General features: G+C 45.4%; 1 protein-coding gene across 1 annotated transcript; it reads left to right on the top strand.

Moving 5' to 3' along the window:
* Positions 1-16,717: 16,717 nt before the first annotated feature.
* Positions 16,718-86,153, top strand: rab10 (RAB10, member RAS oncogene family). The gene is made up of 6 exons (XM_072498982.1): positions 16,718-17,216; positions 74,513-74,573; positions 76,907-77,045; positions 79,496-79,585; positions 82,821-82,922; positions 85,795-86,153. The coding sequence occupies exons 1-6, from the start codon at positions 17,090-17,092 to the stop codon at positions 85,876-85,878; spliced, it is 603 nt and encodes a 200-aa protein (XP_072355083.1). The 5' UTR covers positions 16,718-17,089; the 3' UTR covers positions 85,879-86,153.
* Positions 86,154-129,155: the final 43,002 nt, after the last annotated feature.

Here is a 129,155-nt window from a genome sequence, read left to right on the forward strand (position 1 = left end):
TTCGGATTTCCAGACTTGAACTTGATTATCGTCATCTTGGTTGATTGCCCACTCCCATTCATACAAAAGAACAGGGGCGGGATTCTCCCCTACCCGGCGGGATAGGGGGTCCCGGCGCTGAGGAGTGGCATGAACCACTCCGACGTTGGGCCGCCCCAAAGTTGCAGAATCCTCTGCACCTTCAGGGGCTAGGCCGGCCCCGGAGTGGTTTGCGCTGCGCCGGCCGGCCGGCGGGGAAGGGGCTTGGCGCCACGCCAACTGGCGCCGAAGGGCCTGGTTGGTGCATGCGCGGGTGCGTCAGCATGTGCTGGCGTCATCCCAGCGCATGCGCAGGGGTGTTCATCTCCGCGTCGGCCATTGCAGAGGACCACAGCGGCTGACACGGAACAATAGAGTGCCCCCACGGCACAGGCCCGCCCGCGGATCGGTGGGTCCCCCCGGGGCCAGATCCGCCCATGCCCCCCTGAGGACCCCGGAGGCCGCTCGCGCAGCCAGGTCCCTCCGGCAAATACCTGGTGTAACATACGCCAGTGGGACTGGCCGAAAACGGGCAGCCACTCGGCCCATCGTGGGCCGGAGAGTCGTCAGGGAGGCCGCTGCCAGCGGCCGCTGACCGGCGCGGTGTGATTCCCGCCCCCACCAAATCCCCGGCGCCGGAGAATTCGGCAGCTGGCAGGGGCGGGATTCACGCCGCACCCCGGCGATTCTCCGACCCGGCGGGAGGTCGGAGTATCCCATCCCAGAGCTATGCCATTCATATGCAACTAACCTTCCATTGACAGACAAATTGGTCATCAGACTCTGTGACGGGCTAATGGCTGGTCAAACAAGGTTGTCCTGAATGACAATGGGTCTTGGTTGGATCCTCCTGGCTGAACTCGGAGCATCCTGTATATCCCACTAACAAGATTAAGTCTGAATGGGTCAAGGTGACTCAGGCTGTGGATGTATCCTTCTGACTCTGCTGCTAGCAGTCTTTTTCTTCAGTCTGTTTAACCTTTAATTGCCTGCCACATCTTGGACCCATTTCTGGAACAAAGTTCCTAATATCTCCATATCATGACATTACCAGCAAGTGACACAACATCAGCAACATTAGAACAACTCCTACAGCACCAGGAGCAACAAGAACAATATTGCTAATTGCCAATATATGCTAATTCATCACTGGGAGTGATGAATATCAGGTCTGCAAGATAGAGGCACAACATCCTACCACCGAGCAATGCCATGAATCGTGGTTTTTGAGAAAAGAAAACAAGCTAGAAAGGATTCCTAAGGTATCCAATGTAATTATATAGGCGAATTGTTAAATCTTCTTCAGGCATAATGATATATATTAAAAAGTTAATGATTGAAGATTATATGGAGACTTTCTTTTAAAAGATAAATTGATGTTATATTTTTATATTATTTGAGTATGATTTAGGAACAAAATATGTTCAAATGATAGTTAATGAGTAGGTCAGTAGAAATGCAGTTGCAGTCATTTAAGGAGATATTTCATAACACTCAGCAAAGATACGTTCCAATGAGAAAGAAAAACCCAAGAAGGCCAATGCGTTCTCCAGGGCTAATTAAGGAAGTGAAATAAAAAGAATAAAATCATCAAATAATTCCTATAAATATATTGAGGAGAGAGGAATTTGAATAGAGAGAAAGCAAGCTAGAAATGTAAAAACTGGCAATATGTGTTTCTACAAGTATTTAAAAAGGAAAAGAGTAACTAAAGTGAGTGTTGGTCCTCTACAGAGTGAGTCTGGAGAATTAATCATGGAAAATAAGAAATGGTGGAAGGATTGAGCAGATATGTTATGCCCGTCTTCACTACTGCAGACACAGATAACATCCTAGATATACTCAAGTGATGAAAGGGATGGAAGAACTTAAAACAATTACAATTACCAGGGAAAGCGTATTGAGAAACTATTGGAACTAAAGACTGACAAGTCATCAGGACCTGAAGGATTCTGTCCTTGAGTCCTAAAAGAACTGACTGCAGAGATAGTAGATGCATTGGTTTTAATTTTCTCAAATCCTCTAGATTCTGGAAATGTCCTACCAGGTTGGAAAATAGCTCTGCTATTCAAGAAAGGAAGGAGGCAGAAAACAGGTAACTGCAGGCCAGTTAGCCTAACATCTGTAGTGTGGAAATGTTAGAATCTATTATTAAGGAGGTGAGAGCAGGACATATCGAAAACATTTAAATAAAAATATTTTTATTGGTATTTCGAATAACAGTTACAGAGTAAACAAGAAAAGTACTGGGTTTCACACGTACAGTATCGTACAATGACGTAGGTTTGAACGACCAGCCTCGGGTTCCTCCTTGTCATCATAGCTGTGACTGGGGCTCTAATGCAGGATAGTATTTACATTTGTACAACAATGTTGATTTTCAGAACAGTCCCGTCTCGACCCACACAACCTTGGACATAGCCTTGAAGAAGGCCCTCCAGAATTCCCTGAGTCTGGGGCATGACCATAATATGAGGGTGTGGTTGCCATCCCACCCACCGCCCCCCCCCCCCCTCCCCCCGACACCTTTGCACTTGTCCTCCACCTCCGGGAAGAACCCGCTCATGCATGTCTTTGTGAGGTGTGCTCTGTACACCACCTTGAGCTGCATCAGGATTAGCCCGGCGCAAGAGGAGGTAGAGTTAACTTTGTGCAATGCCTCGATTCAGAGTCCTCCCCCTATCTCTGTGCCCAATTCCTCTCCACACTTTCATCTGGTCTCATCCAGTGGAGTCCTAACCTTTTCCATGAACTCTCTGTATATGTCACTGTACTTGCCATCCCCTAATGGGTCCAGCCCTACTATCGTGTCCAGGAGTGTGTGCGTGGGTCTTTGGGGGAATCTTTTGTCTCCTTGCAAAGAAAGTTACATAGTTGCAGACATCTGAGTTTATTCCCTCGGGAGTTGGAGATTCTCTGTAAGTTCCCCCAGGGTTTCCAGTCTGTCGTCCACATACATGCCCTCTACATTGCAAATGTAGCATCCATCCCTGCCAGTGGAAACCTTTGGTTATTGCAGATGGGGGCCCCCATGGACACTTCGCTCAGTTCAAAATGGCGTCTAAACTGGTTCCATATCCGAAGGGTAGCCACTGCCACCCAGCTCCTGGAGTGTGTGTGTGTGGGGGAGGGGGGGGGGGGGGGGGCGGGGGTTCGCCGGGAGTGCTGCGGTGGGCAGAGCTCAGAGAGCAGTCCCCGTGCAGGAGGCCTCCTCCATTCAGACCCAAGCCGTCTCAGACTCCCTAGGCCACCCCCTCACCCTCTCCGCTTTGGTCGCCCAGTGGTAGAACAGGCGATTTTGTAGGGCCAGGCCCCCCCCCCCCAAGTGGATCATACAGACCCATCTCTCTCCGAAACACTGATCTGGCCTTTACCAAGGGCTATACACCTCCGAACCCCCACAGGGGACCTCGGGAATGGAACAGTCCCCCAAGTGCCACCCTCATTGTAAAATAGACTTCCGTATTCTTGGTACTCTTCCTCACCAGGCAAAGGCCATGATTAGTTTGTCAACCTTAGTGAAGACGAATGTGGGGATGAAGACCAGGAGCAATCTAAATATGAAGAGGAACCTAGGCAGCATGTCCATTTTGATCGTCTGCACCCCTCATGCTAGCGAAAGAGGGAGGGAGTCCCATCTTTGCAGGTTGCTCTTCACCTCCTTTATCAGGTTGTAGAGGTTCCATTTGTGGAGCCTCCTCCAGATGTGGTCCACTTGGATGCCCAGATACCTGAACTTGATTTGGGTTACTTTAAAAGTTAGTTCCTCCAGCTCTGCTCCTCCCTATCTGGGGTTTACCGGGAAGATTTCGCTCTTACCCAGGTGGAGTTTGTAACCTGAGAAGGCGCAGAGCTCCATGAGAAGTCCGGTTATCTTTCCTTTTCTGGTTAGAGGAACAGTTCATCCGCATAGTGAAACTCTATCCTCTCTGCCACCTCTTTGGATGCCCGTCCACCAATCCGCTGATCTATGGGCGATAGCCAGTGGCTCAGTTGCTAGTGCGAACATGAGCAGGGATCGTGGGCACCATTGCCTCATTCCCCTGTGCAGCCAAATGTATTCGGAGCTGGTGGTGTTTGTCCGTACACTCGCCATAGGAAGGCTATACAGGAGCTTCACCCATGTGGTGAATTTCTCCCTGAAACCAAACTGTTCATGCACCTTTCATTATCATAGAATTTACAGTGCAGAAGGAGGCCATTCGGCCCATCGAGTCTGCACCGGCTCTTGGAAAGAACACCCTACCCAAGGTCAACACCTCCACCGTATCCCCACAACACAACCCAACCCAACACTAAGGGCAATTTTGGACACTAAGGGCAATTTAGCATGGCCAATCCACCTAACCTGCACATCTTTGGACTGTGGGAGGAAACCGGAGCACCCAGAGGAAACCCACACATACACGGGGAGGATGTGCAGACTCCGCACAGACAGTGACCCAAGCCGGAATCGAACCTGGGACCCTGGAGCTGTGAAGCAATTGTGCTATCCACAATGCTACCATGCTGCCTCTAGGAGGTACCTCTATTCTACTCAATCGACGGCTTTCTCAGCATCATTACTGTGTTCAGCTGGCGTCTGATGTTCGCTGTTAGTTGTCTTTCTTTCACTAACCCGGTCTGAACTTCCATGATCATAGGGCATGCAGCTCTCCAGTTGCCTCGCCAGAGCTATCGCCTGGATTTTCAGATCAGTGTTTAGGAGAGAGATGGGTCTGTATGATCCACACTGTTGGATGGAGGCCTGAGCCAGCATGGGCGGCAGGGCCCCCTTAGACAGTGAGCCATTGAACATCTCCTGCAGGTGCAGGGTCAGCAGTGCTGAGAATTTTTTGTTAACGTCTGCCGGGAACCTATCCGGTCGGGCGCTTTCCCTGATTGCGTAGAGTTGATGCAGTCCACAATTTCGCCCAGCACTCTGGGTGCTTCTAGCACCTGTTTTTGTCTTCCTCCCACTGCCGATATGTCCAGCCTATCGAGGGACTGTTCAATTCCCGAGGTCCCCTCTGGGGGTTCGGAGATGTATAGCCCTCGGTAAAAATTTCTAAAGGCCTTATTGACCTTGTTTGGGTTTTCTACCATCCTACCATTACTGTCCCTGATCTGGGCTATCTCTTTCATGGCAGTCTGTTTTCTTAGCTCGTGTACCAGCATGTGGCTGACTTTGTCTCCATGATCATATAAAGCCTCTCAAAGCAGGAAGTGAGGAATCTACATGGAGGTGGAGGAGATACTGCACCCTCCAAATAGGGGTGGGTGATGCGTTTCAAGAAATTAGGCAGAGCTGGTTGGCTGCCTTCTGTGTGGAGAGCAGGTCAAATTCCAACTGCAGCTTTTTCCTTTCCGCCATCGGTTCCACTGTTGGGGCAGTGGGAGTGCTGACGATCCACTTCCAGCATGGAGTCAATCAGCTGCTGCTTGGATTCCCTTTCCTTCCTCTCTCTAAGGCTCTATAAGCTATAATTTCCCACTTATCACCGCCTTCAGTGCCTCCCAGAACGTAGAGGGTGAAACCGCCTCATTCTGGTTGCAGGATACATAATCGTTGATGGCTTGGGATATTTTAGTGTTGAATTCCTTATCGGAGGAGAGATCTGCATCCAGCCTCCATGAGGGGCATTGGGCCCATCCCTTCTCCAACCATACGTCTATGTAATGTGGCGCATGATCGGAGATTATGGAGATCGGAGTATTTGGCCTTTGATACCCCTGGAAGCATCCTCTTCACTACCACAAAAATGTCTATCCGTGAGTAGGCCTTGTGCATGTGGGAGAAGAAGGAGAATTTTTTTTCCCCAGGCGGTGGAACCTCCCGGTGGAACCCCCCGGGAACACCCTCCCCTACCGCCCCCCCCATCTGCTCCATGAAGGTGTTCAATTTGCGTGCCATGCCTGACACGTTACCTGTCCTGGGGTTAGATCTTTCTACCTTCAGGTTTTGCACACAGTTAAAGTCACTCCGCCTGGCCCATGATCAGTCAGTGGGTGTCCAAGTCTGGCATTTCAGCCATCGTTTTCTTGACAAACTCTGTGTCTTCCCAGTTCAGGGAGTATATATTTACCAAAACAAGCGGGGTCCCTTCCAGGGTCCACTAACCCCAATGAATCACCCCCCCTCAGTCCGTCACAGTGCTCATCATGTAAATGAGACTGTCCAGCTAACTAATATGGCCACGCCCCTCGTCTTGGTATCGAAACATGAGTGAAACATTTGTGCCATCTGTCATAATATACACCAGTATACCATGGTGCAGACACACACACACACACACTGATAGACATGCAGTGGGACCAATCAGCATACACAACACCGCAGCCAATGACAAATGAGAGCACACGCACTATAAAGACGGGACAGGAGAGTTCCCGCTCATTCTAGTAGCAGCCAGCTCGGAGCACAGAGCTCACAGCCTGCAACACAGACATTCACCATGTGCTGAGTGCATCACCTGGTTCGGACTAGGCAAGGTGTCATGATATTCAGGTGAACATCATAGCACATACATACATACATAATGATGGACAGATCAACGGACCAATCAACACACACAACACGACAGCCAATCACAGACAAGAGAATACACATTCCAAAACAGGGAACACGACACTTCCTGGGCACTTGAGCAGGAGAGGGCTCAGGGCACAGACCTCATTGCCAGCCACTCAGACATTCACCATGTGCTGATTACCAGAGTTTACTATGTTGATAGTTGATTGAAATAAAACTGCGTTGTACCATTCGCAGTTGTACCGTGTTGGTTCGTCTGTGTATCAGAGTACCCAACACTTCATGATACAGGAGTGATTTGATACCTACCCACAAATCTGCCATCCTGCGCCATGGACACCGTCAACACACCGCAGCCGTTGCAAGTCGCTGGGAACCTCAGCGTCAATTGGAAGCTGTTCAAACAGCGCTTCCAGCTCTTTCTGGAAGCCAACGAAAAAGAGAGCGCCTCGGACACCAGAAAGATCGCCATCCTCCTCACCACGGCAGGTCAACACGCCATCCATGTCTACAACTCCCTGGTGTTCACGGAAGGCGAGGACAAATCCAAATACAAGACGGTCCTTCTCAAGCTCGACCAACACTTCAACGTCGAGGTCAACGAAAGCTTCGAGAGGTATGTCTTCCAGCAGCGCTTGCAAGGTAAGGATGAGCTCTTTCAGTCATTCCTTATGCATCTCCGCATCCTCGCGCAGTCCTGCGGTTACGACACCACCTCAGATTCCATGATTCAGGACCAGATCGTTTTTGGGGTCGCCTCGGGCACCCTACGCCAGCAGCTTTTAAAAATAAAAGGCCTCACGTTAGCCTCCGCAATCGAAGCCTGTGTCCTGCACGAAAACGTGACTAGCCGCTATGCCCAATTTCAGGCGACCGAATCGGCGCGGCGGGGGTCCTACACGGCCGGATCGGCGAGCCAGGGGCCCCACGAGGCCGAACGGGTACAGGCGATCGAGTTCCTCCCGGCCCGTGGCCTGGTCAAGGGCAGCCATTTTGCGCGCTTTTCGAGGCCTCCCGTGCTTGTGCGCGCCAAAACCTACGGCAACACTGAGGGACGTGATGCGCGCTCGACGCAAGACCAAACTGCGCATGCGCAGTGGCACAACGAACGCCATGACGTCACGACGTGCGGCAACTGTCGAGCTGCACATTTAAAGCGGCAATGTCCCGCAAGAACCCGACAATGCCTAAGCTGTGGCAAGGTGGGCCACTACGCTGCTTACTGTCGAGCAGCTCAACCTGTCAATCTTCCACAACTCCGACAACCTCGCAGGGACGTGCGGACCATTCAGCTTCCCCATTACGAATCGTGCCCAGACGACATCCGGACCGGTGACACAGATGACCGAGACGCCTTCCGTGTTGCGGTCATTGATGGGAACCGAGTTAACACGATCAATCCGGGTGATGAATGGTGTGCCACCCTGACGGTCAACCGATCGCCGAAAACATTCCGCCTGGACACTGGCGCCTCCGCCAACCTCATAGCATGGTCAGCCTTCTACGCCATGAAGATCAGACCACCAATTCGGCCGTCCCAGTGCAGGATGGTCGACTACAACGGGAACGTTATCCCGGCTATGGGATCCTGCCAGCTCCAGGTGACACACACACGGCCACACTCTCGTTCGAGATAGTCGGCTCATCGAAGGACTCCCTGCCAGGCGCACAGGAATGCAAGCCTCTCCACCTCGTGCAACAAGTCCACTCTCTCTCTCCAGACGGCACGTCTGACTCCCCGGATGCAGAGTTCAACGCACAGCTCCAACCGCTCCTCGCCCACAACCAGGAGGCATTCGAGGGCATGGGAACATGGCCATACACCTACAGAATTCAGCTCAAACCAGACGCCACCCCGGTCATTCACGCACCTCGCAGAGTCCCTGCGCCACTCAAAGACCGCCTCAAGCAGGAGCTGCAGGATCTCCAGGACCAAGGTGTCCTATCCAGGGTCACGGAGCCCATACCGTGGGTCAGCTCCATGGTGTGTGTCAAGAAGCCCTCCGGTGAGCTCCGGATCTGTATTGACCCAAAAGACCTCAATAACAACATAATGAGGGAACACTCCCCCATACCCAAACGGGAAGAGATCACGAGTGAAATGGCCCAGGCGAAAATATTTACGAAACTGGATGCCTCTAAGGGTTTTTGGCAGATCCAACTCGATCCATCCAGCCGAAAGCTGTGCACCTTCAACATCCCTGTCGGCAGGTTCTGCTACAACCAAATGCCATTTGTCATCATCTCGGCATCCGAGGTCTTTCATAGGATCATGGAGTAGATGATGGAAGGCATCGAAGGGGTGCGCGTATACGTGGACGACGTCATCATCTGGTCCACCACACCACAGGAGCACATCTATCGTCTCCAACGCATCTTTGCATGCATACGTGAAAACGGCCTGCGCCTCAACCGAGCCAAGTGTTCTTTTGGCCAAACCGAGCAGAAGTTCCTGGGGGACCACATTTCCCGGTCAGGGGTCTGTCCGGATGCCGACAAGGTGAGCGCCATCACAGCCATGCCGCAGCCGGCAGACAAGAAAGCAGTACTACGCTTCCTAGGCATGGTCAACTTCCTGGGGAAGTTCATTCCCAACCTTGCCTCCCACATGACAGCTCTGCGCCACCTCGTCAAAAAGTCCACGGAGTTCCAGTGGCAGCACACACACCAGCAGGAATGAGAGGAGCTCAAACTCAAGCTCACCACAGCACCGGTATTGGCGTTTTTCGACACGTCTCGTGCCACTAAAATCTCAACCAATGCCATCCAGTCCGGCATTGGGGCAGTGCTCCTGCAGCGGGATGACACTGCGTCATGGGCCCCGGTCGCCTATGCATCGCGGGCCATGACCTCCACAGAGCAGTGTTACGCACAGATTGAAAAGGAGTGCCTGGGCTTGCTAACCGGTTTAGACAAGTTCCATGATTATGTGTATGGTCTTCCCCGGTTCACTGTTGAAATTGACCACCGCCCCCTGGTCAGCATCATAAACAAGGACTTGAACGAGATGACCCCTCACCTCCAGCGCATCCTACTTAAACTTAGGAGGTACGACTTCCAACTGGTCTACACCCCAGGGAAGGACCTTGTCATTGCGGATGCCCTATCCAGAGCAGTGAGCACACCGCCAGATTCGGAGGGGTTCGTATGTCAGGTCGAGGCGCAGGTGGCCTTCACATCGGCAAATCTGCCAGCTGACGACTCCAGTCTGGCCCGTATTCGCCGAGAGACTGCGGCCGACCCCCTTCTACAACGTGTGATGCGCCACATGACGGGAGGGTGGCTCAAAGGGCAGTGCCCGCAGTTCTACAATGTCCAAGATGACCTGGCCGTCATTGATGGTGTCCTTCTGAAGCTGGACCGGATTGTGATTCTGCACAGCATGCACAAGCTGGTTCTCGACCAACTACACGAAGGCCACCTGGGGGTCGAGAAGTGCAGACGGAGGCCCGAGAGGCGGTATACTGGCCGGGCATCAATGATGATATTTCCAATATGGTGCTCAACTGCCCCACCTGCCAAAGGTTTCAGCCGGTGCAACCTCCTGAAACGCTTCTGCCCCATGAGCTGGTGACGTCCCCCTGGGCGAAGGTGGGTGTGGACCTATTTCACGCGCTCGGCAGGGAGTATGTCATCGTCGTTGACTACTTCTCCAACTACCCAGAGGTCATATGCCTGCACGATTTGGCATCGTCCGCTGTCATTAGGGCGTGCAAAGACACCTTCGCTCGCCACGGCATTCCGATGACTGTCATGTCGGACAATGGGCCCTGTTTCGCCAGCCAGGAATGGTCATTGTTTGCTGCCTCGTATGGCTTCACACACGTAACGTCTAGCTCTCTGCATCCCCAGTCCAATGGAAAGGCGGAGAAGGGCGTTCACATTGTCAAGCGGCTCCTCTGCAAGGCTGCTGCTGCCGGATCGGATTTCTGCCTCGCCCTGCTGGCCTATCGCTCGGCCCCACTAGCCACTGGTCTCTCACCAGCCCAGCTGTTGATGAGTCGCGCCCTCAGGACCACTGTGCCTTCCATTCTGGCACCCACAATCGACCATGCTCCGGTACTGCACAGGATGCAACTGCAACGCGGTCACCAGTAGAGGTCATATGACACACGGGCAACTGATCTTCCCGCCCTGGCCCCTGGAGACGAAGCTCGCATACATCTACCAGAAGGTGGCTGGTCAGCACCTGTCGAAGTTCTCCGACGCGTGGCTCCCCGCTCGTTCCTGGTTCGCATGCCTGATGGATCCGTTCGTAGGCGCAATCGACGGGCTCTTCGCCTGCTTCCACGCTCGCTACAAGACCTTACACTGACACCGTGCCCTCCTGTTGTTCCTAATATCGACTTTGTGGAGCTGCCTACTACCATGCCCCTTCCGTCGTCGCCCGTGGCCAGGCCCGTTCCTAAGCCGGTGGTCCCAGACCTACCCTTGAGGCGGTCAACCCGAATCCGTCGCCCACCTACTAGACTGGACTTATGAGACTGTTTATACATTGAACTCATGCAACCACTGTGTTAATATGTTTATGTTCTTATCGTTACAGGAATTTGTTTTAGCGTTCAACATTTCCCCGTTCTTTGGTTATGGTACAACCTCGTTATTATGTCACACCCGACATCGCCCCTTGTATATAGTTAAGCCCCATGTACATGCTGTAAATATTGCACACACACACATTTAGCTACACTCAGTACACATCTCTATTTATAAACACGTAGGCACATAATCTTGTAAAAAAGGGGGATTCATGATATTCAGGTGAACATCATAACACATACATACATACATAATGATGGACAGATCAACGGACCAATCAACACACACAACACGACAGCCAATCACAGACAAGAGCATACACAGTACAAAACAGGGAACACGACACTTCCTGGGCACTCGAGCAGGAGACGGCTCAGGGCACAGACCTCATTGCCAGCCACTCAGACATTCACCATGTGCTGAGTACCAGAGTTTACTATGTTAATAGTTGATTGAAATAAAACTACGTTGTACCATTCGCAACCGTGTTGGTTTGTCTGTGTATCAGAGTACCCAACACTTCACACTGATGGACATGCAGTGGGACCAATCAGCATACACAACACCGCAGCCAATAACCAGTGAGAGCACACGCACTATAAAGACAGGGGGCAGGAGAGTTCCCGCTCATTCTAGTAGCAGCCAGCTCGGAGCACGGAGCTCACAGCCTGCAACACAGACATTCACCAGTGCTGAGTGCATCACCTGGTTACGACTAGGCAAGGGTCAACAGTTAAAGTCGGTATTGCATTTACCCACAGTTCAAGTATGTTAATATAGTTAACCTCATAATAAAATAGAGTTGCACCACTTCCAGTGTTGGTGACCTGTTTGTGATCCAGAATACCCAACACATCACCACCCAGCCCTTCCTTACCTGCTGTCGGTCTCTCTCCCTCAGGTGTGTTTCCTGTAGGAAGACTATGTCCACCCTCACACTTAAAATGGGCGACGCCTCTGGATCTCCTCACAGGCTCACTGAGGCTTCTCACGTTCCATGTAACTATGCAGATGGTGAGAGGGGGTTTGCCCACTCCCCACCTTTGTGGGGTTAGCCATATTCACTTTGTGGGTCCAGCCCTGTCCGAATGGGCCTGCTCTCCTTCTCGGGCCATTCAAAATGGCCACCAATTGCTACCCCTTTCTCACCGTCTTCACGTGCAGCCCGTTGCAACTATCACTCCACCGCTCCCCCCACCCCCACCCCCTCTCCCAACCCCCATGTCACTCCCACTCTTCCCCTTGCGAAGGAGGACGGGTCCAGGAGCTGTCAGCCATGTTGGGTGCGAGACCCCAGAGGCGGACTTCCTGGGGAAGGCAAAGAGACATTCATGAGGGGTCTTGTTAGTTGCGGTGCAGAGGAGCGATCAGATGGAGTGGAGCACATTGGGGAGGACGTCCTGCCAGCGGGAGACCGGGAGATTTTTAGACCGCAGGGCCAGCAGGATGGCCTTCCAGACATTCCCGTTCTCCCTCTCCACCTGTCCGTTTCCCCGGGGGTTGTAGCTGGTCATCCTGCTCGAGAACTGACGCAGCTCATCACTCATAAAAGAGGATCCACGATCACTGTGGACGTAGGTGGGAAAACCGAACAGTGTGAAGATGCTGTGGAGGGCTTTAATGTCCATGACAGAAGTCATATCGCGGCATGGGATGGCGAAAGGGAACCGGGAGTACTCATCAACCACGTTCAGAAAGTACGTGTTGTGGTCGGTGGAGGGGAGGGATCCTTTGAAGCCCATGCTGAAGCGCTCAAAGGGGCGGGAGGCCTTCACCAGGTGCGCTCGATCTGGCCGGTAGAAGTGTGGCTTGCACTCTGCGCAGACCTGCCAGTTTCTGGTGACAGTCCTGACCTCCGCAGTGGAGTAGGGCAGGTGCGGGCCTTGATGAAATGGAAGAACCGGGTGACCCCCGGGTGGCAGAGGTCATAGTGGAGAGCTCGGAGTCGATCCACTTGTGCACTGGCACATGTACCGAGGAATAGGGCGTCAGAGGGCTCATTGAGCTTCCCCGGGCGATACAAGATCTCATAGTTATAGGTGGAGAGCTCGATCCTCGGCCTCAAGATCTTGTCGTTTTTGATCTTGCCCCGCTGTGTGTTATTGAACATGAAGGCAACCGGCTGTTGGTCAGTGAGGAGAGTGAATCTCCTGCCGGCCAGGTAATGCCTCCAATGTCGCACAACTTCCACAATGACTTGGACCTCCTTTTCAAAAGAGGAGTGTCGAATTTTGGAGGCATGGAGGGTGGCGGCCAGAGCTACGTCCGATGCATCGCTCTCGACCTGAAAGGGGAGGGACTCGTCGACCGCGTGCATCGTGGCCTTGGCGATGTCTGCCTTGATGCGGTTGAAGGCCTGGCGGGCCTCAGCCGTCAGGGGAAAAACTGTGGACTGAATGAGTGGGCGGGCCTTGTCCGCATAATTAGGGACCCACTGGGCATAGTAGGAGAAAAACCCCAGGCATCGTTTCAGGACCTTTGAGCAGTGGGGGAGGGGGAGTTCCATGAGGGGGGGCATGCGGTCGGGGTCGGGCCCCAGTACTCCATTTTCCACGACATAGCCAAGGATGGCTAAGTGGTTGGTGCGGAACACACATTTCTCCTTATTGTACGTGAGGTTAAGGAGTTTGGTGGTCTGGAGGAATTTTTGGAGGTTAGCGTCGTGGTCCTGCTGATCGTGGCCGCAGATGGTGACGTTATCCAGGTACGGGAAAGTGGCCCGCAGTCCGTACCGATCAACCATCCGGTCCATCTCATGTTGGAAGACCGAGACCCCATTAGTGACGCCGAAGGGAACCCTGAGGAAGTGATAGAAGCGGCCATCTGCTTCGAACGCAGTGTATTGGCGGTCCTCTGGGCGGATGGGGAGCTGGTGGTAGGCGGACTTCAGGTCCACTGTGGAAAAGACCCGATACTGCGCAATCTGATTGACCATGTCAGATATGCGTGGGGAGTACGCGTTGAGCTGCGTGACCGAATGATGGTCTGACTGTAGCCAATGACCATCCTGTGCTTCTCCCCAGGCTTTACTACTACCACTTGAGCTCTCCAGGGGCTGTTGCTGGCCTCAATGATGCCTTCCCGCAGGAGCCGTTGGACCTCTGACCTGATGAAGGTCCTGTCCTGACCACTGTACCGTCTGCTCCTGGTGGCGATGGGTTTGCAATCCGGGGTGAGGTTCGCAAACAAGGAAGATGGATCGACCTTAAGGGTCGTGAGGCCGCATACAGTGAGGGGGGGTAGGGGTCCGCTGAATTTTAAGGTTAAGCTTTGGAGATGACACTGGATGTCCAGGCCGAGTAACAGGGCAGCGCAGAGGTGGGGGAGGACGTAGAGCTGGAAGTTGCTAAACTCTACGCCTTGGACGGTGAGGGACGCGATGCAGTACCCCTGGATTTCCGCGGAATGGGATCCGGAGGTCAGGGAGATTTTCTGGATAACGGGGTGTACTGCGAGGGAGTAGCGCCCTACCGTCGTGGGGTGGATGAAGCTCTCTGTGCTCCCGGAGTCAAAAAGGCAGGTCGTCTCGTGCCCATCGATTTTCACCGTCGTTGTTGCGGTTGTGAGGTTGCGGGGCCGGGACTGATCCAAGGTGATCGAGGCGAGCTGCGGCAGATGCTGGGAGGTCCCGGGCTGATCAGCAGTGGTGGAGGTAGCGGCAGGCAATGAACGGCCAGACGATCAGGGGTCCTGAGGCGTCGTCCAAAATGGCGCCGAACATGGCGGCGCCCACGGCAGGCGGCATCAAAGATGGCAGCACCCACAGGCCACATATGGCCTGCGGAGAAGAAGATGGTGGCGCCCACGGGCCGCACGTGGCTTGCAAGGAGTCAAATGCCAGTGCCTCTGGGTCGCACGTGGGGGTTGCAGGAACGCCGGGCCTGGAAACAGCAGCGACTGACCGGGCCTGGCAAACAGAAACAAAGTGTCCCTTCTTTCCACATCCGTTGCAGGTCGCGCTCCGAGCCGGGCAGTGCTGCCGGGGGTGATTGTTCTGCCCGCAAAAATAGCACTTGGGGCCCCCCAGGGTTGGCTGGCTGCCACGCGGCACATGCTTGCGGTGAGCTGGAGTCGGCAGCTGGTGAGGCCCACGAGGGTGCCGCGCGATCGGGGGCGTACGACTGGACGTTATGGGAGGCCACTTCTAACGAGTTCGTGAGTTGCCTAGTTCCCGCAAGATCAAGCATACTCTCTTCCAGTAGGCGCTGGCGGACGTACGCAGACCTCATGCCCGTAACGAAGGTGTCTCGGATTAAACATTCTGTGTGCTGGACTGCCGAAACTGCCTGGCAGTCACAGTTCCTCCCCAGAATGTGCAGGGCACGCCAGAAATCATCCAGAGACTCGCCGGGGAGTTGCTGTCTCGTGGACAGGAGGTGCCTGGTGTATAGTTGATTGACTGACCGAACGTAATGTCCCTTCAGGAGCTCCATCGCTTCGGAGTAAGTGGGCGCATCCCGGATGAGAGGGAAAATGTCAGGGTTCATCCGTGAATAAAGGACTTGTAGCTTCTGCGCGTCCGAGGGTTCCTCAGCGGATGTTCGGAGGTAGCCTTCGAAGCAGGCTAACCAGAGGTCAAAAGCGGACGTAGCGTTGGCTGCTTGAGGAGTCAGCTGCAGGCGATCAGGCTTGATGCGAAGATCCATCGTTTTAAAAATCTTTGCGCAATAAATTGATGCACTATGAATTACCACAAAGTCGAGAGTAGTGGAATAATCGAGGCTTTATTGAGCAAAGATGTTGTGCCTCCTGTAGCTGGAATCAGAATGGCTGCAGCACCGGCGGGCACACACATTTATACACCGCCTACTGGGCGGAGCCAGCAGGCAGGGATTTACCCATATACCTCTATTTTACGTGTCTTATCATAATACATATAACACTGCTCCCAATTCATTTATGTGTTTGTTTGTATGCTTGTGAAACTAAGTATCCTGAGTGTCACATCACTCACTACTGCACTTAAATCTGTGCATTGAACAGTGCATCACTCCACAACATATAGATAATACATTTGAAGAAAGTTCCAGAATTTTGACCCCAAAAGTGTTATTATTTTCAACATCTTGGAGCCACAAGACATAACATTAGTTTAGGTGCTTTTAGCTTGGCTTCTTTTGTGAAATTTCAACCAATGATTATACTTGGATGCTGCTCCATGCCAGACCGCAATGTCGGCCAAGAACCAGCTGCAAAACTTTTAATGGCATTCAGAATTAAAAACGCATGTTGTAACCTATACTGCCCCATAATGCGCTGCAATGACGCCTAATTTAAAACATAATGCAATTTCCCAAAGAGGAATTGCTGGACAGGAATTGACGAAAGCAAGGTGATTAAAATAACATAGGCTGTCAGTTGACTTCGGGTGCAGTCAGGAGGTCGTGTTGCTGGCCAGATGATGTTCTGAATCAGGTCTCCCTCTCTCTCACACGCCCATCTTTTATGGGCGAAGGGGAGAATCCGCATGCGCGATCGATCACGCCCCAATGACATCATCTGTTCCGACAATCGGGGACAAGGAGCCAGCGGAGCTGGCCGGGTGATTGACAGATCGACGCCTGCCGCGTCCCCGCCCTTCCCCCCCTCCACAGTTTGGGCCAATGAGAGCACGCCCAATGCAGATGTGGGTGGGACTTCCGGCTGCAACGGGTCGCGCGCTGGTGGGCAGGGGAGGGAAGAGGGCGGCGCAGGGCCCTGGTGTTAGTGAGGAGGTGGGGAGGCAAGGCAAGGATGTATTGACATCGACGTTGAATGAAATTCTTTCTGCGGCTCCCGAATGTCTTAGCGAAGTTAAAAGCGACAGAGGAAAATAAAAGTTTAACGAAGGGGACTTGGGTGGCCTGCCGGTGTGTGTTTATTTAAACAGGCCGCTCAATGGACATTCATGGCATCTAACTTGTTGCGGCCGGAACGGTATTAAAGTGAAAGAGAGAGAGACACAGACAGAGGCGCCATTTTGTTCTCAAAAAAAAAGAGAACTCTCCTCGCCCCAGTTCATAGCTCAGCGAGGGAGGGATTATGGCGAAGAAAACCTACGATTTACTGTTCAAGCTGCTGCTGATCGGAGACTCCGGGGTGGGGAAAACCTGCGTCCTTTTCAGGTTCTCGGATGACGCCTTTAACACCACTTTTATCTCTACTATAGGTGAGTGAATGAGGGAGGGACGGACAGACAGCGGTCACTGCTGTTGGCCCAGTTTTATTTAGTTGCTGGACTGGTTGGAGGCGATGGGCGGCCGTCCGAGGGTAGTGTTGGGCCTTGTATACGTTTTTCCCCTGCAAATAACAGGGTACTCCAGTGCAATGCAGTGGAACTTCGTGGGGGGTGGAGTGGAGGTATTTTAATCTGTTAATGTGTCCATCACAATTCTGTTTCCCCGAGGTTAAGGATATTCTGTAGGTTTATGTGCGGAAGTGATATTTGGAGCATTTTTCATGTTTTTTACAAAACGTCTTTTATACAGATATGACTGTCATTGATTTCTGGAGCATCTTGCATTTTAAACCGTGCTGTTATTTGTGTTTAAACCTCGTGGTTGATATCTCGAGATCTTTTGGGAAAGGCTGCGAATGCTGACAGCTTCTCACTTGGGTGTTTCTCCTCTCGAGCAGTGCTGCTGTAATTTTTTTAAAAATGCACTCCTAAAAATGGCCTTGTTTATTAAATCAAATGTCTTTTGAGCTGGTTTGGGGCATTTACCTGAGAAAAGGTCAAGTTTTAATGGTAAACTAGTTGCCTTCTGGAGATTTAATCTCTGAATATGAATTTATGCACATTTATGAATGGTCTTGAAATTTTTTCAAATTAAAATATTATTCATTTAAGTGTAGTGTATATCTAACTTTTTAGTTAACCAACATGGTCTAATCGGAGAAAGTGATACCACCTAGCTACTATAGCTTAATTATTAATTTGTGTGAGATTAGCCATGAGCAGGGTATTCTAGATCAAACCTGCAGTTTACCCTTTAGGCCTGTTCTGCCATTCTCTGAAATCATGGCAGATCAGGGACCTGACTCCATATCACAGAATTGTTACAGAACAGAAAGGGGTGGGGTCACTTGGGTCACCATATCTGCAACAGCTTTTTGAATGGACAATTTGCCTCGAGTCATTCCCTGCCTTCTCCCTGTAACCCTGCACATTCTTCCTTTTCAGATAAGTATAATTCTGTTTGATTGAACGTGCCTACGTCATAACCTCAGGCACTGCATTCCAAACCGTAACCACTCGGTATGTGGAAAAGTTTTCCCTGTGTCTCTTTTGGTTTTTTCAAGTACTTTAAATCAGTGCCCTCTGGGTTTCAATTGTTTTGTGAGTGGGATCCCTTGATATCTACAGTATCCAAGTCTCAGATTTGAAATTAACAATTGATCTGTGTTGGTGGAAGAGAATTCCAAACACCTACCACTCTGCATGAAGAAGTGTTTCCTTGTTCATTCCTGAAAGATCTAGCTCTAATTTTGACACAATTACCTTTTCTTGGACCCTCAATCAGCGGAAACAGTTATTTCCTATCCTCCCCAACTGTTCCCTTTAACTTAAACTTTAATTAAATCACATTTTTCCCATTAATATTCCAGAGGTTATACCCCTAGTTTATGTAATCTATCCTCCTAATGGTGTCCAGTTGCCATTGTAGTAAATTTATGATGCACTTCCTTCAAGGCCAGAATTTCTCTGTGTTCTAACTGGGGCTTTGTATAACTGTAACATGACTGTTTCCTTGTATTCTAGTCCGCTCTAGATTTAAAGGCCAACATTCTATTCAGAAGGTTTTGATAGCTGTACGTGCCCCCACCCCAAATCTCTTTGAACCCCTTGTCGCTGTCTTTTTATCATTTTTTTAAAAAAATGGAATACTTTTCTCGGTCAAAAGTCAAGAATTCATGTTTGCTTATGCTGAAATCTATTTGCCACAGTTTTTCCCATTGACTTAATCTTATCAATATCCCTTGATAATTTTATGCTCCCTTGCCAGGCTTTGATATATATATATATATTATATATATATATTTCCACCATCACCTAAATAAAGACCGTGAATAGTTTGGTCCCAACTCGGATCCTTGCCGGACGTGCCAAAGTCTCATCCTTTCAATTAGAGTTCCTGCTGTTATCTCAACTCTGTTTATGGAGCCTTTCCTAACGAACCCAGTCAATTTGTCTTCAATTCCATGAGCTTTAACTTTAGCTTGCAGTCTCTTGGAGGTACTTTATCGAATGTCTTCTGGAAGTCCATATCAGGGCTCATGCGTACTGGCCTGTGAATGTGTGGAGATCCAATAATTTCACTGCTGGTGCCTGCATAGTCTAACACTTATTATCCTAGTAATGCAAGTGGATTGTGAGACACAGTTTATGAACACTGACTAACATGACTGCAGTAAAATTTCCCACTAAAAAAAGATTTCACTTTGCTGTCTGCATATCCTTCCCTTCTAGTCTCCGATAAAAGGAGTTTCCAAAATCCGTTACCGTCAGTCCAGGAAATAAATTTACAACATTCTCTCCTGTTGCTGCCTGAGACAGGATGATGGCGATTGCACCCTGCTGAACATTGCCCCTTTAAAGATGGTGGCTACTCATGCACCCTGCTGCACATTGTTCCCTGTAAAGCTGGTGACTGCTAACCTGGGTCTACCATCTGCATGCAACTGTGCATTCCTTGGGCAGCATCTTTCAAAGTTATGATGCTACCATCCAGAGGGATAAAGGCAGCAGATACCTGGGAACACCACCACCTGGAGGCTCTCCTCTAAGTCACTGATCATGCTGACCTGGAAATGTATTATCATTCCTTCACTGTCGCTGGGTCAAAATCCTGACACACACTCCTAATAGCACTGAGGGTGTACCTGCACCATATGGACTGCAGCAGTTCAAGAAGGCAGTTCACTACCACCTTTGCAAGGGCAACTATAGATGGACAATAAATGCTGGCCTAGCTAGTGACTCCCACATCCTATAAATTAATTTTAAAGAATGCACAGCATTGGCAGAAAATGCAGCCATAAGTAAAATTTCCTTCTCTTGTAAGATGTTTCTTAAAACCGATTTCTTTGAACAATCATTTGGTCACCTGCCCTAATGCCTTGTATGTGGCTCCATAATTTTTTCCTGATAATGCTCCTGTGTAGCACTGTAATATGTTTTACTATATTCAAGATACTATATGAATGCAAATTGTTCCAAAAACCTCCCGCCAACAAGATTGTCATTATGAAGTCGATATAACTTTTAACCCCCTCCTTTGCTCTGAATAAATTGTCATAGTTGGTGGCATAAACAAATGCATTTAAGCAGAAGATGAGTAGGTGCCAGAAGTGCTTCATCCAGGTTCTTTATGAAGCCGCTAAGTGTTCTTTGAGGGTGCAAAATGGCAACTTGGTCTGGGTTGGAGTCCTTAGTTTTTGCAAGTGTTTAACCAAGAATCCAACAATACATTGATTGTGATTTGGTTTTGTAGAAAACTTCTATTTCACACTGGGGGAGCATAAGGGTGACAAAAGTAAAGAACTGCAGATGTTGAATACCGGAAATAAAAACCAAAAATGCTGTAAATGCTCTGCAGGTCGGGCAGTATCTGAAGGGAGGAAGAGTTGATGTTTGTGGTCAACCTTTCATCAACACTGGGAAGAGTTCAACATGAAATCGGTTTTCGGAAGGTGAATTGGGGTAAAGTGGATAAAGAACAAAAGGGAAGGTTTACATCCCAAGTTGAAGACCAGTGCCCTCTGGTATTGAATAAATAATTGCAAGTTACGAGGTGTATTAGTGTCCATCAGTTCCGATGAATTTCTTAAGCGTATTGTGCTATTGGACTAATCTTGGCTCTTGCCACCATAACTCGCTGCTTAACCCATAGTTCAGGTGGCAAGTGAACCACTTTGAGAGGGGGATGCCACTAACTCTCCCATCTAACCATGCATAGGCTTAAAATCTTGAACTTGTATTCTGGATGCAAGTGGATAGAATGTTGAATTACACTGTGGAAATCATGCTACTGCCATATAATTTGCTAGCCTAATTCATCTCAAAAAGAGACCTGTTCAGTCATGTCAGGATTTGAGTATTGAACAAATGGATAAGTACTGCCCCAAAGTTAGAAACTGAGGTGTGCCAACAAAAAAGTCCCTTGGCGTTATTTTCAGGACAATTTCTGCCTGTAGTCGTGACCAATATTTTTGCCTCCAGAATTGACTGGTCATTATCCCATTGCTGTTTGCTTTGTGCAAATTGGCTGCTGTTTCCTACATTATGGTAATGACATCACTTTAATAGTACTTCATTGGCTGTGAGGTGCTTTTGGGTATCCTGTGATTGTGAATAGGTGCTTTATAGTTTCTTTATGGAGGTGGATAAGGCAAGCAGATGGTATTGAGTGGGTAAATTCAAAAATTATTCGAGTAGGAAATGGTGTCGGAGTTTAAATTGGCTTGGAATGCTTTATACAGAAGCTTGATCTGGACTGCTGGGGAAATTGGACTTTTTGAAAATTTTTAAAGTTGAATAAGTAAATTATTTAATTCAAAATTTTGACATGGCTAGGCTTCCTCATGACTGGTCAGTTGTGCTCCAGTGTGTATTTCGTGTCGTGTATATTAGAAATTTTGGACTGTTGTAGTGTCTAAAAATGGACTTTCAAATTGAATGTTCACGGTAGAAATCTTGGTAGCAAAAGGTAAGACATTGCATTGTTGCAATTATCTATAGATGAACGAAGATGGACTCCATTGCAATGATTTTGAGATTGAAATTCCAGCAGGCAACTGTGGGATGGAGCCCAAGACAGTATTTGTATGCAAGCCCCCATGTATCCTTTAGCTGTCACACTTGGGTGAAATGGAGCTTTTACGTTTTTGACTTGCAGCAGTACAGATCTGTGTGCAGCTATGGTTCATATAACCTTCAGTTGTTGCCAAGTTCTTAAATGGTTTTTAGTCTCCGGAGGATTCCCTTGTGGGTAGACAAGTATTTACATTCTGGAGTACTTGGAGTGAGCACAGAGGAATGAGATTCCATTAGTCACCTTTCGAAAAACACAAGGTTAGGAGCTGGTTTTTGACACCCAAGACTATTGCCATTTTTAACGCCCATTAAAGCTGCTGTTTAAAAATACAAGCAGCCTTGCCATTAGTTGGGGAATATGGTGGAGAATCACAATATTCCAGTAAACTGGTTCACAAAAACATTCTATGTATGCAGAATTGCATTTCAGACCATTTTATGGAAGAATACTGCCAATGCTGTGCTTTCATCTGATTTTTCACATGGCCTTTAGCTTATTGACTTCTGGACCTGTCCGGCAATGGCATTGGCCTAGAGGATTCCTTTTGAACCTAATGGATACATTTCAACCAAAGATGATTGTAGAATAGTTCTTAATTGTGAGAATTTGTGGATGAAGGCAGTTTGTAATTTTTTGCAAGAGTTTCTGTTGCTAATCTTTGACCCATACTTTCTGATAAATATTTCAGTGCATTAATTAACTGAAAAACAGGGTTTCCCCGAGCCTGTTATAATCAACAAGTCAAACGTGATGTAGTATACAAAGTCCGCATTCAGTCAGCACTTATCACACTGTCAGGGATTGGGTTGGGAATCATAGAATCATCGAATTTACAGTGAAGAAGGGGGCCATTCGTCCCATCGGGTCTGCAACGCCCCTTGGTGGTGTACCTAAGCCTACACCTCCACCATAACCCGGTAACCCCACCTAACCTTTTTGGGACACTAAGGACAATTTAGCATGGCCAATCCACCTAACCTGCACATCTCTGGACTGAGGAAACTGGAGGACCCGGAGGAAACCCGCGCATTCACAGGGAGAAAGTGCAGACTCTGCACAGACAAGCCAGGAATCGAACCTGGGACCCTGGAGCTGTGAAGCAACAGTGCTAGCCACTGTGCTACCGTGCTGTTGGGGGAGGAGTTGTGGGTGACGAGAATAGTTTGTTGATTTATATGCCAGGAGTGTAGTGTTATTTGGGACCTGTTTTGAAGGTAATACTGTTACCTTTGATTTGTCTTCACTAAAGTCTCAAATGTGCATTTTATTTTAAGAGGCCTTGGTCTCAAATGACAGATTTGCCTCTGCTCAAATTTTAGTTGATGTCATACAGTTCTTTTTATCCTGATGCATGAAATTGTTCTACAGGCTTCCATCTGCCACATGGCTAAGATGGGGAAAATTTTAAATAAAATGGGTTATAATTTTGAGGTTGTCAATTGTAATATTTTAAGTTTGTTTGCACTGGAGTGCTGAATTAGAATGCTATAGTGAGAGTTTGGTGACTGGGGGATATTAAGGGTTCATTTTTATCTAAACTCTAGGGTCTTTTATTTTGTAACTTACCTTCTAACCCAAACAGCAATTTTTAAGTTGAGTTTTAAACCAGCTTTAAACAGAGTTCACTCAGGCTCTACTTGCAGCTGCAGCTTGTTAATTAGTTAATTGGATTAAGCCAGTTTTCAGAGGCAGTGTAAAGGTGAGCCATTTTACAGTGCTGACTTGGTTTGCACTGGAGTACTGAATTTGGGTGCATTAGTATTATAGTGAGAGTTTGGTGACTAAGGGAGTTGGGCGAGGAGGGAGCAAGGTGCTCCTTGCATTTCATTTCCTACATTTCCTTAAAGAGCGTGAAGGGAGCCGGGAGTTTAGAGAATGCAGCTGACTGGGAGCAGAGTCTGAGGGTGGAGTTCCAGTTGGTTCAAAGGCCAGCTACATTCTGTAACGTAAAAGTTGTTGGGTTGTATTTTTTTTTTTGGGGGGGGGGGCAGCAAGTTATCTTTGTATCATTTAGCAGAATCACCAATTTTAGAGAGTTCACTTGAGAGAGTAGCGGCAAAATATATATTTTAAGTGTCTAACGGTCGTTTAATCTTTTTTTTCCTTTTAAATCTCTTTGGGAATTCGGAGAGGGTGAAAGCTAGGGCAGTTGCATGCTCATCCTGTAGGATGTGGGTGGTGAGAGACACCACTGGTGTCCCCGCTGACTACGCCTGTGGAAGTGCACCCAACCCCAGCTCCTCAGAGACCACGTTAGGGAACTGGAGCTGGATGAACTTCGGATCATCCGTGGGGGGGGGGGGGGAGGGGGGGGGGAATAGAGAGGAGTTACAGGGAGGTAGCCACACCCAAGGTGCACGACAAGAGTAGCTGGGTTACAGTCAGGAGAAGGTAAAGGAATGGGCAGATAGTGCCGGGATCCCCCGTGGCCGTTCCCCTTCAAAACAAGTATACTGTTTTCGATGCTGTTGGGGGGGTGGCCTACTGAGGGAAGGCACTAGCGGACAGGTCTCTGGCACTGAGCCTGACTCTGTGGCTTGGAAGGGAAGGGGGAGAATAGAAAAGGAATAGTGATGGGAGACTCGATGGTTAGGGGAGTGGCTAGGAGATTGTGTGGTCGCGAATGGGACTCCCGGAAGGTTAGGGGAATGGCTAGGAGATTGTGTGGTCGCGAATGAGACTCCCGGAAGGTATGTTGCCTCCTGCTGCCAGGGTCAGGGATGTCTCGGATCGAGTCTACAGGATTCCAAAGGGGGAGGGGGAGCAACCAAAAGTCGTGGTGCACATAGGCACCAACATCGTAGCTAAGAAAGGGGATGAGGATCTAAAAAGTGATTTTAGGGAGTTAGGTTGGAAGCTAAAGAGCAGGACAAGCAGAGTAGTAATCTTAGGATTGCTACCGGTGCCACATGCAAGTGAGGCAAGGAACAGAGAGCGAGTGCAGCTGAACATGTGGATCAGGGGTGGTGCAGGAGGGAAGGCTTCAGATACGTGGATCATTGGGATACCTTCTGGGGAAGGTGGGACCTGTGCATGAAGGATGGATTGCACCTAAACTGGAGGGGCACCAATATCCTGGGTGGGAGGTTCGCTAGAGCTCTTCGGGAGTGTTTAAACTAGTTTGGCAGGGGGATGGGAACCAGAGCTATGGATCAGAGGATGGGGTAGCTGTCGAACAGGCAGAAATAGTATGCAGGGAGTCTGAGGAAGGATAGACTGTTCATAGGGCAAGGTTGCACTCAGTCAAATCGGTTAAAGTGTCTTTTTCAATGCAAGGGGTATCCTGAATAAGGGAGATGAACCTAAATCATGGATCAGTACTTGGAACTACAATGTTGTAGCCATTACAGAGACATGGATTTCACAGGGGCAGGAATGGTTGTTAGATTTTCCGAGGTTTGGATGTTTTCCGAAGAATAGGGAGGGAGGTAAAAGAATTGCAGTGTTGATTTGGGAGTGCATCACAGCTACAGAAAAGGAGGTAGTCGAGGAGGGTTTGTCTACTGAGTCAGTATGGGTGGAAGTCAGAAACAAGAAAGGAGCAGTCACTTCTTTGGGAGTTTTCTATAAACCCCCCCCCCCAATAGCAGCAGAGAGATAGAGGAACAGATTGGGTGGCAGGTCTTGGAAAGGTGCAGAAGTAACAGTTGTTGTCATGGGTGACTTCAACATCCCTAATATTGACCTAAACCACCTTACTGCAAATGGTTTGGATGGGGCAGATTTTGACGTGTGTACAGAAAAGATTCCTGACTCAATATGTAGATAGGCCAACTCGGGGGGAGGCTATATTGGATTTGGTGCTTGCGAACGAACCAGGCCTGGTGTCCGATGTCTCGGTGGGAGAGCATTTCAGTGACAGTGACCACAGCTCCTTGACCTTTACCATAGTCATGGAGAGGGATAGGAACAGACGGTATGGGAAGGTATTTAATGGGGGGGGGGGGGAGAAATTATACTGCTATTAGACAGAAGCTGAGGAGCATAAAGTGGGAACAGTTGTTCTCGGGGAAATGCACAACAGTAATGAGGGGGGTTGTTTAAGGAGCACTTGCTGGGTAGTTTTGTCCCATTGAGATGAGGAACGAATGGTAGGGTGAAGGAGCCTTGGATGACAAGAGAAGTGGAGATTCTAGTCGAGAGGAAGAAGGAAACTTGCGTAAGGTTGAGGAAGCAAGGATCTGGCATGGCTCTAAGAGGGTTACAAGGTAGCCAGGAAGGAACTCAAAATGGACTTAGGAGAGCTAGAAAGGGGCATGAAAAAGCCTTGGCGGGAAGGATTAGGGAAAACCCCAAGGAGTTCTACACTTCTGTGAGAAATAAGAGGATGATCAGAATGAGAGTAGAGCCGATCAGGGATAGTGGAGGGAACTTGTGCCTAGAGTCTGAGGAGATAGGGGAGGCCCTAAATGAGTATTTTGCTTCAGTATTCACTAGAGAGAGGAACTTGTTACTCATGAAAACAGCGTGAGCCAGGTTAATAGACTCAAACAGGTTGATATTAAGAAGGAGGATGTGCTGGAAATTTTGAAAAGCATCAGGATAGATAAGTCCCCTGGGCCTGATGGGATATCCCCAAGGTTCCTACGGGAAGCGAGGGTTGAGATTGCTGCGCCGCTGGCGGTGATCATTGCGTCCTCGCTCTCCACTGGAATAGTACCGGCTAATTGGAGGCAGGCGAATGTTGTTCCCTTGTTCAAGAAAGGGAATAGGGAAATCCCTGGGAATTACAGACCAGTCAGTCTTGCGTCTTGTGGTGAGCATTGGAAAGGATTCTGAGAGATGGGATCTGTATGATTATTTAGAAAAACATAGATGGATTAAAAATCGTCAGCATGGCTTTGTGAGGGGCAGGTCATGCCTCACAAGCTTCATTGAATTATTTGAGGATGTGACAAGACGTATCTATGAAGGTCGGGCAGTGGATGTGGTGTATATGGATTTCAGTAACGCATTTGATAAGGTTCCCCATGGTAGGCTCATTCAGAAAGTTAGGGGGCATGGGATACAGGGAAATTTGGCTGCCTGGATACAGAATTGGCTGGCCGAAAGAAGACTGCGAGTGGTAGTGGATGGAAAGTGTTCCGCCTGGAGGTCGGTGACCAGTGGTGTCCCGCAGGGAACTGTTCTGGGACCTCTGCTCTTTGCGGTTTTTATAAATGACTTGGATGAGGAAGTGGAAGTGTGGGTTCGTAAGTTTGCCGATGACATAAAGGTTGGTGGAGTTGTCAATAGTGTTGAGGGCTGTTGCAGGTTACAACAGAACATTGACAGGATGCAGAGCTGGGTTGTGATGTGGCAGATGGAGCTCAACCTAGATGAATGTGAAGTGATTCATTTTGGAAGGTTGAATTTGAACGCTGAATAAAAGGTTAAAGGCAGGATTCTTGTAAGTGTGGAACCGAGGGATCTTGGGGTCCACGTACATAGATCCCTCAAAGTTGCCACCCAGGTTGATAGGGTTGTTAAGAAGGCGTATGGTGTGTTTGCCTTCATTAACAGGGGGATTGAGTTGAAGAGCCGTGAGGTTTTGCTGCAGCTTTATAAAATCCTGGTTCGACCACACATGGAATGTTGTGTCTAGTTCTGGTTGCCTCATTATAGGAAGGATGTGGATGCTTTGGAGAGGGTGCAGAGGAGATTTACCAGGATGCTGCCTGGACTGGAGGGCATGTCTTATGAAGAAAGGTTGAGGGAGCTAGGACTTTTCTCACTGGAGCAAAGAAGAAAGAGAGGTGATTTGATAGAGGTGTACAAGGTGATGAGAGGCATGGATAGAGTGGATAGCTAGAGACTTTTCCCCAGGGTGGAAATGGCTGTCACAAGGGGACATAATTTTAAGGTGATTGGAGGAAGGTGTAGGGGAGATGCCAGAGGTACGTTCTTTGCACAGAGTGATGGGTGCATGGAATGCACTGCCAGCAGAGGTGGTGGAGTCAGTCATTAGGGACATTTAAGCGACTCTTGGACAGGCACATGGACAGCAGTAAATTGAAGGGATGTAAGTTCGGTTGATATTGATCATGATAAATGATCGGCACAACATCGTGGGCCGAAGGGCCTGTACTATGCTGTCCTGTTCTATGTTCTAAGTCACTAAGGCCATACCTTGAATTCCTGCAGTCATGTGTGGGGCTGCAAACTTTTGGGGAGAGGGGAGAGCAGTGCATCAGTTTATAAGTGCTGTATTCATTTACAATGAGGTTGGCAGGATTTACTGAAGTTGAAGTGGGCCAAAAGGTGCCGAGAATGCAATTAAATTGGATCAACTACATGGTTTGCATTGGTCACTTTAAAGCTGTGGTGCGGGTGATTATCATCATAGAATCATAGAATTTACAGTGCAGAAGAAGGCCATTCGGCCCATCGAGTCTGCACCGGCCCTTGGAAAGAGCACCCTACCCAAGCCCACACCTCCACCCTATCCCCATAACCCAGTAACCCCACCCAACACTAAGGGCAATTTTGGACACTAAGGGCAATTTAGCATAGCCAATCCACCTAACCTGCACATCTTTGGACTGTGGGAGGAAACCGGAGCACCCGGAGGAAACCCACACACACACGGGGAGAACGTGCAGACTCCGCACAGACAGAGACCCAAGCCGGGAATCGAACCTGGGACCCTGGAGCTGTGAAGCAATGTTGCTAACCACCATGCTACCGTGCTGAAGTATATATATGAAGTATATTATCTGCATCAATGTGCTGTAAATTCTGACAGTTTTGTTATGTGATATTATGAAATGATAAGGTGTGCAACAGTCTTTCATGAAAAAGTGCACTTATTTTAAAAATGATAGCCATTGAAACCTTTCAGTAAAATCTTTAAAATTGTTGGAAGAAAAATACCTGAAGTGTATTGAGCACTTGAGACCAAAGTCGCCCTAAGATGAAGAAAAATGTAGCCTAGTAGGTAAATACGGGAACTCCTATTCTGTGACTTTTGTGTTGAAAGCCACTTTATGGTGTACTATTGCTTGGATCAATCGCCATTTTTCTTTTGAAATAGCTAATTTTGTTGAGTAAATGAGGAAAAACTAGGAGAGGGTGAGAATTCAACCATGTTAGATGCAAACCGTCAACTACTCTATTAGAACTTGAAAATATTGCAGAAAATAATGGTTTGAAGGATTGGAGAGTTGACAAAGCACAGCCCAACATTTTAAGGAGGCTTCAAGAAGAGTAGAGAAATAATTCAAGGGGGTGTTTATAAAGGGCTATATTCCCTTTAAAGTTCGTGCAGGGCACATCTTTTTCAGTGAGTGTTCTCTTTAAAGCTTTATTGTAGAGCCACGTACACGTTTGCCACAATGTCTGCGTGGTACCTTTCAGACTGCTGTGCAGTTTAGCAGCAAGGGTGTCAATGCTCAAAGTTGACCATCAGATTGTCAGGTTTGAGGATGAAGAAGAAATTGGGCAAGGACATGGATGAAGAAGAAATTGGGCAAGGCCATGTATGAGAGATTGGATGATGCCATGGATGAATTTGACCAGAATGCAGATTTTACAGTTTGGCTAGGAACCAGGAAGGGTGTAAGACATTTTGTGTCGTGAGGAAATTAGGAGGCTGGTGAGGAGAGAGAGGGAGTTGCAGATTTGCAGAGATGTTTGGTTTAAAGATGACTTCCAAATTCACTGCTAAAATCCTTAAGCCCAAGAGTGAATGCATTCCAAGTGTATTTACAAAATTTCCTATAACTGCAGTGAAAAAATATTTCCTCCTGCAACATTTTGTCATGCTGTAATTTTGATCACACTTGCAGTTCTGGATTTCTGTCAAATGTTATGAGTAATCTTCATTTTAAGTTGTACTCAAGAGAACAAAAGGAAGTTCTGTAAAAGGGTTGGATGTACTTGAAACGTTAACTCTGTTTCCCTCTACACAGATGCTGCCAGGCCTGCTGAGTTTATCCAGCATTTTTTGTTCTTGTACCAAGATTGCAAGCTTAAAATGTCAATTTAGGAAAAAAATGACACTATGAAATTGTGGTGAATAAGTTTTAGTCCATGTCTAAAAATACCTTTTTATAGAATGCATTCTATTTATAAACTAACAAAGTAAATATACAATTACCAGTTGTAAATTATTATTTATTGAAATTGGCTATTTTCACGAGTGTAGATTGAATATATGGGGCTGGTTATCTTAAGTGGTTCAGAATAACACCACAGTGGCCCAGTCCCCGTTTTGGCTGAGGTAGACTTGAGGCCTACCTCTCTGCACTACCTGTGACAGTGGAAGGCAATGGCAAATCACTGCTGACAAAAAACTGTCAAGAAACCCACTCCGACTGAAGCATCAGACAGTGAGTCAAGGACCTGCCTTCAGGTGGAGCACAAAAAATAAATGAATGAAGATCAAATATGTGCAGAGAGAAGATTTTGATTTTACAAGTTTGAACTTCAGTGGTCTTCTGATTTTGAACTTCTATGCTTTTATCCCCAGTTGGCCACCTGTAAATCCATTCACTTCTCCATATTGACATATTTTACAAGTGGAGTGAAAGCAGTTTGAAACTTGTGGTAATATTGCATTTTGTCAGAAAGTTGTGATTGAAGTCCTCCAAAGGGTGGCATGGTGGCACAGTGGGTAGCACTGCTACCTCACAGCTCGAGGGACCCAGGTTCAATTACAGCCTCGGGTGACTGAGGAGTTTACATTTTACTCGGTTTACCCCGTGTCTGCGTGGGTTTCCTCCGAGTGCTCCGGGTTTCCTCCCACAGTCCAAAGATGTGAAGGTTAGGTGGATTGGCCTTGCTAAATTGCCCTTGGTGTCCCAAGGATTTGGTGGGTCTGCTGGGTTATGGGGATAGGGTGGGGGCTTGGGTTGGGTGCTCTTTCCACGGGCCAGTGCAGACTCAATGGGCTGAGCCTCCTTTCTGCACTGTTGAGTAACATAGTCTAGGCTAACACTGCAGTGCAGTATTTGAGTGAGTTACACAGCTGAAGGTGATGTTTTTCAGATGAGTTAAATCAAGGCCAGCTTGGGACTTTGCAAAAGATTTCTTGAGACTAATTGATGAGGAGCAGGGAGTTCTACCAATTTCCTGGCTAGCATTCCAATTTTTATTTCTTAATTGGCCATAGCACTGCACAGAAGGAGGCCATTTGGCCAATATTTCTGTCTGCTTTTTCTTGAAGCTGTCAATTTAATCCCATGTGCTTGCTCTTACCCCACGACCCTGTTTTGAAATAAATAATTTTCCTCGAGTGTTCATCTGTTCCAATTGTCTTCTATCTGTTACTATTGAATCTGCTGCTACATTCTTTTTCAGGAAATGCATGCAAAATCCTTAGCACTTGCTTAAATAATGTTTCCTTGTGTTGCCTCTCGTTCTTTTACCAATTAGTTCAAAACACAGGCTGGTTTAGCACAGTGGGCTAAACAGCGGGCTTGTAATGCAGAACAAGGCCAGCAGTGCAGATTCAATTCCCGTACCGGCCTCCACGAACAGGCGCCACAATGTGGCGACTAGGGCCTTTTCACAGTAACTTCATTGAAGTCTACTTGTGACAATAAGCAATTGTTATTATTAACTATATCCTCTGGTTGATCTTTCTGCTATTTGGAACAGTTTCTCCTTATTTACTCCTCTCTCAATTCTTCCCTTGGCCTTCTCTGCACTACGTTTCTTCATACAATGTAACCCCTCATCACTTGTGCCATTCGAATAAATCTCTGCGCACTCTTCAACGATTGTTATGTAGCTAAGTTATCTGGTGTTGGAATGGAGATTGCAATTTGAGCAGATTGGGGGCATTTTAAGGTTAATTGAAGCAAATGACCATTTTTCTTCTATGTTTACAATTGTTGACTGATCATAAACAGAGTTGAAATAGAATCAGAAAATTAATCCAAGATTGCAGAATTGGTATTAATTTATTTATCATAATTGCAGATGGTATTTAATTTCTGTAGCTGTAAGTGATAATGTATAGTTTGAACAATTATGCCACCCTGAGTCAATACTATATTATCATGTTCAGTTTTTAGGATATTTTACCCAAAACCTAACATTTTGGAGATGATAAAATGCTTTGATCTCATCATTTTAATACTAGGCAAAGTGAGACTTTCCGCACTCTTATCAGGGTAAATTAGCTTCCAGAATCCAATGTGCATAGTTAAAGAAGTTACTTTCAGTTACTGTCCCCTTTTAGAAGCTTTGCAATAATTTTTTCCCCAGTGACTTGATGTTAAAGGTGTTCTAAGATAAAGCTCTAGAATGAAGTCTCTGTACAATACATCCCCATGGTGAAAAATGATAGGACTTGTCCATTCAAGTATAAATACATTGTCAGTGATATAAGTTATAATTGCTAAACAGACTCGCACCTACTGAAAATTAATTTTTACAGGCATAGAATCACATTCCTACAGAATTTAATTACTGGAGATTTTAATTAATTTTGCTGCTCCTCCCTTATTTGATTTTACATTGAACTAACTACTCTAACCAATGCTTCCTGGTTCACATTCCATGTTTCAGTAAGAAACGTGTAATCTGTTGGGTTAAGAAATACTTTTGTTTGTCCTGTCCACAAGTCCTAGATTCCCTGTTAAGGGCTTTGCACTGCTTAGAATTTCTAATCGATAAGTTCCAGTACCAAAGCTGAGTGAAAGTTTAAGTATGATGAATGACTATTGCTATTCATTAGTCATTGATCATGAAATCCATGTCATCATATCCCTGGGAGCACAAATGTGTTTTATGTTCATAATGATGCATCCTACATTTTCATTCGGCTTTTTAATCTTGAAAAAAAAAACTCCCTATTGTATTGGGTAAATGGCTGTCCTGAAATTAGTACTGTACACCCTTAAGCGATAAAAATTTTAGCTTGTATAGCACTTTGTCAAATTTGGAGCCGATATAATTAGTGCCTTTACTTGGGAGAAATACTTGAAATAGTGATGGGATTGAAGGCGGATAAATCACTAGGGCCTGAGAATCTGCATCCCAGAGTGCTTAAGGAGGTGCTCTGGAAATAGTGGATGCATTGATGGTCATCCGGGATTCTATAGACTCTGGAACAGTCCCTGCAGATTGGAGGGTAGCTAATGTCACTCCAACATTCAAAAAGGGAGGTAGAGAGAAAACAGAGAATGATAGTAAGCCTAACATCGGTAGTGGGGAAAATTCTTAAATCCATTATCAAGGACTTTATAGCGGAACATTTAGAAAGAAGTGGCAGGATCAGTCCGAGTCGGCATGGATTTACAAATGGGAAATCATGCTTGACAAATCTGTTAATTCTTTGAAGATGTAACTAGTACAGTTGACAAGGGGGAGCCAGTCGATGTGTATCTGGACTTTCAGAAGGCGTTTGACAAAGTCCCACATAAGAGATTATTGTGCAAAATTAAAGCGCATGGGATTGGGGGAAGTGTATTGAGGTGGATAGAAAACTGGTTGGCAGAGAATAAACGAAGAGTAGGAATTAATGGGTCCTTTTCAAATTGGCAGGCAGTAACTAGTGGAGTGCTGGGACCCCAGCCATTCGCAATATATATTAATTTGGATGAGGGAACAAAATATAACATCCTGAAGTTTGCAGATGATACCAAGTTAGGTGGGAGGGTGAACTGTGATGAGGATGCAGGGATCCTACAGCATGATCTGGACAGGTTGGGCGAGTGGGCAAATCAATGGCAGAAGCAGTATAATTTGGATAAGTGTGAGGTTATTCACTTTGGAAGTAAAAACAGGAATGCAGATTACTACCTAATGGTTGTAAATTGGGAGAGGGGAGTGTGCCGCGAGACCTGGGTGTCTTTGTACACCAGTCGCTGAAGGTAAGCATGCAGGTGGTAAAGAAGGCTAATGGTATGTTGGCCTTCATTGCGAGAGAATTTGAGTACAGGAGCAGGGACGTGTTGTAATTATACAGGGCCTTGGTGAGGCCACACCTAGAATATTGTGTGCAGTTTTGGTTTCCTTTTCTGAGGAAGGATGTTCTTGCTCTTGAGGGAGTGCAGCGACCAGACTGAATCCAGGGGTGGCAGGACTGTTATGAGGAGAGATTGACGAGGTTAGGATTGTTCTCGCTGGGGTTCAGAAGAATGAGTGGGAACTTATAAAATTCTAACAGGACTAGACAGGTTAGATGCTGGGAAGATGTTCCCGATGATGGGTGCGTCCAGAACCGGGGTCACAGTCTGAGGATTCAGGATAAATCATTTCGGACAAAGATGAGGAGACATTTCTTCACCCAAAGAGTGGAATTCATTACCACAGGAAGTAGTTGATGCTAAAACATTGAATATATCCATGAGGTGGTTAGATATAGCACTTGGGGCGAATGGGATCAAGAGGTAATGGGAAGAAAGCAGGATTAGGCTATTGAGTTTGATGATCAGCCATGATCGTGATCAATGGCGGAGCAGGCTCGAAGTGCCAAAAGGCCTCCTCCTGCTCCTATATATGTATCTATTTGTATTGTACCTTTTAATTACCTTAATTTCCCCAAATGTTGGCCAGAATGCTAGTTAGAAGCCCCCTGATCTAAGGGACTGAATTAATGGTGTTTGCAAGGTGTTAGTTTGGCCATGGTTGTTTGCACAATTGAGGCACAAGCAGAAAATGTTGCCAATTTCAACAGTCATTTGATGTCTGCTGAAAGACTTCTTTACAGTTGTGATCTCTATGCCTGTGCAATCTGCATTAAACCTGAGTCTAAGGAACTTTGCAGGCTGATATATTCTTCTTGAACTTCCACTATGACTGATGTTTGTAATAGGAATGTCATCAATCGTTCAGAGGTTGCTGGGCAGAATTGCATTAATATTTGTAGGATTTGTCAAACTGTTTCCTTTCAATAGAGACATGCGCAAGCAGTAGCAGCTTGTACTGCAGAGTAATTTTGTAATCACTTTGCCTACATAAATTGTTGCACTTGCACAAAGTGCAGTTGTAATGCACTTGAGATGTGATGAGGTGCTATTCTGTATTAGTATAATCTCAATCGCTCTTGTATAAATGTTCTCTTGCATGTTCTCACCTTTTAATGTACTTAGCTGAGGGACAGCAAGTGGTTAGCACGGTTGCCTCATGGCGCCGTGGTCCCAGGTTCAATTCCAGCTCAGGGTCACGGTCCGTGTGGAGTTCGCATATTCTCCCTGTGTTTCTGTGGGTTTCGCCCCCCACAACCCAAAAGATGTGCAGGGTAGGTGAATTGGCCATGCTAAATTGCCCCTTAATTGGAAAAATTTAATTGGATACTCTATATAAATTTTTTTTAAAAAAATATACTTCGCTGAGCATCTACAGCTCAGAATCTTTGTAATTCTCTAGAATAATTCGAATAAATACATGTGTCCTTTTTGCAATCCTTAAGGACCACCATTTTATCTTGTGCTGAGCATTGTCCAAAACCAAGATCAAGCTTTTTTAGCAGACTGGGTCCGTATTCCCCAGAGTTTCAATTGCTTCTGACCAGGAACCATTGCTTCTGACCAGGAACCAATCTATTGGATCTTTGCATTTCCTCTAAGGCAAGTGTATCCTCCATTGGAGACAAACTGTACATAATATTCCAGATTAGGCCTTGCCCAAGGCTCAATAACTGCAGTAAGACATCTTTGTTCTTGTATTTCAATTGATTTGAAATATACCATTTGTCGTCCCAATTGTCTCCTGTATCGTATGTTAACTTTGATTCAGGAACACGGACAACCGATCCCTTTAAGTTTTCTAATTTCTCTCTCTGTTTAAAAAATACTCTACTTTTCTAATTTTCTGACCAAAATGTGTTCATTTGTATGTCAGTCATGTTCTGCTAATAGTGCACTCGCATTTAAATCATCAAAGTCCTGTGTTCCAAATCATAAGGTCCTGAATTTAAGTCCCATTCTCTGGATTGGTGAACAAAAATCAAGGTTGACACTCCAGTGAAGTACTGATAGAACATAGAACATTACAGTGCAGTACAGGCCCTTCGGCCCTTGATGTTGCGCCGACCTGTGAAACCACTCTAAAGCCCATCTACGCTATTCCCTTATCGTCCATATGTCTATCCAATGACCATTTGAATACCCTTAGTGTTGGCGAGTCCATTACTGTTGCAGGCAGGGCATTCCATGCCCTTACTACTCTCTGAGTAAAGAACCTACCTCTGACATCTGTCTTATATCTATCTCCCCTCAATTTAAAGCTATGTCCCCTCGTGCTAGACATCACCACCCGTGGAAAAGGGCTCTCACTGTCCACCCTATCTAATCCTCTGATCATCTTGTATGCCTCAATTAAGTCACCTCTTAACCTTCTCTCTAATGAAAAGAGCCTCAAGTCCCTCAGCCTTTCCTCATAAGATCTTCCCTCCATACCAGGCAACCTTCTGGTAAATCTCCTCTGCACCCTTTCCAATGCTTCCACATCCTTCCTATAATACGGCGACCAGAATTGCACGCAATACTCCAAATGCGGCCGCACAAGAGTTTTGAACAGCTGCAACATGACCTCATGGCTCGGAAACTCAATCCCTCTACCAATAAAAGCTAACACACCGTACGCCTTCTTAACAACCCTCTCAACCTGAGTGGCAACTTTCAGGGATCTATGTACATGGACACCGAGATCTCTCTGCTCATCCACACTGCCAAGAATCTTACCATTAGCCCAGTACTCTGATGGAACACAACGCTGGGGGTGCTGTCTTTCAGATGAAGCATTAAACCAAGATTTGTTCTGGCTGTTTGGGTGGATTGAAAGATCCTGTAATACTACTTGGAACAAGAGCAGGGGCATTATCCCTGGTGTCCTGACCAATATTTATCCCTCAATGAACACAACATCTCATGATCTGTGGATAGCACAGTGGTTAGCACTGCTGCCTCAGAGCTCCAGGGACCCGGTTCCGGTTCCTCCCACAGTCCAAAGATGTGCGGGTTGGGTGGATTGACCATGCTAAATTGCCCTTTAATGTCCAGGCATGTGCAGGTTAGGTTATGGGATTACTGGGATAGGGCAGGGTGGACAGTGTGCTCATTCAAAGGGTCAGTGCAGATTCGATGGGCTGAATGGCCTCCTGCACTGTAGAAATTCTGATTCTCTACTCCTATTGCTGTTTGTGAGAATTTGGTGTCTGCAACTTGGTGTTGCATTTCCTGCATTACAACAGTGACTATAGCTCAAAAGTATTTAATTGCCTGCAAACTGCTTTGAGGTGTCGTGTCATGAATGGCACGATATGAATGCAAGTTCTTGTTCCATCTTGTCATGTTCTTTCCCACTCATTTTAACCTGTCTGAATCCTTCTCAGCCTGTTGTCTTCCTCGCAGCTTACATTCTGAGCAAACTTGGATACGTTATGCTCAAGCCCCTTATCTAAGTCATTGATAAATAACAGGCTCAGTTGGCCGGACAGCTGGGTTGTGATGCAGAGCAAGGCCAACAGCATGGGTTCAATTCCCATACTGACTGAGGTTATTCATGCAGGCTCTGTTGATAGCTTTAAGTTCCTGGGGATCACCACCAACCAGTGTCCTGGTCCACTCGCGTTGATGCAACACAAAAAAGCCCAATGACGTCTCTACTTCCAACGGAAGCTAAAGAAATTTGGCATGTCTGCTTCGATCCTCAAACCTCTACAGATGTGCGATAGAGAGCATCCTATCCGGCTGCATCAAAGCTTGGTATGGCAACTGCTTGGTCCAAGATCGCAAGAAACTGCAGAGTGTGGTGAACTCAGCCCAACGCATCACACATGCTCGCCACCCTCACATTTATTCTGTCTACACCCCCCCGCTGCTTCAGGAAGGCAGACAGCATTATCAGAGTCCCCTCCCACCCAGGCATTGCCTTCTTCCAGACCCTTCCATCAGGCAGAAGGTACAGAAGTCTGAAGACCCGCCCATCCAGACATAGGGATTGCTTCTTCAAGACTCTTCAACGACTGTCCCTCGGACTGATCTGTTACCTGTAAGAACACTATTCACGACGCCCTATGCTGCTCTTGCTCATGTATTTGCTTTGTTTGGCCCCTTGTTCTGCCCCTTGTAACCAATCACCGTTTGTCAATGTACTCTGTTGATTATTCTTTTTGTCTACTATGTACATACTGTGTACGTTCTCTTGGCTGCAGAAAAATACTTTTCGCTGTACTTTGGTACATGTGACAATCAAATCAAATCTCAACCTATCGCCTGAGCGCACTCTTGCACTCTTTCTCTCCCCCTCTTCCCCCCCTCCCCCCCTCTTCAAACGGGAATGCAGCCGATGGTCGTTTGGAGTTTGGTGACTACTTACTTTTAATACATTCTAGTATCCTTTGCTCCTCCTACTCCCTTCTCTTTCACCCCCCCCCCCCAAAAAAAACAGGGTGACATTTGCTACATTGCAGAATATGGATTAGAAGATCAAACCCAGTATCCTTTGCTCCTATTCCCTTCTCTCTTCCAACCGCCCCCCCCCCCCCCCCAAAAAAAAAACAGCATGACATTTGCTACATTGCAGAATATGGATTAGAAGATCAAAACCAATATATTCATTTTCTCTGCAGCTATCTCTTCTAAAAAAAAAAAAGTCAGGTTCTGGTCCTGCTCATGGATTTGTCACCACTTGGTCCTGGTGAAATGAATGAGGCTATTTCTTATACTGGTTACTTTTTGCCCATTCTTTGCCTTCTGTGAAGATAGACATTTACCCAATACTTACCTCTGCCATTTCTTAGATTCTCCCATTATTTCTCCAGTCTCTGCCTCTACGGGGTCAATGTTTACTTTGCCTGTTGCTTGTTTGTTTTCGTTTAATCTTTTTGTTGATTTTGTGATCCTTTCTTACTGAATTCTAAGATGCTCCCAGTCCTTATGCTTGTTAGTTACTCTTTTGGAAACTTAATCCTCTTTCATCAACTACTATCTTTAACCTGTTAGCCACTTTTTTCAAGGCAAGGTATAATTGTGCATTATTAATTCATAATATTTAATTGCCTTTCTATAGCCATCATTGAATATTGCTCCCCAATCTACTTTAGCCAACTTACTCCTACTTACGTGGTGTGCCTTGTTCACATTTCAAACCCTAGTTTTGGACTTGACTAAATCACTGAAGCTTAATATTCATATCACTTTTCCCCAAAAGGTTTCTTTACTACAAGACTTGTTCATTGTGCAATACTAGATCTAAAATAACTTTTCTCCAGTTAGTCTAGACAACTATGTATTTCTTGAACTCTTCTCCAGAAAATTACTGCAAAATTAGGTTTGGTCAGCCTATAATGAAGATTCACGTCTCACATGATGCTTGTTACATAGACTTCTAATTTCCTGACTATACTTTAGCCACCTAACTAACTGCACGGTGAGGCAATAAACTATTCTCACCATTGTTTTCTGCATGTAGATCCTTTCTGTCTAAATGATATGTGACTTGGACGGGATTTGGGGAATGATAGTATTCCAGCAAAGTTGCTATGCTGTCCTGCTTGGTCAAGGTTGCAAGGGAAGGAAGTGGTCAAAGTAACCTTAATGAATTGCTGTAGTCAGCACTAGATGGTATGTACTGTAGTTCCAGTGATAAATATTCAGTTCAATGGCAAGAGCTCTTGTGAACATAAACTGCTCCATTCTGGATAATTAAGCCTGTGGCTATACCCCCAAACTTGGGAATATCTTGGTACACTTATGTTTCGAGCCTTGTTAATAGTGAAATCTGATTTGTTTCCACAAATCATCTGCACTGTGCCTCCATTTCCTGATGTCTACTATTTCTAAGTTGTTAGATTCCTTGTCAGACATCCAGTACTGGTTGATTTTCACAGTAACTTCCTCCTTGTGACAATAAAGGATTATTATTATTAAAGAATTTCCTTCCATCAGATGCTGGGAAGATAAATTATGCAGCTACTTCCTTTCCACCAACTTCTTACACCTCCTGGAAACGCTTGAGGCTGAACCAGACTGTTTTCGACCTTTAATGTAATGCTTGACCTGTGATAAATTTCCTATTGGATCTTCCAGAATCATTAAGATCACCTACACGGGGCAGCACGGTGACAGTGGTTAGCATTGCTGCCTCACAGCGTCAGGGACCCGGGTTCAATTCCCACCTTGGGTCACTGTCTGTGTGGGGTTTGCATGTTCTCCCATGTCTGAGAGTTTCCTCCTGGTGCCCCAGTTTCCTCCAACTGTGCAGGTTAGGCAGATTGGCTATGCTAAATTGCCCCTTAGTTTAAAAAAAACTGAGTCTAATTTTAACCTGTGCAAACCTGACCTAATTTCAAACCTCAGAACTTGTTGCAAGTTAGGACAGGTGCAGTCTGTCCTGAACTTGTCAACCTATGCTACTAGTTAAGCAGTGCCTTTTTAAAAAAAAAAAAAAAAAATTTTTTTTTCATTTCCCTCCAAGACCTTAATCCTCTTATTTCTAATCTTTACTGTGTCCAGAATTTCTGTGTTCCTCCAATCCTTGCCCCTTACAAATTTAGTTATACCTCCATTAGTGCCTGTCTTTGAGCTACCAAGGTCTTTATCCCTCTTCCTGTCTCAAAGCCATTTGACCAAGCTTTTGCTGGTCTGGTTTAACAGCTCATGGCTCTGTTAATTTTTGTAAAGTAATATGGAAAAATTAATTACACATGAAAGTACACTGCAAGTGCAAGGTGTGGTTTTGGGGTGGTTGGCTTTCAGAAAGTGAGTCATCAGCAGCCCCTCTACCAACACTACCTTGGTGGACTGCTTTTCTGCCATCTGGTCCTGGTTGAACTCCATTTCCTTTGATTCAACATTGAGAACAAAACTATTATCTTTGACTCACCACAAACACTCCCTTGTCACCTATTCTACACCTGTCACTTTGCCAAGTTGAAGCTGACTATATTTGGGATCATGCTGTCCTATTTGACCATAAGCTGAAATCATGACCCCATAGCATCTCCACAACGAGGACTACCAACTTGTACCATCATAGCATTGCCTGTTTCTGCCTCATCTTAGTGGACCTGCTGAACCTTCAAAAATGCCTTTTTTGTACTGTAAGCATTTTTATTCAGTATCCCCTCCATGCTGCACCCTCTAAAAACTTCATCTCAAGTCAAATTTGTTCTTCAGGACTAACGTGCATCATTCATTCCATGCTCGTTGATCTGCACTGCCTTAGCCCCTCAATGCCTCAGATTTGAAATGTTCTCCTGTTTAAAGTCCTCCACAGCTGTCTCTCAACCCTCTCTCAATCTGTCACCTTCCACTGCCGAACTGGCCTGAGGCTCTGTCTGCCACAAAACCTGGAATGTAGCAACGTAAGTTTCATAACTTTTATTTCCTTAACTATTTAAAAAAATGTTTAAAATTTTTATCTGAGGGGCAATTTAGCATGATCAATCTACCTACCATGCTCAGCTTTGGGTTGTGGAGGTGAGACCCACGCAGACACAGGAAAAATGTGCAAACTCCACACGGACAGTGACCCGGGGCCGGGATCAAACCCGGGTTCTCGGTGCCGTGAGGTAGCAGTGCTAACCACTGCACCACCGTGCTGCCCCATTTCCTTGTTAACTTGGTGAACTTTGTTATTCTTGAAGCAGTTGCACTGTTTGGAGTACTGGACTTGAATATTATATCTACCTTTGTTTATGATAGTTGCTTGAATAGGAACAATTGATTTGCAAATAAAATGGTACTTGTTCTGTGGGATAAATCATAAGTGGCAGATTATCCTGTATTGTACTAATGATTTTCTTCAGCTCACTTCCCCCATAGTCATTGACCTCTTCTATTAATACTGTAGCTCAATTAAAAATTGCTCTTTCCATCGCTAATGTATTGAATTGAATGTATTGAATTGTCTAAGTGACCCATTCATCAAGGCTGCAAGTGGGGGGGAGATTTAGAGCACAAGTCATGTTTTCAATGGCATATGGAAGTGGATGGAACCAGATCATGATGTGGTGGAAAGGGCTAGGGCTATTAAAGGATGGGTATTTGGCATGTGGCAAGAAGGAAGAGATTAGGTTCACATGGCCAGTTCCTTGGGATAAAAGGAAGAATGGAATCATTCCGCTTCCTTCCTTGAGTCTTGTTGAGAAACGATGGTTGAAGAAAAGATTTTCTCCAAGTTGTGGTCGTCTTTCTTAAGAAAATTGCTTTTTTGTATTTCTGCTCTTAATAAGAATTGGGCTTTGTGTTTGGATTGCAATATTTTGAGGGAGCCTCTGTGACTTTTGAGCAAACATCATCTGGGGGCAAAAATGCCTTGTGAGGAAACTCTTTGAATATGAACTTCAAATCTCCATTGAGTCCAGGTATCAGTTTCTAAAACTTCTAACTTAATCAAGTGGGAGAATGAGCCACAGGAAAGCAGAAATAGGCTGGGTAGAGGAACATGCCATGGAACGATTCCTAATTGAAGAGCAAAAGTGTTTGGGGATGGAAGGGTGAAGTGGTGGGAGGCTTACAGTTCCAGGTGTCCGATGAGACCCATAATGAATGTTTAGATCAGCAGTTTCACTATGTATCATAGAATTGTTACAGCACAAGGCCATCTGGCCTGTCGTGCCTTTGGCTCGCCAAATGAGCAATTCACCTAGTGCCATTTTTCCATCTTCTCCCTGTAATTGTGTGCATTCCTCCTTTTATAATACAGATCTCTCTTTAATGGCTCAAATGAACCTCTACTATAATCGGGCAGTGCACTTCAGACATTGGAAACATATTTTCCTTGTGTCACTGCCCTCCCCACCAGCCAGAGGCAACAATGTCTGAATCAAAGCCTGCATCAAGCCTGACAGCACTATCAGAAGTTTATACGTCTCAGTTAGATTTCCCCTCCTACTTCTAAATTCCAGTAAATACAGGCCTAGTCGACCTAATCTCCGTGGGTGGCACAGTAGCACAGTGGTTAGCACTGTTGCTCCAGGGTCCCAGGCTTGGGTCACTGTCTGTTCGGAGTCTGCACGTTCTTCCCGTTACTGCGTGGGTGTTCTCCGGGTGTTCCGGTTTCCTCCCACAGTCCAAAGATGTGCTGGTCGGGTGGATTGGCCATGCTAAATTGTCCTTCCTGTCCAAAAAGGTTAGGTGGAGATATTGGGTTACAGGGATAGGTAGGAAGTGTGGGCTTAAGTGGGTGCTCTTTCCAAGGGCTGGCACAGACTCGATGGGTCGAATGGCCTCCTACTGTACTATAAATTCTATGAATCTCAAGACAATCCTGCCTGTCTGGTAAATCTTTGCTGAACTCCCTCTCTGGCAAATATATCCTTTCTTGGGTAAGGAGACCAAAACTGCACACAGATGTGGTCTCACCAAGGCCCTATACAGCTGCAGTAAGACATCCTTGCTCCTGTAATGAGAAGACAATCATTGTCAATCTGGCTCTGCGAGGCCCTTTGGGGGTGAGCGACCATAACATGATAGAATTTTTTAATCAAGATGGAGCGCGAAGTAGTTGATTGGGAGACTAGGGTGCTGAATTTTATTAAAGGGAACTATGAGGATATGAAGCGTGGGTTGGCCTTGAGAGATTGGGGAGAGTTACTTAAAGGGATGACAGTGGATAGACAATGGCAAACATTCAAGGAATGCATGGAGGAACTACAGCAACTGTTAATTCCTGTCTGGCACAAAAGCAAAGGGGGTAAGAGGGCCAATCCATGGCTTACAAAGGGCATTAGAAATAGTATCCGATACAAGGAAGAAGCATACAGATTGGCCAAGAATAATAATAGGTCTGAGGATTGGGAGCAGTTTAGAATTCAGCAAAGAAGGATGAAGGGATTGATTAAGAAGGGGAAAGTACAGTCCGAAAGGAAGCTTGCAGGGAACATAAAGACTGACACTAAGAGTTTCTATAGATATGTGAAGAGAACAGATTGGTAAAGAGAAATGTAGGCCCCCTAGAGACAGAAACAGGGGAATCAGTGGTTAGCATTGCTGCCTCACGGCGCTGAGGTCCCAGGTTCGATCCCGGCTCTGGGTCACTGTCTGTGTGGAGTTTGCACATTCTCCCCGTGTTTGCGTGGGCTTCGCCCCCACAACCCAAAGATGTGCAGGGTAGATGGATTGGCCACGCTAAATTGCCCCTTAATTGGAATAAGAAATAAATTGGGTACTCTAAATTGAAAAGAAATGGGGGAATGTATAATAAGGGACAAAGAAATGGCTGAGCAATTGAATGCATACTTTGGTTCTGTCTTCACAAAAGAGGACACAAATCAAATACTCGAATTGTTGGAGAATGAAGGGTTTAGTGAGAGGGAAGAACTGAGGGAGATCAATATTAGTAGAGAAATGGTGCTGGGAAAATTCATGGGATTGAAGATGAAAATCCCCAGGGCCTGAGAATCTGCATCCCAGAGTGCTTAAGGAGGGCTGTGGAAATAGTGGATGCATTGATGGTCGTCTTCTTGGATTCTATAGACTCTGGAACAGTCCCTGCAGATTGGAGGGTAGCTAATGTCACTCCAGTATTCAAAAAGAGAGATCAAGAGCAACAGGGAATTATAGACCAGTAAGCCTAACGTCGGTAGTGGGGAAAATTCTTGAATTTGTTATCAAGGACTTTATTGCAGAACATTTAGAAAGAAGTGGCAGGATCAGTTAGTCAACATGGATTTATGAAGGGGAAATCATGCTTGACAAATCTGTTGAAATTCTTTGAAGATGTAACCAGTGCAGTTGACAAGGGGGAGCCAGTCAATGTGGTATATATGGACTTTCAGAAGGCGTTTGACAAAGTCCCACATAAGAGATTATTGTGCAAAAATAAAGCGCATGGTATTGGGAGAAGTGTATTGAGGTGGATAGAAATCTGGTTGGCAGAGCATAAACAAAGAGTAGGAATTAATGGGTCCTTTTCAGATTGGCAGGCAGTAACTAGTGGGGCACCACTGGTATCTGTGCTGGGACCCTAGCTATTCACAATATATATTAATTTAGATGAGGGAACAAAATGTAGCATCTCAAAGTTTGCAGATTATATGTTGGGTGGGGGAGGTGAACTGTGATGAGGATGCAGAGATCCTACAATATGATCTGGACAGGTTAGGCGAGTGGGCAAATCAATGACAGATGCAGTATAATTTGGATAAGTGTGAGGCTATTCACTTTGGAAGCAAAAACAGGAAGTTAGATTACTACCTAAATGGTTGCAAATTGGGAGAGGGGAGTGTGCAGTGGGACATGGGTGTCCTTGTGCAACAGTCGCTGAAGGTAAGCATGCAGGTGCAGCAAGTAGTAAAGAAGACTAATGGTATATTGGCCTTCATTGCGAGAGGTTTCGAGTACAGGAGCAGGGATGTGTTGCAATGATACAGGGCCTTGGTGAGGCCACACCTGGAGTATTGTGTGCAGTTTTGGTCTCCTTTTCTGAGGAAGGATGTTCTTGCTCTCGAGGGAGTGCAGCGAAGTTATACCAGACTGATTGCAGGGATGGTGGGACTGTCCTATGAGGGGAGATTGACTAGGTTAGGATTGTTCTCGCTGGAGTTCAGAAGAATGAGGGGGGATCTCATAGAGACGTATAAAATTCTAACAGGACTAGACAGGTTAGATGCAGGGAAGATGTTCCCAATGATGGGTGTGCTAAAACCAAGGGTCACAGTCTGAGGATTCAGGGTAAATCATTTCGGACAGAGATGAGACATTTCTTGACCCAAAGAGTGGCGAGCCTGTGGAATTAATTACCACAGGAAGTAGTTGATGCTAAAACATTGAATATATTCAAGAGGAGGCTGGATATAGCACTTGGGAAGAATGGGATCAAAGGCTAGGGCAGAAAGCAGGATTCGGCTATTGGGTTGGATGATCAGCCATGATTGTGATGAATGGCGGAGCAGGCTCGAAGGGCCAAAAAGCTGCCTCCTGCTCCTATCTTCTATGTATGTATGCACCAGAGTCCTTGTAATGAAGGCCATCATACCATTTGCCTTCCTAAATGCTTGCTATGCCTCTATCTTTGCTTTCAGTAACTGGTGCACAAGGACACCCGGGGCCCTTTGTACGTCAATGTTTCCCAATCTGGGACTTCGGGTGGCGGCTTGGAGGGAGAAGTTGCTCCCACTAGGTTACTTTATTTTTGGCCCTTGTCCAGTTTCTGGAGATATTTTTGCAAAAATCTCATCTGATTAATGGTGTAAGGAGCCCACGTAAGGGAAATCATAGAATTTACAGTGCAGAAGGAGGCCATTTGGCCCATCGAGTCTGCACCGGCTCTTGGAAAGAGCACCCTACCCAAGGTCAACACCTCCACACCTCCACCCTATCCCCATAACCCAGTAACCCCACCCAACACGAAGGGCAATTTTGGACACTAAGGGCAATTTAGCATGGCCAATCCACCTAACCTGCACATCTTTGGACTGTGGGAGGAAACCGGAGCACCCGGAGGAAACCCACGCACACACTGGGAGGATGTGCAGACTCCACACAGACAGTGACCCAAGCCGGAATCGAACCTGGGACCCTGGAGCTGTGAAGCAATTGTGCTGTCCACAATGCTACCGTGCTGCCCCAAAATGCCAATAAGGACTAGGGCAAAGTGTTGACTTTATTTCCATGTGAACCACAAGCTGTTTCTGATATTGACCGAATGACCCCACAACCAGTGCAGTAGTTCAAAAGAGTTTATTAACAAACACCAAACTTATTTCTATATGTAATGATTCACGTGGCTATGCACTAAACTAGACCTAATAACTAAGATGACCTTTACTTAACTTCCGGGTGACCGGCTCTGTGTGGGAGATAAGGCCTTTATCTGTGTCCACGTGGCTGGTTGGAAGTAGTCAGGTTCGTCTCAGCTGGGCTTGTCCTTCAGGTAACGATAGCGGGTCCTTTAACTTGGCTGGTTTATATGCTGCAATTGGTCGCACACAGGCCGGCCCAAAAGAGGCCGATCCCTAGTGCGGAGGGTTTCTTGTCCTTCTCTTTCGCCCCCTTTTGGGCAGTCCTAACTCCAGATCCAATGGATCGATAGGGTTTTGATCACCCTCATTGATCCTGGCCAATTAAGGGGCGGACACCTCGGTTGCTGTGTGGGTCCTAGCTGTCATTGTTCCAGGCACATAGGCCTTTCCAAATAAGGGGAAGTGGCGCCGGTTAGTCTGCTACTGTTGTTCCTTGGTTCGAGTTCTATTGTCCTATAAGACATAGGAGTGGAAGTATGGCCGTTCGGCCCATCGAGTCCACTCCACCATTCAATCATGGCTGATTTCAACTCCATTTACTCGCTCTCTCTCCATAGCCCTTAATTCCTCGAGAAATCAAGAATTTATCAACTTCTGTCTTAAAGACACTCAACGTCCTGGCCTCCACCGCCCTCTGTGGCAATGAATTCCACAGACCCACCACTCTCTGGCTGAAGAAATTTCTCCTCATCTCTGTTCTAAAGTGACTCCCTTTTATTCTAAGGCTGTGCCCCCGGGTCCTAGTCTCCCCTGTTAATGGAAACAACTTCCCTACATCCACCCTATCTAAGCCATTCATTATCTTGTAAGTTTCTATTAGATCTCCCCTCAACCTCCTAAACTCCAATGAATATAATCCCAGGATCCTCAGACGTTCATCGTATGTTAGGCCTACCATTCCTGGGATCATCCGTGTGAATCTCCGCTGGACCCGCTCCAGTGCCAGTATGTCCTTCCTGAGGTGTGGGGCCCAAAATTGCTCACAGTATTCTAAATGGGGCCTAACTAATGCTTTATAAAGCTTCAGAAGTACATCCCTGCTTTTATATTCCAAGCCTCTTGAGATGAATGACAACATTGCATTTGCTTTCTTAATTACGGACTCAACCTGCAAGTTTACCTTTAGCGAATCCTGGACTAGGACTCCCAAGTCCCTTTGCACTTCAGCATTATGAATTTTGTCACCATTTAGAAAATAGTCCACGCCTCTATTCTTTTTTTCCAAAGTGCAAGACCTCGCACTTGCCCAAGTTGAATTTCATCAGCCATTTCTTGGACCACTCTCCTAAACTGTCAAAATCTTTCTGCAGCCTCCCCACCTCCTCCATACTACCTGCCCCTCCACCTATCTTTGTATCATCGGCAAACGTAGCCAGAATGCCCCCAGTCCCGTCATCTAGATCGTTAATATATAAAGAGAACAGCTGTGGCCCCAACACTGAACCCTGCGAGACACCACTCGTCACCGGTTGCCATTCCGAAAAAGAACCTTTTATCCCAACTCTCTGCCTTCTGTCTGACAGCCAATCGTCAATCCATGTTAGTACCTTGCCTCGAATACCATGGGCCCTTATTTTACTCAGCAGTCTCCCATGAGGCACCTTATCAAAGGCCTTTTGGAAGTCAAGATAGATAACATCCATTGGCTCTCCTTGGTCTAACCTATTTGTTATCTCTTCAAAGAACTCTAACAGGTTTGTCAGGCACGACCTCCTCTTACTAAATCCATGCTGACTTGTCCTAATCCGACCCTGCACTTCCAAGAATTTAGAAATCTCATCCTTAACAATGGATTCTAGAATCTTGACAACAACCGAGGTTAGGCTAATTGGCCTATAATTTTCCATCTTTTTCCTTGTTCCCTTCTTGAACAGGGGGGTTACAACAGCGATTTTCCAATCCTCTGGTACTTTCCCTGACTCCAGTGACTGTTGAAACATCATCACCAACGCCTCCACTATTTCTTCAGCTATCTCCTTTAGAACTCTAGGATGTAGCCCATCTGGGCCTGGAGATTTATCAATTTTTAGACCTCTTAGTTTCTCTAGCACTTTCTCCTTTGTGATGGCTACCATATTCAACTCTGTCCCCTGACTCTCCGGAATTGGTGGGATATTACTCATGTCTTCTACTGTGAAGACTGACGCAAAGTACTTATTTAGTTATCAGCTATTTCCTTGTCTCCCATCACTAGATTACCAGCGTCATTTTGGAGCGGCCCAATGTCAACTTTTGCCTCCCGTTTGTTTTTAATGTATTTAAAGAAACTTTTACTATCATTCCTAATGTTACTGGCTAGCCTACCTTCAAATTTGATCCTCTCTTTCCTTATCTCTCTCTTTGTTATTCTCTGTTTGTTTTTGTAGCCTTCCCAATCTTCTGACTTCCCACTACTCTGCCACATTATAGGCTTTCTCTTTTGCTTTGATGCATTCCCAAACTTCCTTTGTCAGCCATGGCTGCCTAATCCCCCCTCTGATAACCTTTCTTTTCTTTGGGATGAACCTCTCTACTGTGTCCTCAATTACTCCCAGAAACTCCTGCCATTGCTGTTCTACTGTCTTTCTCACTAGGCTCTGCACCCAGTCGATTTTCGTTAGTTCCTCCCTCATGCCCCTGTAGTTACCTTTATTTAACTGTAACACCTTTACATCTGATTCTACCTTCTTTCTTTCAAATTGGAGATTGAATTCGACCATATTATGATCACTGCCTCCTAAGTGCTCCCTTACTTTAAGATCTTTAATCAAGTCTGGCTCATTACATAACACTAAGTCCAGAATGGCCTGTTCCCTCGTGGGCTCCATCACAAGCTGTTCCAAAAAGCCCTCCTGTAAACATTCAATGAATTCCCTTTCCTTGGGTCCACTGGCAGTATTATTTACCCAGTCCACCTGCATATTAAAGTCCCCATGATCACTGTGACCTTGCCTTTCTGACATGCACTTTCTATTTCGTGGTGCATCTTGTGCCCCTGGTCCTGACCACTGTTAGGAGGCCTGTACATAACTCCCATTATGTTTTTTTTTGCCTTTGAGGTTCCTCAACTCGACCCACACAGACTCCACATCATCGGACCCCATGTCATTTAGTGCTATTGATTTAATTTCATTCCTAATTAACAAGGCAACCCCGCCCCCTCTGCCCACCTCTCTCTTTTCGATAGGTTGTGAATCCCTGGATGTTTAAATGCCAGTCCTGAACCCCCTGCAACCATGTCTCTGTGATGCCTACCACATCATACCTGCCAGTCACAATCTGGGCCACAAGCTCATCTACCTTGTTCCGTACACTGCGCACATTTAAATATAGCACCTTTAATTCTCTATTGACCGTCCCTTTTTGTTTTCTTAGTGTGGTGGACCTTGGTTTACTGAGCCTTTCCATATACTGTGTCATATTTTGTGGGATGGGGACTATTGTAACCTCTCCTGAGTTCTGTCTTTTCGTGCTTTTTTTGTATTCCTAAACAGCTACGCTTCCCACTGATTACTTCACCTCTTGGTTCCCTGACTTTCCCTTTACCCCCCCCCCCCCCCCCAATCTTTAGTTTAAAGTCCTATTGACCACCCTATTTACTCTTTTCGCCAGAACATTTCCTGGGGGAAATGGTGATTGACTTTTAATGGCTGCAAGTTTTGGCCAGGTGTGGCTTCCTTGCACAATACACAGAGGCTGTGTACTTGCCTGTGACAAGTTGACCACAATTCCCATGGTCCTTTGCAGGCAGCCGTTTTACATGGCTCCAAAAGAAAATTGTAGACATTTGGAGGCTGCTCCTGCGACTCCGGTCACTCTAATAACAGTCGAGATGCTTGTCGGTGTCTTGGTGCTGGAATTTTCCAATCGATGAAGGGTTGTGTCCAGACACCTTCGTAAGTCGCCCTGGCTCCCACTCAGTTGAAGTTAGAAAAGATCTCCGAAATGGTTAAAATGCATGGTGTGGCGATTATGGGCATGGAGGCGGCTCTCTCGAAACACAGCAATCAAATTGCCTTGCTAGAGGCCGGGATCCCTGATGTCCGGTGAAAACAAAGCACTGAGGGCCAAGATAGATGATCTGGAGAACGGCTCTCGGTGGCAAAATGTCAGAATTGTGGGGTTGCCAGAAGGTATGAAAGGCCCAACTCCTACAATGTTTCAGGAGGGTGGGTTCACATCCCCTCCTAAGCTGGATGGCGTCCATCGGACACTCTACAGAATCCCTGTCCTGATGAACCATGGGCTGTTACTGTAAGGTTCCACAGCTTCCAGGAGAAGGAACGGGTTCTGAAATGGGCTAAGGAGCATCTTGAATATAAATGGGAAGGCCACGCCAGCAGGTTTTACCAAGATGTTGCAGTGGAGCTGGTAAAGAAGTGGGTAGGGTGGTCTACCAGGCACTCGATGACCTTTGAGACAAAATACCTTTATGATGCGCCGGAGGATGCTGATGCCTTTGTAAAAAGATTATGGGCTGTGTTCGAGTTGACTGTTTTCGTGAGGTTTTTTTGGGGGTGGGCAAATGGATACGGAGAGTTCTTGGGGTTCCTTGTACATGTTTGTATTTCTTTGTTCTTGGGTGGGGTGATTGGTCCGTGTGATGGATGTGGGTGGGGGGGCTTAATATTGGGGATATTCTTTGTACTGTGGTTGTTATGGGGTATATTTAGCTCCTGATTGGAATATGATCTTTGGAGAGGTTTTCGACTAATTTGTCTTCGGTCTGGGCAGTAGTTTCTTTCCCACCCTGGGTGGGGCTGCCCTGCTAGCCGAAGAGTTAGCTAACAGGAGTGAAGTGGTGGGGGTAATGGTTTTGGATAATGAGCTCAGTGTTTTGGTTTCTTTGGGGTTAGGGTTAGTAGAAAGGGGGTTTTGTATGCCTTGTTATTAATATGCTAATTTGGGTGTGAAATTGTTTGGAGGTGGGGGGGTTAGGGTTAGTTTGCCCATTCTCCATAACCCCTCAACCCATTACCAATTAAAAATCTGTCTAACTCCTCAAATTTACTCACTGACCTAGCATCCAGTGCACTCTGGGGTATTACATAGAACATTACAGCGCAGTACAGGCCCTTCGGCCCACGAAGTTACGCCGACCTGTGAAACCACTCTAAAGCCCATCTACACTATTCCCTTATCGTCCATATGTCTATCCAATGACCATTTGAATGTCCTTAGTGTTGGCGAGTCCACTACTGTTGCAGGCAGGGCATTCCACGCCCTTACTACTCTCCGAGTAAAGAACCTACCTCTGACATCTGTCTTATATCTATCTCTCCTCAATTTAAAGCTATGTCCCCTCGTGCTAGACATCACCACCCGAGGGAAAAGGCTCTCACTGTCCACCCTATCCAATCCTCTGATCATCTTGTATGCCTCAATTAAGTCACCTCTTAACCTTCTCTCTAATGAAAAGAGCCTCAAGTCCCTCAGCCTTTCCTCATATGATCTTCCCTCCATACCAGGCAACCTTCTGGTAAATCTCCTCTGCACCCTTTCCAATGCTTCCACATCCTTCCTATAATGCGGCGACCAGAATTGCACGCAATACTCCAAATGCGGCCGCACGAGTTTTGAACAGCTGCAACATGACCTCATGGCTCCGAAACTCAATCCCTCTACCAATAAAAAGCTATTGAATTCCACAGATTCACATCCCTTTGGAAAAAGTAGTTACTCGTCCACTCTGCTTTAAATTTGCTACCTCTTATCCCAAGACTGTGACCTCTCGTTTTCGAATGCCCCACAAGAAGAAGCATCTGCTCGACTTTATCCATACAGTTTATCATCTTGTGTACCTCCATTTGATCTCCCGTCTTTCTTCAAAATTAGTTTGGGTGCCTGCCTCATTTTCCTTTTCTCCTGTGAGATTTTCCTTGAATTCGGTGGTGGTGTCCACCCTGAAGATCTGTAAGCAATTCAGACAACAATTTAAATTTAGCTCCATATCGTTGGTCCCTATTTGTGGTCATCTCTTTGTGCCAGTGAGTTTAGACTCTATGCTTAGATCATGGGAGGGGAGTTGTCTGGCAAGGTTTGGGGACTTGTTTGTGGAGGGGAGGTATGCCAGTTCTGAGGAGCTGTCGGTAAAATTTCAACTCCCTGGGGCCATTTCAGATATTTCCAGAATCGTGTTTTTTTTTTTTGCGGAAGTCTTTTCCCTTCATTTCCCTTGACACCACCATCCTCCCTGTTGAAGAGGATTTTATCTTTGATGGGGTCTGGTAGTTGTGGGGTGGGAAGGGGGATAGAGAGGGAGTATTTTGGTTATTTATGGCCAGATTCTGGTGGGGGGAGGATTTATGGTCCGATCCTGTCAGTGGAGTCGGCTCAGGTGAGAGGGTGAATTGGGTCCTATTCTGGATGTTGTGTAGAGCGAGGCTCTTCCCAGAGTAAACGCCACGTCCTCCTGTGCTCTGTTCAGTTTGATCCAGTTTTAAGTTGATGCACAGAGCTCATCTGTCTGTCCAAGGCAAGGGCGAGTGTTTTTTCTGAGGTGGACAACATCTGTGTGGTGTTCTCGGGGGCTGGCTAATCATACTCTAGTTCTGGTCGTGTCCCACGTTGTTGAACTTTTGGGCCTCATTCTTTAACACCATGTCTGAGATTCTTAATGTTGAACTGGAGCCTTGTCCACTGGTGGCCATTTTCTGTGTATCAAACCCACCGGCGCTGCAGATGGGGATAAAGACTGATATCCCCTCATTTGCCTTGTTAATAGCCTGGAGGTGAAATCTGCTTGGTGGAGGTCTCCTACTCCACTCAGCGCATGGCCTGGCTGGGTGACCTCATGGAATTTTTAGATTTGGAGAATGTCAGATCTATCCATCGGGGGTTGGCAGAGGGGTTTGTGAGATGGAAACCATTCATTTCCCTCTTCAAAGAGTTTGTGACCGTCAGTTATTTTTTTTTAGTTTATTGTTGGGGGCTTTAGGTTTGGATATGTTAACTATCGATTGTGTTCTTTTTATATTGTAACCTGAAGCATCAGTTTTATATTATACTATTTTGTCTAAATGAAAGTGTTTTCAATAAAAAACAAAAAATACATTTCTCAAACTATCGCCATTTATCCCATTCGGGATGACTTTCCACTTGTCCATGTTATACTGTATTTCCCCATGATCTCAACTTACCTAAATCACCTTGTAGCCTTTTAACATCCTCAGCACTCGCTTTCCCATCAACTTCTCCAATTCTCCTTGTTCTGCATCGCAAACCAGCTGTCTAGCCCACTGAGCTAAACAGCTCTATAAATAGCTCTTTAAAATAATCAATATTCCCTTTTCTTTGTCTGTTAAGTGTTTTGTTGGGTTTATGCTAGATTAACTTTGTTCATGAAAATTGTTTGAAGAAGGATTTTTAATTGTTTCAAGTTCAGCCTGGCAGGACTGATATGCCTTTGATACAGAACAGGTAGTACTGCAGACTGAGAACTTTAGTGTAATTTTTTTACATTCTCCAGATTTGAACATTTAGCAATTCACTTTCATTTCAAGATCACATTGTATCCCATGTCTGGGAGCTCCTTTTCGAATATTCATGATAAAACATTGTGTAAGTATGAGAGGTAAAATGGTGAACTCTAAATTTGTCGAATGTGTTCAATTACTGGAGTCATTGATTGTGTGCTTTGAGGAGCAGAGGTAGTCGGGTTCTGCACTTTTATCCAGTCTAAGATTATTGTATGTTTTATGTGGTATTGTGATGTATTGAAGTGAAAATATTATTTTTTATTTGCCTTTAACAATTAATGATACTCTTTATACTGTTAAAATGGATGATATGAAACAATATAATTGCAGTAGCTTGAGGTTGATGCAGCATCTATGTTGCTTTCCTGAGATGTTGTACCTCCATTTAATCTAAGTGCCTTTCAGCCTATCATACAAGGATTCGAGTCCACACTTCCTCCAGCTAATTTATGAATAACTGTAGCCATCGCAACAAGAGAGAATTATATGTAAACCATGACCTGTTGGGTGTTGCTACTTTTGCAGAAATGTGAATGGAGCTTGAATTCCCCACAAATGCACAAGCCAAACTAGTGCATCGAATTTGGAGCAGGAGTAGGACACGGTCCCTCAAGCATGCTCGTTATTTGATAAGATCATGGCTGACCTGTTTGTAACTTCAACCCACACTAGTAGGTTTGGTAAATGTCTAATTGATCGATTGGCTTTTCTGCTGAAATAATGAATGGAAAATATTGCTTTCCTTATTTCACTTCCGTTGAAATTTCACTGATGAGTAATAGGATTCACACTCTTATGTATTTTTAAAAAATGAAATTTCTTGACAAAGGAACATCTGAACTCTGCTCTACATCCCTTAAATACTTTGTGAGAATAAGGGTATCCTGTTCAAAAATCAATTCTGTATCAATTCGCAATGCACTACACATTCCTCCATCCTTTTGTGTAAACAAACGTTTGAGTTAATTTTTAATGTGGGAGTAGTTCTTCTGGAATCTTTTTGAAGAAGAGTCTCATATCAATTTTATCCTATCACTGGATCACTGCCATCACTGGATCACTGCCTCTTATTTTAGTCTTAATCTGCCGTACATTTGCATTCAAAAGTACTGAGATTAACCTCATGGATCTGGGCATCAAGAATGTGACCAGACTGAGAACATTGGCTGTTAAGGACTTGGGCTTTTCTGTGAACAATATATTACGTTATCTGAGGTATTAACTTTGAGTACACTATTACATATTTTAGTCCAGCTATTAGTCTTCTGCAAACATCTGATTGCAGCCTACAGTTGTGTTTTCAAGTTTCAAGCAGCCAGCAGATATAAATGCCAAAAACTGTCTGCTGGAGTGAGTTTGTATTCTCACGTCTTTGTATCAAGTGTGGTGTGACATACCTTTTTCATGATGTGGTTTGTTTATCCAACTTGTGTACATTAAGTTACTTTGATTAGAGCCTTAAAGTTCCATGGTGCACAATTTATTCCAGTAGCTGGAGTACTGGAGGGGCCTTCGGCATGATCCGTGGGCCATTTTTCTGGAAATTCAGTAGTAAAATGGCGTACACATTGTAGATTCATAGTCATGGTTTGTGATACTGAATTGGAGAATATTATGTGTAAGAATAAATAAATTTGCTCGAAAGCAACCCTTCCGGATTGCGGATGACTTGTTTCTACTTTGGTTCACCGGGTTCTGAGATGAATGAAAAATCCAGTGTGCGATCTGCAGGCTTAGCCGCACGTGGGACTGGTGGTACTTGGAGGGTCAGGTAGATGAGTTGATGGGAGGTTTCTATGCTCTGCCCACTGCCTCAACTTCATCTTGCAATTTCACCTCTGCATGTTTCTGACAAAGTCCTCTGTTCAGTGCCTTCCAGAATGAGCCGTCTCCAAATAAAATGTGACTGGCTGATTCTATAACGTTCTGATATGTCAGATGATTCTTACCTGAAAGTGAATGTCAGGAAGAGCTATTCATGCAGGGAGGTGCCTCATCCATCAAATTGCAAACTTGGCAGAGCTTGTTTCTCTCCAGTTGTAAAATCAATTTATTTCTTGTCATCCATAATTTTCCTCTATCTGATTAAATATTTTGGGTTACAAATTGCTGTGATTTTTTTTCTTATTGGTTTAAACTAATTTAGTTGTAATTGTGATTTTTCTCTCCTCCCCCCCCCCCCCCCCCCCCCCCCCCAAATGCTTTGTTTCTCCATTCCAATGCTTTGGTGATTTTATTTGGCACACATCATGATAGAGCTGTTTAGCTCAGTGGGCTAGACAACTGGTTTGCGATGCAGAACAAGGCCAGCAGCGCAGGTTGAATTCCTGTACCAGCTTACCTAAACAGGTAATTTCACAGTAATTTCATACTTGTGATGATAAACGGTTATTATTATTATTATTATAGGGGCTGGTTTAGCACAGTAGGCTAAATAGCTGGCTTTTAAAGCAGACCTAGGCAGGCCAGCAGTGCGGGTTCAAATCCCGTACCAGCCTCTCCAAACAGGCGCCCAAATGTGGCGACCAGGGGCTTTTCACAATAACTTCTTTTGAAGTCTACTTGTGACAATAAGCGATTTTCACTATGTGGGCCATGGAGACCCCAGAGTCAACCCTGCCCTGCCAGTGACCTAGTGTCTGATCTTCAGCTGAGTGCAGAAGCTTTATGGGATTCTTGCTCTCCTGGCTTTCATACTCACAATGCTTGAAGTATGCTTTTGTTTAGAACAGAATCCAACTTACTATCCTCCTTGGTCTCAGTCAGTCAACCTGCCAAATAGAATGGTGAGGGGGCACCAGGAATTTCTGTTTTTTCAAGCTCTGCCCTCAATTGAGGGACATTAATTTCAGTTGAGCAGATATTTATGTAATATGTCTGACTAGGTGTGGGAGAGGTTCAATAGACTTCAATAGAAGTCTATTGAACCAGCTGATTTTTTAATTTTTATGTTTTTATTAAGAATTTGTCAACAATATTCTCCACCTTACAAACAAACCCCCCCCCCCCCCCCGTAACAAAGAAAAGAAAGAGAACTTGCGTGGCAAGACATGAATGAACATGGCAAGTCAATAAGATGCAGAACTTTGTACATTGGATTCTTCCCGTATATGTCAGTTTCCGGATCATTCATGTGTTTTCTTGCTCAAATGTCCCCCCAAAGGAATCCCCCTTCTCTCTTTCCTTCCCCCCCCCCCCCCCCCCCCCGGGCTGCTGCTGCTGTCCGACCTTCATCTAACGCTCCGCGAGATGGTCTAGGAATGGTTGCCACCGCCTGTAGAACCCCTGCGCAGACCCTCAAGGCAAACTTTATCCTTTCCAACTTAATAAACCCAGCCATATCATTTATCCAGGCCTCCACGCTGGGGGGCTTCGCCTCCTTCCACATTAGCAAGATCCTTTGCCGGGCTACTAGGGACGCAAAGGCCAGAATGCTGGCCTCTTTCTCCTCCTGCACTCCCGGCTCGTCCACTACTCCAAATAGTGCTAGCCCCCAGCTTGGCTTGACCCGGACTTTCACCACCTTAGATACTGTTCCCGCAACTCCCCTCAAGAACCCCTCCAGTGCCGGGCATGACCAAAACATATGGACATGGTTCGCCAGACTTCCTGAGCACCTCCCACATCTGTCCTCCACCCCAAAGAACCTACTCAGCCTCGCCCCTGTCATATGTGCTCTATGAACCACCTTACATTTTATCAGGCTAAGCCTGGCACACGAGGAAGAGGAATTAACCCTACTTGGGGCATCAGCCCATAGCCCCTCCTCAATCTCCTCCCCCAACTCCTCCTCCCATTTACCCTTCCGCTCCTACCAAAGCCTCCCCCTCTTCTTTCATCTCCTGGTATATTGCCGACACCTTGCCCTCTCCAACCCATTTGCCCAAAATCACCCTATCTTGAATCCCTTGTGCCGGGAGTAGCGGAAATTCCCTCACCTGCCGCCTCACAAATGCCCTCACTTGCATATACCTGAAAGCGTTTCCCGGGGGTAGCCCAAACTTCTCCTCCAGCGCCCCTAAGCTCGCAAACGTCCCGTCAATGAACAGGTCCCCCATTCTTCTAATCCCTGCCCGATGCCAGCTCTGAAACCCCCCCCCCCCCCCCGTCCATCCTTCCTGGGACAAACCGATGGTTGTCTCTGATCGGGGACCACACCGAGGCTCCTGTTGCACCCCTGTGTCGTCTCCACTGCCCCCAGATCTTCAGCGTTGCTGCCACCACCGGGCTCGTGGTGTACTTTGTTGGCGAGATCGGCAGCGGTGCCGTCACCAGTGCCCCCAGGCTCGTTCCTTTGCAGGACACCGTCTCCAACCTCTTTCATGCCGCCCCCTCTCCCTCCATCATCCACTTACGGATCATTGCCACGTTGGCTGCCCAATAGTAACCACCTAAGTTCGGCAGCACCAACCCTCCTCTATCTCTGCTACGCTCCAGGAACCCCTCCTTACCCTCGGGATCTTACTCGCCCACACAAATCCCATAATGCTCATGCTTACCCTCTTAAAGAAGGCCTTAGTAATCACAATTGGGAGGCAATGGAATACAAAAAGAAACCTCGGGAGGACCACCATTTTAACCGACTGTACCCTACCCGCCAGCGAGAGTGGCAACATGTCACACCTTTTAAAATCCTCCTCCATCTGTTCCACCAACCGCGTCAAATTAAGTTTGTGCAGTGCCCCCCAGCTCCTAGCTACCTGAATCCCCAAGTATCGAAAGCTCCTTTCCGCCCTCCTCAACGGTAGGTCGTCTATCCCTCTTCCCTGGTCCCCCGGATGGATCACGAAGAGCTCACTCTTTCCCACATTGAGCTTAGCCCGAAAAGTCTCCAAACTCCCGTAGGATCTGCATTACCTCAACCATCCCCTCCACTGGATCCGTCACATACAGCAACAGGTCGTCTGCGTACAGCGATAGTCTGTTCCTCTCCCCCTCGAACCACCCCCTTCCATTTCCCCAACTCCCTTAACGCCATGGCCAAAGGTTCAATTGCTAATGCGAACAGCAGAGGGTACAGGGGGCACCCCTGCCTCGTCCCTCGATACAGCCGGAAATACTCCGACCTCCACCGGTCCGTGACCACACTCACCACCGGGGCTTTATACACTAGCTTAACCCAACTAATGAACCCTCCCCCGAACCCAAACCTCCTCAACACCTCCCAGAGATACTCCCACTCTACCCGATCAAAGGCCTTCTCCAGCGTCCATGGCTGTCACTATCTCCGCTTCTCCCTCCACCGATGGCATCATTATCACATTTTAGGAGCCTTCGCACATTAGTGTTTAACTGCCTACCCTTTACGAATCCCATCTGGTCCTCGTGAATCACCCCCGGGACACAGTCCTCAATCTTCATGGCCAACATTTTTGCCAGCAACTTAGCATCTATGTTAAGGAGCGAGATCGGTCTATACGACCCACATTGCATTGGGCCCTTATCCCGCTTCAAGATCAAAGAGATCATCCTCTCCGACATTGTCGGGGGCAGGGTCCCCCCCCTCCCTTGCCTCATTGAAAGTCCTTGCCAGCAATGGGGCTAACGGGGCTCCTATAAAACTCCACCGGGAACCCATCTGGCCCCGGGGCCTTCCCTGCCTGCATGCTCCAACATCCGTTTCATGAATCCAGCATCGTCCCAGTTCGGGGCATATACATTCACCAGTACCACCTCCGTCCCATGCAATCTACCACTCACCATCATGTATCAGCCTCCCTTGTCCGCTACTATGTTCTTGGCCTCAAACGACACCCGCTTTCCCACCAGTATTGCCACCCCTCTATTCTTCGCATCCAGCCCCGAGTGGAACACCTGTCCTACCCATCCCTTCCTTAATCTGACCTGATCTGCCACCTTCAGATGTGTCTCCTGAAGCATTTTAGGTGCACGAACACTCGGGCCCTCTTAACCGGCCCATTTAGGCCTCTCATATTCCATGTGATCAGCGGGATTGGAGGGGGGTTACCCCCCCCCCCCCCCCCCCCCCCCCGCTAGATCTACGTCTAGCTCTTTTGCTCCCCCCATATTACTTCCATGAGTCAGCTGACTTCTGCTGACCCGGCTTCCCCCGCCTACCCGTTGATCTCCCCGTGTGGGAGTCTCTCCTCCTCCTTACCTTCCTCCATCTCTCCCCCCCCCCCCCCCTTTTGGCACGGGGAAAAAGCCCATGCTTTCCCGAACCAGCCCCGCCCCCTGTGGCGCAGCTCCTGTTGCGGCCCTTATCCCAATTCCCTCATCCCCGAATCTCACCTCCCTCCAGCACCGACGCCCACATTCCCCATCATCTCGTCTACCGAAAAGGAATTTTAGGAATTTTAACCAGAACTCTACCCATATCCCCATCCATCATCCCACCCATGAAGTATTCTTTACCCATATTTGCAACCCCATGTACAACCGACATCTCCCCGCGCAACCACATCCCCTCAGTTCGAGTCCAGTTTTTCCATCTGAATGAAGGTCCAAGCCTCTTCTGGTTCGGATCACCGCGTTCTCCCATCTACTGCTCTGCACCTTCTTGGCCCATCTCAGCACACTTTCTTTGTCCGCGAAGCGATGGAACCTTGCCACTATCGCCCTTGGCGGCTCATCGGCCTTGGGTCTCCTCGCCAGGACCTGGTGGGCCCCTTCCAGCTCCAGGGGGCTCGGAGAGGCCTCCGCACCCATCAGCGAATGGAGCATCGTACTCGCGTACATCCCGGCATAAGCTCCCTCCACTCCTTCGGGAAGACCCAGAATCCGGAGGTTCCTCCTCCTCGACCTGTTCTCCAGGACCTCCATTCTCTCGGCCCACCTCCTGTGCACTGCCTCGTGCGCCTCCATTTTTACCGCATTTTTACCGCCAGGCCCAGGATCTCGTCCTCGTTGGTATTCCACTTTATCGTTCACCTCACGAAGCTCCACCGCCTGGGTCTTCTGGGTTTCCTTCAGCCCCTCGATCGCTAACAGCATTGGCACCAGCACCTCTTTTTTTTCAGCTCCTCCACACATTGCTTGAGGAACACCTGCTGGTCTGGCCCCCACGCTGCTCGCTCTCCGCCCTCTGCCATCTTGCTTTTTTCCCCTCGTTTTGGTCTCTGCTCCAGGGCCTGTTTCCTCGTCGCTCCACCGCTAATTTCTGCCATTTATTGTAAGGGGGGACCTTACTGCACCTTCCCACACGGGATTGATTCAAAAAAAGCTCCGTTGGGGCTCCTCTGGAGAGCCCGAAAGTCCGTTGTCGCGGGAACTGCCGAAACGTGCGGCTTAGCTCCGCACCGCCGCAGCCGGAAGCCTGAACCAGCTGATTATAATGCTCTGGGAAACATTTTGTAATGCTGCATGCACATTGTACTTATGACTAGAGTATTTGCAAAAGTGTTTCTGTCGGCTGGGATTCAAATTATGTAAGGCATGGTTTTGTGTTTTGTTGACATCAATATCAAGTAAAACACTTTGTTAGTTTCTATTTCAGGAAGCTAGTAAACATAAAAAATAGCTCAACTTGGAGGTTGATGAATTCTTAGTACAAGAATCGTGAAAGGTTGGACTTGCTGACCTTCACTATATTAAATGTCATACCTTGAAGCAAATTATAGCTTTGGATACCCTATGCTGTGCAATACTATTTCATGGATATGTTTTTGAAATAAAAAGCTCACTCTAATATAACTTGAGCTAACATGCCATTCATGAATTGAGTAATACCAATTTACAGTACTCAACATGGTTCACAAATCAAGTTTTGAAATGAGCTGGAAGCAAAAACCTGTGGTTTCTATCCATTTGTACTGCTGAAATTGAAACTTCGAGTCATGCACTAGACATGTCACATGGGCTTGTAACTGTTTGTGGTGGGGTATATTTTGAAAAGCTAAATTATCTGGCTTTCATGTTTTAATTAAAATTTAATTCCCATACAAAAAATTAAACAGATATCCATGAACTACAATGTCAGTATTTTAGAGCAGTTTTAAATTGCAATATCTGTCCTCCTTTAATTGGCAAGTATGTCCATCATAAATTAATGCTGATGTGACACTCGGCCTGGAATTATTTCTTTCCTTCTCTGCTCTCTCCCATTGCTCAATTTCTTTTTGAGATGCTTTTCTATGCTGAGGGCAGCACGGTAGCACAAGTGATTATCACTGTGGCTTCACAGCGCCAGGGTCCCAGGTTCGATTCCCCGCTGGGTCACTGTCTGTGCGGAGTTTGCACGTTCTCCCCGTGTCCGCGTGGGTTTTCTCCGGGTGCTCCGGTTTCCTCCCACAGTCCAAAGACGTGCAGGTTAGGTGGATTGGCCATGCTAAATTACCCGTAGTGTCCATAAAGGTTGGGAGGGGTTATTGGGTTGCGGGGATAAGGTGGAAGTGAGGGATTAATGTGGGTCGGTGCAGACTCGATGGGCCGAATGGCCTCCTTCTGCACTGTATGTTCTATGTAATCTATTTCTCCTGTTTTCACAGTTCCACAAATTGACACTGACTTTTGGCATGTTGATGCATTTGCTTTCAGGCCAAAATAATGCATACAACCTCAAACCTGCATTGCATGCATCTATTTAATGTTGCTCACTTCCTGCTGACTCACCTTACAATGGGCTGTCATGATTTTTTTTCTAGGTCATTTTCCAACATTACAATGCCAAAGCAATTGGTAAAAATTTATAATTCCAACACTGATTTCATTTTGAGAATATGCCAACCCTTTCCGTCAGTGCATTCCAGATCATAGCAACTGACTGCTTTCGTAAGTTTAAAGAAATCTTTTTCCTTCTTGGTTCTTAAATATGTACTCTGGTTACTGACTCTACTACAAATTTACACTCTACTCAATTATCCCATCTGCTCTAATGAGAAAAATCCCACTTCTCTAATTTCTATACATAATGAAGTTTCTCCTACTTTACTGTGACATAACAGTTTCCACTTTAATGAAGGCAGATTCAGAGTATTAATTCAATGCTGCAAGCAAGTCCTCTGCCTGCTGGTATTCGTCAGCACCTATTTGAATATCCTTTTTAAGAATATAAATAGGAGCAAGCGTAGCTCATTGGCCCCTCGAGCCTCCTGTGCCATTCAATAAGGTCATGGCTGCTCTGATTGTGACCTTATCTCCACTTGCCTATCTGTCCCCATAACCCTTGTCTGTTAAAAATGTATAACTGAGCTTTGAATATATTCAATGATCCAACTCTAGTGCGCTGTGGTAAAGAATGCCAAAGATTAATGATGCTCTGAGAATAAATTTCTCCAGTCTGTGTTAAATGGGAGACACCTTATTTTGAAATTGTGCCCTTGGGTCTAGGATGCCCCGGGGGTGAAATACCCTCTGTATCCATCCTGTCAAGGTCCCAAAATCATCTTTTTCAAAAAGATAATTTCTCGTTCTTAACGCCAATTAAGTGTAGCTTAAAAACTTAACCTTTCCCCCATTAGACAGCCCTTCTTCCTTGGAATCAACCTTTTCTGAATTGCTCCTAATGCTCCTAATGTGTGGAGTCTGCACATTCTCCCTGGATCTGTGTGGGTTTCCTCTGGGTGCTTCGGTTTCCTCCCACAAGTCCCGAAAGACGTGCTGTTCAGTGAATTGGACATTCTGAATTCTCCCTCTGTACCCGAAGAGGTGCCGGAATGTGGCAACTAGGAGCTTTTCACAATAACTTCATTGCAGTGTTAATATATGCCTACTTGTGACAAAGATTATTAAATTAGTGGTAGCAAGAATTCCCTTTTTTATACTCCATCCCATTTTCAATAAATGTAATTTTATTTGTATTTCTAATTCCTTCCTGACTTCTGATTCATGTCGGACACCAAGATCCCTCTGTACTGCGGCATTTTGCAGTCTCCTTTAAATCTGCTTTTCTATCCTTTCAGCCACAATGGATAGTGTCACATTTTCCCACATTATACTCAATCTGCCAAATTTTTCCCCACTCATTTAACCGTTGCAGATTCATAGATTTCCTAGAGTGCAGAAGGAGGCCATTTGACCCACCAACCCTCTGAACGAGCACCCTACCTAGGGACCACACCTGCATATCTTTGGTCACTAAGGGGCAATTTTATCATGGCCATGTACCTAATCTGCACATCTTTGGACTGTGGGAGGAAACCGGAGCACCCAGAGGAAACCCACGCAGACACAAAGAAAGTGCAAGCTCCACACAGTCCCCCAAGGCAGGAATTGAACCCGGGTTCCTGGTGCTGTGAGGCAGCAATGCTAGCCACCGTGCTGCCCCAGATTATAATCTTCCACAACTTGCTCTCCTACCTTTCCTTGTATTGTCAGCAAATCTGGTTACAAAACAGTCCTTCTCAAGATTGTAAATAGTTGAGGCCCCAGAACTGATCTCTGTAGCAATACACTAATTACAGTTTGCTGCTCTGACAATGACCTATTTATCCTGACTTTTCTATTATTGACCTGTCCCTTAACTATCCTAATGTGTTGCTCCCAACCCAATCGTTCCCCTTTATCCACCTTGTTTTTTTACTCTCCAACATTTTTCTTTCAGCAAGCGTGCTACTAAATGGATTCTGGCATTTTTTCCAATAATAAATGCTCAATTAACTGACCTACAGTTTCCTGGTTTCTGTCTCCATTCTATCGTGAAGAGAGATGTTACATTCGTGGTTTTCAAAACTGCTGGGATCTTTCCAGAATCTGTGCAATTTTGGAAGATTACAACCAACACATAACCAACACATCCACTATCCCTGCAGCCTCTCCTTTTGGCCTGTGGACCTTGCATCAACTTTGCATCAAAGCACACTTGAAAATAGAAGCAGGAAGAGGCCCTTTGAGCCTGATAATTCTTTATTATCATGGCTGACCATCAAGTTCAATACCCTGATCCCACCTCTTTTCTGTCTCTCCTCTTCCCCCCCCCCCCCCCCCCCCCAATCCCTTTAGCCCCAAGAGCCATATCCTCCTTGAAGTTACATAATGTTTTCAACTACTCTTTGTGGTAGTGAATTCCACAGATTCACTACTCTGGGTGAAGACATTTCTCACCACTATGACCTCTAGGCCTGGACTCCCCTCACCGTTGGAAACATTCTTTCTGAATCTGCCCTGTCTAATCCTGTTAGAATATTAAATGTTTCTAAGAGATTTCCCCCCCCCCCCCCCCCCAATACTCTTTTCTAAACTCCAATGAATCTAATCCTAACCAATTTAGCTGACCTTGTCAGCTTGAGTCCCCATTAGTTTTCCTCTCTTTTTCTCCAGTGATTCTGATAGTTTTATGTTCCTCCCTTTTGCTTTTTTAATTTTCCGCGATTTATTATCAGGATACTTTTGGTGTCTTCTGCCACAAAAAAACATACAAAATACTTATTCAAAGTCTCTGCCATTTTCTTGTTTCCCAACAATGTTATTGTCTCATTCTCTAAGGGACAGAACCTCCTCTCTTTTTAGATACTTTTACTTTTTTTCCATTAAGGGGCAATTTAGCATGACCAATCCACCATCATGCTGCCTTATGGCAGCTATTACACAGTCTGTTTCTGAGGCTGAACCTATCTGACTGTTCATGCCAGCGGGATCTTCTGGTCCCGCTGATGGTGCACCTTTGCCATGGGCTTCATGGTGGTACAGGGTGCAGTCAACGGGAAACCCCATTGACCATGGCGAGACCAGAAGATCCAGCCACAAGACAATGGCTGCTTCTGCCGCCGTGCAACGTGCAGAGGATTATGTGGCAAATCCTGCCCTATATTTACGAGTTTACTCTAATTCTAATTTCTCAATTTTTAGTCGTCATTTTAATTACTAAATTTTTCCCAATCTTTTGGCCCACCACTAATTGTATCAGTGTATGCTTTTTTTCAATTTGTTACCATCCTTAACTTAGTTTGCCACTGGTGTGCCCTTCTTAGTCTGTCTTTCTCAATGGAATATATCTATTAAATATCTTAAACATCTGTGCTGCTTTACCCTCTGTTTATCAAAAGACTTGTGTTCAACCAATCAACCCTTTTATCAGCTAATCTTTTCTCATACACTGTTTATGCCTTTCCATTTTCAATTCTTCTTGTAACCTTATTCTCTGAGTTTACCTTTCAGAATTTTATTGTCAATATCTTCAACTCCAAGGAGCACAAACTTTGTTCCTTTTTTCCTCCTGGGCATGTTTACTATCTCCCCTCTGAAGGCCTCCATCTGCCAATCTCTGGTTCCAGTCCACTTGGGCTAGACTTTTGCGATTCCATGAATAATGTTCCATTTGCCCCCCTCCAATTAGATGAACTGCATCCTTTCCCATTGGTGTGGAAAATATTGAGCAAGGAAGTTTGAAATTTTCCATGAATTGACGTTCCTCCCTTTCTCTTTTTTTTCTTTCCCCAGGCTCTAATAGGATAATGAAAGTCTGGTATCTAATGCCACTGTTTTACACCTTTCTGACACCTACAGATTTGTTCCTCCATCTGCTCCCCACTTTCTTGTTTCACTGGTGGGTATAGATTTACATGATCACAGTGTTAGGCATCTAACTTGAACCAAATAGGTTCCATCTTGAAATCTTCAAGCCCATCCTTCCTTTCCAAGGGTTTAACGGAATTTTTGATCAGTACTGCATCTCCCCACTTTTTCTTTCCTTGTTGGTTCCTCCAGATTATTATTATTATTAGAATGTCTTGTAACCAGAACATAAGCCCTCCCTCTGATCTTTGTTACTGTCACGGTTATAACCCCATGTGGTGGCTTGTATACATGTCCTGAAGCTGCTGGTAATGGAGCGGAGAAGATTGATGTGTTGATATCAGGCAATAAAGGTGGTGGTGATGTTTTTCTGATTGATGTAGCTAACTTACAATTGTTGAGCATAATTTTTATTAAAATAAGTATATTTTTAGAGTTGGAAGAATTCTTTCTGGCATCACCTGGATTCTAAGCAGCACTCTACCTGGCTATCGTCTAGATTGGTTCTTCAGTGCAGTGATGAAAAAAAAAATTGTATTAATAGGGTGCCTTATTTCTGATTCCTTATTCCGCTCGGGTCAGGTTGCTTTTGGTTGACATTTAAGGAACCCAAGATCTATAGGAAGAACTAGGAGTTCTGTTAGTGATTGATCAACAAATTCTGCAGCCAGCATAATCAAAATAATAAAAATGACCTTATCTGTGCACTTCAAAGGGATTTTGCTGACTTTCGGGACTTTCCAAAAATGTGATCAGATATAAAAATATTTGTTTTTCTGTATATGTCAATAGGGAAGGAGCTGTGGTTCAGAATTAAAGATGTCACTAGTTTTTTTAAAAAGTGTAAATATTATTATACTTCGTTTCAGATTTCTACATTTTTATTGTGGATTAAACTCTACTCATCTGGCTTTATACAAATGTGCTGCTGCAATGTTTCAAATTGGTCTCTGGTAGTATATGCCACTAAGTTACTATTCATATCAATGTTGAAGTAACTGGTGGATAGAACGGTTTCAACCTTTCTTCAAAAGGAAGACATTGCCTATTGTAAAATTTGTTTACATTTCATTTTTTGAATATATCCAGATAGATCAGGCCCAGGTGCTAGATTGTTGACCTTGGGCTTTCCTCAATCTTTCTCTACTAGTTGTAGAATTATTCAGATGCCCTAGTATTTTCTTTAAGGAAAGGTACACAAAAAAGATAAACAAAAATGAGAAGGTGTACATTATTATGCGTGTACGCTTCTATGCAAGTGAAAAATATCTGAATGCCATTGCATGTGCACAAGGTTTTTACAAGCTTCAATCTGGAATGAACGCTTTGGGCCCATAGATTTGAATCGTTTTGAAGAAATGCCTGAAACAACAGTTATATTTGTGTTGCGATATCAGCTGTACTTTATGTTTAACAATCACTTGTACTATATTTGTAACCCTATAGTAGAATATTAGGTTATCAAAGGCAATGGGGAAAAAAAGGACACTTAGAAACCTCTCGTGTCTTCTTGTAAAGTAATGGAATTGTTTTCCCAATTGAAGATTGCTATCAGCTTTGTTCTTGTAATCTTTGGTCTACGAAAGTCATTGATTTCTTAGCTTTCAAAACAAATGACATCTTTAGAATATGCTCTTAGATCAAAATTTGTAAGTGTAATTTTCTACTGGTAGTGACGAAATTGGCTATTAAATGCAGCAGTTATCATTCAAATGTATTTTTATTGTATTGTCATGTAGGAGTGCATCCTGACTTGAAATCCAATACCACTTATCGTATTCTCTAACTCCTTTTTAAAAGTGCAGATATGAGTCAATTTGATCATCATCTTTGTGCTCCTATTTCTCCTTGTGCCCGTTGCTGCCAAAGATCCAAACCACCACCAGCAGGGTGGCACAGAATCGCAGTGGTTAGCACTGTGCTTCACAGCACCAGGGACCCGGGTTCGATTCCCGCTTGGGTCACTGTGCAGAGTCTGCACCTTCTCCCCGTGTCTGCGTGGGTTTCCTCCGGGTGCTCTGGTTTCCTCCCACATGTCTCGAAAGACATGCTTGGTAAGTGAATTGGACATTATGACTTCTCCCTCTGTGTACCCGAACAGGCGCTGCAGTGTGGCGACTAGGGGATTTTCACAGGAACTTCATTGTAGTGTTGATGTAAGCCTGCTTGTGACAATTATAAAGATTATTATAATTGACCAGTTTGGATAGGAGGAGGGAGGGAAGGAGTGGGGGGGGGGGGGGGGGGGGGACTGCTGGGTGCTCAACTGTCGTTTATTGTCCCTCCATCCCAGCGGACCTATGATGGCTCATTTGAAATTCTCACCATCCATTTAAATCCATACAGGGTGTTTCCCCATGTGCAGCTTATTTTCAACTTGCTTCTTGCTGCCCCACCTATGTTTCCTGGAGAATTCACAATAAAATTCATTCTTTCCAGTTGGGTTAGCATAGGTATTTGCACCTGATACTAAGATGTTCCTGACAACATCTGGAGTTCTGAATTCTTAACATACTCAAAACAGTTGTCGTACGAGGGACAGTTGGAGAGTTAGGTTTGTATCCACTAGAGATTGAGGCTAGGGTCACGTGATGAGTGCAGGCGTGGTCGTATTTTGGTGAGCTCTGCTCATTTTTTATCCGTCTTTTCATCCTTGGACACATTTCTTTTGTCTTGATGCTCATAGTTTACATTGTCCTGAGAATTGTTGGTTGGTGTTTCTGCATGATGGAGGCGAGTTAGAATGTTTAAATCCTTGTTTGTGGTGGCTGGAAGGAGTTCGGGTGGGGCTCTGCCTTTAGTGACAGTTGATGTGGGCTCCTGCCCTGCTGATGCGGTTTACATCGGCAGATGATGGCTGCCAAAGAAGATGCTGTTCTAGCTGAAGATAGTGGCTCTGAGGTAGAGGTCATCAAGGCCTAATTCGAAGCATTGTGGAGTATTTTTATGGAGGTTCACCAGGAGGTTCTTGCAATAGTGAGCATTGTCGCTGGTGTGAGCCTACCTCCTATGGTCGAGATCCTATTGCATGGCTTGTCGTCCATCCTGATGTCAGGTGAGAGAGAGGAGGAACCGGAGAGGAGTGCTGCGGCGCCCGGTAACCAAGGTGAGCGGTGAAGTTTCCCAACTGAGTTTGAGAATTGGTGCCATGTTTTGGGAATCTCTAACTGGAGGCTGGGCAAACTGAATTAGATGGAGCACATCTAATCCTGCCTTTGAAGCCTGGGGTTGGTGTTGCCTTCTGACCACTGGTCCTGTGTTGTCCTGACCCTGGAGCCAATGGTGTTGACTGCCTGAGCTCTAGTGAGACAGCATGGTGGAATTAATGGGGTGCCGTGCTTCAATCTTTGAATCCTTGCGAGATCCTGAAGAGTGTTCATTAATCCTGATCCTGCCTCATCCTTGATTTTGGCTTTGTTCCTCCACCAGCGAACAAGTCTGTAACCTGAAGGCTGCCTTGCGTTTTTGCATTGTTTTTTTCCTGGGCTTTGCTCCCTGTAGATCATGTCTGCTTGATGTTGTCAATTTTTCGCTTGGAAGGAAGATGAGCGGAGCCAAAAAGGGTGGAGAGTTGGGAGGGTTAATTTATAAACAGTTTTGAAGTTTTTTTTCTTTTGACATTGATTCAGAGCACCAGTGCTTCTTTTTAAGGGAGTCCGATTACAATATGGTTATCTATCAGTGCAATTCCCCATAGCTCTTGAGGTTCTCGAGTTGTTTATTCCTTTGTTACTTGTGGTGTAAGTCTGTGCTGTTGACCGTATCCTGCTTTAGTGTAGACAGATTTTTTTATCCGTAGAGGGAACACGTTGGGGATATTATCCCTGACTCGATTGTTTTTTTCGTTCCCTATGCTTGTAATGACTTCTGTTATGTGCTGTGCAGTGCATGATTTGCATTGATACCGATGTCTCTGTTTTGATGCAAATACATTTTTTAAAGCGCAAGAGGTGACCTGATTGAAACCTTTAAGATCCTAAGAGATAACAAGGTGAATGTAGAGAAGATGTTTATCCTTGTAGGATGATCTAGAGCGGTCACATTAAAAATAAGGGACCACTCATTTAAGACCGATTAGGGGAATTTTTTCTCTCTCCGAGGATCCTGAGTCTCTGGAGCTCTTCTCAAAAGACAGTGGAAGCAACATCTTTAAGATAGGTAGATTCTTGATAAGCATGAGGGTGACATGTTAATGGGGTAGACAGAAATGTGGGTTTGAGATGGCACTTGGATCAGCCATGATCTGACCATCTTGAATGGCGGAGCAGGCTTGAAGGGCAGAGTGGCTGCCCGCTAATTCATCTTTTTGCATACATCTTTCGTTAATAGTTTCAGACTTGTCTGCCTGCATTTAAATGGAGTGACTATTTCCTTGACATTGATGGGCCGAGCTCAATCAGAATATTCTTGGATTTCACAAGCACGTGAACAGTAATTCGTAGCCAGGCATGGAATCATTTGTAGAACAAGTGTAGGTAATACATGCAGAATCCCTACTCTACAGACTGCTGTCAGTGGATGATGCACATTTTATGAAAAATGTGATCTATATATTTATCATCTTAAGCCCATTAATTTACAATAGCACAGGAGCCAATCCCCAGGTTTGCATGCCGTTATGAGGAGTGGTTAACCGGTTTGGGTCACTGTCTGTGCGGAGTCTGAATGTTTTCCCTGTGTCTGCGTGGGTTTCCTCGGGTGCTCCGGTTTCTGTACCTCTGTACCCAAATGGGCTCCGGAGTGTGGCGACTAGGAATTTTCACAGTAATGTAAGCCTACTTGTGACAATAATATAGATTATTATTAAGAGCAAATTTATTAGCCACTAAACCTCAGTAAAAACTAATGGTGCATAACTTTCTGGCTCATCAAGTATTCCAGTTGGGGAGTATGCCAAAGATGCGTTGGGGAATCCCTCTAGAAAGTTCCCACATAAGGGTTTACCTGGCAATTTTCCAGAAGGGCTAACTTCCCCTGGCCAATTACACTGGGTTGGGAACCATCCAACAGTGATTTAAATTGCAACCTTTGGATGGTCCTGCCAGTTTTGCACTAGTTAGAAGGGGGGGAGGGGGGAATAGCATGTCTAACTTCAGTGTATCTACTTTAAACACCCGGACTGAGCTTAAACCATCAACGTTACACCCCCCCCCCCCCCAAAAAAAAACAGGCAATGGATTCCCCCCCCACAACCGCTCGTCTGTCCAGAACCCCCTCATTTTATTCACTTACCTTCTTGCTTTCAATGGGACCTTCTAAACTCACTTGCTTTAAGGCAGCTAGTGCTGTAAATGGGGTTGTGTCCTCCTTCATTCTGATCCTTTACACTTCACTGCTGGAGTCGGGGACCTGTTTCACTTCACTTCAATCTCACCCATCCGGAGTCAGGAAAATCAGGTGAAACAGATGCTTTGGAATTTAAGCACAGATAAGCTGCATAGTGGCATAACACCGCTATTTGCTCCTCCAAGGTAGCTACGGGCCAATAAAAAGTGTTTCCACCCACACAGTTTATCTCTTAATTATATTTAGACTGTTAATAGATGGATTCGCTGCTCCCAATGTCTCTATATCGGAGACACCAAATGTAGACTAGGTGATTGTTTTGCTGAGCACCTTCGGTCTGTGCGCACTCAGGACCCTAACCTTACCGTTGCTTGCCATTTCAACACAAGTCCCTGTTCCCATTCCCACATGTCTGTCCTTGGCCTTCTGCAATGTTCCAGTGAATATGAATATATATTCATTCTCTCACCCCACAGTATAAATATCTCCCATTTTCTGTCTTTTAGCTTTGACAAAAAGTCGAGTCATCTGGACTTAACCTTAGCTTTTTTATCTCCCTACAGATATTGCCAGACCTGCTACGATTTTCCAGCATTTTCTCTTTCGGTTAATAGATGGAGCTTTGGTTAATTTGGAGAGAGTCCTTACTGCTCATTTAGCTCACTTCTGGGTATCCGTTATTCTATTTCTAGTAAGAAGTCTTCCAACACCAGGTTAAAGTCCAACAGGTTTGTTTTGAATCACTAGCTTTCGGAGCGCAGCTGCTTCATCAGGTGTATAATGTGAGGACTTGATGAAAGAGAAGCTGCACTCCGAAAGCTAGTGATTCGAAACAAACCTGTTGGGCTTTAACCTGGTGTTGTAAGACTTCTTACTGTGCCCACCCCAGTCCAACGCCGGCATCTCCACATCATTCTATATATAAGCCACCCTAACCCCTCGATTAGATTTCAGTCTGTAGCTCCAACTCTCCAGATTCTTCTACCTCTGTTTGGCAAATCCAGTTCTTAAAATCTTGCTTACTATATATTCCAAACGGATTTGACTACCATATCTGTTATAGTCATTGTTGTAGTAATCACATTGTAATATTTCACATCAAACTTTTGACACTTCAAAATATTAGAAACCAATAGGGGGTGGGGTTCTTTCTCCTTCATGGGTGTTTGAGTCTGGTTGTATATCCCTGCTAGCTAGCAATTCCCTATTATCTTGATGAACTCTGTCTCTGCTAGAGAAGTAAGCTCATAAAATGCAAAATGCACGTCCGTTCCTTTCGATAGTCCTCTTTGAAGTGGATTGTGACACCCCAGGTGCGGAATGTCATGTCTGTGGTAACTTATGGAAAAGGCCAACTTGGGATTCCAGATATCAGGTGACGTGTGGCAACCATCTATAGTCAGTATCTTTTTTTTTTTTAAATTCCTTTTAAATGGTTCAGTATGATTTTGGTTAGCTGATGAATGATAGAACCCTGTCACAATTTTGCATCGTCATGACACTCTACACAAAGTCTACATACTTTTTAGAAACCTGCAGCAGTAAAGAGATCTATTACTAGGACTTCAGTTAGGCCATATTTGGAATACTGCGTGCAGTTCTGGTCGCCACATTACCAGAAGGATGTGGATGCTTTGGAGAGGGTGCAGAGGAGGTTCACCAGGATGTTGCCTGGTATGGAGGGTGCTAGCTATGAAGAAAAGTTGAGTAGATTAGGATTGTTTTCGTTGGAAAGACAGGTTGAGGGGGGGACCTGATTGAGGTCTACAAAATTGAGAGGTACGGGCATGGTGGATAGCAACAAGCTTTTTCCCAAGAGTGGGGGTGTCAATTACAAGGGGTCACGATTTCAAGGTGAGAGGGGGAAAGTTTAAGGGAGATGTGCATGGAAAGTTTTTTACGCAGAGGGTGGTGGGTTCCTGGAACGCTTTGCCAGTGGAGGTGGTAGAGGCGGGCACGATAGCATTTAAGATGCATCTAGATAGATATATGAACGGGCGGGGAAAATAGGTGACTGGTTTAGATAAAGGATCTGGATCGGCACAGGCTGGGAGGGCCGAAGGGCCTGTTCCTGTGCTGTAATTTTCTTTGTTCTTTGTTCTTTGTACTCAGTGGAAAGAGCTTTTCCAAACCGAGAAAATAGATAAACCTGAACCTTTTGCTTTAACCTTCCAGTTGCAAAATGTACGGTATGGTTAATTGCTATACCACATGCTGTGAGATGTGGCTGAGGGCACTCGTGGCGAGGACTGAGTCTCAGTTGAGAGATACTCGAAGTGTTCCAGTCTGCATATTTACTCTCCAGATTCAAGATGTGCTGCACCATCTAGAATCAGCATTTTGCTATTCTCATAAGCGTCTTCCTTCCTGAAATGGTATAATCAGAATGCCAAACAAATGGTAAATAGCTCCATCTATCATTATGTTCCTTTTGGATGTTTTGATATCTGGGAAATACTGTGGACAGGTTTTATTTAACTAAATTAATGTGTAGATGTTTTGTGAATATAGCTACTTTTAGGCATTTTGTGATCCACAGACCATCTTTTCACAAAGTCAGTTGTAGACTGGTTAATTCTTATTGTCTTTTAATTGTGAATAAGCATGAAATAATTAAGACCTTGATGCCAAATATGCAAGGTTTTGGTTAAGTTTACTGGAAAATTGGATTGTCAAGTTTGACCAATTGTAATTGGCAGCCATTTTGAATTGTATGAGAGCAGTGAATTGCTTCTAAACTTGGCCATTCTTGGGGAAACAAGAATGTCTTAAACTGGTTTGATTCAGAGTTTAAATGTTTGTTTAGTCAGGATCCTGATCAATTGAAAACATCCAAGTTTTAATACATTTGTTGTGTCTTTCTCAATTACAGGAATTGATTTTAAAATCAAAACAGTGGAACTGCAGGGAAAGAAGATCAAATTACAGATATGGTAAGTGGTGAACCTTTAATTGCCTCTAGATGAAGTATTTTGTGGCTTCAAGGATACGTCCGTAATAAAGAAAAAGAACATTTTTGTGGCTGTTGTATTAGTTTAGTTTTGAGTTGATGGTCTCATTCTCCATGAATCTGTTTTACTTTGACTTCCCGAGTATAAGGTCTCTATTACTACAGTGCTCAATTAAATTTTGTAATCCTCATTGCACAGAATTTTATAACGCAAACAGGCTATTTGGTCCAGTTAAATCGGCATATACTTCTGTTCCCTTCTCTTTGATGTATTTCCTTCTCATTGATCACAGTACGAAGTCTTACAACACCAGGTTAAAGTCCAACAGGTTTGTTTCAATGTCACTAGCTTTCGGAACGCTGCTCCTTCCTCAGGTGAATGCAGAGGTATGTTCCAGAAACACCTATATAGACAAATTCAAAGATGCCAAACAATGCTTGGAATGCGACCAAGCATTGTTTGGCATCTTTGAATTTGTCTATATATGTGTTTCTGGAACATACCTCTGCATTCACCTGAGGAAGGAGCAGCGCTCCGAAAGCTAGTGACATCGAAACAAACCTGTTGGACTTTAACCTGGTGTTGTAAGACTTCGTACTGTGCTCACCCCAGTCCAACGCCGGCATCTCCACACCATGGCTTCTCATTGATGTAATTCCTCTTGATCATCATGTCACTCATTCCTTTATTGGTGGGAACCACCACATGACATAGGTTACCTGTGTACATTTTGTACCTAAATGTAATTTTTTTAAGTACCGTCCTTTTCGTTACTAAGGATGGCTAATATCTGGCACTGCAATATTCCCCATGCTGACATCCATTGGGCCAATCATCCATATTTTGTGTGGAGTATAAACAAATCAAAATTCTAACTCTCTTCAGGATTTATTTTACTGACATTCAGTTTGTGCATAAATTCTCAAGTTATTTTTTTCTTCTTGGCAGATAGTGGAGCTGCTTTTCTCCCTTGTATTTGCTCAGTTCTTCGAGACTGCAGCCACCCAATTTCCAAAGAGCTTGGGTCTGCTGCTAGAGGATTATCACCTTCCCCTTCATAGTACATCTACTGTTCACAATGAAAGTTAAAATTGCATAACCATGACAAAAGTAGTATACAGAAGGCTAAAAATATAAAACTGGATAATGGGTTACCACAAACTTTCCGCTTTACTATTAGAAGTGCCAATCTAAATTCAAAAATACTGTAAATAAAAGAATAAAACTGTGGTGTATTAACATAGCTTGTCTTAACATGACAAAATCTGTTAATAGTTTTTGTAGATACTGACTGGAGGGGCTCCCATTTGTACATCACAGAAATAAGGCCTATTATTTCCCTCCAGTAAGTACAGAACACGCAAAGGCATAGTCCTTTCCTGAAAGAAACGGACATTGTGTAATCGGGTGGCTTCCTTGCATAGTGCTGTAAATACCAAACCGCATGCAGGCTTTCCTTTTTGTAGGCAGCAGATTTCTCAACAATTTTTCCAAAGTTGGATGCCATGCCATAATGAGTTTGGTAGTGTTTTGGTGGTTTTTCATCTGACAGCAGAGCTTCCAAGGACCAGGTGACATTTATTGTTGGAAGGAAATTAAAGCTTGATTTCCTGCAGGTGCAAACTGATCATTTTCTGTGCACCATTGGAACATCTTTCTGGTCTTTTAGATAATTGATGTAATTTGGGTTATTCTGAGAATCATCCATTTCCTTTGGGGTATGTCAGCTATCGGGCAAGCAACTGTTTCCTAAATCTAGGACCTCCAAACTAGGAAACGGAAAAACTCAGCCAGTGCTCCCAGATAGTATCTAGTGTCCCTTGGTGAATCACATTTGTAAATCATGATCAGACTGGATCTGGCCACAACATCATCGGTGGCTGACTCCAGCTGTATATTTATTAATCGTTTCTTCCAGATTTTTCAACTGTGTGAAGTTACCTCTTCCAGCCAGACAAAGATGCCATGAGTTTTTTTTTTTAAACCATGCTCTTCTCACAATCTACTGCATTTGGACTAGCTTAGCTGTCCCAATTGTTTGTTCATTTAGGCGAGCAATTTCCCCCCTTTTGTGGCAAACGAGGAAGTTCATTTGGCTGAAACTGATTTTTTTTAACAAGAATTTTAGTGTAGAATTTCTTTAATTCTGTGACTTTAAAGTGCAGGAAAAAGTTACTTTGAAATGTTAAAGCACTTGAATCTTGCCATGTTAATGTGATACTTTCAAGTTTCTATAAAATAAAATAGGTTGTTTTGACTCCTTTGAGAAAAGTGTAACTCAATTTTCAAAAATGTTGTTTTAACTTGTTTTGAAGGGATACAGCAGGACAGGAGCGATTTCACACCATCACCACCTCCTACTACAGAGGAGCAATGGGAATCATGCTAGTCTATGACATCACAAATGCCAAAAGCTTTGAAAACATCAGCAAATGGCTGAGGAACATCGATGAGGTAAGAATGTTGTAACAAATTGACCACAAATGTAGCAAGTTAATTAGCAAGTTTTTTTTTTTGGGGGGGGGGGTTAGGTGATCTTGTGTGAAGAATAACACCAACTCACTGAACTGATTGATTTGTTTGCAAAACTGCTGCATTAATACTGTCCATATAGAACCGTAACCAATATGAAACCTTCAAAAGAAATATATATTCATGTAGCTCAGGAGGCTAAATTGTCTACTCCTGCTCCTATGTCATGTGGTCTAGGGAGGAGATACTCAGGCTGATTTCGCAATCCAGCTCTTGGCCCGTAACATTGTAGGTAGCAGATGAGGAACACACCAGCCATGATAGAATGGTGGAGCAGACTTGTGGGCCAAATGGCCAAATTCTGCTCCTATATCTTATGAACTTGTATCTTATGAACTTACTTGCTTCAAAATATGACCAGCTTCCTTTTAAATGTAAAACAGCCATTTTAAACTAATTGGTCTAAAAACAGCAAAGTGATGTATTAGTTAAGTTACACTTGCAACTTAATATACCATTATCAACACCATTTTATTGGAAGGGGAGTAGAGCTTGGAAACTTCCCCTACATTGGTTCTAGGACTTTAGGAGTTATAATTTGGGAACATTAATTTAAAACCCTGTCAAGCAAGTGGTGAAATTCTTAAATCATAGGGAGGCAGTGGCATAGCGGTATTGTCACTGGACGAGTAATCCAGAGACCAACGTTTTCTGAATCCAACAGCGGCAGTTGGTGAAATATGAATTCACTAAAAATCTGGATTAAAAGCCTAACGCCATGAAACGTTTGTTATTTAAAACCCATCTGGCTCACTAATGTCCTTTTAGGGAAGGAAATCTTGTCATCCTTCCCTGGTCTGGCCTCCTTGTGACCAATGCCGTCTGTAATGACCTAACAACCCACTCCGTTCAAGGACATTTCAGGATGGACAATAAATGCTAGATGAATGTAGACAAAATGCACCAATCTGTATTATTCTTGCCTCTTTAGGCTCATATGCTAAACTGGATCTGAATTTTTCCGGTTTATGTGTTGTTTGCTTTGGAAAAAATGTTTTTTTCCCCATTGCTTATTTTGTGAGGCACCTTCTGCCTCATAGTCATGAACCCAACAAATCATGTTCTTGTCATTTCCTAACCATCTTCCTCTCCCCAAAGAGCGCAGGAATATAATAATGTCAGGCTGGAGCATAATGAATTATTGGCTTCAGTTTGATGCCAGAAGGAGAATGGGATTTCTGCTTGATTTTTGTTTTTAAAAACAGTGTTTTGAAAAAGTTAATCTTACATCAACCTGATCCCACAAAAAGCTTTCAAGAGTTGGTAGATCAAATTTATTGCTGTTTGAGTCATTATGCCTTAAAAAAAAAAAATGGAAATTGATTACAAATTTAAAAGCTTATTTGACCTATAATTTAATAATGAGACCTTCCTTCTCTTTCCCCAGTCCCTCTACTTCAGGATCCAGATGTTTTGAAAGATTTGGGGGTTTTGCTCAAGTCTTGAACACTATTTCATACATTCATCACTGAAAGAACTTCTTGACAGTGTTAAATTCGCTTGCATTCCTTTAAACCTATTTTTTTGTCATTTTAAATTTGAAGTACATAACAAAATAGGTGCAGAAGCAGGCCATTTGGCCCTTCAAGCATGCTACACCATTCAATAAGATCATTGCTGATCCGTACACACTCCTCCTCCTCCTCTTCTCCCCCCCCCCCTCCTCCTCCTCTTCTCCCCCCCCCCCCCCCCCAAAAATAACCTTCAATTCTGCTTAGGCAAGAGAATGAATCTAGTTCTCCCGTAAAAATATTTAATGACCCTATCTCCTCCACCTTCTGAGGCAGAGTTCCAAAATCGCACAACCCTCCAAAACAATTTCTCCTCATCTCTGTCCCAAAGGGAGAAAGGTACATGTCAGAGAAGAAAATAGCTAAAACTGTTGCAGCAATTGTAACATATTTTGGTGAGTTTGCGAGGTGGAAAAATGATATGGGCAGTTAATGGCGCTCACTTCGCTAACTGGACAGTTTTTGAATGATTTGTTTGATTCACCCTTTTCCAGCGAATCCCTACAGTGCAGAAGGAGGCTGTTCAGCCCATCGAGTCCGCACCGACTCTCCGAAAGAGCACCGTACCTAGGGCCATTTCCCTGCCCTAACTCCATAACCCCACTTAACATTCCCATCTTTGGACTGTGGGAGGAACGGAGTACCTGGATGCAACCCACTCAGACACTGGGAGACAGTACAAACTCCACACAGTCAGTCACCAAGGCTGGAATTGAACTCCGGTCTCTGGCGCTGAGGCAGCAGTATTAACCACTGACACAATGCAGTATCCGTAGATAATTAGTTGTGATATTGATATTTGCTGGATCAGATTTCAATTAGATAAGTGCTGGAAAACTGACAGCCATATCTACTTTTCAGCATGCAAATGAAGATGTAGAGAGAATGTTGCTGGGCAACAAGTGTGACATGGAAGACAAGCGAGTGGTGCAGAAATCAAAAGGAGAGCAGGTAAACTCAACTGCTTGGGAAATTTTCCTTTGCTTGTGTTTTAATATATCGATGATTATTCTGGTTTGTGGTGTATTTTGTATCAGCCATTCCTTGATAAAAAGGACATTTGCCAGACCTCCACAATCTAATAGATGTAGTCCCATGGCCTGCTTTTGTATTTCTTCTCGTCCCTCTTTTTAAGTTGGCTTTGGCTCTCTGACAACACTTGTATTCTGAATTAGAAGGCTGTGTCATAAACCCCTCCGGAGACCTGAGCACAATGTAGGCTGAATGCTGCAGTGGTGTTCTGTATTTTAGGTGAAGCATTAATCCAAGGCCGATTTTACCCTTTCAGTGGGTACAAAATATACCGTGGCATTATTCAATGAGCAGGGCAGGTGTCCTGGATCTCTCTACCAACGTAAAACCGCAACAAAGAACTGTTATTCTGGTATGGACCTTTCAGTGCCAAATGGGTTACTGTTTCCCAATATTACAACATTGACATCTCTTTCCATTGTTCCCTCAGGCTCATGATTTCAATGCAAGCTATCGGGAAATTGTCTTAAATCCATCACTACTGATTTTATCTAGTCTGTTGAATGTTGTGTTCCTGATGGCAGAGAATTCCTGACATTTCTTAGTTCACATGTAATTAATAGACATACTAGGGCCCCAATGCTATGTTCTCTTCAGTTAGTGTTCATTAAAAAAAATGAAGTAGATTACATTTGACAAGTGATTACTTTTTTTGTCTAGTTGACAGGGTAATACCCTGTGCCCAGCCTTGAATCTTTATTCATGTCATTGTACAACTAAGTTCTTTGTAATGTGCATCGGGCAGGAGATACAGAAGTCTGAGAACACGCACGAACAGACTCAAAAACAGCTTCTTCCCCACTGTCACCAGACTCCTAAATGACCCTCTTATGGACTGAATTCATTAACACTACACCCTGTATGCTTCATCCGATGCCAGTGCTTGTGTAGTTACATTGTATATGTTGTGTTGCCCTAATGTATTTTCTTTTATTCCGTTTTCTTCTCATGTACTTGATGATCTGTTGAGCTGCTCGCAGAAAAATACTTTTCACTGTACCTCGGTACACGTGACAATAAACCAATCCAATCCAATGCCCCTGAAAATACCTGTCTTTGTTTCAATACTTCTAAATCAGTCCACTCTTGTGGGCCGAGTTTTTTTTCAATTTCTTTAAATCCTACATTACAAATCACATGCTCCAATTGTTACTTTGGTTTTGAAATCTTTTTAGGTGTAGTTTGCCCTAGTGATTTAAATAACTGGAACTGATTACTTTTGTGCATATGCTTTAAGAGCTTCATACAACAGTTCGGTTTTTGGTGGAGTTTTTGTCCACCATATGAAACAAATGCTTTTCACTTTCTTTCCATTCCACATTTTATTTTATTGCAGGTTTTTGCTTTCCTTTCAATCTCAGATTTTGAGTTTGCTTATACACATTACGTTTATACTTAGTTTAGAGCATATAGACCAAACGGGGCCTTTGATCTTCTGTAGTCCTTCTGCTTGTTTACTGCCCTTGTGTGAGTTTAGTCATTTTGAATATTGTTCCATATACCCTTCCTGCTGTTTATCCTTCCTCTACCTTTTCCATACCGTTTTTTCAGCAATTAATTCTTCAGTTGTGAAGGCTTGGAATAAAATATTTTTGTACTTGGCCCTCCAACCCACAGTCCTGGCCTAACTTGCGGTGAACAGATTGCAGTAGTGGAGAAAGGCTACATGTAGGCTGAAAGTAGGTTAGAATATAGTTTCACTTTGACTGAAGTCTTTGGGAGATGGAAGGGTCATTTTGCTTGAACATGAGAATGGATGGGCTGAGCAAGTGCCCGAGACACTGAATCTGGCAGCAATATAGTAAATTTTCAGTGGAATCACTCTGCTTTGGAACATGATAGTCGAGGAAGCTGTTAGATTTTAATTCATGACCCTGGATGCAAATGATGCAATCACTACTTTGGTAGGTCTAAAAGTTCTCTCCACAGACTAAGTTTGGGAGTCCAAGCCTTGGTCTTGTCATTTTGCCAATTAGTGCACACTCACATGTTGAAGCAAAATACTGGACGTTATGATTATTGTCCTTCAGTTGAGATATTACTCTGAGCATTGGTAGACTACAAAATTTAACTTAGATATTTTGAGAGCAGAGGAGCTCTCATCACTGTCTTCAATATTTATCCCTCAAACTATTAAATATCTAGGTGTTCTCTCATTGGTGTTTGTGCTGTCCTGTGTGCAAATTCACTGCCATGTTTTCTACTTTGCAACAGTAACCACACTTGACTAAAAAGACTGGTTCACTGCAGTCTTCAGTACCTTTTATAACTCTCTGATACTAAAGCTGTGTGTGTCCATGTGCAGCAAGACCTAATCAACATTCAAGCTTGGCCTGATAAGTGGCAAGTAACAGTCATGTCACACAATGGCTTTCTCTAATAGAGATATTGTAACCATCACCTACTGACAGCACTGTGGGTATATTGACACTACATGTACTGCAACGGTTCAAGAAGATGGTTTGCCACCATCTTATGGGCAACAAATGTTGGCCTTGCAAGCGATACCTGTAGCTCGAGTTTAAAAATATAATTGTTGCTTTACATGCTGACTCAGCTTGTATGTAAAATCTTGTTTTAAAAACCTTTTTGCAAAAAAAGAAAATTCTGAAGTTCAGAGCAAATCACTAAGCAGAGAAAATAATGTGTTTTCTTCAGAAAGGAGAAAGGGAAATGTAAGAATTAAAATAGGAATGTGGTGGCAGAGAAGGAAACAGTACCAGCAAAATCCTATTCAGATTATGCTCACCGGAGTGACACCTAGACTACACGTCATAGGGTTTTAGTGAAATTACAAAAGTGAAATTCAGTCCAGTTATTGAGGAATTATGGCCTGAGTATTCCTAACCATAAGGTGGACACCGACGTCTAGGGTGTAAAACAACACAACAATGAACTAGCTTTGAGCTGTGCAATTGAACTTTGTCTTATTAAAAATGCCAGCTGGTTCCTGAATACATGTACCACTGTTAAAAGCATATTGCAGCATATGTCTGTATGTGATACTTAGGATTATAGTTGCAAGGTTTATTAAATGTAAATACATGGCAAAGTATTTTTAAGATAGCTTTTGTTGGGAGGTCAAACCATCAGGTGGTTTAATTATTTGTAGCACACATTATTATCCTGTGTGACTTCAATTATTTCATTCCAGATTGCCAGAGAACATGGGATTAGATTTTTTGAGACTAGTGCAAAAGCTAATATCAACATTGAGAAAGCATTCCTCACATTAGCAGAAGACATACTTCGAAAGGTAACTATTGAAAATATGTGTAAATAAGCAATTCATAGCGGAGAAATTTTGAACTGATTTTTGTCAAACTAACACCTAAAAGGTGTTGAAATTTATGAACTAATTTGTAGGATTAGAAAACCAGCTCAGTTTTTAGATAAAACAGGTTATCTGTAACCAATATATTTCTCACTGCTTGTTTCGATATGTAATAGTGTTTTTGCTTCTATTTAGCTATGGAGATACTAGTGAGTCTTCTCTAGTTTGTGCTGATACCTTTTTTAAAAATAAATTTAGAGTACCCAATTCATTTTTTCCAATTAAGGGGAAATTTAACGTGGCCAATCCTACCCTGCGCATCTTTGGGTTGTGGGGACGAAACCCACGCAAACATGGGGAGAATGCGCAAACTCCTCACGGACAGTAACCCAGAGCCGTATCAAACCTGGGACCGCGGTGCCATGAGACAGCAGTGCTAACCATTGTGCCAGTGCTAGCCACTGCGCCACTGTGCTTCCTGTTGTGCTGATATCTGACTAATATTGGCTAAACCAGTTCAAAAGAGCAGATTTAAATTCTAGTTATATCAAGCATACAGATTCTACAATCTTCACTGCTGGTTTAAATTGCACTGAAGCTGGCCAAGCTCTCAGAAACTGGCAATGCCTGCAGGTTTAAGACCATGAAGATGGAGTTTCAGCCAGATGTCCCTAAGCTTGAGGAGACTATGTTCAAGTTGAGCTTGTTTTTAGATGCATAGGCACATTTTGGAAAGTTTTAAATTCATAATTTACAAATGAAACTCAACTAGTTCAATATAGTTATTGAAGACCTCTTCAGTGTTTTATAAAATTGTGTTTCTAAGACGTGGTGGGCGAGACACCTTCAATATGCTTATTTTTTGAGGTTACCATGCTTTAGAAAAATATTACTGAGAAGAAAATGTATTAATTGCTTGATTGTGCTGTGTAAACTTTGTACTATAATTTCGTAACCAAGTACAATTTGTGCTCAAAGAAACGTTTTACTTTTATCATCTCAAATTCAGAGTTGCCAAACTCTAGGGAATGCTGGACACCAATAACTGGAACAGCAGAATACTTGTCAGAGAGAACACCTCTTGCTTATTGCATTTGAGTCTGGTCATTAAGACATGAGTAATATTGAAACAATAGATATAGTGAAGAGAATAGCCCCAAAGTTGATTCCTTGCAATCCTTGGCGGAAATATTGCAGAGACTTCAGCTTTTCAATCTGGAAAGGAGGTATCTGAGAAGCGATCTTATTGAGATGTGACAGATAATTGGGGTGAAGGATCTGGTAAATCAGAAATATTTCTTAAAATGGAGTTGAGAGTCAGAATGAAGGAGAGTTTGTGTCGGGGGTCGGGATTGAAGGCGCTAGCAACAGCGCCGCTCCCGATGGCCCCGGGGAAATACTCTGAGTCCGGTAATAACTTCATTGATAATTTGGAGGCAGTTACGCCAACACTTGGGGGTTGGGGGCAGGGTCAAGGGAAATTTTCGGAAATGGGAGGAGAAGGGGATTAAGACACTAAAAGATTTGTTTCTTGGGGGTCGGATTGCAGGACTGAAGGAGCTGGGAGCGAAGTATGGGCTAAAGCAGGAGGAAATGTTTAGATACATGCAGTTTCGAGATTTTGCCAGGAAGGTGATAGCTTCCCGGTGGAGCCGGCCTCCACATTGCTGGAGGAGGTGCTGACAACGGGGGGGACTGGAGAAGGGGGTAGTGTTGGTGGTTTACGGGGCTATTTTGGAAGAAGAGAAGGCACCACTGGAAGGGATCAAAGCAAAGTGGGAGGAAGAGTTGGAAGAGGGTATGGAGGAGGTGCTCTGGTGTGAGGTGCCCCAGAGAGTGAACACCTCCACCTCGTGCGCGAGGTTGGGGTTGGGGCTGATACAGATTAAGGTGGTGTATAGAGCACACCTCAAGGGTGAGGATGAGCCGGCTCTTTGAGGGGGTAGAAGATGTGTGTGAACGTTGCGGGGGAGGGGGCTGCCAATCACATTCGTATGTTTTGGTCCTGTCCAAAGCTGGAGGATTACCAGAAGGAGGTTTTTAGGTAATTTCTAATGTGGTGCATGTGAAACTGGACCCGGTCCCTCGGGAGGCCATATTCGGGGTGTCGGACCAGCTGGGGTTGGAAACGGGTGCGGAGGCAGATGTTGTAGCTTTCGCCTCGTTGATCGCTCGAAGGCGGATCCTGTTGGTATGGAGAGTGACCTGTTGGAATTATTGACTCTGGAGAAGCTTAAGTTTGAACTGAGGGGAAGGATGGAGGGGTTCTACAATTCATGGGCATTATTCATTATGCACTTTCAAGAATTGGACAACATCGAACATTAGTGTAGGGATGGGCGGGGGACTGTGTTCATGGTGACGGTGGGTGATTCCTGATTCCTTTTTGTGATTTGTTACGTTAACATGAAGACTGCTGTTTGGGGGTTTGGTGCGAGGATGGGATTGTTGTTGTTTTGGGGATTGACATTATATTCGTTACTGCTTGTTTATTGTTGGTGGGTGTAAATTTGGGAGTGTGTGAAAAAGGAGAATAAAAATATATATTTTTTAAATTGAGTTGAGTTTCAAGTTATTGAAAAATAAACTTAGCGTTTAGAATAGACTTCCAAATGGACAAGTGGACCAAAAGTCGTAACTTTTAAACAATTGGCTGCTGCAATGGCTGAACTATCAGGTTTCTCTGGATCAATTAAGATGGGGTAACACTGCCATCTCTATCTGTAATTGTTTCATGAACCATACCAGTTCTTTGTGTGACTTTGAACCTACATGTTCCATGCAGTTCAGTGTAATTTTTAAAAAGGTTACTTTAAATGTTAGCTGAAATCATTCTTTTTTTTTAACCCTGCAGACTCCCGTAAAAGAACCTGACAGGGAAAATGTAGATATCAGCAATGCAGGTGGTGGAACAGGACTGAAGAAATGCTGTAGCTGAGCAATCCGTGGAAATCCACTTTATGCATTCTATCTAAAATGTTCTTTCCCATTAAAACAAACAAAATTCTCATTACCCTTAGTTCCTACATCTTGCCTGCTTGACACACACAATTTTGAAAACCTGTATAAAATCATGTCTGTGACTTATTGTCCCATTTTAAATGTGCGTGCTCAACTCACTACATTTGGTTGTATTATAGTTAAATTCATTATCAAAGTAACAATGGTTTCAACTCAGCAAATTGTATAAGAATAAAAGTTAGAACTAACAAATTTTTGTACAACAGTGGAATTTTCACTTATGTATAATGTACTTTTTAATTTGTACATTTGTGCAAAAAGTGAGATTTGAGACACCCATATAGACTGCTTTCCTTTTTAGGTTGGATTTGATTTTGTCTTGTGCCTTATTTGAAAACATGTGTAACTGAATGATTGCTGAGGCAGAAGACCAGTTTTCAGACTTGGCTGTTTTATTACCTACTTGCTAAGATATAAAAGCATTACAGCTGCCAATATCTGAACAGAATTTTTTTTGTGGTAAAATTCCAGTATTTTTTGGTCAATATTTCCTGGTTATGCAGCCTTGGTTTTTATGCTGTACTGAGGAGGAAATCGGAAATTTATTAATGCATGTAATAGTGCTGCCTTTTTTTATTTCGGGTGATGTGGTTCTCATTTCTTCAATTGTGCAATTTTCCAAAATTTGGGCCAGCAACAAAAAATCTGCAGGATAACTGTCTTCAGGTGATCTTGAGTAAGGCTGTAGCCTGTATCCTGATGAGTTAGCAGTTCTGCAACCTGAAACATGTTCTTTTGTCTGCTGCCAATATCAGCATATCACATTTACCAGCAACTCCAGGTACCTTGTGATTGGTCTATTGGCAAAGTGTTTTCCTAGCCACTGACAGTTAAGTTTTGTTGAACTTTGCTATATGCTGCGCAGTTTCCAAATAGCCAAAACGTGTTGTGTTTTCTTGTCGCTTGATTACAATTTTTTGTCACTTTTTCTCTAATCTTCAGGTGGTGGTTTCTGCACAACTTTCCTGGGGGTTTTGCAAGCAATATAGTTCTAACATTTTTGAAAGGCTGCTTTCCATTTCAAATGGATAAGAAACTTAAATGTGTAAATGTTGGGATTACTGGCTATGTAATGTCAGTAGGACATCAAAAGCATATTTCAGGCAGCATATTTGCAGTCTTTTCTGGATTGGTCAGTGCTTTTGAAATTGATAAACCAATTTTAGACCTTTTGACTATGCTGAAATGGTTATGTTTCTAATATATTGACCACAGTTCTCTTGTAGTGTAAATTGCTTTCACCCTAATTTTTTTATCCCACACTGAACATAAGGGAATACACAAAGTAACCAATGTAATCAGTTCTTTGTTTACGCTGATGGGCTGTTGCCTAATATAGTGGTGCTTAGCCTTTATGTACAGTTCTTTGGGATCATTTGTAAACCTTGTGATGACCAACACAGAATTGAATAAATCTCATTAGCAGTCCATTCCAGCACTGGAGACTGTAGTTTAATACTTCTAATTACTAAAATTGTCAATAAAATATTTCTAGATGTTTGCTGTTATGTTACTGAATCTTGGGAAAGTAGAGTATTGTTGGCTTGTATATTTACCCATATTATGCTGGTAAATCAAAAGAAATACTAAATGCAATGAATTAAAGTCATTTGAAATTGGAATGTTGAAATTCCTAATTTAACTAGAGGGAATGTCTAACTTCTATGTGATTGAATCGCTGTAAGTAATCTCTGGAACTTCACATCCAATATTTGTGTCTTGGTTCTTATCTTTAATGCACATGTGGCAATCACAAATGAAACCTCTTAATTTGTTATCTGTTATCACTACATTTACAAAATCAAATTAAATTGCAATTTGGAGAAATTATCACTTACACCAGCCACATCAAGCCATACCTAGCTTTATTTGATATCAAGGTTTTGGCATTTCAGTGCAAAATTATATCTGATGTAGTTTGACTGCCAGATCATTTGTGCTACTGGCTAATTTTAAATACTGATAGAATTGGAAAAAGTAATTTGAGTCTAAATGTTGCACTTGAAGGTTTATGGAGAGATTAGAACTGCACCAGTGTTTTGCTTTATGATGTTTCTTGTCTTAATTTTCTTTATTTGTAAGCTTTCTAAACTTTGTAAATTCCACCAATTTGGAACAATAAGCCACAATGGATATGAATTGTGTAATGCCACTTTTGTTAGAATATTAGAATAGGTCATGTCTCAGTAGTTTAATAACATTTGTAATAGATAGAGCCAGCAATAACAATTTGCACAGGGAATTCTTATTGATTTTTTTCTCTACTTTTTCCAAAAGTACATTAGGGTACAATTCTTGTATTGGGGAGGAGAAGAGGATGCACAAAAGTATCTTATCTTGCTCAAGCAGTCATAAGGCGATGCAATTAGACCATAAATGATGGGCTTTCCCATCACATTGCGTGACCTTGTCATTCACTGATACTTCCTATGTAAATATCCATCAGTGATCAAAAGCTGAAACTGAGGCCCAGTTCCTCCTTTTCTAATTTTGAGGTACTGAGTTCATGTGGAATTACGCAAGATATGTGGCACAGAAGCAGGCCATTTAGCCCAACCAGTTCATGCCAGTGTTTATGCTCCAATTGAACCATCTTCCATCTTTCCTGATCTAAATCTTATAAGCATAATCCTTTTCTCCCTCAAAATGCTCGTCTAGCTTCCCCTTAAATGTATCCATTTTCTCTTCAGCCACTTCCCAGCAGTAGCAAGTTCCACATTCTTGGCACTTGGTAAACTTCCAATTTCCTATCTGAATTCTTGCATTATTCCCCACAAAAGGAAACCATCTTTATGAATTCACCCTTGCATAATTTTAAACATTTCTACTAATCACCCGTCTGCCTTAAGAGACCCAGCCTGTTTATCCTTTCCAGACATTTTTGCTCATCGTTGTAAATCTTCTCCCCATTTCTCCAATACCTCTATCCTTTTATAATACCGTGATCAGAAGAACTGCATGCAGTACTGTGGTCTAACCAAGGTTTCATAGAATTGCACTTCCCAAGTAATAAATTACCTCCTTGTTTTTATCAAAATTGACTACCCCTCAATTATCTGTGAACCTCTTGGCCCAGCTGAGGTATGTGAGGAACAGATTGGCAATTGAATCTGGGGCCACAGCTGCTGACTTAAATCAACTTGAGTTATTGGAAGGGCTTGAAAGAATATATAGTATATGAGTTGGTTCTTCAGAAAATGGATCCTTTTTTGAATCTTTTGTATTAGTGTGCTGTGAATCAATTGAACTACCTTGCATCAACATCAAAATTATTAACATAATTTGAAGCTATCAATCCCTAAAAGGATATATTCATATGTCCATGTCAAAATCATCCCTCTCCTTGGGTTGTTTGGTTACAACATTAGTGTGGTAAATCGGTCTGCCATTCTATTAATTGGACCCTTTTCCCAATATTAGTTCATAGTAGCATTAATCTCTTTGGTGCTCAACATGCATATGCATGCTGAATTATTTGCCAATCTGATTCTTAAGTTTTAAACTTTGATCTGACTCTCCTTTCAAAACACCTTTTGCTTCATAAATGAAATGCATAACTTTCTGCGCAATCGCATTTAACTGATTGGAATGATATGCTTATTTGGTGAGAATACCATATAGTTGCATACTGTGATTACTTCAAATGAATGTCTTATTAAATTGCTTGAAAAGCCAGATCTGCTTATTAATTGCAATACTCTCTGCTTGGCTGTACTTGTCTAGACTGGCCTCATTCTTGCAGGAATAACTAAGTCTATTTATAAAAACACCTTTGCTTTGACTTTAAATTGTGGCCCAAGACAGTGCAGTTGGATCATTCCTGGCACCACTTTTTAATCTAAGCTTTCATTCTCCTTTTAACTCCACTGGGAACCAGCTTTTTAAGTTTGTATTATTCTGCCTGAGCTCAGTGGGATTGTTGCAGACATTTTTTTTTCTCTGCTGCCTCCAGTCATTTTAAGGCATCTTTTCTGGCACTTCATGATCGGTGATGTGAAGTTTAAAGGGATATCAAAATATTAAGTATTTGGAGAACCTGTTTCGGCGCTTCAATCAATCGGATGCCATATTTATCCACTTAAATTTTAAACAACCTGTTTGGTTGGTATGAAAGGTTGGGCAGCACAGTAGCATTGTGGATAGCACAATTGCTTCACAGCTCCAGGGTCCCAGGTTCGATTCCGGCTTGGGTCACTGTCTGTGCGGAGTCTGCACATCCTCCCCGTGTGTGCGTGGGTTTCCTCCGGGTGCTCCGGTTTCCTCCCACAGTCCAAAGATGTGCAGGTTAGGTGGATTGGCCATGATAAATTGCCCTTAGTGTCCAAAATTGCCCTTCGTGTTGGGTGGGGTTACTGGGTTATGGGGATAGGGTGGAGGTGTTGTCTTTGGGTAGGGTGCTCTTTCCAAGAGCCGGTGCAGACTCGATGGGCTGAATGGCCTCCTTCTATGAAAGATGCTACAGCACGAAATTCCATTGTGAAAGAGTTACTGCATTGTTTCTAGAAAATTGAATGCAGCTCTCCTTTATTCTGAATAATGGTGATAATCTTATTTAAGTAAAAGGACACTAGCTGAACAAGCATGGGAAACTTTTAGTAAGTGTAGTTTTTAGCCAGTTTAAGTAGCAGCACAGAGCATCCTGATTTTGGAATACTAATTGGTGGACCCCCTCCCCCCCCCCCCCCCCCCCCCCCCATCTATCTGCAGCAGCTCCAGAAGATGGCTCTCTACTTGTGTATTTGTAGGCGGAAAAGATCTTTAAGATTCTTATAGCCAGATAACTGGCTTAATTAGCTAAAATCTACACCCCAGTCACCTCGAAACATTCAATACAATTTATAAGACATGGGCTTATGTATGATGTGCTGGGGTTCCCACGTTAGGGTTTACTTGGCAATTGCCCAAAAATTGCGCTCTCAACCATCTGACAAGCAAATTAAATCGCTAACTTCAGAGGGTGAACCATCTGCCTTCAGATGATGCTGTCTGTTTTACCTTTAAAATTACACAGTTTTTTTTTTCCCCATTTAACACTCAAACTCCAGAGTAACTACTTCAACAGCAAGCCTCGCATGATAATCCCCCAACCCCAAACTCCCTAAACTTTATAACTTATCCTGCTCCGTGTAGATTGTCCCTTTAAACCTCCCCTTTATGGCAGCTACTGCTGTAAACAGGGGGAGTGACTTAGCTGCCTGCGCCCCAGTTACTCCATGACGACCCTGCCAGGGGCCACCGTTGTTGCTCCTGTTCCACCCAGCCGAATGAGGAAGGATGAATGAGACTCCCAGCACTGGCAAGAGTTGTAATTAGACAGAGATTGCCCCTCTGTGGAAGTTCCAGGTCATGATCTCCCTTTGACAAAGCTATGCTGACTATCCTTGATTAATCCTTTCCTCCCCAAGTGGAGAGTAATTCTATCCCTCAGGATCTTTTCCAATAGTTTCTCTACCACTAAAATTAGACTCGCTGGCCTATTATTTCCTGTTTTATCCCCATCACCCTTCTTGAATAATGGTACCACATCAGCTTTCCTCAATTCTCTGGCACCTCTCCTGTGAGCAGAGAAGATTTGAAATTAATCTCTGCTCTGCTTTATGTTGGCAGTTTTTCAAGGCATGAGTAGTTTTGCTGATGGAATTGGTACAGGAATTAAAACGTCATCAATTGCACAGCCAACTGTTCGCTTTCCTAAGAAGTCAGGGTGGTGAGTTTCTGGAATGAGCTGCCAGAGGCAGTAATAGAGGCGGGTACAATTTTGTCTTTTTTTAAAAAGCAGTTAGACAGTTATATAGGTATAGAGGGATATGGCCACATGTGGGCAATTTCGACTAAGTGGTTTAAAAACTGGGTGCCATGGACAAATTGGGCTGGGGGGCCTGTTTCCATGCTGTAAACCTCAAAGCTTCTAATGTGTGCACTTTAATTGCACTAGTTCCTTCCATTCCTGCTTTTGGAAAGAAAGGGGTGTGGGACGGTGGTGGTGTGGGCGTGATGAGAAGATGCCTCGCTCATTGCTGGAGGGAGAGGAAAGAGACATTTATCAACCGAAAGAGGGGTCTGCGCCACGTGTTTTGGAAGGGATGCAAAGCGAATAATCTGGATCCAGAGGCTGTTTAGCACAGGGCTAAATCGCTGGCTTTGAAAGCAGATCCAGGCAGGCTAACAGCATAGTTTGATTCCCGTAACAGCCTCCCCGAACAGGCGCCGGAATGTGACTAGGGGCTTTTCACAGTAACTTCATTTGAAGCCTACATGAGACTAAGCGATTTTCTTTTCATTTTCAGTGTGATTTAAAAAAAATATATATGTGTATTCTTCCAGTGGATATGAGCATCACTGGAAAGGCCAGCATCCCAAATTCTTCTGGGAAATTTCTACTGCACCACCTCAAGTCTTCATTCCTTTGAAATGTGCCCTGAACTGGGCACAGTATTCGAGATGGCACCTAATTGTTTTATACAGGTTTGGCATTATGCCCTGTTTTTACAGCACACGTATAAAACCTTGTGTTTTATTAACTGGTACCTTTGATTATGTCTGAGAATTGTCAGGGTACCCTCACCTTGCACCCCTTGAAAATTGCCACCACTTACATTTTGGTCATGGTCTTCCCACTTTACCATGTATCTCACCACCCTGCATTGAAATTCATCTGGCATACGTCTACACAATCTGCCTGTATTAGCTTGAAGTCTATTATTATCTTTGCTCATTATTTATTACTATTATTTGCAAATTTCAAAACTTGTCCTCTACCCTTAAGTCAAAGTCATTAATGTATATTCAAAGAAGCAATGGTCTAAGTATTTCCCTGGGGGCCACTGTATACATCTCTCCAATTTATAAAAAAAAAAAGGCATTCTTATCTGGTTCTATTCCATCGTCAATTTTGTATCCAAGCTGCTATTGCCTCCTAGGTATCATCTTTTTGAAAATCCATACAAATATCAACTGCATTAGTGGTATCCACCCCATGTCATCAAAAATCTGTTGGCCCTGAACAAAAGTCTTATTAGGCTGCAATGCCTGTTTGCATTCATTACTAATACATCAGCCAGCTGTTGATGACAGTATTGGCAGGAATGACTACTGCAGTTCTTCGGAGACGAAGCATACCTCCATGTTGCCACTGCTAAATAAGGTACATTCGTAAGAGTTTAAGCAGCTCAAACCTGGCAACCATGAAGCAGTGTCAGCCATCGATCACTGCATGTCCTGGCACGTCCCTCATTGTACCATTACCAGAAAGCCAGACCAGTAACTTTACTTCAATGAGTAAAAGAGTATGCCAGGAACAGCATCCACCTTACCTAACAAGAAAAGCAGGCCTAGAACAGCATCAACCTTACCTAACAGTGAGGTGCCAATCTGGTTATGTTGCAACAGAGATTAATGCATCAGGGCCATCCCACAACAAAAGCGGTCAACTCAAAGCTGAGTCGTTCTCCCAACCAGTTTTAATCATAGAATTTACAGTGCAGAAGGAGGCCATTCAGCCCATTGAGTCTGCACCGGCTCTTGGAAAGAGCACCCTACCAAAGGTCAACACCTCCACCCTATCCCAGTAACCCCACCCAACACTAAGGGCAATTTATCATGGCCGATCCACCTAACCTGCACATCTTTGGACTGGGAGGAAACCCACGCACACGGTGAGGATGTGCAGACTCCGCACAGACAGTGACCCAAGCCGGAATCGAACCTGGGATCCTGGAGCTGTGAAGCAATTGTGCTATCCACAATGCTACCGTGCTGCCCCATCTCTGGTGCCAAATTTGTAAGTGCCGGAGCACCGAGAAAATGTGTTGGCCGTTTCTAAATCTATCAAGTTTTCTGATGGACTAATCATTTTAAGTCCCCAAACATCTGTAAAACTAAATGAAAATATTAGTACTGGTGGGCATTATTTTGAATCATTAGTCTTGAGCATAGCTTTATTATGCAACAGTTTAATGATTTAATTCAAACATATTAAAAACATGAATTACAGAAAAATTATGAAGCGAATGATCTAGAGCAGGGACACGGCTTTTGTTCATGTATATTAACCTAGAGGGTACAATTTCGAAATTTGAAAATGCTGCAAGATTTGGTAGTATTGTGAGGAGGATAGTAATTGACTTAATGAGGATATAGAGAGGCGAAGGGAATTGGAAGACACGTGGCAGATTAATGTAAAGACGTGAAGTGAAACATTTTGGTGAAGAACGAAGAGAGGTGACATAAAATAGAAGGTACAATTATAAAGGAAATGCAGGAGCAGAGGGACCGGGGTATACGGGCGCATACATCATTGAAGATGGAACGAGAGATTGTGAGACAACAGTAAAATTGTATTGAAGCCTAGGTTTTGTACATAGGGGCACTGGAGTACAAAAACAAGAAAGTTGAAAACCTTCATAAAACACAGCCTCAGCAGGAGGGATATGAAAGTTTTACAAAGGGTGCAAAAAACATTTACGAGATTGGTTTTGAGGAGATTTCAGTTATGTGGATAGATTGATGAAGCTGGGGTTGTTATCCTTGGAAAAGAGAAGGTTGAGAGAAAATTTGTTAGACGGGGAGAAACTGTTCCCTCTTGCAGAAGTCAAGAACCAGAGGCAACATGAGGAAAAACCCATTTGTGTCGCAAGTGGTTTGGTCTGGAATGCACAGCCTGAGCGCTTGGTGGAGACATATTCCATTGTATTCAAAAAGGCAAGTGGACAATTAACTGAAGAAAAATGATTTTGAAGGGAGACGTTGGAGGAATGGGATGAGCTGAGTTGCAGTTGCAGAGAACTGACACAAAGACAATGTGCTGAATGGCCTGTGATGTGACTAACCATCTGGGATGGCCACTCACAAGGGAAATATGGCCAATACAGGATTCAGGCAAACTCAGAGCTTAAGTGTATATTTGCTAACAGAGAACCAGACAGTATTGAAACCCCTAGCCGATTTGCATTCTAATGACCCATTTCCCCAGGACAAAGGACTGATACTCAGGTATCAGATACAATTCCAGACACATCAGTGCCACTCCCTTCACCCAGGAAGCCCAAACAGCCAAGGTCAATGACCGCTCAGAACACACACAGCCATCAAGGCACCTGCCCCTTTATTGGCTCAAATCGAAGCCTGCTGAATTATTGGGTCCAAAGCTAAGGACCGCCCAAAAGAGCGCGAAACCCCCAAAAAATAAAGAGAGACACTGCCATGGCCCTGGCACACCGGCACTCTTCGGCCCGACCTATACCTGCAGCCAACTGTAGCACCACGACCAGAAGCAAGTTCAAGATCAACGATCGCTACCAGACGGATGAGCCCAGCAGAACCGAAGTTACTTCTCCAGACCCAGTCGCTCCAGATCCGAACAAAGGCTTTGTTCCTCTGCCAAAGCCGGGTGCCTGAAGTTAAGTACAGGTTGTTGTAGTGTTAGGTATAATTTAGCTTGTCGTGTTTTTATGTTGCACGTGTGAGTTAATCTTGTGTGTAAGTAAACTAATATTGAACTTGAACTAACCAACTGGTTGTTGGGTCTTTGATCAATATCCGGTTGAACCTTGTGGTGGTATCATTTGATACCTGGCAACTCTGAAAGCAATGTCCTCATTAATAACTAATGGACTAATATCGGACTAAAGTAGATACTCCAGAATTGGCAACATTATTGGTGACGCTGGTGGGATAGTATTCCACTCATTAAAAATACCAACATTATTGGCGTCTCCGAGCCGAATTGGCAACATGACCATTCTAGGATTTGAGTACAGATGCATTCAAGAAACTTGGTAAATACAGGAGGAAGATAGAAGCTGAAGGTTACCCTGACACTGATCAAGAAGGGTGACAGGAGACTTGAAAATCAACATGGATGATATGGGGCAAATAGCCTTTTCAATGCTGTAAATTCCGTTTAAGCTGCAAGCAGGGAATACAAACACTGCGCTGTGTTTTCTATCCTCAGGCCATCACAGCTGAGGAATTAATGTTCAGCAGGCAAATGCAACATGATTGGGGATATATTGATGCTGCTTTATATCCCAGGAACCTTAAGCTTTAAACAAACTGAAGTGTCTGTTTATGAGAAAGCTGTGTGCAAGGAGATCATAGAATCATAGAATTTACAGTGTAGAAGGAGGCCATTCGGCCTATCGAGTCTGCACCGGCTCTTGGAAAGAGCACCCTACTCAAGTCCACACCTCCACCCTATCCCTGCAACCCAGTAACCCCACTTCACCTTTTTTGGACACCAAGGGTAATTTAGCATGGCCAATCCACCTAATGCGCACATCCTTGGACTGTGGGAGGAAACTGGAGCACCCGGAGGATACCCATGCAGACACGGGGAGAATGAGTAGGCTCCGCACAGACAGTGGCCCAAGCCAGGAATCGAACCTGGGACCCTGGAGCTGTGAAGCAACTGTGCTAATCACTATGCTACCTACTGCCCATGGTCTATTTTGTTTAGTCAGAGAGCTGTACAGGAGGGCTATTTCTGTTGCTGGGCCCAACCTTCCGTCCACCACCTCTTAACCTCCACAGGCTCTGCATTCACAGCCACACTATGAGCTCTGGACATTCCGGTCAACTCTTCCTATTTGGCCTGAACTCAAACTCTTAAGAATCCGCGGTCAAACTTGTTCTTGTGCCCCATAATAATGTAGGTAGAAATCATTAAAATGGTCCTAGCACCTCTACATCACTTACCATGCAATCCCATTTCCATCCAGCTCTATTGCCATCAATGAGCCAAATCCCCCTGCATGTGTTACTCCTGGAGGATTAAAATCACCATTAACCTTACAGATTGAACATGCAGTCAGACAATTATTAAAGTGGATTCCATTGAGATCAGTGGAAAGTCAAGTCAAGTGAGGGATATAACGAATGGCCAATCAGCAAAGGAGAGCTTACCATCCAGATATTAGTAGGAGGTGCCAGAGACAAAATAGGACAAAATGGAGCCGGAGTCACGGAGTTACTTCCTAGCTACTAATCTTCGAGACTGTTGGCATGTTAGTTCCAAAATTCACGACCGACTCACAGAAGTTTATATCAATGCATCTTTTTGTGCGTGTTTTCATTTCCTTCGCAACATTTTGTGTTATTGTCAGGCAAAATGAACTGGATTTGAACAATTTGAGTTGACCCAATAGTCTGAGAGTTAGGGACATGTCTAAGTCTAAGTGGTAACTTTGTTATGGTCCCTATGAATCAGTCGGGGTGGTGAACTACAGCATCAGCCATTAAAGCCTTTACACAGGAGGTGCCAGAGCGGCACTCTGGTGTGCTCCAGCAGCACTGCAATTCTGATTCCCACTCTCAACAATGACGGAGCATGTGATTGCAAAAGACAAGGCGTTTTTATTCTTTTTCAAGACTTGCAAAGTGTTCCTGGTATTGAAGGTCCACCTCTAATTGCCCATGAGACCATTCTTGAATCACTGCAGCCATGTGTTTAAGGTACACCCATACAGTGCAGTGAGGAAAAGGTTCTGGGATTTTCATCCAAAGTCAGTGAAGGAACAGTAATGTAGTTCCAATTCAGGAGGGTTTGTGATTGGAGGCGGGACTTCTAAGTGGTGGTCTTCCCATGTGCATCTGCTGCCCTTGTTCTTCTAGCTGGCTGATGGAGGCCACAGGTTTGGAAGGTGCTGTCAAGAGAGCCTGGGTGAGTTGCTGCAATGCCTCTTGCAAATGGTGCATGCTGCACCAGTGATGGATAGGGCACTGATCTAAAAGATGGCTTTGGTCAGTGTTTTTCAGCCCAGTGGTGGGGGGCTCAAAAAAATCTGAAAGAGATGCATCTGACTAGCTCCCTGACTTGTTTCTACCTCAGTGCACCTTTATCAGAGGTAAGCTACACACCCAGAAGCAGAAAGCCGATTTCAGTAAATAAATGTTAAATTAGTCCCTATTTCCCCAATGCAGTACAATTTGCAGTCGGATGTACGGATCCCATACAGTGTCAGAAGTTTTTCAGTTCGTCATGTCCAAGGTGTTAAAAACAAGAGTGGCATTGAGTCCAGAGGTGGCGATTTTCGGGGTGTCGCAGGATCCAGGAATCCAGGAAGAGAAAGAGGCAGGCGTTCTGGCCTTTGCTTCCCTGGTAGCCCAGAGACGGATACTATTAGCTTGGAGGGACTCAAAGCCCCCGAAGTTGGAGACCTGGCTATCGGACATGGCTAGCTTTCTCTGTTTGGAGAAAATCAAGTTCGCCTTGAGAGGGTCACTGTTAGGGTTCGCCTGGAGGCGGCAACCATTCATTGACTTCTTCGCGGAAAATTAATTGTCAGCGGGGGGGGGGGGGGGGGAGGGGGAGGGGGTTAGGTTAGTGTAGATTAGGGGGTTAATTAATGGTGGGACCTGTTGGGGAGGGAGGTGGTATTTGCACTATGTTTATATTCTCATGTACATTGTTTATATTGTTGCTGTTACAATGCCAAAAGAATACCTCAATAAAATGTTTATTAAAAAAAAAGACGTTTCTCAGCTCGGAGGATGCAAAATCACATCGTGAAATCGTTGCCTGCAAGTGACAGGTATTCAGGTCACAAAATGGCAAAGCTAGGGGCAGGGTTAAATTCAATAAATGATGGGAATTTTCAGTTGTAGAAGCTCTAACAAAATAGGGTGTCTTCTCCATTTCTAAATCCAGTGTTGCATTGTTTTCCTGTGTTAATCATTTTGAGTCCCCAAAAATCAGTATTAAGTGAAAAGTATTAATGTTGGTAAGCATTTATAATAAATTCAGGGTTCCTACAATAAGTTGCCACTCATAGCACCATTTGCAAATCTGCATGCAGGAGAGGGTTCACAGTGTTGGTGTACACTGCTGGGAGGCATTCTGGAATAATTATTTCAGCTTTATCTGCCTCATCAACATTGGATTTTGTTTTATAAATTAGTCTTTTATAGATTTGATACACAATCAATGACCACTAAAACAAGGTTGCAGTACAACTGAAGGCTTTAATAAGCTAGATGTTTCCCCCAGCAGCTCAGGTACAGAATGAGGGCTGCTGGGACGGCACGGGTTCTTATACCCCGCCTATCAGGGCGGAGCTATTATACACTCTAGCCAATGGCAAGTATATAGGTTCTACCAATGGTACTCCAACCTCTCAGGTACCGTAATACCTATAATACCACATTCACCCCCTGTTAAAAAAAGTCCGGCTGGGATAGTGGCCAGCAACTAAAAAACATAACAACATGGTATAATGAGTTATGGAGGTACCGTAATACCCCCGTACAGTGTTTAGTAACTATTTACAAGTCTGGTAGCTATGTACATTCGGTGTTTTATATTCACAGATTACAGTTAAAATGAAGCAATCAGTCGATCGGGGGCCCTGGTCGTCCTCTGTGATCGTCGGAGCCTCGGTGGTGACTCCAGTGGAGGCTCGGGCATCTGTGACTCCGGGAGCGTGGCTTCGATCTCCATGACAGCTTCGTCACCCCTAGACGGCGCTGGTGAGGAAAACGGCTGACCTGGGAAGGGAGCGCCTGCGGGGTCGTCGGTGGGTGGGGGGGCCTAGGCAGGGGCGGCGGAAGGCCCGATCCTCCTGTAAGGGGCTGCGGTGGAGGGGTGGGTGGGACTGGTGGCTGGAATGCACGTGGAGTTCCGGCAGGCGCCAGGTCCCGTAGGGAGGCCGTATCTTGTCGGCCGTCGGTGTGCGCCACGTAGGCGTACTGGAGGTTAGCATGGAGCAGATGGACCCTCTCGACCAACGGGTCCGACTTGTGCGCCCGCACGTGTTTTCGGAGCAGGATGGGTCCGGGTGCTGCCAGCCAGGTCGGGAGCGAGGTCCCGGAGGAGGACATCTTGGGGAAGACAAGGAGATGTTCGTGAGGTGTCTGATTGGTGGTTGTACAAAGTAGTGACCGGATGGAGTGGAGGGCATCCGGGAGGACTTCTTGTCAGCGGGAGACTGGGAGGTTCCTGGACCGTAGGGCCAGTAGGACGGTCTTCAAGACCGTTCCGTTCTCCCTCTCTACCTGTCCGTTACCCCGGGGGTTGTAACTGGTCGTCCTGCTCAAGGCGATGCCCTTGCTGAGCAGGAATTGATGCAGTTCGTTGCTCGTAAATGAGGACCCCCTATCGCTGTGTATGTAAGCGGGAAACCCGAACAGTGCAAAGATGCTATGGAAGGCCTTGATGACGGTGGAGGCGGTCATGTCGGGGCAGGGGATGGCGAATGGGAACCGGGAGTACTCGTCAATCACATTCAGAAAGTATGTGTTGCGGTCGGTGGAGGGGAAGGGGCCTTTGAAGTCCATGCTGAGGCGTTCAAAGCGACGGGAAGCCTTTATAGGTGCACTCTCTCTGGCCGGTAGAAGTACGGTTTGCCCTCCGCGCAGATTTGGTTGTCCTGAACTCGATGGAGTAGGGCAGGTTGCGGATCTTGACAAAATGGAAAAAGCGAGTGACCCCCGGGTAGCAGAGGTCCTCGTGGAGGGCTCGGAGGCAGTCCACTTGTGCGGTGGCACATGTGCCACGGGACAGGGCGTCAGGAGGCTCATTTAGCTTCCCAGGACGATACAAGATCTCGTAGTTGTAGGTGGAAAGTTCGATCCTCCACCTCAGGATCTTGTCGTTTTTTATCTTGCCCCGCTGTGTATTATTAAACATGAAAGCCACCGACCATTGGTCCGTGAGGAGAGTGAATCTCCTGCCGGTCAGGAAATGCCTCCAATGTCGCACAGCTTCTACTATGGCCTGGGCCTCCTTTTCGACTGAGGAGTGGCGGATTTCGGAAGCATGGAGGTTACGGGAGAAGAAGGCCACGGGTCTGCCCGCTTGGTTGAAGGTTGCCGCTAGAGCTACGTCAGAGGCGTCGCTCTCGACCTGGAAGGGGTGGGACTCGTCGATGGCATGCATCGTGGCCTTTGCAATGTCTGCTTTGATGCGGCTGAAGGCCTGGCGGGCCTCTACCGACAGGGGAAAAACTGTGGTTTGGATCAGGGGACAGGCCTTGTCTGCGTAGTTGGGGACCCACTGGGCGTAGTAGCTAAAAAACCCTAGGCAGCGCTTCAGGGCCTTGGAGCAGTAAGGGAGGGGGAACTCCATAAGGGGGCGCATGCTTTCAGGGTCGGGGCCTATAACTCCATTTCGCACTACATAGCCGAGAATGGCTAGACGGTCGGTGCTAAAAACACATTTATCCTTATTGTACGTTAGGTTAAGGATCTTTGCGGTCTGGAGGAATTTTCTGAGGTTGGTGTCGTGGTTCTGCTGGTCGTGGCCGCAGATGGTGACATTATCGAGATCCGGGAATGTTGCCTGTAAACCGTACCGTTCAACCATTCGGTCCATCTCGCGTTGAAAGACCGAGACCCCGTTAGTGACACCAAAGGGAACCCTTAAGAAGTGATAGAGCCGCCCGTCTTCCTCGAAGGCAGTGTATTTGCGGTCACTAGTGCGGATGGGTAGCTGGTGGTAGGCGGACTTGAGATCAACCATGGAGAAGACCTTATAATGCGCGATCCTGTTTACCAGGTCGGATATGCGGGGGAGGGGTTACGCGTCCAGCTGCGTAAGCCTGTTGATGGTCTGACTGTAGTCGGTGACCATCCTATGCTTCTCCCCGGTCTTTACCACCACTACTTGAGCTCTCCAGGGGCTGTTACTGGCTTCAATGACCCCTTCCCTCAGTAGCCTTTGGACCGCTGATCTAATAAAGGTCCGGTCCTGGGCACTGTAGCGTCTGCTCCTGATGGCGACGGGTTTGCAATCCGGGGTGAGGTTCGCAAACAGGGAAGGCAGGTCGACCTTAAGGGCCGCGAGGCCGCAGACAGTAAGGGGTGGTATAGGGCCGCCGAATTGGAAGGTCAGACTTTGAAGGTTACACTGGAAGTCTAAATCCGGGAGTGTAGCCGCGCAGAGGTGGGGAAGGACGTAGAGACGGAAATTTTTGAACTCCCTTCCCTGGACTGTGAGGTTTGCTACACAAAACCCCTTTATCTCCACTGAGTGGGAACCGGAGGCCAGGGAGATTTTTTGATTAACAGGGTGGATGAGGAGGGAACAGCACCTTACCGTGTCGGGGTGTATGAAGCTCTCCGTGCTCCCAGAGTCAATTAGGCAGGACGTCTCATGGCCATTGATGAAAACGGTCATCGTAGCGGTTGAGAGTGTTCGAGGTCGAGATTGATCCAGAGTCACCGAGGCCAATCGCAGTAGTTGAGAATTCTGTTCAGGCAGTGTGTGGTCGGCCAAGCTGGGGTCCTGGGGGCCCATCCAAGATGGCGTCTCCCATTGGTCGCACATGGCCGGGGGTGCACAAAATGGCGGTGCCCGGGGTCCGCACGTAGCCCTGGGATATGGGGGTGGCGGCGACCGCTGGCCACACGGGGCCCGTGGAGAGGTTTGTGGTGGAGGTCCGGATTCGCCGCTGGAGACCCTTTAAAACACGCCAGCCAGTGCTTAAAGCCGCTGAGTTCGCCGCGTGAGTTGCAGACACGCCAACTTGATCCGAAGTTCCATCCTTTCTTCTTAAAATCTAGCTTATTAAATTGATGCACGATCAATGACCACTAAAACGAGATTGTAGTACAACTGAAGACTTTCATAAGCTAGATGTTTCCCCCACCAGCTCAGGTACAGAATGAAGGCTGCTGGGACGGCACGGGTTCTTATACCCCGCCTATCAGGGCGGAGCTATTATACACTCTAGCCAATGGCAAGCATATAGGTTCTCCCAATGGTACTTCAGCCTCTCGGGTATCGTAATACCTATAATACCACAAGATTGACATTATTTCTTATTCATTTATAAATGCATGGTGCATGAATGCATCTATAAACCTGTCACACATCTTAATATGGTCTATGGGCACTTTCTCGACCAGATTTACTCTGTCACCCTTGTAATTACTTCATTGTTTACATTTCATGACCAGAAAATTGCTTTGGTCTGTCGGCTGAATTAATGATGTTACGGTGGTGGGGGTGGTCCAAGCAAACAGTGAAAACATTGTTCTTCAACAAGAGTTTAGCATAGGGATGTGCTTAACAATTGTCCAATAACATGATTTTACAATTTTCTTTAGGTCCAGCTACTCTACAGTACCCTGGTACGAAGTGGTTGCGAAACAGACCAGAAACCATGTCCCTGGTTACTCAGGCTCTTTTATTGGTATAATAGTGAACAGGTAATGTCCACATGCCCTTGAAGCTCCTGGCCACTTGCTTTCCTCAATTGCAGACATTGCATGTCCCAGCCACATTGGCAGAACCAGGGACAAGTCAAATTATCCTTTACACCCGTTGATACACTCTTAATCTTCACGCTCACTCAAGCTTCAACTTCCAAGCTTTTCAGATCTTCAGCATTGTCGAGCAAAACGCCAGTACTCTTAAAAAGCCCACAGGAAGGCGTCACCAAGTTTTGGATGCCTCCTCATCTTCAGAATTTCTTTCAAGCTCACTTTGCTTCAAGTCTGTTCTTCTTGCAGCACTTTAACTTGAAACTTTCTTTACCTTTACTTCTGCAAGTACTGGGACCATTCACCTGTCCCACTAGCTGTGTCCTGCTCAGTGGGCCACCTGCTCAGTGGGCCACCTCCTCCGTTCTGCCGCTCTTGCTCAGGTCACCTCACCAGTAGTTTTGCACCATTTGGCCGGGCTTTGGTCCCTTTAAGGCCGATTCTTATACGCATGTGTGTAGGGCTGTTTCGAGCCGAAAGATAGAAAGACAAACCGCGCATGTCCAACCCAGTTCCCGACAGGCGCGTGCGCACCAGACCTCGGAGGAACCGGTGCTGTTGAGGGGCAGGGGGCACTGTCGCTGGTTCCAGGAGATGGCGAAGCCAGGAGATCCCGACATGCTCCAGCAACACTGCACCAATGAGTGCAATAAATCAATCAGAGTGAAATTAGAAGGAAGAATAATATCAAAAACCTCTAGAGAGATGTAAAAGAGTTCACTAGGATGACTACAGAGTCTACAGAAACATTAAAGGATCAAAGAAGAACTTGTAAAACGATAATACTATAAAATACACTATTAAATTACGATTCTTGTCGTTCAACAGTAAGAAGGTCGGTGAAGAGATGAAAATAAGTTGAACCTGAGCACAAGATAGCATAACAAATGCTTCCTTTCCAAGTGAATATTAGCAAAAAAATGATCACCGTGCTCTCCCTCAGTAGCAAAATTCCAAATAGAACTAATTTCAGTACAAATAAACCAGAAACCCGAGACAAACTAAAGAGGTTCAAAACAAATTGTTCTTCGTGAATATATTACTTCTCTGGGAATAGTGAGGGAGAAAGAGAGCCTACTGAGAAGATGTGTGAAACATTAATTGGCATTTTTGAGGGGCTCGATCATCACTCGGGGCGGGTGAAGGGGACGTGTACAGGCTGCCAACATCCCTATATATGTAGAGCTCTCAGTTTTGCTTCTGAACCAATTTCCTGCTGCTGATCCTAATTACTGTGGTAAACCACTGTGTTCTGATATTAGAGGTTGTACGGTAGAACCTGCACTACAGGTTCACCTGGGCCCCTGCATGCTAGCTCCGCCCAGGAGCCGGGTTATAAATATGTGTGGCCTCCAGCTCGCAGCCATTTCGCCAGCTGCTGTGGGAGGCCACACATCTGATCCTAATAAAGCCTCAGTTTGGATTCAACTTCGTCTCCAGTCAAATTGATCGTGCCTCAATTTATTAGTATCAGATTTAGAAGGTGACTTCCGGATTAAAGCAGATCGCCTGCAGCTGGATCCACACGCAAGCGACGCCAGAGAAGTAATTTAGCCAGCACTGGCTAGCTTGTTTTGAGGCGTATATCAACGCGGCGCCGACCCCTGTTCCAGAGGCTCAGAAGATCCAAATATTGTACTCCAGTCTCAGCTCCAAAGTCTTCCCCCTGATTCAGGATGCGCCCAATTACGCTGATGCCATGACTCAACTCAAAGAAAATTATGAACAGAAGACGAACACACTCTTCGTCAGACACCCGCTCGCAAAGCGTACTCAACTACCTGGTAAGTCAATCGAGGACTTCTGGAAGGCCCTGATCCCACTAGTTCAGGACTGTGACTGCCAGGACGAAGCAGCTGACCCAGTGGGGGCACTACCCACCCAATACGCCTGTGCTACGCGCCAGCCAGTGATCTCTGGGGGGCCCCGATGCTATTTTCGTGGCCAACAAAGACACCCCTGCCAACGCTGCCTGGCCCGCGCTGCCCTTTGTAAGGCCTGCGGGAAGAAGGGCCACTTCGCTGCGGTGTGCCAGGCCTGCTCAGCGGCCGCGGTCACCCCCACCCTCCCCTGGTCACGGACAATGGGTGCCGCCATCCTCCTCTCCTCCCCAGGCCATGCGCGACCAATGTGCGCCACCATCTCCTCCCCCGCACAACACGTGCGTTTCATGGGTGCCGCCATCTTGCTCCACCCCCGCAACGGCATTCCATGGGTGCCGCCATTTTGTAATCCCCAGGATCTCCGGGCACCGCCGTCTTGTCCACCCCGCAGCACATGGATACCAATGGCATTTCAGGACCTCAACTCAACGGCCGCCTTACTACCCGATGATCAACCACGGCTCGCCTCCATGGCAATCGACCAGTCCCGACCACATAATCTGACCAACGCATCCACCAGCGTGAAAGTCAATGGCCATATGACCTCCCATATGACCATATGGACTCCGGGAGCACCGAGAGCTTTGTACAGCCAAATATGGTAAGGCGCTGCTCCCTTAAGGTACACCCTACCAATCAAAGTATCTCCCTGGCCTCCGGATCCCATTGCGTAACGATCCGGGGGTACTGCACGGTCACGCTCACAGTCCAAGGTGTAGAGTTCCACAGCTTTCGCCTCTACATCCTCCGTAACCTCTGCGCTGCACTTATCCTTGGCCTGGACTTCCAGTGCAACCTCCAGAGCCTGACCCTTAAATTCGGTGGACCCTTACTACCCCTCACTGTGTGCGGCCTCGCGACCCTTAAGGTCGATCCTCCTTCCCTCTTTGCCAATCTAACTCCAGATTGCAAACCCGTTGCCACAGGAGCAGACGGTACAGCACCCAGGATAAGGCCTTCATCAGGTCAGAGGTCCAGCAGTTGCTTCGGGAAGGCGTCATCGAGGCGAGCAACAGCCCCTGGAGAGCTCAAGTGTAGTGGTTAAGTCTGGGGAGAAAAACCGAATGGTCGTGGACTACAGCCAGACCATCAACAGGTACACGCAGCTCAACGCGTTACCCCGCCCACACATATCTGACATGGTTAACCAGATTGCACAGTACCGGGTCTTCTCAACGGTGGACCTGAAATCCGCCTACCAACAACTCCCCATCTGTAAATTGGACTGTCCATACACTGCCTTCGAGGCAGACGGCCGCCTGCACCACTTCCTTAGGGTCCCCTTCGGCGTCACAAACGGGGTTTCGGTCTTCTAAAGGGAGATGGACTGAATGGTCGACCGGTACAGTTTGCGGGCCACGTTTCCGTCCCTAGACAATGTGACCATCTGCACCCATGACCAGCAGGACCACGACGCCAACCTTGCTAAATTTCTCGCACCGCCGCTCTCCTCAACCTCACGTATAACAAGGAGAAGTGTGTGTCCCGCACAATGCTTAGCCATCCTTGGCTACATGGTCCAGAACGGAGTTCTGGGGCCTGATCCCGACCACATGCGCCCCCTCATGGAGCTCCCCCTCCCCCACTGCCCCAAGGCCCTCAAACGTTGCCTGGGGTTCTTCTCATATTACGTGCAGTGGGTCCCAAACTATGCGGACAAGGCCCACCCACTCATACAGTCCACTCACCTCCCCCTGAAGGCCGAGGCCCAACAGGCCTTCGCCCGGATCAGAGCTAATATTGTGAAAGCTGTAGACGAAACACTTCCTTTCCAAGTAGAAAGCGACGCATCAGACGTCGCCCTTGCCGCCACCCTCAATCAGACAGGCAGGCCCGTGGCATTCTTTTCCCACACCCTCCATGCCTCTGAAATTCGGCACTCGTCCGTCGAAAAAGAGGCCTAGGCTATCGTTGAGGCTGTGCGCCATTGGAGGCATTACCTGGCCGGCAGGAGATTTACTCTCCTCACTGACCAATGGTCGGTAACCTTCATGTTCAACAACACACAGCGGGGCAAGATCAAAAATGATAAAATCTTGCGGTGGAGAATCGAGCTCTCCACCTGTAACTACGAAATTAAGCATCGCCCTGGCAAACTCAACGAGCCCCCAGATGCCTTATCCCGAGGTACATGTGCCAGCGCACCAGTAGACCAACTCCGGATCCTGCACGACAGCCTTTGTCACCCAGGGGTCACTCGGTTGTACCATTACATTAAGGCAAGAAATTTGTCCTACTCCGTCGAGGAAGTAAGGATAATCACCAAGGACTTCCGGGTCTGTGCGGAGTGCAAGCTGCACTTCTACCGGCCGGACCACGCGTGCCTGGTGAAAGCCTCCCGCCCCTTTTAACGCCTCAGCGTGGATTTCAAAGGCCCCCTCCCCTCCTCCGATCGACACACATATTTCCTCAGTGTGATCGCTGAATACTCCCAGTTCCCCTTCGCCATCCCATGCCCCGACATGACGTCTGCCACCGTCATTAAAGCCCTTAATTCTATCTTCACTCTGTTCGGCTTCCCCGCCTACATCCACAGTGACAGGGGATCCTCATTCATGAGTAGCAGAGATGTGGAGGAACAGATTAGGAAACAGATTTTGGAAAGGTACAGAAGTCACAGGGTAGTAGTCATGGGTGTCTTTAACTTCCCAAACATTGAGTGGAAACTCTTTAGATCAAATAGTTTGGATGGGGTGGTGTTTGTGCAGTGTGTCCAGGAAGCTTTTCTAACACAGTATGTAGATTGTCCGACCAGAGGAGGGGCAATATTGGATTTAGTACTTGGTAATGAACCAGGGCAAGTGATAGATTTGTTAGTGGGGGAGCATTTTGGAGATAGTGACCACAATTCTGTGACTTTCACTTTAGTAATGGAGAGGGATAGGTGCGTGCAACAGGGCAAGGTTTACAATTGGGGGAAGGGTAAATACGATGTTGTCAGACAAGAATTGAAGTGCATAAGTTGGGAACATAGGCTGTCAGGGAAGGACACAAGTGAAATGTGGAACTTGTTCAAGGAACAGGTACTACGTGTCCTTGATATGTATGTCCCTGTCAGGCAGGGAAGAGATGGTCGAGTGAGGGAACCATGGTTGACAAGAAAGTTTGAATGTCTTATTAAGAGGAAAAAGGAGACTTATGTAAGGCTGAGGAAACAAGGTTCAAACAGGGCATTGGAGGGATACAAGATAGCCAGGAGGGAACTGAAGAAAGGGATTAGGAGAGCTAAGAGAGGGCATGAACAATCTTTGGCGGGTAGGATCATGGAAAACCCCAAGGCCTTTTACACATATGTGAGAAATATGAGAATGACTAGAGCGAGGGTAGGTCCGATCAAGGACAGTAGCGGGAGATTGTGTATTGAGTCTGAAGAGATAGGAGAGGTCTTGAACAAGTACTTTTCTTCTGTATTTACAAATGAGAGGGGCCATATTGTTGGAGAGGACAGTGTGAAACAGACTGGTAAGCTCGAGGAAATACTTGTTAGGAAGGAAGATGTGTTGGGCATTTTGAAAAACTTGAGGAGAGACAAGTCCCCCGGGCCTGACGGGATATATCCAAGGATTCTATGGGAAGCAAGAGATGAAATTGCAGAGCCGTTGGCAATGACCTTTTCGTCCTCACTGTCAACAGGGGTGGTACCAGGGGATTGGAGAGTGGCGAATGTCGTGCCCCTGTTCAAAAAAGGGTCTAGGGATAACCCTGGGAATTACAGGCCAGTTAGTCTTACTTCGGTGGTAGGCAAAGTCATGGAAAGGGTACTGAAGGATAGGATTTCTGAGCATCTGGAAAGACACTGCTTGATTAGGGATAGTCAGCACGGATTTGTGAGGGGTAGGTCTTGCCTTACAAGTCTTATTGAATTCTTTGAGGAGGTGACCAAGCATGTGGATGAAGGTAAAGCAGTGGGTGTAGTGTACATGGATTTTAGTAAGGCATTTGATAAGATTCCCCATGGTAGGCTTCTGCAGAAAGTAAGGAGGCATGGGATAGTGGGAAATGTGGCCAGTTGGATAACGAACTGGCTAGCCGATAGAAGTCAGAGAGTGGTGGTGGATGGCAAATATTCAGCCTGGATCCCAGTTACCAGTGGCGTACCGCAGGGATCAGTTCTGGGTCCTCTGCTGTTTGTGATTTTCATTCATGACTTGAATGAGGGAGTTGAAGGGTGGGTCAGTAAATTTGCAGACGATATGAAGATTGGTGGAGTTGTGGATAGTGAGGAGGGCTGTTGTCGGCTGCAAAGAGACATAGATAGGATGCAGAGCTGGGCTGAGAAGTGGCAGATGGAGTTTAACCCTGAAAAGTGTGAGGTTGTCCATTTTGGAAGGACAAATATGAATGCGGAATACAGGGTTAACGGTAGAGTTCTTGGCAATGTGGAGGAGGAGAGAGATCTTGGGGTCTATGTTCATACATCTTTGAAAGTTGCCACTCAAGTGGATAGAGCTGTGAAGAAGGCCTATGGTGTGCTAGCATTCATTAACAGAGGGATTGAATTTAAGAGCCGTGAGGTGATGATGCAGCTGTACAAAACTTTGGTAAGGCCACATTTGGAGTACTGTGTACAATTTTGGTCGCCTCATCTTAGGAAGGATGTGGAAGCTTTGGAAAAGGCGCAAAGGAGATTTACCAGGATGTTGCCTGGAATGGAGAGTAGGTCTTACGAGGAAAGATTGAGGGTGCTAGGCCTTTTCTTATTAGAACGGAGAAGGATGAGGGGTGACTTGATAGAGGTTTATAAGATGATCAGGGGAATAGATAGAGTAGACAGTCAGAGACTTTTTCCCCGAGTGGAACAAATCTTTACAAGGGGACATAAATTTAAGGTGAATGGTGGAAGATATAGGGGGGATGTCAGAGGTAGGATCTTTACCCAGAGAGTAGTGGGGGCATGGAATGCACTGCCTGTGGAAGTAGTTGAGTCGGAAACATTAGGGACCTTCAAGCAGCTATTGGATAGGTACATGGATTACGGTAAAATGATATAGTGTAGATTTATTTGTTCTTAAGGGCAGCACGGTAGCATTGTGGATAGCACAATTGCTTCACAGCTCCAGGGTCCCAGGTTCAATTCCGGCTTGGGTCGCTGTCTGTGCGGAGTCTGCACATCCTCCCCGTGTCTGCGTGGGTTTCCTCAGGGTGCTCCCGTTTCCTCCCATAGTCCAAAGATGTGCAGGTTAGGTGGATTGGCCATGATAAATTGCCCTTAGTGTCCAAAATTGCCCTTTGTGTTGGGTGGAGGTGTTGACTTTGCGTAAGGTGCTCTTTCCAAGAGCCGGTGCAGACTCAATGGGCCGAATGGCCTCCTTCTGCACTGTAAATTCAATGATAATCTATGATTAATCTAGGACAAAGGTTCGGCACAACATCGTGGGCCAAAGGGCCTGTTCTGTGCTGTATTTTTCTATATTTTTTCTATGTCAGTTCGCCTCCAGCAGAACGACGAGCTACAACCCCCGGGGAAACGGACAGGTAGAAAGGGAGAATGGGACGGTATGGAGGGCCGTCCAGCTGGCAATACGGTCCAGAAATCTCCCGTCCTCCCGCTGGCAAGAGGTCCTCCCTGATGCACTGCATTCCATTCGCTCATTACTCTGCACTGCCACTAACAGTACACCGCATGAACGTCTTTTTGCCTTCCCCAGGAAGTCCACGTCCGGGGTATCGCTCCCAACTTGGCTTACAGCTCCGGGAACCGTGCTTCTCCATAAACATGTGCGGCTCCACAAGGCGGATCCGTTGGTGGCAAGCGTGCACCTGCTCCACGCAAACCCACAGTACGCCTACGTGGCGTTCCCCGACGGCCGCCAGGATACCGTCTCCCCCAGGGACCTGGCACCAGCAGGTTCCACCCCCACACCACTCCCGGCGCCACCCTCCCCTCCCCCGCCTCTCCAATCACCCCCCCTAGGACCGTCAGTCCTCCCCCTGCCCACCCTCGTTGATGAAGAGGATTTCGGCATGCTCCCGGAGTCAACTTCGACCACGACAGCACCCACATCGCTGTCACCACTTCGCCGATCTCAAAGAACCATCAAGGCACCGGACCGGCTGGACCTCTGACCGGCTCGCCGGATGCCTAGAGACATTTCGTTTTTGCTGCTCTGTAAATATTAAAACTTCTAATTGTATATAGTTATCCACCACCCCCGCCGGACTCAATTTTAACAGGGGGTGAATGTGATAAACCACTGTGTTCTGATATTAGAGGTTGTATGGTAGAACCTGCACTATAGGTTCACCTGTGGCCCCTGCATGCTAGCTCCGCCCAGGAGGCAGGTTATAAATATGCGTGGCCTCCAGCTCGCAGCCATTTCACCAGCTGCTGTGGGAGGCCACACATCTGATACTAATAAAACCTCAGTTCGGATTCAAATTCGTCTCCAGTGAAATTGATCGTGCCTCAATTGCAAGGCAAACATGGAGGCCCAGCAATAGACTGCTTTCCCTCAAGGTCGTTCCAGAGGCTGTCACAAGCTTCATTGGGAGCAGGATCTTAATGCCCAAGAATTTTATACGTCTGGAAGAGTTTGGTCTTCGTCCTGAATGATGTTAAGCTTCTTGAGTACGGTTGGAGCTTCACTCGTTCAGGCAAGGGACGGGTATTCAGTCATACGTTTAACTCATTCCTTGGAAATAACAGTCAGAAGTTAAGGGGTCAGGAGGTACATTACTCACATTAGAATTCCAAGCCTCTGATCTGCTCTTGTAGTCACAGAATGTCCATCACTGGCCAATGGTAATCCCCAGGATGTTAATATTGGGGGATTTGGCAATTATGTTGTTGAATGTCAAGGGGAAATCTTGTTGAAGATGGTCAGTAATTGGCACTTGTGTGGCATGAACGTTACTCGCCACGTATCAGCTCAGACCTGAATATTGTTCAGGTCTTGTTGCAAGCGGGCACAGACTGCTTCAGTATCTGAGGAATCCCAAATAGTACTGAACACTGTGCAATCATCCATGAACATCCCCACTTCTCACCTTAACTTGAAGAGACCATTAGTGAAGCAGTTGTAGATAATTGGGCTTCAGACACTATCCTGAGGAATTCCTGCAGTGATGCCCTGGGACTGAGATGATTGGCTCCAAACAACCACAACCATCTTCCTTTGTGCTAGGATGATTTCAACCAATGGAGAATGTTACCTCTGATTCCCATTTTCAAGTTTAGGAGTTTAAGTATAATACACATTTCAGCAAGAATATTTCTAAAACTAATTACTATCAGGTATCAGAAATCTTGATGGTTAAACTGCAATTTAGGTTTTTTGCTAATCTATGCCTAAATTATCTGCATTAAGTTATATAGTGCACATCAGGCATATGGACTGTACTTTTATAGCATTATCAGTTGTGATCAACAGTGTTTAAAAGCAAATAACTTCAGTCAATAGCTGAAAGTTTTGCATCAAGATTTCACGTTTACTGTAATAAATGACAAAAAAAACCACGAGTAATTAAACACTACCTTGTAGACAACTTGTACTTTAAACCACAAAAGGAATAGCCCCTTCTTAGCCCAATTGAAAAAAATAAAATACACAGGTATATCTCCCACTGTCCTTTACACATTCAATTTTCCCAGAATGAATTCAAAATGATTCTTAGCTCCTGTTCTTTTTTTCTCAGTCTGGCAACTTGCAATCTTAGAACTGTCTTTCACAGTGAGATTTTCTTTTCCCAGAGATTATCCCTCTAGTCCAAGCTACACAACTCTTCCTGCTTCATTTTCATTCCCCGCAAATTTGAGCTTTACAATCTGGGTGTAAGTCCTACCTGCATGGTGAATTGTAGAGGCATTTTGGTTTCTAGCTGTTCTGTCTCCCTGGATCTTGGCAGACAAAAAAAAATCACCGTCTGTGATAATCTAGCGAAGCCTATAACCTAAACTTTACAGTGAATCATAGAATCATAGAATCAGAGAAGTTTACAGCATGGAAACAGGCCCTTAGGCCCAACCAGTCCATGCCGCCCAGTTTTTACCATTAAGCTAGTCCCAGTTGCGCGCACTTGGCCCATAACCCTCTATACCCATCTTACCCATGTAACTATCTAAATGCTTTTTAAAAGACACAATTGTACCCGCCTCTACTACTACCTCTGGCAGCCCATTCCAGACACTCACTACCCTCTGAGTGAAGAAATTGCCCCTCTGGGCCCTTCTGAATCTCTCCCCTCTCACCTTAAACCTATGCCCTCTAGTTTTAGACTCCCCTACCTTTGGGAAAAGATGTTGACTATCTACCTTATCTATGCCCCTCATTATTTTATAGATCTCTATAAGATCACCCCAAAGCCTCCTACGCTCCAGGGGAAAAATGTCCCAGTCTATCCAGCCTCTCCTTATAACTCGAACCATCAAGTCCCGGTAACATCCTAGTAAATCTTTTCTGCACTCTTTCCAGTTTAATAATATCCTTTCTATAATAGGGTGACCAGAACTGCACACAGTATTCCAAGTGTGGCCGTACCAATGTCTTGTACAACTTCACAAAGACGTCCCAACTCCTGTATTCAATGTTCTGACTAATGAAACCAAGCATGCCGAATGCCTTCTTCACCACCCTGTCCACCTGCGACTCCACCTTCAAGGAGCTATGAACCTGTACTCCTAGATCTCTTTGTTCTATAACTCTCCCCAACGCCATACCATTAACTGAGTAGGTCCTGGCCTGATTCGATCTGCCAAAATGCATCACCTCACATTTATCTAAATTAAACTCCATCTGCCATTCGTTGGCCCACTGGCCTAATTGATCAAGATCCCGTTGCAATCCTAGATAACCTTCTTCACTATCCACTGTGCCACCAATCTTGGTGTCATCTGCAAACTTACTAACCATGCCTCCTAAATTCTCATCCAAATCATTAATATAAATCACAAATAACAGTGGACCCAGCACCGATCCCTGAGGCACACCACTGGTCACAGGCCTCCAGTTTGAAAAACAACCCTCTACAACCACCCTCTGTCTTCTGTCGTCCAGCCAATTTTGAATCCAATTGGCAACCTCACCCTGGATCCCGTGAACTTTAACCTTCTGCAACAACCTACCATGCGGTACCTTGTCAAAGGCTTTGCTAAAGTCCATGTAGACAACGTCTACTGCACTGCCCTCATCTACCTTCTTGGTCACCCCCTCAAAAAACTCAATCAAATTTGTGAGACATGATTTTCCACGCACAAAGCCATGCTGACTGCCCCGAATCAGTCCTTGCCTCTCTAAATGCTTGTAGATCCTGTCTCTCAGAATACCTTCTAGCAACTTACCTACTACAGACGTTAGGCTCACCGGTCTGTAGTTCCCAGGCTTTTCCCTGCTGCCCTTCTTAAACAAGGGCACAACATTCGCCACTCTCCAATCTTCAGGCACCTCACCTGTGGCTGCCGATGATTCAAATATCTCTGTTAGGGGACCCGCAATTTCCTCCCTAGCCTCCCTCAACATCCTGGGATACATTTCATCAGGTCCCGGGGATTTATCTACCTTGATGCGCTTTAAGACTTCCAGCACCTCCTCCTCTGTAATATGCACACTTCTCAAGACATCACTATATATTTCCCTTAGTTTCCTAACATCCATGCCTTTCTCCACCGTGAATACCGATGAGAAATATTCATTCAGGATCTCACCCAACTCTTGTGGCTCTGCACATAGATGTCCTTGTTGATCCTTAAGAGGCCCTACTCTGTCCCTAGTTACTCTTTTTCCCTTTATGTATCTGTAGAAGCTCTTTGGATTCTCCTTTGCATTATTTGCCAAAGCAATTTCATGTCCCCTTTTTGCCCTCCTGATTTCCCTCTTAACTCTATTTCGACAATCTCTAAACTCTTCAAGGGATTCACTTGATCCCAGTTGCTTATGTATGTCATATGCCTCCTTCTTTTTTTTGACCAGAGTCTCAATATCTCGAGTCATCCAGGGTTCCCTACTTCTACCAGCCTTGCCCTTCACTCTAAAGGGAATGTGCTTACCCTGAACCCTGGTTAACACATTTTTAAAAGCCTCCCATTTAGCAGCCGTCCCTTTGCCTGCCAACAGTCTCCCCCAATCTACCTCTGAAAGTTCCTGTCTGATACCATCAAAATTGGCCTTGCCCCAATTAAGAATTTTAACTCTTGGGCCAGACCTATCATTCTCCATAGCTATCTTAAAACTAATGGAGTTATGGTCACTTGTCCCAAAGTGATCCCTCACTAACACTTCTGTCACTAGCCCTTCCTTATTTCCCAAGACGAGGTCAAGTTTTGCCCCCTCTCTAGTCGGTCCATCCACATACTGAATGAGAAATTCCTCCTGAATACACTCAACAATTTCCCTCCATCCAAGCCCCTAATGCTATGGCTGTCCCAGTTAATGTTGGGAAAGTTAAAGTCCCCTACTATTACCACCCTATTATTCTTGCAACTATCTGTAATCTCCTTACATATTTGCTCCTCAATTTCCCGCTGACTATTTGGGGGCCTGTAGTACAGTCCTATCAAGGTGATCTCTCCCTTCTTATTTTTCAGTTCCACCCATATAGACTCAGTGGGCGAACCCTCGGATATATCCCCTCTAAGTACTGCCGTGATGTTCTCCCTAATCAAAAACGCCACTCCCCCTCCTCTTCTATCCTTTCTATAGCATCTGTACCCCGGAACATTGAGCTGCCAGTCCTGCCCCTCCCTTAGCCATGTTTCAGTCATAGCTATAATATCCCAGTCCCATGTGCCCATCCATGCCCTGAGTTCATCCTCTTTGCCCGTCAGGCCCCTTGCATTGAAATAAATGCAGTTTAATGTAGACTTTCCTTGCTCTCTGCCCTGCTTTCTCTGGTCATGCTTTACACACTCTCCCTTCCTGCCTTTTGTTTCCGTCCCCACTGACTTCCTACATCGGTTCCCATCCCCCTGCCACATTAGTTTAAACCCTCCCCAACTGTACTAGCAAACACACCCCCGAGAACATTGGTTCCGGTCCCACCCAGATGCAGACCGTCCGATTTGTGCAGGTCCCACCTCCCCCAGAACCGGTCCCAATGTCTCAGGAGTTTGAAACCCTCCCTCTTGCACCATCTCTCAAGCCACGTATTCATCCTAGCTATCCTGTCATTCCTACTCTGACTATCACGTGGCACTGGTAGCAATCCTGAGATTACTACCTTTGAGGTCCTGCTTTTTAGTTTAACTCCTAACTCCCTAAATTCAGCTTGTAGGACCTCATCCCGTTTTTTACCTATATCGTTGGTGCCTATATGCACCACGACAGCTGGCTGTTCACCCTCCCCCTCCAGAATGCCCTGCAGCCGCTCCGAGACATCCTTGACCCTTGCACCAGGGAGGCAACATACCAACCTGGATTCTGGTTTGCGTCTGCAGAAACGCCTGTCTATTCCCCTTACAATTGAATCCCCTATCACTATAGCTCTGCCACTCTTTTTCCCGCCCTTCTGTGCAGCAGAGCCAGCCACGGTGCCATAAACCTGGCTGCTGCCACCTTCCCCTGGTGAGCCATCTCCCCCAACAGTTTCCAAAGCGGTATATCTGTTTTGGAGGGAGATGACCGCAGGGGATCCCTGCACTGCCTTCCTACTCTTCCTCTGTCTGTTGGTCACCCATTCCCTATCTGCCTCAGTAATTTCAATCTGCGGTGTGACCAACTCACTGAATGTGCTTTCCACAACTTCCTCAGCATCGCGGATGCTCCAAAGTGAATCTATCCGCAGCTCCAGAGCCGTCAAGCGGTCTAACAGGAGCTGCAGTTGGACACACTTCTTGCAGATGAAGGAGTCAGGGATACCAGAAGGGTCCCTGACTTGCCACATCTCACAAGAGGAGCATGACACGGGTCTGAGCTCTCCTGCCATGACTTAAACCTGAAGTTAAATTTGAACTACACTACACAGCTAAGAGAAAGTCAAAGAGAGAAAAATCACTTACCAGTCACAAGCCAATCACTTACCTGCGGGCTGTGATGTAATTGCTCCCGAGACTCCCTCACAGGTCTGCTTCTCTGCACCTCCTTAAGATGAGCACCAAATTCCCTTAACTAGTTAATTAATTTACTTAATTAATTGGATTTATTTTTATTTTTTTTGAAACTCAACCCCAAACACCAAACTCCAAAAAACACATCCCTCACTCACCTCTTACCTGAACTCAGCCTTACCCAAACTCAGATACACTCTGTTTGCTTCCAGCACTCTGTTTCTAAAGGCATTTCAGCCACACCTTTTGTATCCTTCCTGATTTACAGTCAGCCAATAGGCCTGCTCCCGAAACTGATCTCCTGAAACTAACAGCTGACCTGCAAGGTAAGGAGGTTTTTAAACAGTACTTACCTCTCTCAGGCCGCGAACTTTTAAACTCTCCGCTCTGACTCGCAGCTCCCGCGCTTTTTAAATCTCCCGCGCTGTTTTCAATGTCCCGGCTCTCTCTCTCTCCCGCTCCCAGCTGACCTGCAAGGTAAGGAGGTTGTTAAACAGTACTTACCTCTCCCAGGCCGCAAACGTTTAAACTCTCCGCTCTGACTCGCAGCTCCCGCGCTTTTTAAATCTCCCGCGCTGTTTTCAATGTCCCGGCTCTCTCTCTCCCGCTCCCAGCTGACCTGCAAGGTAAGGAGGTTGTTAAACAGTACTTACCTCTCCCAGGCCGCGAACTTTTAAACTGTCCGCTCTGCCTCGCAGCTCCTGCACTTTTTAAATCTCCCGCGCTGTTTTCAATGTCCCGGCTCTCTCTCTCTCCCGCTCCCAGCTGACCTGCAAGGTAAGGAGGTTGTTAAACCAGTGGCTTCCTCTGGGTCCTTCCTCGTGACAATATGAATCATGTGGGCCTTGTATCTTGGTAAAAGTCCTAATTAGCTATTCTTGGGACTCCCTCTCATCTTGGAACTAAATTGGCAATTTCAAAGAACAATTGTTTACAATCTGATATTCTGAACACTTCCGGCACTTTAGGGACTTATCTGTCTTGAATGTAATTTAAATTTTTTTTTAGAGTATCCAATTCATTTTTTCCAATTAAAGGGCAATTTAGCGTGGCCAACCCACCTACCCTGCACATCTTTGGGTTGTGGGGCAAAACCCATGCAAACACGGGGAGAATGTGCAAACTTCACAAGGACAGTGACCCAGAGACGGGATCGACCTGGGACCTCGGTGCCGTGATGCAGCAGCGCTACCCACTGTGCCACCGTGCTGCCCTCTGTCTTGAATGTAATATACAATCTGCTGCCATTGTCTTCAAGTGTAAACATTTTGCACCTTTTTCCCTGTAAAACAATCTGAGCCTTCCTTTGATCTCTGACAATCAAACCACCCACATCTACTGTCAGGCAGACGCAGAACAGGTCAAATGACCACTCCTTCCTTTTTATCTTTAGATTGAGACGGTCACAAAACATGATTATGCGGTTTAAAAGATTGTTAACAGTAGTTAAGTTTCATAACTGTTCAGAGTAGTTATTTGCTTCTGTGTGATTCATTTTTAAAAACTAATGGAGTATTTTTGCAGTACTGGTTAGTTGCCACTGTATGTCACTAATGTACTTATTTTACATGGTCAACAAGAGGCCTACTTCTAAATCTCTGGCAGCCCTTGATGTAGCCTCTCAGCAGTATGTCAAGTGATTTTGCAACTTTTTATTCCCATTCCAATGCCCCAAATCCATGTCCGACTACTGTGTCCAAAGATTGGAGCACAAATATGCCAGTTCTGTAACAGTGATACTGTGACGCAACATTTCTCATTCACATTAAAGCACGAATATTTAAATGTTTCTAGCATTGCAAATACATTTACATGAAGGAATTATTCAGTGTGAACCAGGAATCTCAGGCAAAATATATTTAGTTAGAGTTCAGTCCATGGGCGGCACAGTGGCACAGTGATTCACCTCACCTGCCTCATCTCAGCGCCAGGGATCCGGGTTGAATTCTAGCCTTGAATCACTGTGTGGAGTTTGTACGTTCTCCCTATGTCCGCATGGGTTTCCTCCGGATACTCGGGTTTCCTCCCACAGTCCAAAGATGTGCATGTTACGTGGTTGACCATGATAAATTGCCCCTTAGTGTGTCAGGGACGTGCAGGTTAGGTTATGGGGTTACGGGCATAGGCGAGGTGGACGGGTGTGTGGACCTGGGTCGGGAGCTCTTTCAAGGGTTCAGTGCAGGATTCTATTCTATTCTAGTTCTTGTTCTCGTTCTTGTTCTTGTTCCTGTTCCTATTCTATTCTACGAAAATGTAAACAAAAGCACCTTGTCTCTTTCTAAGACGTTGAGCTAAAAATTAAGGAAAAACCCCCAGTAAAACTTGGTTTACTGGTATTCCACTGAACTAGTCTTCTATATCTTAAAATGGAACTCCATTTCAGACCAGTACGAGTCATTTCCAAGGTTTTGCGAGGCTTTCCTTTTGGGGGGGTGGGGAGAGGGGGAGCTGGAGAAATATAATGGGGCAGGATTCTCCACACCCCGACGCCAAAACCGCGGCCGACGCCAGGGTGGAGAATTCATTTTGGCGCACAAAATCGGGGCCGGTGCCGGTTCCCCGATTCTCCGGGCCCCTAAAAGCGCCATACACGGAGAGTACGCGGCACTGTGTATCGCATATTGCTGGAGGCCCGCCCTACCATTCCCCGCCCCCGACCGGCCGAAGTCCCGACAGCATGGATCTACTGTAGTCCTGCCGGTCAGGATATTCGCGTGGCGGCTGCGGACTCAGTCTGCGACTGCCATGGTTGGGGGCGGGCCGATCGGAGGGCAGGGGGGCAATATACGGCACAGGACTAATTTCGGGCGCGCAGCCGATCGGGGGCTCTATTTGGTGGGTCCAGCTCCGTGGTCTGAGTCCGCCATGGAGCACAGTGCAGCCACTGGAGGCCGCCGCCATGTGCATGCGTGGCCTCTGACCCGGAAGTGCAGGGGCCCATATCTACAGCAAAAGCTGCTAGTGTCACATCGGGTTCCTGCTAGCTCCCTGCAGGGCTTTGGATATGTGGCCCTTTCACGCCAGTTTTTCTGTCATGAAAGGCCACAGTTTTTACGACGACGTGGGGACATAGTCCCAAAAACAGAGAATCCAGCCCAATTTAGTTGGTTAAAAGCTCCTATTTATTTAATAGTAGCTCACCATTCTCATGAGAAATTGCACAACAACTTCAGATGAGAGGAAATGTGCACTCAATGAGGAAATCCAAAAGTTCCTATTTCAGATGCACAGCCACACTGATAGTTTTGTGCTGAAACTTCCGAGCTCCAGGACAGCCTAACTGCGAGATACCCCAAAGATGCACTGGGGAACCCACCACCCCCTCAAGTTTGTGCAGCAATTGCTTTACATTGGGAACCATCTGAAAATATGATGTAAATCATAACGTTTGGATTGTACCAACAGTGTTACCTCAATAATTACCCAGACAAAGTTAGAAGCTTCTGGGTAAGTATTGTGCAACCACACACCAAGCCCCTCCCCCCTCTCCCCACGGGCCTTCTCCCACACCCCCAAACCCAAAAGTGGCACCACCCTCCATGCCAGGGCATCCTTTATTAATGAAGTCCACCCACCACCACTGCTTTCATTTTCTCTTTTTCCAAAATGTAAACTCCACCCACCAGAATACATAGTTCCCACTGTTAATCACCATGCATGCAACAATGTGCTATATTTCTGTGGAGGAAGCAGGGAGTTTGAGTCAAGAAACACCCAGATGTGGCACACCTGCCTCCTTTAAAGAGCCCCACCTGCCAATTGTTTTATTCTGGGGAGGTGGAGCCAAATGGAATTTGGCCCACCATCTCTGGAGGCAGCCCAAAGTGGCAATAACGTCAGACAGATCACAAGTTGACAGTCTAGAATGCTAGCCTCCATTCACGGGATATCAGCTCAGTTTTAATGAGATCTTCAGGTCCTCAAACCGTCACCTCTCACATCATCAACACCCATGTGGTTAATCTGTTGTAAAACAAACTAAGTCAATTTCACTAACTGTATCAAAGACAGCTATTCCATTAATAATCTATTAGAAATGTCAATAAACATGTCTATACAGCCCCCTGCTGAGATAAATATTGGGTATTCTAAATTTTTAAAAAATGTCTCAAGTGTGGCCAAGCGCTTTATTTCCTCCTAATGATGTGCAAGTAAAAATGAGTAACAAGTTACCAAGGGAAGTGAAAATCCCCAGGACAGCCCACAGGATGGAACAAAAGTATCATAGTTATTATAATTTGTTAAACTTCTGAAGTTTTGTTAATTTTTGAAGTTACTGATAGATAAATGTAAAGTCTGTGGAGCAGGTTAATTGAAATCATCAACTTCTGAATCATAGAATTTACAGTGTCAAAGGAGGCCATTCGGCCCATTAAGTCTGCACTGGCCCTTGAAACAGCATTTTAACCAATCACACAAAGAAAAATATTCCTCCTATGATTCTATGATTCATTGTTGATGCGTGACCCTGGTCAGTGTTGGCAAGTGTATTCATAAGCAGGCAATGACAAAGCCCAATGCTATATCCTTGCAGACACAATTGGAGAGACTTCTTTGCCTTCCTTGAAAAGCCCAAGTAAAGGTTTATCGTAGAATGAATCATAAAATCATAGAATTTACAGTGCAGAAGGAGGCCATTCGGCCCATTGAGTTTGCACCGGCCCTTACAAAGAGCACCCTACTGAAGCCTACGTATCTACCCTATCACCGTAACCCAGTAACCCCCACTTAACATTTTTTGGACACTAAAGGAAATTTAGCATGGCCAATCCACCTAACCCGCACATCTTTGGACTGTAGGAGGAAACCGGAGCACCCAGAGGAAACCCACGCACACACAGGGAGAACATGCAGACTCCGCACAGACAGTGATCCAGCCGGGAATCGAACCTGGGACCCTGGAGCTGTGAAGCAACTGTGCTAACCACTATGCTACCGTGCTACCCAAATGATTGGTGATGACTGTGAAGTGCCTATCATAAACAAACTGGTGAAATGTTCTGATACCAAAGATGGCGGCTAGGCCTTCGTGAATGTTCCATTTCTGCATCAGCCTGGGTCCTTGGAACATAGCCAATGGGTCTTTCTGTCCCATCATTCATTGTATGTAACAAAACAATGTCAATTCCATATGGAGATGCATTGCAGGTATTATTTCCTTAGAAGGATCAAAATGGACTTGTAAACTCTTTGATTGAATGATTTGTTTCAATTGCTTGAATGCTTCCTTCTGCGGTGTTTTCCAATACCATTTTTGGCACTTTTTTAATAGTGCTAACAGTTGAGGCAGCATTTAAAAGCTGGGTGCTATATCATTGCTGGCCCCAATCTGTGAGAATCATTGGTTTGTGTCAGCAGCCTTGGATTTGGTATTTGGGGACATGGAGGGATGAGACGCTGGAGCGGTTTGGAGATTTGTTTATCGATGGGAAGTTGGCTGAATTTGAGGACTGCGTGGGCAAGTACCAGCTCTCGAGAGCTCTCTGTTTCGATATTATCAGGCACACGCCTTTGTACACAATGAGATTTCTTCCTTCCCCTTGCACCTTTGACTTTGTCTACATATATGTTTCTGGAACCCACCTCTTCATTCACCTGAGGAAGGAGCAGTGCTCCGAAAGCTAGTGATTCAAAACAAACCTGTTGGACTTTAACCTGGTGTTGTAAGACTTCTCACTGTGCTCAGCCCAGTCCAACACCGGCATCTCCATATCATTCCTTCCCCTTGACACCTCCGCCCTCGTGGATGGATAGGGTTCTTTCGGTGGTGGATATAGAGGAAGAGAAGATGTCGGACATTTACAGTCGGCTTGTGTTGATGGAGCAGGTTCCACTGGAGAAGGTTAAGAGGAAGTGGGAGGGGGAATTGGGCCAGGTACTTGAAGGAGCGTGTGGAGCAAAGCTCTGCAGAGTCAACTCCACCTCCTCGTGTGCTAGGCTTAGGTTGATTCCGTTTAAAGTGGTTCATAGGGCACATTTGACCAGAGCATGAATGAGTAGCTTCTTCTCGGAAGTAGTTGATAAGTGCGAGCGGTGTTCTAGGGATCTGGTGCATCGTACTCACATGTTCTGGATTTGTTCCAAGCTTATGAGCTTTTGGGTCTCCTTTTCAGCACCATGCCAGGAATTCTTGGGGTTGAGTTGGAGCCTTGCCCTATGGTGGCTATCTTTGGGGTTTCAGATTTACCAGAGCTGCAGACAGGGGTAATGGAAGATGCTCTGGCCTTCGCCTCCCTAACAAGTTGCTTGGATGGAAGTCTTCGGACCCACCAGTGCCACAGCGTGGTTAAGTGACCTAATGGAATTCTTACACTTAGAAAAGATTAAGTATATCCTGAGAGGGTCGATGGAAGGATTCTATCTGAAATGGCAGCCGGGCATTTCCCACTTCAGGGAGTTGGTCACTGTAAGATGTTGGGGAGGGAGAGTGTTCTTTTTTGGGTTTGGTTTCGGGGGTAGGAGGGTTGAATAATTGTCATTGTTGCTTCAATGTGGTTGTGATGGTGTTATACTTGAAAAACATTTCTCAGTAAAAATATTTTTTGGAAAAAGAGTTCCAGAAATTATGTACACACACATTACTTGCCTAAACCATATTGCATCTCTCATTTTTTCCTGTGTTGTTCAAAGATCATTGATGTGAAATCTTAACTCTGTTTCTCTCTCTACAGATGTTACCAGATTTGCTAAATATTTTCAGAATTTTCTGTTTTTATTTTGGAAGTTAGGATGTACATTAAGAAACACCAAGAATAGTATTACTCCCAGTGCCTCTTGCTAACTTGTGCAGGAACAACTGAAGAGGTAAAAATGTGGGTAGATACAAACTGGAAGGATTCTGTATCCTGGGGCTCTGGGACCAATTCTGAGGCCAAGGTCAGCGATGCAACATTTGTGTTTTTATTCTAGATATTCTCATTAGGTTCAGTTCTTCCACATACAGACCTCGTGGGTGAAATTCCAGGTTGCGAGGGGGGGGGGGGGTCTGCCCCCCCCCCCCTCTCCCCAACTCCCCCACCCACACCTCACCACCCAGTTACAAAAATCAGTATTGAGCCCATAGACTATTAAAGGGGCTACCTTGCACCAATAATACACTCGGAGCAGCCTTAGAAGACAAAAATGGGACTTCTGCACCTCAAAGATGGTAATGTCATATATGCAAACAGGCAACCAATGAACACTCAGAGTAGGACACAACCAATGGGCAGTCAGGACACTCAGAGGTGGCATCACCACAAGGGGGCATGACATAAACACTACAAAAGGGATGAGGCACTCACACCCTGCCTCTTTCCACAGACAGACATCTAGAGAGTTAGACAGGGTTGATCAGCAGCATCACACCCCAGCACGTGACTTAGAGCAAGCTGGTACAGTTAGCCTGAGTTACTACAGTTAGATTAGCAGAGAGTCGAACTCATTTGAGAACTGTGTTAATAGTTCAATAAACACATTGAACTCATTTCAGAGTCTGGAGCATCCTTTAGTTAAGACTGCATCAAGTAGCAGCCTGTGTTTGAACTTCAAGGTAAGGTCGGCGTTTTTGGTCGGGGAGGGATCAGGGACCCGAGTGAGGAGGAAGGGGATTGGGGGGCGGTCCGGTTTGAGGTGGTGGGAGGCACATAACCATCTTGAAGGAGAGATGCACAATGGGTATAGGGGACTCCAGAGAAGGTACCAGCCTTCCTTCCTACTTTTTACGCTGAGTTGGGGAAGTAGCAAGCTGGCCACTTTCCTTCTTCTGTTCCCTGCTATTGTATTATGGTGATGGAAAGAGGCCCGTAAGTGGCCTTTAGTTGGGAAGTTAAGGGAATCTATAGGTCTAAGGGTAGGTGGGTTGGCTGACACCCACTGTAATATGTGGGACAGCTCAGAAGTGGGCAGGAAGGCGATGGGCTAGCCACCCATTTTAATGTATGTAAACCCACGTCCCCCAATACGATGGATGCCCATGACATCCCTCATGTCTGAACAAAAGTAGCATCTGACTTTACCTCTCTAAAATCCAGGGAAATGCAGTAAGAGCCAGGGGTTGAACTAAGAGCCAATGCCACTATATGCTGCTTGCTTGAATATATTATGTGTTACCATCGATCTCCTTGACTTTAGAAGATGGAAAAAATATAGATTTTGCCCTCATACCATGGCTCAAATAATAAATTAGCAGACAAATTAATTTAACATCAAACAGATTGAGCAACAATATTCAGTATAAATAATATATTTACAGTAATTTCTAACTTCTTCTTAAAATGTATAAACAACAAAGCCACCTCTGACCTAGCCTAGCTATTGATAACATTGATCCTTAAAATACAGTCACTCCCTTTATTGATGGTAAATTGCCATGACGGAGACTCTGATAGTTCCAACCTCCGAATCAATTCATCTTAACTGTTAATGGGGAGTAATTCAGAGTCAAAAACTTTTAAAATCATTTGAAGATACATTTAAACAAAGTCATTAGGAGCTTTGAATTGTGTTAAATGGATAGATTGTAAATTACAGGACCTTGTCTCTCAACTGAGTTGGATGTAAATGATCCCACTGGTTCTATTCAAAGAAGAGTCGCTAACTCATCTCTCAATTAACACCAAAATAGATTATGTAATCATTTATCTATTGCTGTTTGTGTGATCATGCTGTGTACAAATTGGCTATTGAGTTTACAACCGTGTCCGTGGGCTAGAGATTTGATAGCCTGGTTGGTTGAGTGTGAACTCCACTTTTTGTGACCTATCCATGTCCATTCAGCTCGAGGTGGGCAGCAGATGAATTTGGTGCCCTTATTTGAATGATTGTAGTGTTGGACTGAGCGGGGTCCTGCGCTACCCTCCTTTCCTGACTCTGTACTCGAGGGCCAGGCAGCATATTTTTGAAATCATATGATCCAGCCTGCCTTCTCTCCTTAAAGGCAGACTGTAACTCTTGAAGGGAAATTGCACTGAGAAGAAAATTCAAACAAGAAAATTGAACATCTGGGAAAACAGAAAACTCCAAATTGATGGATGCAACACTGGAGGCATTATTGGTGAAGGTGCTCAGGAGGAAAGATTCCATGGTTCCACAGGGTTAGGAGCTCATTCAGGACAAATGTCTGAAGGGAGTGGGAGCAGATGCCCAGAGAAATCAGTTCCTGGAATCTGGACCTAAGGACCTGGCAGGAGTGCCAAAAGAAGTCTATTGATCTCATGTAGATGCTCAACATGAATACAAATTACATCTCCAACCCACCACAACATCAACAACAACTGCATCATTCGTCTAGTAATACTCTCTGACAGTCAGGAATCACACTCAACATCCAGATACTCCATGTCATCCTCACACACTTACCAATGTTGCCAACATCACATGCACCAACCATTGCCTCCATATATCTCCAGCTATTCAACTTTGACAGGCACACCAGCTAAACAATGCTACACAACCTAGTGCTCTGGCCTCTCTCTTGCAGGAAAGGGAAACAGAGCCGGAGGAGAAATCATGGCCCTGGTGCTTTTTCTCTTTCAAAGTTCTTTATTCTCCACACCACTGCCCACATCACACCACTTTATTCGTCACATCACTTAACCCTCCCCCTTAATAATGCATGCTATTTCCCCCCTCTTTCAAGATTCACCAATTTACCAATCACAGAAAGTTAATTGTAAAATGATGACTCCTATTATTGGCATCTGGTTACAAATAAAGAATTCCAAATTGATGGACGCAACACTGGAGGCATTATTGATCAATATATGCAGCAGTTACAATGATATAATGTAGCAATAGTTTGTGTGTGTCCTTTAAGTGACTCCACTATGACTATTAAAAACTAAGGAGTACAAATTTTACGTTACCATCATCATGCAATATTGTTAATTTGACAAGAAAATATCCCATTGGTTATTTATAACACTGTGTAGATGATAACACTAGTTTTGGTGACTCCCTCCGCCCTCATTAACATGTTCCGTACATTGCACCATATGGGCACGGTGACAATAAATTCATATTTGGGACAAAGATTCAATACTTGCAACCCAGATACACTGTACAAGAATTAGAAGACGTACTTCTGCCTGAGCACATGATATTATTCAATATACTTATTTCATAGAAGAGTGTATTGGATTCTATTTTATCAGTAATCTCACAAGGTAAGAAAGATCAAATGACTCACGAGCAGTAAAGTGAAATGATTGAACACCAAATGTCTTCACTGTCAAGGAGAAGCATTGGAGTTCTCTGGTGTCTCTGTGCGACACAAGTTTTAAGGGGCCAAGGCGGAATGTTATCCATGTTTTCTTCATCAGCAAGTCTCAAGGCGGCTGATTGCTGCTCCTCACTACAATATATATTTTTTTTAATAAATGTTTTTTATTGGATTTTTGAACAGAGTATATTTTGCCGTTATGTACACAGGATATGATATATCTATACATATGTAAGTAGACATCCGTTTGTGCTGGCGAGGCACTTCCTGAGGGCAATCCTCGAGTGGGTCTGGTGCCGGTGTTGCCCCTCGCTTCTCTCGATTGGATTTCGCCGCCGTTGTCTTCTCGTGCACTTCAGCCGGCCTTCCCGTCCTCCACCTGTATTCTCCTTTTTCTGTGTTCCTGTGGATGTCAAGTTGGTTAATGTTTTCTTGCCGCCCCCCCCCTCCTCCTCCCCACCCCCCACCTACCTCCTTGGCTCTCCTCTAATGTTCCCTGTCTCTTCCCTCCTCCCCCCCCCGTGGTTCGCCTTTCCTTCCCTCCTCCTCCTCCTACCCCCCCCCCCCCCCCCCCCCCGCCGCCTGGTTCGCCTTTCCTTCCTCTTAGACTGAGTTGTCTCCCCCCCTCCCGGTCTATCTCTCCCTCTCATGCTTTGGCTGCTTTCCCCTGGTCCCTGGCTACCTGGCTATTCTTCTGCTTGTTTGTTGGCCACAAACAGGTCCCGGAACAATTGGGTGAATGGCTCCCACGTTCTGTGGAAGTCGTCGTCTTGACCCTCGGATGGCGAATTTGAATTTCTCTATTTGGAAAGATTCCGAGAGGTCGGACAGCCAGTCTGCAGCTTTGGGTGGTGCTGATGACCGCCAGCCGAACAGGATTCTACGGCGGGGCGATCAGGGAGGCAAAGGCAAGAGCTTCCGCCTCCTCCCCAGGAATAGATCTGGCTGGTCTGAAACCCCAAGGACCGCCACCTTCGGGCATGGCTCCACCCTCACCCACACCACTTTGGACATTGCCTCGAAGAAGGCTGTCCAGTACTCCATAGGTCTGGGGCAAGACCAGAACATGTGGGCGTGGTTGGCCGGGCCTTCTTGGCACCGTTCACATCTATCCTCCACTCCTGGAAGAACCTACTCGTACGGGTTCTTGTTAAGTGGGCTCTAAGTACCACTTTTAGTTGCGTCAGGCTGAGACTTGTGCAGGTGGAAGTGGAGTTGACCCTATGCAGTGCTTCGCTCCAGAGTCCCCACCCTATCTCGATCCCCAGGTCCCCCTCCCATTTCCTTCTTGTTGCGTCCAGTACGGTGTCGGCTCCTTCTACCTGTCAGTTGTACATGTCGCTACAGTTTCCTTTCTCTAATATGCTTGCGTCCAGTAACTCTTCCAGTGATGTCTGTCATGGCAGTTGTGGGTAAGTCCTTATCTCCCTTTTGTAGGACGTTTCTGAGCTGCAGGTACCTTAGCTTGTTCCCGCTGGCCAGCTGGAATTTTCTCCGTCAGTTTGTCCAGTGTCGCGACCCTGCCATCGGTGTATAGGTCCCTGACTGTCAGTGTCCCTCCGTCCTGTCCCCACCTTTTGAAGGTGGTGTCAGTCAGTGCTGGTGTGAACCTATGGTTGTTGTAGATGGGAGCTTTGTCCGACACTTTGTCCAGGCCAGATTGCTGCCATAGTTGGTTCCAGGACTGGAGGTTGGCTATCACCACCTGGCTGCTGGAGTGTTTTTTTGGGTGGGGATGGGAGTGCTGCCGTGGCGAGGGCCCGAGGGAGGTCCCCCTGCAGGAGGCCTCTTCCCCGCTCACCCACTCGGCTTCTGGCTCCTTGATCCATCCTCTTATTCGCTCGGCCGTCGCCGCCCAGTGATAGAATTGTAGGTTTGGGAGGGCTGGCCTTCACATTGATTGTGTTTTTTGTAAGACCTTCTTTGTGATCCTA

Source organism: Scyliorhinus torazame, chromosome 4, assembly GCF_047496885.1.
Source record: "Scyliorhinus torazame isolate Kashiwa2021f chromosome 4, sScyTor2.1, whole genome shotgun sequence".
Taxonomy (NCBI): domain Eukaryota; kingdom Metazoa; phylum Chordata; class Chondrichthyes; order Carcharhiniformes; family Scyliorhinidae; genus Scyliorhinus; species Scyliorhinus torazame.

Excerpts from the sequence above, each read along its gene's own strand:
- rab10 (XM_072498982.1), top strand. The coding sequence starts at position 17,090 with ATGGCGAAGAAAACCTACGATTTACTGTTCAAGCTGCTGCTGATCGGA. Across the intron at positions 77,046-79,495 it reads GGCTGAGGAACATCGATGAG|CATGCAAATGAAGATGTAGA; the intron begins GTAAGAATGTTG and ends TCTACTTTTCAG. Across the intron at positions 79,586-82,820 it reads AGAAATCAAAAGGAGAGCAG|ATTGCCAGAGAACATGGGAT; the intron begins GTAAACTCAACT and ends ATTTCATTCCAG.